The sequence below is a fragment of the Caenorhabditis remanei genome, chromosome X (genome assembly GCF_010183535.1).
Source record: "Caenorhabditis remanei strain PX506 chromosome X, whole genome shotgun sequence".
In the NCBI taxonomy this organism is placed as follows: Eukaryota; Metazoa; Nematoda; class Chromadorea; order Rhabditida; family Rhabditidae; genus Caenorhabditis; species Caenorhabditis remanei.
In genome coordinates, this window is record NC_071333.1 from 19,569,073 (window position 1) to 19,710,542 (window position 141,470).

The following is a 141,470-nucleotide window of genomic DNA, read 5'->3' on the forward strand; positions in this document are numbered from 1 at the left end:
ACCATAGTTATGGTTGTTAACATAATGAATAAAGGTGAGCTGAAATTTGAAAGAAATTAATATTTCATTATGAATGTGTAAACAATGACGATTGTTGTTTAGTCGATTGGCAAAAAATGAGATTATTATTCTGAATCGATAAATTGCCATCTTGATTGTAGAGGTCCTACTTGTCTTTTTTCCGATTACTTCTCCTCATTTTCATGGCTCTTGCAGATGAAGCCTCCGACGTTATCTTGTTGCCTTATTTTCCAACATTTCTGCCTGAATTTTAACCCTCAGTTCAGAATATAAAATAAACTTTTTCTTGACAAGGCGATCGATGACACAAGAATTTTTTGGCAACCCCTTAGTCAGCTTGTAGACAAAACAAAAAAACTAAAAATGCGCGTAATTCTCCTTTCCGCTCCACTCTTCAATTGCCCTGAGTTTTCAGCAATTCTGACAATGACGCTGTGTAGTTTATATGAGGCAAGGAATAGAAGAAGATAATTGCAAGTCTCAAAACCATGATGTAGACAAAAATCTTGTGTGTTCTTGCACTCGATAGGACACTCAATCTTTTGAAAATCTTTCAAAAGAAAGCCATTTCGCTCATGTATTCTTTTTTCGTTTTCAGGATTGCCTTTGGTTGATACCGGAGCCATGCGGGATGAGAGCTTGTGACACGTGGAAAACCAATAATATACGAACAAAAAGAAGCTGCACTTTTAATATGAAAATATCAACTGGTGAGTAGACGGGTGCTTCAAAAATAGTACGATAGATACGCAGCTTAGATACGCAGCGAAAAATACAGTAACCCTCTAAAATGTCTTCAAATTACGAAAATCTTGATTTAGTTTACGAAAGCTCTTCCCGAACCACGCCAAAAGCAATGTTTCAACCATCGTTCAAACTTTCTCATCATGAAGTTTGCTTTCTACTGTCTTTCAATACTCCCATTTGTCATACAAGTTCTAGACTAGTTGTTCTAGACAAGTTCTTGAGTTCAACAAACAAAATTATATTTTCCATATCGGTTCTGAGGCAAATACTATTTGATGTTCGTTATATTAGTTCCTCATCCGAATATGTTTTGTAGCTTCTTATTTGGCAATTATTTTCACAGCACTTAAAAACAAATTTCAGCGTTAATGGCATCTCATTCAACTGGAAGTGAACAGAAACTCTTTGGAGAAATGAGTAATGGTCAAAATCAGAGGAATAAAACTGATGGCCCAGACATTTTTGTAAGGTGAGTCATAAACCTGAAGCTATTCATTCAACTGTTTACGTACAGGAACAGAAGGTAATTTCAGATGTCAATACTGCAAAATGGATAAAACGTCACGATAGAGAACACTTGTATCCGTATAAACGGCACAGAATATCGTGGCACTTCTGTATTTAATGGAAATACCACTCAAGATAAAATGTTCGATTCTTGTTCGAAGCGTTTAATCAAATCATTTCCTAATGGAGAAAGTGGTACAATCATGTGCTATGGAACGGTAAGACAGTTTCTTTTCAAACATTTGTATACAATCGAGATTTAAAACTTTCGATGATCACACGATTAAAATAACAAACAAAGAACATTCGAAGAAATCTGCTTTAAATCTCGAGATGTGTTTGCCATAGTTTTCACGTTTATTGTTCGCCGTTCCTAACACATTTTGATGTTTTCTGTTGGTAGAAGAAGTTTCTTGCTCGTCCAAACATATGATTCTAAAACATTTACTCACAGTGGTTAAAAAACGTACCTACTTTCAGAGTGGTTCGGGAAAACGTTGACTCATACATCCTGGCTGAAATGTTTATAATTTTATTTTATTCACTTTTTATGTATTTTATTTTTAATTTATTTTGTAATATCTGTTATTTTGTTATTAATGTACTTAAAAAAATAATTTTTTGTAAATAAATACATGTTTTTCAATTAAAAAAAGTTTTTCAGTTTAACTTTCAAACTAAAAAAACTTTTTGAATGTAAATTCCTCCAAACTTCACAGGCTTCGAGTATTACCGCGACAACAGTAACAAAGCTCCAAAGTTTTGAGTGCTCCATTTCACGAACTAAAGTTCTTGAAAAAAAAATTGGACCGAGGAGAAGAACACACCTTCGTGCCAAGATGGAACTTTCTAGCATTTATACAAAAACGTGCCAGCCACGTCCCCTGCCCCCGTGGAACAACAGCTGGCCGAATTATCTGAATCTATTCTTTCCGAGTAGTATCGGGCGAAATTATTGTTATTTTTAAACTTTACTCAATCGTACAGTGTACATTCTCCCACCTTCGTGTCCCTTTCCATTTTCTCGCTCTTTTATGATTCACCGTCTGGCTGAATCATCATCTGTCCTATTCTATTTTACTTTTTAGAAGTTCCGCCTCTATGTTTAGTATAAAAGGTCAGAGGAGAGCGTATATTCTGTCTTCTTTTTATAAACTTTAGTCTGCATTTTAATCCCCAGAGACAACGTGTGTAGATGTCGCCCCTTTTTTTTATAATTTTGATTTTTTTTGAATACTAATCTTATCTATTATTCTAATTGTTTCTACCAATATGATGGTTATAGTTGTTGGCATAATGTATAGAGGTGAGTTCAAGTTTGAAAAAAACTAATATTACTGTATGAATGTTTAAAAATTGACAATTACTGGTTAGTTGATTGGCAAAAAAATTAGGTTTGTTATTACAAAGACAAACAAATGAATTTCCTTTTTTGTAGGGGTCCTATTTGTCTCTTTTTAATTAAGTTCTCCTCATTTTTATGACTTTCGCAGGCCGTTGTCTTGTGGCCTTATTTTCCAACATTTCTGCCTGAATTTTGGTCATCAAATCAAAAATTTAAAAAAAAATTTGGCGAGCGATACCAAAGCAATTTTTGGCAACCCCTTAGTCTACTTGCCTTATGTTGAGAAAACAAAAAACTAAAAATGCGCGTGATTCATCTCCCCCCTACATCCTTCAATTGTTATAAGTTTTTTTTTCAGTTCTGAAAAATGACACTGTGTAGTAAATATAAGGCAAGGTATAGAAAGAGATACTTGCAAGTTTCAAAATCATGATGTAGACAAAAATGATTTATATTCTTGCATTCGATGAGAAATTGTTTGAAGTAAGTCTTTCAAAAGAAAATCATTTCGTTCATATATTTTTATTTGTTTTTCAGGACTGCTACTGGATAATTCCCGATCCATGTGGAAAACCAATTATTTACTACCAAAAAGAAACTGCTCTTTTAATAAGGAAATATCAACTGGTGAGTAGACGGGTGCTTCGCTTGTTACACGGCGTCGCCACAACGACGGAGACGAAAAAAATTGTGCGAGAGATATGCAGCTTAGATACGCAGCAAAAAGTAGAATAACTCGAAAACATGTCTTCAAATTACGAAAATCTTGATTTAGTTTCAGCCAGTTTAGTTTACGAAAGCTCTTTCCAAACCATACAAAAAGAGAGCAATTTTTCAGCCATCGTCGCCATCATCGGATGTGCCAATGCTCAATTCAGTGCCACCGCACAAGCTGCAATTGTCAAAGCGCACAATGACTTGAGATTTGCTATTGTGAGGGATCAGTAATCCCTAACGGACAGTATCCCACAACCCGGTTAGTTACCATCAGATTGGCCGCTCACAGTTCGTTCCCATATCACTCACATCCCGAATACAGTCGCGGAAGTCTATTTTCAGACAAGTTACTTTCCCAACACATAATCTTTACTTTCTAGCACATTCCCAAGAGCCAATCGACTAGTCACCGTCCCAACCCCTCTTAATCTTTAAGAATGTTATTCCAGGAGCAGCAGTACAAAAGGACTCCCGCCACCACACAAGGAGCTTCAACCGGACTCCTAAATCTATGAATTATATCTGTCCTTAATAAACTCATTCTAAAGTAGATTTATTCTATTGCAAAAGGAACTGGTGATGCCGCTGGAACCATTGCCACCAGCAGCAAACATATGCAAGATGGTAAGAATCTTTTTTTAATGAACATATGGATAATGTGAACCTTCAGATATGGGACACCGCCATTGCTGCTCTGTTAAGATAGCTAGTTTTGAATTTTCTATCAGAAAAGATATTTCAATCGGTCTGAACTACTATTTCCAAATTTTTGGACAAGTCAACACTATTCGGCTCATCAATGGACTACAACTCCACATCACTCAAAAACTGCAATCTGGACTGATAACGGCCGAACTTTCGCAATTTTCGACTTCCCTGCCGCGGCGAAACAAGAGCTCGTCGAAGTATCTTTTTCCCAAATGTTTTTCTGTTTTCTTCTCTTATTGAACTCTCTTGATGAATCATCTTTGCGTTTCTAAACAATTGTGTCTTTGTTTCTCTGATTTTCTCTTGTTTAGAGAGTCCTGATCACTTGAGAACTTCAGTCTGCATTTTACTCCCCATCTTCCATGACGTCCTTTGTAGATGTCGCCTCCTTTTTTAAAATTTTGATTTTTTTTGAATACTAGCTTTTTCTATTGTTATTATTGTTGTTGGCACTATGGAGTAAGGTGAGTTGAAATCTGTGAAGTAATCTACTAGAGGGTCAAAATTTCAAGACAAAGGATGATATCAAAAAGGAGTTGACCTCGTATTTCGCTGAGCGCCCGGCTGAGCTCTGGCAGGAGGGAATCAAAAAATTGCCTGGACGTTGGCAGCAAGTCATCAATGCTGATGAAGAATATTTTGTTTAAGAGGCACTGTCTGTAAGAGTGAGAATGTTTGTGTTGGGCCTTGGCACAGTTGCAAAAAGTTGTTTCAATCCGAATTCTTTTTTCAGCATATGTACCCCTATGGTAGTGGTTTACAAACAATATGTCACCAGTCCCCTATGACGTCATCATAGGAAAATATGACCAATAATTGACTTTTCACCCAAAAATTCATAAAAATTTCAATTTTTCTAATAACTTTAGGAAACTTTCGCAACATGTTAGGAGTGTTTTTGACTACCCCTACACAAATTTTCAGCCCCTCAGACACCCCAGAAACCGTTCAAGTGAATTTCACTTTCATGTTTTTCCAACTTTTCTCAAAAAATCCCTCTAGAAGTACTCAAATTTCAAATCGTATTCGTATTCTCCGCAAAAAGTTCTATTAGGTCCAATTAAAATCATCAAAAAACCATTGCACCATTTTGAGATATTTTGATTTTTTCAAAAATCACATAAGGGTCCCCCCTTATGAAAAAAAAATTTTCACGAAAAATTCAAAGAATAAATTTGTTCCGAAAATAATCAGAATATTTATAAAAGACTTAGAATGAACCAATTTCGAGATTATACACCTCAGAAATTGGTTTGAACCTATTTCGTTTTTTTCTTCATCGAAATTTTTTCCCATTTTTTGACGTTTTCATCAATATTTTGTACTGAAGTACACAAATTTCAAGTAATGTACTTATTGCTCGCTAATTTTAACAAGTAATCAAAATAAGACAAATGAAAAACCATTGGACCATTTTGAGATTTTTTCATTTATTTCGAAAATCACATAAGGGCCCCCCCCATGGAACAAAATTTTTATCGAAAAAATATTTCAACATTATTTTGATTCAAAAACGTTCAGAACATTGATGCAATATTACAAAATGTTTTGTAAAAGAGTTTTGAACGTTTTTGAATCAAAATAATGTTGAAATATTTTTTCGATAAAAATTTTGTTCCATGGGGGGGGCCCTTATGTGATTTTCGAAATAAATGAAAAAATCTCAAAATGGTCCAATGGTTTTTCATTTGTCTTATTTTGATTACTTGTTAAATTTAGCGAGCAATAAGTACATTACTTGAAATTTGTGTACTTCAGTACAAAATATTGATGAAAACGTCAAAAAATGGGAAAAAATTTCGATGAAGAAAAAAACGAAATCGGTTCAAACCAATTTCTGAGGTGTATAATCTCGAAATTGGTTCATTCTAAGTCTTTTATAAATATTCTGATTATTTTCGGAACAAATTTATTCTTTGAATTTTTCGTGAAAATTTTTTTTTCATAAGGGGGGACCCTTATGTGATTTTTGAAAAAATCAAAAAATCTCAAAATGGTGCAATGGTTTTTTGATGATTTTAATTGGACCTAATTGAACTTTTTGCGGAAAATACGAATACGATTTGAAATTTGAGTACTTCTAGAGGGATTTTTCAAGAAAAGTTGGAAAAACATAAAAGTGAAATTCACTTGAACGGTTTCTGGGGTGTCTGGAGGGCTGAAAATTTGTGTAGGGGTAGTCAAAAACACTCATAACATGTTGAAAAAGTTTCCTAAAGTTATTTGAAAAATTGAAATTTTTATGAATTTTTGGGTGAAAAGTCAATTATTGGGCATATTTTCCTATGATGACGTCATAGGGGACTGGTGACATATTGTTTGTAAACCACTACCATAGGGGTACATATGCTGTAAAAAGAGTTCGGATTGAAACAAGTTTTTGCAACTGTGCCAAAAGGAATCCTCATCTTACAGACAACGCCTCTTAATTGATGTTGATTTACTTTGAAATATTTTGTAATAAACATTTGGCAAAAAAAGAAAGAAACTTATGCACCAGCCTGATAGATTTGGATATTACTTGAAATGACAAATACTACATACTCAGAAATTTCTTATTCAATATTCCACAATTTGTCTATTTTCACCATTTTCAGGAGACAGCTTAGGTGTTAATTACCCTCGCCACTCTCGTCAGGACGGAAAAAAAAATTCTTCTTCAAATATGGTGGAAAAATAAGGTAAGTCAAAAAAGAAACATTCTTATATTCTCGAATTAGTAGAAGTGGTGTGAAGTAATACTAATGAAGAATTTTCAGATTACTCAACAATCCTCTAGAAGATTTGGTTCAGGATAATAATAATTACGTTCGGAACATCCATACGACCCAAAAAATGAGTATGAAGATACAAATAACTACAGTAAACTAAACGATTTGTTTTAATATGAAATAGTATCAACAAATAGTTTTTTTGTTGAACGAAAACTCGTTGGGAAGATGATCAGTTCTTAGTAACGCCGAGACACGTTCGGAACATCCATACGACCCGAAAAGTGAGTATGAAGGTACAAATATCTACAGGAAACTAAACGATTTGTTTTAATATGAAATAGTATCAACAAATGGTTTTTTGTTGAACGAAAACTCGTTGGGAAGATGATCAGTTCTTAGTAACGCCGAAGCACGTTCGGAACATCCATACGACCCGAAAAGTGAGTATGAAGGTCCAAATATCTACAGTAAACAAAACGAATTATCTTAATATGAAATAGTATCAACAAATGGTTTTTTGTTGAACGAAAACTCGTTGGGAAGATGATCAGTTCTTAGTAACGCCGAAGCACGTTCGGAACATCCATACGACCCGAAAAGTGAGTATGAAGGTACAAATATCTACAGGAAACTAAACGATTTGTTTTAATATGAAATAGTATCGACAAATGGTTTTTTGTTGAACGAAAACTCGTTGGGAAGATGATCAGTTCTTAGTAACGCCGAAGCACGTTCGGAACATCCATACGACCCGAAAAGTGAGTATGAAGGTACAAATATCTACAGGAAACTAAACGATTTGTTTTAATATGAAATAGTATCAACAAATGGTTTTTTGTTGAACGAAAACTCGTTGGGAAGATGATCAGTTCTTAGTAACGCCGAAGCACGTTCGGAACATCCATACGACCCGAAAAGTGAGTATGAAGGTCCAAATATCTACAGTAAACAAAACGAATTATCTTAATATGAAATAGTATCAACAAATGGTTTTTTGTTGAACGAAAACTCGTTGGGAAGATGATCAGTTCTTAGTAACGCCGAAGCACGTTCGGAACATCCATACGACCCGAAAAATGAGTATGAAGATACAAATAACTACAGTAAACTAAACGATTTGTTTTAATATGAAATAGTATCAACAAATAGTTTTTTTGTTGAACGAAAACTCGTTGGGAAGATGATCAGTTCTTAGTAACGCCGAGACACGTTCGGAACATCCATACGACCCGAAAAGTGAGTATGAAGGTACAAATATCTACAGGAAACTAAACGATTTGTTTTAATATGAAATAGTATCAACAAATGGTTTTTTGTTGAACGAAAACTCGTTGGGAAGATGATCAGTTCTTAGTAACGCCGAAGCACGTTCGGAACATCCATACGACCCGAAAAGTGAGTATGAAGGTCCAAATATCTACAGTAAACAAAACGAATTATCTTAATATGAAATAGTATCAACAAATGGTTTTTTGTTGAACGAAAACTCGTTGGGAAGATGATCAGTTCTTAGTAACGCCGAAGCACGTTCGGAACATCCATACGACCCGAAAAGTGAGTATGAAGGTACAAATATCTACAGGAAACTAAACGATTTGTTTTAATATGAAATAGTATCGACAAATGGTTTTTTGTTGAACGAAAACTCGTTGGGAAGATGATCAGTTCTTAGTAACGCCGAAGCACGTTCGGAACATCCATACGACCCGAAAAGTGAGTATGAAGGTACAAATATCTACAGGAAACTAAACGATTTGTTTTAATATGAAATAGTATCAACAAATGGTTTTTTGTTGAACGAAAACTCGTTGGGAAGATGATCAGTTCTTAGTAACGCCGAAGCACGTTCGGAACATCCATACGACCCGAAAAGTGAGTATGAAGGTCCAAATATCTACAGTAAACAAAACGAATTATCTTAATATGAAATAGTATCAACAAATGGTTTTTTGTTGAACGAAAACTCGTTGGGAAGATGATCAGTTCTTAGTAACGCCGAGACACGTTCGGAACATCCATACGACCCGAAAAGTGAGTATGAAGGTACAAATATCTACAGTAAACTAAACGAATTATCTTAATATGAAATAGTATCAATAAATGGTTTTTTGTTGAACGAAAACTCGTTGGGAAGATGATCAGTTCTTAGTAACGCCGAAGCACGTTCGGAACATCCATACGACCCGAAAAGTGAGTATGAAGGTCCAAATATCTACAGTAAACAAAACGAATTATCTTAATATGAAATAGTATCAACAAATGGTTTTTTGTTGAACGAAAACTCGTTGGGAAGATGATCAGTTCTTAGTAACGCCGAGACACGTTCGGAACATCCATACGACCCGAAAAGTGAGTATGAAGGTCCAAATATCTACAGTAAACAAAACGAATTATCTTAATATGAAATAGTATCAACAAATGGTTTTTTGTTGAACGAAAACTCGTTGGGAAGATGATCAGTTCTTAGTAACGCCGAGACACGTTCGGAACATCCATACGACCCGAAAAGTGAGTATGAAGGTACAAATATCTACAGTAAACTAAACGAATTATCTTAATATGAAATAGTATCAATAAATGGTTTTTTGTTGAACGAAAACTCGTTGGGAAGATGATCAGTTCTTAGTAACGCCGAAGCACGTTCGGAACATCCATACGACCCGAAAAGTGAGTATGAAGGTCCAAATATCTACAGTAAACAAAACGAATTATCTTAATATGAAATAGTATCAACAAATGGTTTTTTGTTGAACGAAAACTCGTTGGGAAGATGATCAGTTCTTAGTAACGCCGAGACACGTTCGGAACATCCATACGACCCGAAAAGTGAGTATGAAGGTCCAAATATCTACAGTAAACAAAACGAATTATCTTAATATGAAATAGTATCCACAAATGGTTTTTTGTTGAACGAAAACTCGTTGGGAAGATGATCAGTTCTTAGTAACGCCGAGACACGTTCGGAACATCCATACGACCCGAAAAGTGAGTATGAAGGTACAAATATCTACAGTAAACTAAACGAATTATCTTAATATGAAATAGTATCAACAAATGGTTTTTTGTTGAACGAAAACTCGTTGGGAAGATGATCAGTTCTTAGTAACGCCGAGACACGTTCGGAACATCCATACGACCCGAAAAGTGAGTATGAAGGTACAAATATCTACAGTAAACTAAACGATTTGTTTTAATATGAAATAGTATCAACAAATGGTTTTTTGTTGAACGAAAACTCGTTGGGAAGATGATCAGTTCTTAGTAACGCCGAGGCACGTTCGGAACATCCATACCATACTTGCAAACCGGGCCGAAACGGGCCGACACGGGCCGGCGCGTAACTCGCTTCAAACTCAATATTATGAGCTCAAAAATATACCAAAATGTAGATCTCAACGAGTTCTATGTCGGTAATGTGCCGCGGGCCGGGCTAGAATGGCTTTTTTGGCCATTTTCGCGTTTTTTGGCACTTTTTCCCGGCCCGCGGCACATTAACGAATAGCCATCCGGGCCGTATTATATCATAGACATAGAACTCGTTGAGATCTACATTTTGGTATATTTTTCAGCTCATAATATTGAGTTTGAAGCGAGTTACGCCCCGGCCCGTGTCGGCCCGTTTCGGCCCGGTTTGCAAGTATGATCCATACGACCCGAAAAGTGAGTATGAAGGTACAAATATCTACAGGAAACTAATCGATTTGTTTTAATATGAAATAGTATCAACAAATGGTTTTTTGTTGAACGAAAACTCGTTGGGAAGATGATCAGTTCTTAGTAACGCCGAGGCACGTTCGGAACATCCATACGACCCGAAAAGTGAGTATGAAGGTACAAATATCTACAGTAAACTAAACGATTTGTTTTAATATGAAATAGTATCAACAAATGGTTTTTTGTTGAACGAAAACTCGTTGGGAAGATGATCAGTTCTTAGTAACGCCGAAGCACGTTCGGAACATCCATACGACCCGAAAAGTGAGTCTACAGTAAACTAAACGATTTGTTTTAATATGAAATAGTATCAACAAATGGTTTTTTGTTGAATGAAAACTCGTTGGGAAGATGATCAGTTCTTAGTAACGCCGAAGCACGTTCGGAACATCCATACGACCCGAAAAGTGAGTATGAAGGTACAAATATCTACAGTAAACTAAACGAATTATCTTAATATGAAATAGTATCCACAAATGGTTTTTTGTTGAACGAAAACTCGTTGGGAAGATGATCAGTTCTTAGTAACGCCGAGGCACGTTCGGAACATCCATACGACCCGAAAAGTGAGTATGAAGGTACAAATATCTACAGTAAACTAAACGATTTGTTTTAATATGAAATAGTATCAACAAATGGTTTTTTGTTGAACGAAAACTCGTTGGGAAGATGATCAGTTCTTAGTAACGCCGAGGCACGTTCGGAACATCCATACGACCCGAAAAGTGAGTATGAAGGTACAAATATCTACAGTAAACTAAACGATTTGTTTTAATATGAAATAGTATCAACAAATGGTTTTTTTGTTGAACGAAAACTCGTTGGGAAGATGATCAGTTCTTAGTAACGCCGAGGCACGTTCGGAACATCCATACGACCCGAAAAGTGAGTATGAAGGTACAAATATCTACAGTAAACTAAACGATTTGTTTTAATATGAAATAGTATCAACAAATGGTTTTTTTGTTGAACGAAAACTCGTTGGGAAGATGATCAGTTCTTAGTAACGCCGAAGCACGTTCGGAACATCCATACGACCCGAAAAGTGAGTATGAAGGTCCAAATATCTACAGTAAACTAAACGAATTATCTTACATTTAATATGAAATAGTATCCACAAATGGTTTTTTGTTGAACGAAAACTCGTTGGGAAGATGATCAGTTCTTAGTAACGCCGAAGCACGTTCGGAACATCCATACGACCCGAAAAGTGAGTATGAAGGTCCAAATATCTACAGTAAACTAAACGAATTATCTTAATATGAAATAGTATCAACAAATGGTTTTTTGTTGAACGAAAACTCGTTGGGAAGATGATCAGTTCTTAGTAACGCCGAAGCACGTTCGGAACATCCATACGACCCGAAAAGTGAGTATGAAGATACAAATATCTACAGGAAACTAAACGATTTGTTTTAATATGAAATAGTATCAACAAATGGTTTTTTTGTTGAATGAAAACTCGTTGGGAAGATGATCAGTTCTTAGTAACGCCGAAGCACGTTCGGAACATCCATACGACCCGAAAAGTGAGTATGAAGGTACAAATATCTACAGTAAACTAAACGATTTGTTTTAATATGAAATAGTATCAACAAATGGTTTTTTGTTGAACGAAAACTCGTTGGGAAGATGATCAGTTCTTAGTAACGCCGAAGCACGTTCGGAACATCCATACGACCCGAAAAGTGAGTATGAAGATACAAATATCTACAGTAAACTAAACGAATTATCTTACATTTAATATGAAATAGTATCCACAAATGGTTTTTTGTTGAACGAAAACTCGTTGGGAAGATGATCAGTTCTTAGTAACGCCGAAGCACGTTCGGAACATCCATACGACCCGAAAAGTGAGTATGAAGGTCCAAATATCTACAGTAAACTGAACGATTTGTTTTAATATGAAATAGTATCAACAAATGGTTTTTTGTTGAACGAAAACTCGTTGGGAAGATGATCAGTTCTTAGTAACGCCGAAGCACGTTCGGAACATCCATACGACCCGAAAAGTGAGTATGAAGGTCCAAATATCTACAGTAAACTAAACGAATTATCTTACATTTAATATGAAATAGTATCCACAAATGGTTTTTTGTTGAACGAAAACTCGTTGGGAAGATGATCAGTTCTTAGTAACGCCGAAGCACGTTCGGAACATCCATACGACCCGAAAAGTGAGTATGAAGGTCCAAATATCTACAGTAAACTAAACGAATTATCTTACATTTAATATGAAATAGTATCAACAAATGGTTTTTTGTTGAACGAAAACTCGTTGGGAAGATGATCAGTTCTTAGTAACGCCGAAGCACGTTCGGAACATCCATACGACCCGAAAAGTGAGTATGAAGATACAAATATCTACAGTAAACTAAACGAATTATCTTACATTTAATATGAAATAGTATCCACAAATGGTTTTTTGTTGAACGAAAACTCGTTGGGAAGATGATCAGTTCTTAGTAACGCCGAAGCACGTTCGGAACATCCATACGACCCGAAAAGTGAGTATGAATATCCAAATATCTACAGTAAACTAAACGAATTATCTTAATATGAAATAGTATCAACAAATGGTTTTTTGTTGAACGAAAACTCGTTGGGAAGATGATCAGTTCTTAGTAACGCCGAAGCACGTTCGGAACATCCATACGACCCGAAAAGTGAGTATGAAGATACAAATATCTACAGGAAACTAAACGATTTGTTTTAATATGAAATAGTATCAACAAATGGTTTTTTTGTTGAATGAAAACTCGTTGGGAAGATGATCAGTTCTTAGTAACGCCGAAGCACGTTCGGAACATCCATACGACCCGAAAAGTGAGTATGAAGGTACAAATATCTACAGTAAACTAAACGAATTATCTTAATATGAAATAGTATCAACAAATGGTTTTTTGTTGAATGAAAACTCGTTGGGAAGATGATCAGTTCTTAGTAACGCCGAAGCACGTTCGGAACATCCATACGACCCGAAAAGTGAGTATGAAGATACAAATATTTACAGTAAACTAAACGAATTATCTTAATATGAAATAGTATCAACAAATGGTTTTTTTGTTGAATGAAAACTCGTTGAGAAGATGATCAGTTCTTAGTAACGCCGAAGCACGTTCGGAACATCCATACGACCCGAAAAGTGAGTATGAAGATACAAATATCTACAGTAAACTAAACGAATTATCTTAATATGAAATAGTATCAACAAATGGTTTTTTTGTTGAATGAAAACTCGTTGGGAAGATGATCAGTTCTTAGTAACGCCGAAGCACGTTCGGAACATCCATACGACCCGAAAAGTGAGTATGAAGGTCCAAATATCTACAGTAAACTAAACGAATTATCTTAATATGAAATAGTATCAACAAATGGTTTTTTTGTTGAATGAAAACTCGTTGGGAAGATGATCAGTTCTTAGTAACGCCGAAGCACGTTCGGAACATCCATACGACCCGAAAAGTGAGTATGAAGATACAAATATCTACAGGAAACTAAACGATTTGTTTTAATATGAAATAGTATCAACAAATGGTTTTTTTGTTGAATGAAAACTCGTTGGGAAGATGATCAGTTCTTAGTAACGCCGAAGCACGTTCGGAACATCCATACGACCCGAAAAGTGAGTATGAAGGTCCAAATATCTACAGGAAACTAAACGAATTATCTTAATATGAAATAGTATCAACAAATGGTTTTTTTGTTGAATGAAAACTCGTTGGGAAGATGATCAGTTCTTAGTAACGCCGAAGCACGTTCGGAACATCCATACGACCCGAAAAGTGAGTATGAAGATCCAAATATCTACAGTAAACTAAACGAATTATCTTAATATGAAATAGTATCAACAAATGGTTTTTTGTTGAACGAAAACTCGTTGGGAAGATGATCAGTTCTTAGTAACGCCGAAGCACGTTCGGAACATCCATACGACCCAAAAAGTGAGTATGAAGATACAAATATCTACAGTAAACTAAACGATTTGTTTTAATATGAAATAGTATCAACAAATGGTTTTTTGTTGAACGAAAACTCGTTGGGAAGATGATCAGTTCTTAGTAACGCCGAAGCACGTTCGGAACATCCATACGACCCGAAAAGTGAGTATGAAGGTCCAAATATCTACAGGAAACTAAACGAATTATCTTAATATGAAATAGTATCAACAAATGGTTTTTTGTTGAATGAAAACTCGTTGGGAAGATGATCAGTTCTTAGTAACGCCGAAGCACGTTCGGAACATCCATACGACCCGAAAAGTGAGTATGAAGATACAAATATCTACAGGAAACTAAACGATTTGTTTTAATATGAAATAGTATCAACAAATGGTTTTTTTGTTGAATGAAAACTCGTTGGGAAGATGATCAGTTCTTAGTAACGCCGAAGCACGTTCGGAACATCCATACGACCCAAAAAGTGAGTATGAAGATACAAATATCTACAGTAAACTAAACGATTTGTTTTAATATGAAATAGTATCAACAAATGGTTTTTTGTTGAACGAAAACTCGTTGGGAAGATGATCAGTTCTTAGTAACGCCGAAGCACGTTCGGAACATCCATACGACCCGAAAAGTGAGTATGAAGGTACAAATATCTACAGTAAACTAAACGAATTATTTTACTATGAAATAGTATCAACAAATGGTTTTCTGTTGAACGAAAACTCGTTGGGAAGATGATCAGTTCTTAGTAACGCCGAAGCACGTTCGGAACATCCATACGACCCGAAAAGTGAGTATGAAGGTCCAAATATCTACAGGAAACTAAACGATTTGTTTTAATATGAAATAGTATCAACAAATGGTTTTTTTGTTGAATGAAAACTCGTTGGGAAGATGATCAGTTCTTAGTAACGCCGAAGCACGTTCGGAACATCCATACGACCCGAAAAGTGAGTATGAAGGTACAAATATCTACAGTAAACTAAACGAATTATCTTAATATGAAATAGTATCAACAAATGGTTTTCTGTTGAACGAAAACTCGTTGGGAAGATGATCAGTTCTTAGTAACGCCGAGGCACGTTCGGAACATCCATACGACCCGAAAAGTGAGTATGAAGGTCCAAATATCTACAGTAAACTAAACGAATTATCTTAATATGAAATAGTATCAACAAATGGTTTTTTGTTGATTGAAAACTCGTTGGGAAGATGATCAGTTCTTAGTAACGCCGAGGCACGTTCGGAACATCCATACGACCCGAAAATTGAGTATGAAGATACAAATAACTACAGGAAGCAAAGAGAATTATTTCAATATGAAATAGTATCAACAAATGGTTTTTTTTTGATTGAAGAGTGAAAAGGGACAGTAGAGAATGTATGCGACCAACTCAACTGTGAGTAATTAATCGATATGTTATTATGGGAGATGTATGTTTGTCTTTATTGTCCGCGTGACCTTTCCGCTGATTGACAGTTTGATAACCAGCTGTGACAAGTTGGAACGTCATATGTGATGATTCTATCGGCAACTTCATAGAAATCTGTCCTATAAATAGTGTAAACGGATAAATCTGAACCCAGTTGACCTTTTTTGTATGCCAGGGGTTGGTTTTTTGATCTGCTGCGTCTGTTGACATACACCTGCGAAAATCCGTTTTTGACTTGAAGAACATCCTCCAAACACGTCTCGCCGATACTCTGTTGTTTGAGGTGGTGCACAGTTGTAATGAAAAAAAGAATTTTAGTGACAGAAGAATATTTTGAGGAGGGACCTCCAGATTGCAGAAGGAAGCATTTTGAGAATGATCATATGCTCTTGCATCGTAGCTGCCTCAGAAGAGGCTGAATAAAGATTTTTCTCCGTTTCTGCCTAATTTTTCAATCAACATTGATAGTTTTTGTTAAAACTCGGAAATACAAAAGGTTTTAAGTTAAAACTTATTTCAATTCCCAAAAAAAGTCAGTAAACAGCGATAATCATAAACAAAATCTATTGGAGTGGAGACAGAACAAATGAAAATGGAATATGCCAACCATTGTCAAATTTAGGAAATATTTTTTGAACACCGCTGTTCTAGTCTCGGTTCCTAGCTAAAACTAAGCAAATGCCTGATATTGCATTCAACTGTAAAACAAATATAATTTACATTTTTGATATATTTACTTTATTATTAAAAAATCGTTGTAGATATGAAACAAATCAAAGATACAAGATAACAACCAAAAAACGTGGGAAAATAGATATATCGGCATTTAGAACAGTAAAAACAGCGATATACGGAAAGACGGGTAGAATGAAAATATTCAAATCCTACCACAATAGATTACGTTAGAAGTAGACCCCTGTTTTCATGGTTGAAAAAAAAAGACGATACATGGAAAATGGGAACAATCATGATAAATTTTTCGAATGAAAAGGGTTGGTTTTATTTAATTCGGGGAATGGGCTCGAAAAGTTATCAAAAAAAATTGAGGCTTCAAACTTCAAATCTAGTCAACTCTGAAATGAATGGTTTCACCATTTTGTCGAACTAATCCTACAAGTCCATCTGCTCTTTTGATGCTATTATCAAACGGAATTCGACTGGCCGATCCACCTCTGCAAAAAAGTACTATAGACTCGATAGGGAATAAAAAATTAACTGAGCTCTCAAATCCTACTGTACCATAAACAATATATGACTTTGATATCAAAAAGGAGGTAATGAAGGAATTATTTTTACTTACTCATTGTGTATCTTTTTCGATGGATCCGACTCTTCCGCTCCAAGCAAGTTATAGTCAAGCTTTGTTTCACTATCCACTGTGCTCATCATCAAACTTTTGATATGGTTCTCTTCTGTGGAGTTTTTCCACTTTAACAGAAACTCTTCCACATCCTTTACAGTCAACTTTGTTTTCCAAATTCTAGTATGCTGGCATTTTAATTGTTGGAAGGTTTCAGTGCTCATCCAAGTGGTGTAATTGCAAACAATATGTTCAGAAGGCAGGCTCGCCACATCAAATGGTCCTCGCACAATTGAAACTTTGCAATACATTTCCAAACGTTTGGTGACAGTTATGTTCTCTAACATATCTCTCACATTGCCAGTCATCATTTCTCCATTTATCTCCAAATGTTCCACTGTTTTGATAGCACTTAAGGCTTTTTTTGCGTTAAAGAATGTGAAGGAAGTGTCGAATTTCACGGAATGAGTTATCATCTTAGGAAAAACGATTAGGAGACGCTCCAGAATAGTTTTCATTGGCGAATTCACCGCCTTTCCGACTGCGCGTGTGCAGTATTCCAAATTCATTGCTTTGGTTCTCTGATTTCTTCTGAAACAAAAAAAATGGTTTTCCGGTGCCGGAAAACGACAAGCTCAGAAAGAAAAGATGATTTTTCCAACAAAAATAAACTAAAAATCATACAAAAAATGTTCCTAAATTTTAAAAACTCATGAATTTTGCGGTCTCTAACTATAAACAAAAGACCGTTCAGCAATATAGGCTGTTCTGCTAAAGAATATATGGTAATCGGATACTGCCAATCAATAAAAAAATGTTTTTATTTTAAAACAAATGCTTGCCTAAAACTACGATATACCAGAATTCTAAACTCACGTGGTATTCTTGATTCCTTCTATATTTGTGGTAAGCAGCTTTCCAAAATAATTCTTTCCAATATACCAAGTGAACACAAGTAGTTCATTGGGACCTTTCCCATCGGTGATAAGCACGTGAGAATCACTATCTTTGATTTCAACAGTCATCTGTGGAGGCGGAACTCCGACCATAGTTTGAGTCTGGCCAAGAACTCTAGCCATTCTTTTTGAAGTGAGAGACAGTTCGATACTGAAAAATGAATAAATTTAGTTTCATCAATGTTTTAAATAAATTTGATCAAAAATAAAAGATTGATACTCACATCTCATCGATTTCCATTTGACCGACGACTTTTCGGAGAACCAAAAATGGAGCCTTCAACAAAGGAATTGTTCTCTTCTGGTTGGTTTGACGTGACATTTCAAAATGTGTGATGATCGTAGGATTATCTTAAAGTAAAAGAATGAAAGTTTATTCTACAAGTTTCAGAGATTTCGGACGGTTTAGTCAAGAAAAACTAGGGGTAAAACGACGAGCGAGATTCAAAAGACCAGAATTTGTTTTCAACTGATAGTCTTCAATTATGCGGCACTCTCTAAATAGTCGGCGGTGAAATTTTCATAAAACAGAAAATGAAATTAACACAGAATTGACCACATTTCTTGCGTAAAAACTTATAATTTATACTACATTTTTTATCCCTACAATAACAATTGACAGGCATTTCTTTTGGAAAAAGAATCAGTCACTTTTGGTTCAGATTTCTATTACTTTTTTTTGCATTATCCAAAAAATTCAACTTTAAAGAAAAGGATAAACAGAAAAAGGATCTCAGTAACACTTTTTTGTTTTTCTGTCGTATTATCTCCATCTGTTCCATCGGATATATATTCTCACATCGTCTGTACACTCTCTGTTTTGCACGGTCTCTCTCTCTTTTTTTTGTTCGAGGCACACTCACACATACACACACGCACGAACGTGCCATTCTCCTTCCCCGTCTTCCGATAGAAGAAATTGTTATTCTCTTCGACTGGTCAACATTTTTCTGCAGCTGCTGGTAACTAAGTAAAAGAGGACCAATTGCAACACGTGCTGGAGAAACATCTATTTTTCATGAAATTTTCCACAAAAAAAAACGAATTTATCATTTTTAACTTAGAAAAATCACATTATCATTGAATAAAAAAAACGAGTATGAAAAATTGAAGTTTCATACATTACACAAAATTATTATTCAAGTAACTAGTTTTCAGAGATTATTGCAGTACGTGTTAAATGAAACAGACTCAATATAGACAGGAAATTTGCAATTAGCAAAAAGAAAGAATGATGAATGGCACAATATATGAAATATCAAAGTGATGCTCAAATAATAAGGTAAAAACTTTTTAAAAAGATATTTGGGGAAAAATGCGGGAAGAAACTCACTCTTGGGGACAAAAACTTGAAAGGAAATGTAAAGGAAAACGACTAAAATTAGCAAGACAAGAATTTTACACTTAACATCGGGAAAAAATGGTCAGAGCAAATTAAAATATGTGTACTGGAAATTAGTACTGAAGTAATAACATAAAAATTGAATAAGAATGTTAATTGAAAGGTAGAAAATCGATATGGTGAAGCTGTCGTTGAAGTTTGAGCTGAGTAGACATTTTTATTCTGGATGGGCAAGCTGATTCATTTTCACCGCATCCAAAATCACCGAATTGATAAAGTTGCCAATTTTTATATCTTCTGTATTATTGTTGCCAATGTGACTGAAAATTCAAAAAATTTAAAAGATTCTAACAATAAGTTGTTACTACAACTCACAGTTTTGCGAAATCTTTTTGAATTCTCGATTCGAATGTTTCAATAAACTTGCATAGCTTCTCATGTTGTCTAGTTATCACTTCATATGATTTCATGTTGGTCGTCATAAGAGTGAGATCTTCTTGCAATCGGATGTTGTCTTGGAAAATTCGGTGATTCCTATCCCTTTCTGTTTGCATGTCGGCTTGGAGGGTCTCATTTTGAGCAGTTATCCTTTCTCTGAAAAATGGTTTTTGTTGAATATAAGAATCAAAACATTTTAACACGTTTTTTACTACCGCAATACCTGTAATAGAGCAGCCGCAAGCATCCATCTTGGCTGTCTTTAAAATTATCACAATTTGTTCAATTGAAAAAACATTCTATGAATAATTAGCTATATTTTGTCAGCTAGCAGTTTTTTGATAGTTTCTTTGACAACCGAGATATTCCGCTGCGAATAGACACTGCTAGGTGCTCCTCTATTACAGTTTTTACGGTATGTGTTGTACAGAAAACCAACTCACAGATCTATACGTTGCGTCATGAGATCATTTTCCAAGCTTGCAATACGATTCTGAAGATAATCCACTTGATTCACTTCTGGGACTCCACGTTCTTCAATTACTGCTCGCTGGATATCCAAGGCACCGACGTTTTCACTGGTCCCGACTTGACTTCTAGACGTTGATGTCTCGGTTTGAGGCCAGAATTCCTCTAACAGCGATGCCAAGTCCGTATTAACTCTTTCAGTTATTTCGATATGAAGCTGGGCAGGGTCCATGTTTACAGACAATGATATGTTCAGTGTATTAGGATTGTAGTTTATTCTGAAAACAATGCATTTTCAGGAAAAGTTTGGACAAATATCAACTGACCGTTGCAACTCTTTCTCGTGTTGAAATACAATGTCATCAAGGCTGGAAAACATTATTATTATTAGAATGCAGGGTTCATGAATAAACGTATAAACATAGAGATTAATATCTGTCTAATTGCTCATGCTAAATTGTTATCTTTTGGTGGATGACTGACCGCTCACTCACTCTCACACAAATTTTATCTTACGTAGCAAAAATGATTAAAAGTTATACTATCAACTTACTTACATGTCTTGCAATGTCATTTCAATAGTTTTTAGAACTTAAAAGTGAAAATAGATTAAATGAAACAGATAGCCTGTTCTTTTCGCCTATTTCTTATCAGTTTATTACTTCATCACACCTTGCGGATAGCAATAGCAAAAAATCAATTTATGTCTTGCTAATTGCTATTTTATAACTGTTGTATAAAAAACACTTACTTCATACTGCAGGATTTCTATCGCGAGTTCTGTTAACCATGTTCAGATGTGGATGATCTTGGTGTCCAACCAGTAAACCCAACAGATAAGAACCAAGGAGAATCTGTAAAACTATGACGAGTTGGAAATAAAAATGATAAGGTTTTCGTGAGGAAGAATGTCACATATTTTCGCGGGGTGCGCATTTTCTATGAATGAAGCTCAATACCCAATCTAGACTATCTAATCCCAACTAGATTAACAAACGCTCTACCTTTACATTGTGAAAGCAGCTGGATTTTTATTGTCGAGGAAAAAAGAATTTCAAAGTTTTTGGTAATTCACATGGATCTACGCGGAATTCAAGGGAAAAGAGATAATCCTCTTGAAAATAGGTCTAAAAGTTGGGCTGAATGAAGTCATTAGATTTTATTATTAGTTATTAGACAGTGCCGCTTCGTCGATCCTTGCAAAAAATATCAAAAATACAGGAATACTTCCCTCGTTGTTCAATGCTCTATTATGAGCAAGCGTCGTGGATAAAATAAACAATTTCCAACTTACAGATTAATAATTTTGAAAAAGCAAGTAAAAATAATATTTGTGTGGAAACAAGGTGGAAGTTGTGTTTTTAAACCATATGTTTTTCTAGAAAATCAGACAACTTGTTTCAGAAAGTTTTCCCCAAATAAGTTAATAAAGTTATTCAATGAAATTTATCTATTTTATTTTTTCACTAGTTTATTGCATCAAGTTTCCAATAAAAAAAAATAAAAAATAAAGGAATTCAAAGAAAAATGTAACGTTCAAACTATCTTCTCCTACAGCAATAATGTTTGCTTATAGCAATCGTCGTCTCCCCTTTTGATATGGGAGGCCACAATGTGTTTTCCTCATATCGCATTGCTAACGCCTAATTTTCAAAGTTCTGGGTAAGATTTACGGTGGACTGATGTGAAATCCCTCATTTGTCTATTTCAAATGAATAAACTCACTGTTTTTATAACTAAGTGCAATTTTGCAACATTTGCAGGTGATTATGGGAGAAAAACGATCGCAGTTTCTTTTGGGTCATCCTCCGTGAGATTCGCCAAACCACAGTAGAAATAGAAACCTGGAAATCACATTTTTGAGTATATCAAAGTGGTTCAAAACTCACATTCAGCTGGCATGTATTCCCAGCCTAACACGGTAACCATATCCTCCAAAAATTGTGCTTCTTTTCTAAATAGTTCGAAACCCAGCGGCCAGAAAGTGACTGATGCGAAAAATAGTAAAAACGATAGAGAGAGTGAATAAGCAACTGTATCACACATTTCAATTTTAGTTCTTTACGAAAAAGAAATGATAGTGGAAAGCTCCGTAGAAAGAATGTAAATGTGTGACGAAAGAAAGAAAGTCAGAGAGAAAAGTTGGAGAGGGGAAAAGAAAGAGAGAAAAAAAGAGGGGAAGCTGGGCAGCTGTGGGGTAAAAGGAGTAGTGAGCCACATGTGAAAACAGAAGAAAAAAGGGGATTGGAGAAAACGAAGGGGGGGGGGGAGACAAAAGAAGATAGATTTATGGCATGTCAACAATTTTCTCACTGTGGTCAAACAGATAGATTTTTCGATGTGGATAGTATTGCTACACTTAAAAACGGGGACATTCTTTTTCGGCATGTTGGAGAGAAGAAAAATGAATATAACGTTGAAACCTTTTGTTTTTTGAATTTCAGTTGTAAACTATAATAGTCTGACAGATTTTTCGAAAATATTTTATAACTTGGAAATTATTCTTTAAAGACAAGTCTGCAATGTTTTTGATTTTAAAAAAGCAACTGAGCCGGCGGGCGATAACAAGCTACTAATTTTTGTGAAAACTACGCCAAGGTGCGCCAGCGAATAGCGGTTTCAATATAAACGTTTCAGATGCAGCACGAGTCAAAAAATTTTGTTTTCCCTTTTTCAGTGGAATATGAGAGAATTGTGGGGGATCTATAAAAATTGATAGCAACTGTGAAACATTTAGCAAACAGTGGAAGGACCACTTCTCTGCGTCATTTCCGCACGATTCTCATTTTTACACTATCTCTTGTTTTCTTTGGGTGCGGTCACTCCTATTAAGTGAATGGTGTTACTGTTTTATAACTTGCGTGTCCGTAGCGCATCTTTAACGCATCCCTGAAAACTGTTTTTTTCAAACCCCCCCCCCCACGATATTATACTTTTTGAAATCGGGAAGATTAGGAGATTACGAATATGTTATTTTCATAGCATGAACATTTAAAATTTACAAAGTGTATTTCATGAAATGGAGCGATCTCAAAGTATTGACGTTTTTTTCCAGAAAAAGGGGCCAAGCGCCTCTCTCTCGTGGATACGCTGCTCCCCAAATGTTTTTCTCATCAAAAGTCTATTTGAGGAAGTTTTTGGGTGAATCGAACACCTCTTTGAGCGCGAGCCAAAGTAGCAAAAAAAAAGCTGCTTACACGAGATTTAGAGTTAGTGTGATTTGGAGTTAGGGTGGGTGTGGAATCAAAAAATTTCAGAACTCAACCAAATTTATTGATGTAAAATGATGTATTTATTTGTGTGGTGTGGTGTGGTCTGAGGTCAAACACTGAGGACGACATCGCTCCGCCGGTTGTCACCGTTGTGATGTATGCCAGCCGAATCTGAAAATAACATCAGCATTTTTGACATCTTTAACAAAAATAATTACCGGCTCGACTGGCATGTTTTCTTGTGGTGGTAGCTGCCTTGTTGGTGATAGTGGTGGTGGTGGCAGAGTGATGTCCTTCAACTTCACGTCCTGGAATAAAAATTTTCTGATATTTTTTCAAAAAATTCAAATATACCTTGAGGATGAGTTGGTGGTGGTGGGAATTGTCCAATTGGTGCCGTAGCTGGAGGGAGGCGATGGGGTGCCTTGAGTGCTATAATTAGAATTATTTGGTTACTGCAAAAAAATCTATAAATTTACCTGTCTCAGCTTTCTCATGTGCGCCGCCGCCGGACACGCTTCCTCAGTCCCGTGGAAAGCGTTTTTGTGTTGGAAAACGTTTCCCCCAGTGGTGTCGTGGACAATTTACCAAAACTTTCCTGGATCAAGAGTGATCTCAGTGTTGAGACTATCAGCTTTTTGTGCGAACTGAAAATAAATTTTTATAATGTTTCAATAGTGAAATACTCACCAATGCATTGATTAATAGTTTGGCAACTGCTCTCATCTCAGCATTTCCTTCGGAAAGACTTTCAATCAACTCAAAGTTCTCTTTCTCCATGTATTCCTTACAGAATTCCAACTTTTCCTCATTGGTGACAGCATCAGAAGGCCATCCACTACTAAACTGAGAATTTTTCGAAAGTACGAGAATAAAATTGTCAGAAAAACTTACGATTTTTGCTTTCATCATTGTGTCATTATACAAAGTTAAAGGGCACGTAGAAATAAAACTAGAATTCCAGAAAAAGCATTAAAACCAAATAAAGTGCGACAACTATTCCGGTAAGTCGCCTTAAAGACAGTATGAGGAAAAATTGAAAAATCTACCACTAAAGCGAGGCATTCAAAAGAAAAGTTTTAACCTTTCATCTAACCGACAGATGATTAACGAAGGAGAATGTGTAAGAAATTGTTTCTTTGTCTGTTGAAAAACGGTATTTGAAAAATTCAAAGTTGTTCCTTTCATAAATTGAAACATACTTCGCACATTAGGAAGAGCCCTGCAATAAAACTAGCATTTTTGTAATCTCCTGATCTTCCAAGTTTCAAAAAGTATAATATCATGGGAGTTTGAGAAAAATAATTGTCAGGGATGCGCTAAGGATACGCAAGTGATAAAACAAAAACAAAATTTAAATGATAGTCACGACCACCTACCAATAAAACGAGAGATAGTGTGAAAATGTTAGTGCGCACAGAGATCACAAAATATCTGGAAGTTTCTCCATTCAATAGAGACATATCAGTTTAAAATAGTGTGGTTTTCAATAGTTTTACATTGATAAAGAATAACACAGACCGGAAGGAACAAAAAAATATGGTCAACTACAAAAATTCAGAATTTGGCATGACCCAAATATCTTTCAAACATTTAAATTTTAGATCAATTTGTAAAACAGAGACGTATTCTGAGGAATGTTAATTTTGATTAAATTTGGAGGAATACAACTTTTCGGTTATATATAAATTTTGAAAATTTTGGAATCTTTATCGAACTGAACTACTTTTACTGTCAACACCTCATAATCCTCCTTCACTCACATCCCATTCAATCGGTTCATGACAGTTTTTGCTGAGCGTTGAACGACGACAACAGTTTGAAAAATTTTGAAGAACAGCCAGACGGTTGGATTCAAAAATTTGTTATGCTTTTTTATTTTGAACTTACTTCTCAATAAGTATATAATCTTATCAATCTTCTCTACTTGCTATAATCTTGTACTAGTCTCACGTCATAAAAAGAAACCAAAAACTAAAACGTGCTACGAACGACTCTCTATTGAATACTGATAAGGCTCAATAACATTTCAAATTCGACAACGTCACAATCAATCAATTTTTTATAGACTCGTTGCAATAATTCTTCGAATTGGAATCTGTAGAGATAAAAAATTTTCTTCTGTTTCATTTGTTCGCGCGAATCACGTACTCAAAAGTCACTTTTCGTGAATGAATCATATTTACACAATTTTTCTAAATTGTCATCTGTTCACTAATTGTCTTTTTGCATACGTCTCATTTACAGATAACCAGGAGTTCACAACCAAATAATGAATCAACCAAAGAAGTGAGTCTGAATTCCTTTTTGGAATTCTCAATACGTGTTTAGTCGACGTAGCACAGAACAAATTCAATATGGTGAAATACCCGATCTTGCAGGTCTCCGCTCGATCTGAATAAGGAAAATGCCGATTTGAGAAATCAATTGATGCAAATTAGCAAGCACAGAGACAGGTAAACTGAATTTTAATTCACAGTTTTTCGATGTGTCTTTTTTTCAGCTTGAACAAGGAAAAAGCCCTGCTACAAACAAAAAATGAGGCTCTTCAAAAAGAAAACGATGCTTTGGGAAGCTCCTTGCAGAAATTAAAGCAAAGCTCCACAGCGTGAGTAATAATTTTGCTTTCTTCAGTTTTTCAATTGTATTTTAATTGCAGGCTAAAGGAGAACAACATCCAGTTGAAAAAGGAGCTCCAGATATCGCAGAATAAAGAGTACGAAAATAGAGTTTGATCAATTATTTTATTTGAAGAGATTTCTTGCAGATTGATTTCGGATGATTCAATTTTACAAAATCAACTACAAGAAATTATGAAAATAAGGTTTTTCATTTTTCCCTATTCAGAAAATTTTGATAACGGAAGCTTTCCAGAAATCAATTAGATGCAGAAAACAGTTCTCTTAAAAGTGAGCTGGATAAAACCAAGTCTAATCTGGACACTATGAAACAGAAGTATGGCGAGAAATGTGATGAAGTATATTCTTTTCACAAAAAGCTCACTCTTGTCACATCTGAGCTGGATGGCTTCAAAATCTCCGAAGTCAACTATTCAAAGAATAAGCAAACAGTGAACACTGATGATAAAAAGTGGGAAGTTCGATATGGTCAATTGAGTGAAAAAGTTACTGATTTTACTCAAGAAGTCTTTAAAAGAGAAAAGGATCTGTAAGTGTTCAATGTGAAATTTAATTTCATGTTTTTATCCATTATTTTCAGACCTGTACTGGGTAGAAATAATGCCGAAGAGATCGAAATGCAGGCATTTAATAATTTCGTCATTTTGAATTCTCTGAAACTAGAAAAATTTGTGTCAGATATACCGAGTTCTCACGGAAGTACAGTGAGCAGTGCAAACAACAGTGTGGAACTGTCTGCATCACCTCCAGAAACAAAAAATGAAGAAACAGTGTGCAAAATGTGTCACAGGAAACAATTTTTTGTAACTTGTAAGAACGTCAGGTGTAAGAGTATATTCCATGAAGAGGTGAGAATTATAATTTCGATAATTTGTAATAAAAATACATTTCAGTGCATACGTGTGTTTTTCAATACAAAAACAAGATGTCCTTGCTGCGATGAAGGTACTTTTGACTTTCCAGCATTTCAGAGTCGTGACCGGTATTAACACAACATCATTAATTGTGGTTCTGTCTTTTTTTTCAATTGTAAGAATATATTTCAAATAAAGTTTATGCTGATTAGTGAAATTTCGAGTTAGTCATGCAGATAACGCGGTCTCTGTAAGAATCGAGCAACGTGTGCCCTATCGAGCAACGTGTGCCCTATCGAGCAACGTGTGCCCTATACAGGCATTCATTTTTTACTTTTTACACATTATAGTACATATTGTATAAAATTCTTAACTCATTCTAGCTCACAGGCTCTAGGACCCAACCTACTGCGAGTCTTACAGAGAATAGGTTATATACTAAAAATCATAAACATACTCCGACAATTCGTGTCTAATTTCAGAGATGGATGACTCGAAATTCTTTTCAGTCAACACAGCTCGGAAAATAGACACAAAAATGGAATTCAACTCACCGATCACATTTTGTTACTGTAGGACAGAGGGAGACCATGATATGACGTTGAAAATAAAAAGTGACTGAAAAGTGATCATAAGAGAGACTATATAGTGGAGAAGGCCGAGCCAATAAAAATCACTCAGTCCCCCCTTGCGCAGTCGTAGGTAGTAGAAGAAAAGCAATTAATTTTGTCATGTGGTGTAGTCTCCTAGATGCTATCATCTATCTTCCATCATGCCACTTTTTGGAGAAGAAAGATACTGGGAGAAATAGAGAAGAATTGTGTAGAAGACGCGTAGGAGTGTTACACCGTCCAGTTTCCCCAGTGTAGATAACGAATGGGTTGATGTTTTACACTCGCTGTATGAAGAGAGACACAGTCGATTGAGTTAAAGGCGCACGTCGTTTCTCGGCTGGGTCGCATGAAAAAGCGTCGTTTGATGCATTGTTTACTGCTGTTTGAGGCGCATAAATAGTCAGTTTTCGACTGTTTCAAGTGTGTTCTCCTCTCATTTCTTCAACTTCGCCCACTATCATCTACCTATTTTTACTGCGACTTTCTGAAAATGGTCTCTGATGGTAACCATCCTATTTGTAAGTCTACATTCAGAACCACTAGCTTACTTGGGACACTCAATTTGAGTAGGAAAAACTTCAGTCTGTGATACTGTGGTAGCAATCGGTACAGTAGTCTTGCAACCCAATGTCACGGACTGAAGTTGAAAACTCGAATAGGATCGTGAAACCAGTAATGCTAGAGAGTACTCAATACCACGGGCCTGAAAAAAATTGTTGGCGGAATTCGGGCCCGGTCCGAAAGCCCGGCTGCTTGGCGCCAAATTTCAAAATTCAAAATTTTCAATTTTTTTGAATTTGTTTCGCAGAAAATGTCGAATTTTCGACTATCATTCAGAATTAGTAACAATTCTGAAAAATCTAAAAAATATTTACAAAAAATTGAAAAAAAAAGGTTTATTTTTTGAACTCGGGCCTTCGGAACGGGCGGGCTTTGACAAGTATAAACTAAAACAAGTTATAAGAAACCATGTGAGTGATTTCGTATCTATTAAGTAAATTCCGAATACTTTAGACTCAAAAATTGGCTACACGACAAAATAAGATAATAATGTTGATAACAGAAGGAGACTTTGTTCTTTGTTCACAGTTCGCATTTTTAAAATCCGAATAAAATCAGTTCTACTGATAAGACATAAAAATTTTTGGAATCCTCTGTACTCTTCAAGTACAAGACGGAAAGATGACAGCAACGGTCACAAGGCCTGATTGCTTTCAATCAAGAAGCACTTTATCTCCGAATTGACGTTATCATCGTTTCCAAAACAAAAGATTGAGTATGATATACATAAATGTCAGACACCACTGTTCTTGGCGCGGTGAGCCTGTTTTCTGGTGAAATCTGATATTAATCACCCTTCTTTCCTGGTGATTTACAAACGCAATCAACATAAATCTCGATGTTCATTTTTGTTAAATGAATAGAAAGAGTGCATGCGAGACAGGTATTTCTTTATGTTATCTGGCGAGTTTGAAATTCTTCGGCTACCGAAAAAAGGGCCAATATTTGAATGTTATTTGTGCATTTTCTCAACATTGAGTTGAAGGTGGATGCACACTTTTTCCACTCATCTCCTTCTCCAGTGACAATCGAGTTGTCATCTGAAAAATTTCTATCGAAAAATGTTAGAAAAATCATTAAAATCAACTTACATATAAATAATATCAATAGTGTGTCCTTTCAGAATCAATATGTCGGTAGCGATGCTGCATTTAGACTGAGATTGAATTCCAACCCAGGAAAACGAGCATATTTGTTATTCATAATAGTTTCATCCACCAATACATAAGTGTACTTCCATCCATTGGTCTTGGACCAGGTTCAGATCGATTTTCTCATTTTTCTGGATAACTGGAGAACGCTTCTGTGTTGGTCAAGGTACTCTTTTCTAGAAAAGATCGGTCTAAAATCTTCTGATTCTTGTCGAGTCATAGGAGTTTGAAGCTGGCTGAGATTGAATTGACGTGATAGTTTCAAGCTAAATGTTATTTTTAGTCAAAATGTGAATTTTTCATGAGATTGAGAAAATCGTGCGCTTACATAGAAGTGAGATTATATGAAATATCCTGATCGGCGTAATTCTAAACCTAAAGTTCATACTACGAAGTCCTTCTAGCCAGCTTGTTTTTGAATTCTTGTACATCGAAACATCACAAGCCCTGATTTCATAAACATTGACGACTGGAAACTTCTCTTTTTGTAAAATCGGACAAACTGGCGGTTCTAATGAACTCACCTCATCATATTGCTACCGGTTTGTACAAGTAAACCTCTCACTCTCACTCTTACATGCTCGTTTGAAAACACCTTTTGCTATGAAACGAACTGATGCCAGATTGCGCCTATTTTCTCCAATTTCAACAACAAATGTTGAATATATTCAGAACGTTGACTACTTCGAGTATCGAACGGGTGGCAATGTTAGATTTACTCACGATTTGAGTAACAGAACCACCACGTGAGATGCCCATTGCAGTTCTCTACGTTTGAATACCGGAATTATAGGCACAGTGGTTTCCGTCATTGCAAAATAGAATTGGCACCTCGAGATTATTTCTGTGACTGCTATCCTTAAATCTGAAAGATTGAAAGAGAAAAACTCACTTTTTTGGAATAAACCCAATGAAACGCGCCGGAATATCAGTTTTGCACTAAATTAGTGAAAATTTTGATACGTCTATCAGAAGACAGACTTCTAGTAAAGTATCTTAGCATTTTTTATAAACAAAAACACGAATTACATCGAAAAAAACGTGAAAAATAGCGTTTATTCTGCAGAAACCAACGAAAACCTCTTTCCCGCGACGAGACCCGTGCCGCTCATTTCTGTGTGCGCCTTTAACTCTCATTTCACTGCGTCTCTATCTGTCTTCTTCCATCGACAAGCGACAGCGGCCCCTACGGGTGGAGGGACGAGACGATGAGAGAAAATCTCTCGATTCTGTGTGCACTCTATCTTTCCTCCAAAGACAAAAACGACGATAGCGTTCAACACACAACGTAGTCAAGAATTGCATTGCCCAAGATGAATGGTGTTGGTAGAATGTACGCGATGGCAACTGTCGTCGTTCTATTTGCACTGATGATGTCACTCTCCCTTTCTTCATCTCTCCAATAATCCAAATTACGGATATTTAGGTACTTATAATACAACACATTTATTCATGGCAGTCCAAATAAAAAAAAAGTGTATGGAAATTAGAAAAGAAGTTTGACCATAGAAGCCAGACAGAAACATAAAAAGTGAACTACTGGAACGAGGGGATCAAGAATTTACATAAAAGATTAGAGAGATCAAACAGGAAATCCGTTAAATAAAAATTGTGAAACACACTTGGAAGGCCGACTTGTTTTTAGTGAAACGCGATAAAACAGACCCAAAGAAGATTTACGGAATTTCTGGTCGCAATCACTGCAGATGTCCCGTCTTTTTGTCTGATTCGCACCATATTACTACCGAAAGTGCGGAACGGGAATGAGCCTTTATCAGAGATTTCTTGTTTCTCTTCTTCTGCCACATCAACATAATGAATTCCTTTTAGAAGCACTTCTCTGCTCTTGGAATCATTGATTTTAAGACACATGTATTGTAGTCTTGGATTAGACCCTCGGATCCAGTGCTTGAGAAATTGGTTGAATTGTTTGTATGTTGTCGGACGATCGAATTGCACTATTTCACTGTTAACCAATAACATATCATCCAACGAAAAGGTGTCATAAAATATGATCATTTTGAAGTTTCGAATGAAGACTTCTTGAATCTGACAAAAATCTTCAAATGGATAATAATAATAATTTATTACGTCCGCAAGGGTACGTGATTGATACCAATATGCATGAGTTCAATTTGTCCGTGTTCCAGTTTCTTGTATACGTAGCACTAATTCAACTTTTTCTTTTTCTTATTTCTTGGAACAAATGCTTCTTCGAGGATGATTGGAGATAAATTAGCATCTTCGTAACTCTTAAACTTGATCCCCAACAGTTCAAGAGCTACTGTTTGACAGTGAAATATCATAACGAACTCTCGGAAAATTATCCATGTCCTGCGTCTATGTCTCTTAGTTTTCTTCTTCCGAATTTTTCGTTGTTGTTTGTGTTGTTTCAGCTTCTGCTTTCTTTTCTGTTCTACCTTTGCCCGTTTTTCAACCCATTCTTGTTTCTGCTCACTCACATTATCCTTGACCCCTCTTAGTTCAGCTATTATCATCCGATCGAGTTGTAGGACTTGTTCGCGAAATCGGGGGTTTTCACGAAACGCCTTTTCCATAGCTTCCACCATTCCTTCTGCGATACGTCTAGCGGTGTCATCGACCAACTTTTCTATATTCCAATCATCCAGTCCCATTTCGTTGCCCGTTTGATTCCTTACGTTTTGCTAACAAATGCTCGAACAACCTCCCATGAATGAAAACGAAACGGGGAATGAAAACGAAACGGGGAATGAAAACGAAACGGGGAATGAATCAGTTACACAGAATCAGTTTCTCAAAAACTTTGAAACTTTGCAGAATTTCTTTAGTCCGAATATCAGCGATGTCTCGATCTATATAAAGCCAGTTAACGTTTCTTATCGCATTCATCAACGATTCCATGTCAAATCGCTCACTTCCTGGCACGAAATCTACATCTAGTGTTGTTCTATACCAGAATACTGTCCGGATGTGATTTAACCAATCGCTGAAGTTGAATCGAGCAGATATTAGGTTGTCCCATAAGTTTTCGAACATTATTGAATTCAAATTTATTCAAAGCCAGAATATTACAAAAATCAAACATAGTGACCACCTTTATCCACGACTCTTTGCCATTTAGTAGGTAGAGATTCAATACCTTTCCGCCAAAACTCAGGCTGCTTCGAGTCAAAATACTTCTTCAACCATTTCTCGACCTCTGACTTTGTTTTGAAGTCCTGGCCTTCAAAGGATCGATGCATGTCGCTGAACAGATGGTAATCCGAAGGAGCAATATCAGGGCTGTACGGAGGGTGAGCAGGGACTCTCCAGTGGAATGTAGCCCGGAGAGACTTGATCGTCTTTGCGGTGTGTGGTCTTGCGTTGTCATGGAGGTAGTGGACTTTGTGACCGTTTAGAGGGGAGGTTTTCAGTTTGGGCTTCACCTTTTGTAATTGAGAAGAATAGTAGTCGGCGGTGATAGTTTTTGCCCCCGGAAGCAGTTCCCAATAAAGCACTCCATGAACAGACCACCAGACGGAGAGCACTATTTTCTTAGGGTGTAACTCCTGTTTGACGACATCCTCTTGCTGTTTATCAGCATCAACCCACTGGGCTCTCCTGTGGTGGTTTTCGTATAAGACCCACTTCTCGTCCGACGTAACCAAATGATCCAGCCAGTTGAAATTAGGATGGTGGGTTAGAATATGCAGTGACATGTCCACTCGGCGCTCAAGGTCAAAGTTAGACAATTTGTGTGGTATCCATCTTCCCATTTTTTTAACTTGCCAAGAGCTCCCAGTCATCTTTCTACCGCAGAGTGAGTAGAGCCCATTACTGTTGCCAGTTCACGAATGGATTGAAATGGGTCACTTTCCACTTCCTCCCGTAACTTGTCAATGTCGAACTCCACTGGGCTTCCAGAACGTGCTGCTTCGGTCAAAGAAAAATCATTATTTTTGAAACGATGGACCTAACGGCTAATTGTCTGCCGTTGAGGGGCAATATCCTTTTAAACTTCAACCATACGTTCTTCAATCTCAGTGATTTTGGAGTTAGATAGAAACAAAAATAAAATGACATGACGAATATGAAGTCGGTCGGGGCCAAAGATTGGTGCCGCGTTCATTGAGAGAAGGCAGCCAGAAGAAATGAATGTTATTTTCAATACACCCGACGTCTTATATAATGGAAAACATGCACTTTTTGGTTTGATTCTCGCTCTCTGTCCTATAGCAGATTAACAAAACTATGTTCGAAAACTTTTGGGACAACCTAATAGTTGGAAAGTGCTGTTTTGAATTTGGTAAGAGGCAGCAAGTGGACGAGAAATGTCAAATTCGCCATTCTGATCAGTTGAATCGTTGTGAAGATTCAAATACGACCTGAATGTTCCAATGAGCAGAGTTAGACGTAACTCATGAGTAATTCTGATGTTAATATTGAGGTCCCTTAATCCCAATGATTTGACCAGGCTTTTGATTTTTGATGAGAGAAGGGAGAAGATTAACCTGAAAACGTATACTGTTTGACGGAGAACTGCAACCAGGAACTTACAGCTCAGTGGGATCCGTGTTTAGGAGCACTTGGACAATGACATTCTTGGGCAGTTTTAGTAGAGGAAAAGTATGTTCCATTCGAACTCGATTCTAGTGGACGAATGGGCAGAGGATAGGAGAAAATAGTGAACGGTGTACGCCGGGAGGTAGGTATGTTAGGGTAAATGTGAATGGCATACTATTTGATTTCCCAGAAGGTGGCTATTAGAACAGAACACATGTTTTTGTTGGGAAGATTAGATGGCTTTATAGGCGACATGGTTGCATATTCTGAGCTGGGCGAGTTCTAGGAAATGAAGATTCTGTATGATTTGCCGGAAGGTTTTCTGCACTCATCTGACATAGTGTACAAGGTATATTGACAGATCGAATAAATAGACAAGTACCTTCATTTGTCTATGTGGAGTTTTGAAAATTGAAAATACTTTAGATACCCCCGAGGTGCAGGCATCAGCAAACCCCTTGCTACTGGTTTTGGGAGTCTAACTACTCTATTAAAATATGAGACAATACAAACTGTTGTTTTCGTTCATATTTTTAGTTTGCAATTAGGTAGGTCACTTTCCTCCTCTTTTTCTTTCCAATAATTCAAAAATGGGATTTTTAGGTACTTATAACACAACATGTTTATTTATAGTAGTCCGATTAAAAATAAGTTAGTATAAATAGAAAAATGAAGTTCGACCACAGAAACAAGATCGAATCATAAAATTGAAACACTGCAAGAAGGTACATTGAGAAACAAAGGGGATTGAGAACCGAAATGAATTATTTATTACAGATTGGAATAATCAAACAGGAAATCAGTTAAGTAGGCATATTTAGTAAAGATTAAAATCATTCTTTCTCCAACGGGATCAGCCTACCTCCGTCTAAATAGCATATTTTCTCCAGTTTCTTAGCAGTAAAGACTCCCTGCATCGGGTAATTCTTGAAATTCGTCATGAAATTCTTGTGGACGACCGTTCTTACCACCACGACTATGGCTTCCTTCTGCAACAGCTCAGCTTCGGATGGCTCGAGTGTCTCACGATGCTTTTCAATAGACTGAAGTAGACAAATTAATAAAACTTGTCATTTCAAAATAAAAAAGGCGTACCTTTATGATTTCCATGGAAATAAATGGGTAGACTTCAACTCTTCCCAAGTCGGCGTCCCAGAAATGTGACTTCCTGCTGAGTCCCTTGTACCGGGTATACCAGTTTTTGATAAGTCTATTGTTTTCTGTTTCAAACATGTTGTAGTCAAAGAGGAAGCTAGATTCTAGCTGAAAAAAAAAGTGATATGGGAGTTCACGCAGAAAATGATATTGTTACCTCCACCTCCTCATCCACCACCACCGTTTCTTTTGGATTATCAGCTAAAGCGACTTTGCGAGCGGTAGAGTGAAGTATTGCTGGACTATCTGATTTTCTCTTAGATTTGGTCCTGGATCGAGCTTCAGTGACTTGAAATGTGTACCACTGCCCAATCTGAAAAAAGAAATAACGATGTGAAATACTTTTTAAAATTGTGTTTTTAATCTTACACGTTTGTTAATTGAAGTCAAATCGCTGTCAACATCATACACCGCTTCTGCAGTTCTTGTCACCATTCTTGGCTTGTTGACTGGAAAGGTATATCTCACAATTCCATAATCAGGAGTGAAGAGAAGAGAGCAGAATTTAGAGGATCCATCGGAGGGGTTCAGTTCTTGGTTGAAACCGGCATTTGGGTAGGAAGATTTGATACACAGTCCGATTCGAAATCCATCATCGTCTACTTTTTGGTACTGGTTGAATGCCTACAAATGTGATACATGTTTTAACCAATTTGAGTAAAAAACAGCTTACGATGGTGTTCGGTTTTGGTTTCAATGATTGAGTGAGTGTTTGTCCCATATATTCCAAAGTCCATGGCTAAAAGTTAAAAATCGTCTAGTCTTGAAATTTAAACGTTTCGGTTACCGTCTGCCTGCAATAAGCAATACAGCGGTCTTCTTCAACTTCAAAAACTTCTTGAATTTTGAACAGTCCTTGCTCTCTGACCGATGGACCGTTAGACCAAGGAGCATATTTGACAACTACCTGAAAAATCGATGACGATTGTGTGGTTGTAAATGTTTAGTAAATTTCAAAGTTAAACTTACATATACTACATCGTTCCCTCTGATTCCTGCAAAAGTCCCAGTTTCGTCATCCAAATATTTCAGAAGAGGAGACCACGCGGTGACTTTCGAATACTTTCCCCTAATATCCTTTGGAAGACAAAACAAGTTTGGTCCAACTGCAAGAACCTTTGCAAAGACTTCACCATCTTCTTCCCACACTTCGATTTCCTTATTAGAATAGGTGGGGTGAAGCTCAATCTCCTAAAACCAATAAATTATGATTGTTTTCGCTTTGAAAATGAAGGAAACTTACATCATCTGAAACCTCGAACCATTTTCCAAGTGGATCGCATCCTTCGTATTCGAGCTCGACCATTCCTTGCTCCAAGGTGAAAATCTGAAATCGAGTGACTATTTTTTAGAATGTTGTAAACATTTAAACAAACCTTGATCTTGTCTTCATTTTGTTCACATGCAAATCCAAAAAACTCCATAGTGAAGCGCTGAAAAATAAAAATGATGAGGCAACTTACAATGTTCAGCTTAACGCACATTTCTGACGAGGAACGACAAAAAATGAATAAAATGAACCGCAATCACAAGATTTGCGCTGTGAAAGACACGATTCCGCAGTGCGGTCACTATGGAAACAAGCAGTGCTCACCCTAACGAGACAACAAAGAGAAATGTTTTATTAATCAATTTTTCTTATTAAAAAAGAGGATAGAGGGGAGTCTATGAATGCACACCTTCTTCAGTTGCTGCGTCTCTTTCATTTTCCACGTACTCCGTTTGCAGCGGTTGGCTTCGGACACACACCTGCTCTAAGACACCATAGGGCACTAAGGCAACAAATTTGTTTCGAAAGCCACTATGCTTATTATTGAATAAGAAGGTCCATATATGTAATTTGAAGTATTGTGATATAAAATATGAACATGCAATGGTTTTAGAACAAGTGCAAGAAATAACCATTAAAAAAAGAAGGGTATGCATAAATTATAAAAATAAATGAAAGGAGTTCACAATAATCAAAATGTTATCAAGTATGTTCTGAGAGGAAGACAGTGAGGGTGAGTAAATGATAAATACAATGTGCAGTGGTGGAAACTTTTATATCAGACAATGATATTGAGCGAAAACGGCTATATTTATAAAATTGACCTTATCTTTGGGTGGAATCCGTTATCTGATTTGGTGTTTCCGGTTAGCGACCTTCAAAACTCAAACTCGATCTCTTTTTTTATTAAATCAAACAAATGACTAACTTCCCTTTTTCCCAATTTAGTACTCACTTAGTTCCCCTCATTTATTAAACCGCTCTTGTATGTAAATCTTACCACTAATTTATTTTTACGTATCAGTGGTTTACACCCTTCAATGAAACAAATAAATACAATTAATTAATATTTGAGCGTATATTTGCTATGTTTTTCCTTAAGAATTAGAGAGTTGTGTATTTCTTCGAAACAGCGAAATCTTGAGGTAGTTAATCCCTTTCCTGGTCACTAATCCACTCTAATCTCCAAGGAAACGTAAAATGGTGATTTGAAATGGATGGAAGAAGAATCTCGCGTTTGTATTGAATACTTGAATGTCCCATGAATTGAAAACTAGTATTATGTGGTTACGAGGTGAAAATATTGAGCATTGCTTCAATTTTTATTTGAATAAATAGGCGCCAGGTAAAAAGTAAATAATCTACTTCAGCTCGTCGTGTTTCAAATTGCCAGTCCAGAAAAGTTTGGAAACGATCCAGTCGACTGTTGATTCAAATGTCTGAAACACAATAACAAAAATAACTTAGGTATCGATTTCACAGCTCACCGTTTTCTCCACTGCCCCTAGTTTTCCAGCTATCATAGCAGCTCCTGTCACTACTGCCAAATCTGGTTCTACACGTTCTGCGGACTCCTTTCCATTGAAAAAAATTTTGATGAGTTTACGAATTTTTGGTATTTTGGAAGACCCTCCAATGAGAATGATGTCATGGACATCAGTTTTGTTGCAAAACGAGTCTTCCAAGACTTGTTCCACTGATTTCAAGGTGTCTTGAAATATATCTATGTTGAGTTCTTCAAATGTTGCACGCGTCAGCAGAAAGTTGAAATCTTCTGGATCTTTCAATTGAATAACAGTTTCGAAATTGTCGGACAAAGTGATTTTTGCCTTTTCAGCTTCCTGGTAGAGCTTTGGGATTTTATCATGGTCCAGATCTTTTCCAGTTTTTGCTTTGTAAAGTTTCGAAAAATGTTCTACAATTCTTTCATCAAATACTCTTCCTGCAGAGTCCCTGTTCCATTGATTAGCCAAAACTTCAAAAACTCCACTTTCAAAATTGAGAAGTGTCACATCAAACGTAGCACCTCCCAAGTGGAATACCAGAATCTTTCGGTCGTCTCCCTTCTCATCCATTTTGTATGCTGTTGCAGCAGCTATCGGTTCCTTGATAAGCCTGACATATTTAAAGCCAGCTAGCTTGACTGCATCTTTGATAGCAACTCTTTGATTATTGTCAAAGTAAACCGGAATAGTGACAACAGCATTTTTGAGTGGAATAACCTTGTTATTTGAGTCGAAGCCTGCAAAAAACGTTGTGAGTAAGCTAATGATATAATAGTTTTCAAAATCCTGATTAGGTTAGCTGGAAAGTTTTTTTCTGAATGTGATAAGAGTATACAGTCCCGCTCAAAAAGTTATCAACTTTGGCTGTTTCATGTAAGAAATGACCATCTTTGACAGTGTATTTTGCTGCCACCTGATTCTTCGATAAACTCAGTTTTGTATGGGTTGGACAGAGCAAACATAGCACATCATTTTTGTAGTTGACCATTTTTTTGTAGGAACACTATCTTGAACGTTACAGGTCACAGTCATTTCTCTCAACTAGTTTCACTGCAAATTATAGAAATTCTGGAGGTGTTCACTTTGACAATCTATAAGTTTCAATATAGGTCCCCTACAAAAAAATGGTCAACTACAAAACTGATGAACTATTTTTGTTCTGTCCAATCCATACAAAATCAAGTTTATCAGACAATTAGGTGACACCAAAATACACTGTCAAATTTGGCTATTTTCCACTGAAAACAGCCAAAGTTGATAACCATTTGAGCGGTACTGTATGTATATAGACAACCTAATTTCCAAAAAATATTTACATGGTTGAAGAGGCCAATATTCGGAGACCAACGAAATTCTTTCATTTACCCTCTCATCTAGGTTAAACTTCACCGTACTCTTCAAGTTTGCAACCAACAATGAAGTAATCTCTTCTGGCGTGTATTTCTTTGTTCCAGATCCTAATTCGATCTCAATGACTGGTTGGTTACTGTTATTGACAATCTGAAACACAAATCTCAGTTTCGCAAGTCCGGCAGTGACTTACTTTGAATGGCCAACTTTTCATTCTTTGTTGAATACGCCTATCATCATAGAGACCACCGATTATTGTTTTCAAGTCATAAACCGTGTTTTCTGGTTTGATTGCTTGTTGACTCTTAGCGGGTTCTCCTATTACGACCTCACCGTTTTCCTTGAATCCAACAAGCGAAGGAGTCAGTTTACTTCCTAAATCAACTGTGGAGAAATTTTAATGAAAATATGAAAACCTTGTTCGTTAGGTAGTATTTCCAGTTTTCCGTTTTTGAATATCCCAACAGAGGAAAACGTCGTTCCAATGTCAATAGCAATAAACGGCTCAGTTTTGTCAGCTGAGACAATCTTCGTATGGCAAAGTGACAATACCAGAAGAAAGAATAACACGTGAAAAAGAACTTTCATATTCTCAATTTCACGAACGGTTGAATTTATCTGAAACGGGAAATACTGAGAAGATCAAACATATGTATAAACACGAAAAAAAAATTCTGAAAACTCTCCAGCGCTTATTTATTTATTCAGAGTACAAGACCCTTATGCAGAGTGTACAAAGCTAGTGCAACGCGTCTTCATCAGTTGTTTATCATATTGGAATGATTTTTTTGGCAGCATGAAAAAATCCCCACTTTTATCATTGCTCTTGTCAGCTTGATATTTAACAGTGTGTACTTTTTTGATGAATGTTTGAAAAATACAACTTTCAGGTTCCAATTCTCTACTCCCGCCGCTTTTCAGCTTTCCCACTTTAATTGTGGCTTTATTCTTAGTGCTTTCATTTTTATGGACTTTGATACATATTTTATTGGAATAAAATGTATCTCTCCTTGTGGTTTGAATGTTTCGTGTGGCGTCAGTAAGTGTGAGTCATTCATAGTTCACATTACTACAACAATTTCCTGTTTGCACAATGATAAGAAATAATCCGGTTGAGGAGTATACCCAGAAAAGAAAGATCAAGAAATGATACTATAAACTAATGGTTGTTCTCAGGGAAACTTATCACTGATTTCTGGGAAATCGAGAGCATCACTCTTTTCTCACTTGGTCAAGATACTCACAAGGGAAGTCTTTGGAGACGCCACTTTCAAACGACCAATAAATTTGGTTATAGGTATTTTCGACCACGGGGAGTCCATTTCTGCAGTCAAAACCTGCTAAATATCTGTGAGCTCTGTGAGCCGAGTTATGAGTTTTTTTACCGGTGCTCGTAAATTGCAAAAACAAGAATATCATGCGTATACTACTTGTCGATTTGGAATTCCATGAACAAAACCTTATCCACATGAAAAGTTTGAGAGCTCATAACTCGGGTCACAGAGATATTTAGCAGGTTTTGAATGCAGAAATGGACTCCTCGTGGTCGAAAATACCTATGACCAAATTTATAGGTCGTTTGAAAGAGGCGCCTCCAAAGACTTCCTTTGTCAGAATGAAGACTGTTACAGAATGATGATATTCTTCCGCATTTTTGTAGCATGCATGACTACATTAGTCAACAAAATTTGTGATCTTTGCTTGTAGAACTGTGACGAATCTGACGCACACCCACGCGATGCTTTATAAGGCATTCACAAAAGTAAACAAATTACTGCTGGGAACATTGGCAACCTCAAAGTTCTTCTAACTTTTTAAATTTATATTTTTTAGAAACTTAGATTAATAACCTTTTTCTAAAATTTTAGCTAGGGAGACAAAAGATGTGTCATTTGCTGCAATTCTACATTATTAAGAAATAATCAAATTGTCACATCACACTATCATCCCAAACGACATTTGCAACCATTACTTAAGGAGAACTAAATTTATCTTTTCTGGGTAAAGAGACTGTTCTTCCTAACTAACATACATTACTCAAGTGGAAAACACCTCCCACACATTTCTCATCCTTAGATAACATTTTCTGACTTAAGCAAATGTCATTAAGAATAACCTTAATTGCATTGAAATGTTTGACAACAGGGCGTGGAAAACAGTTTTCAAAGAACCTGGACAATTTCACGTTGTTTACAAGTGGGCGACTGTAACTTTTATCAGTTACACTCGCCCACTTTATGGCAAGCGTAAGTAGGTCAAAAACCTAAAGCAGTTTAATTTGATATAAATGTGGTCTTCGTTTTAGTTTTTTTAATTGAATAGTTTTCTGTTGTTGAAAATATATAAATCGTTGTATGCTGAGTAGATATGCGAACTTAGTGACCAAGATAATCAGCCTCTTTTCAGTTTGTGCAGTTTTTCCAAACAATCCAATTGCTTTTACTACGTAACCCGTAAATGAGAAGGTAATCAAAGTGCTACCATGATTATTTTAAAGTTTTGAATTACAGGCTTGTGAAGGAATCCGTGTCATTTTTATTGTTGTTCTCCTCGCGACGTTTGAGCTATGTACCGAGTGTCCACTGAATACAAGTGAGTCAGAAATTGAGAAACAAGCACTGGTATTACTTTTCAGGTTGCAATGCCAAATCGACGAATTGATGGTGCAATTGACTAAGTAAGTTCAACTTTTTTTTTAATCATCGTCTACGTTTTACAGGAAAACATCCGAACTAGACCGTTTGGAAGAAGAAAATAAAATATTGCGAAAGGATAACTCGAACTGGGAGACATTTGCAAAGCTGCTGAGTGTGACATCGCAAAAGTTAGTATTCCAAAGATTTTGTGAAAAAACACTTAATTCGAATATTTTTAGAAACGACGAAAAAAATGCGGAACTTAAAAGAACCATCACAACATTGGAATCCGACAACAGAGCTCTTCGCCACCGGTCGAGAAAAGTAAAAGAGGTTGAGAAAAAACTATCGGAAGCCAATTCACAATGGTATTTATTGTTTTTAAAAACTATTTAATAATAAAGATTTTTCAGTAAAAAGCTGCAAAGTGATTATGACAAAGCAAAAGAAGCTTACGAATACTACCAGGGTAAATGTGGAACAATGAAAGTGCATTTGGATTACCTCAGAGAAAAATTAGTATTCGCTCAAGAAGAATCGGTCAGGTTTAGAACACTGTTAAATGAAGTCGTTGAAAAAGTGACTGGTTTCGCCACAAAGGTTTCAGTGGCTGATACGGAGTTGTGAGTTTAATATTCAGAATTTCAAATCACAGTTTTTTAATTAGGGTGTCCAAACTAGGGGACAACAATCAAGAGGATCACGACGCGCGAACATTTTTAAACAGTGTGATTTATCAAGCGGAGAAATGGATGAGTTGGATTTCGGATACTTTGGAGTTATCTCAGTTTGAAAGTCTCAATCAATGTGATCACCTGTGATACGGAACTACTGTGATAACTTTTTATTGCTCTATTGCTTGTCTTGCTTTGAATTTTATGTACTGCCGATTTTAACCCAAATAAATAAAATCACCTGGAAAGCACATATTTACGTGAAAAAGTATGTGTATTTGTATTTATTGTAGAAGGACTATGCCACTTATGCTAAACCAGAATGAGGAAATCACCGGAGAACGGACCAAATACGAGAGAGCAGGATAAGTAAGACTAAAACTCTAAGATTGTGATGGAAAATTTTAACGAAACAAAAAGTAAACAACGTTGATTCTGAGATTGTTAAGAGTTTGAGATCGCCCGATATTCCCAGAATAAGGTAAAACACCATGGTGTGTGTCGACACCTTACTCACAAGGGATCTGTTTGGAGACGCGGCTTTTATATAATCTATAAATTTGGTTCTGGATACTTTCGACTACGGTGAGTCCATTTCTGCAGTCAAAATCTGCTAAATCTCTCTGTGAGCCGAGTTTAGAGTTCTCAAACTTTTCATATGGTTGAGCTTATTTACATGGATCTCCAAATTGGCAAATGGTATTCGCAAAGATGTTTTCATTGTTGCAACGTGCGAGGACAGGTGAACCGCTAGGAAACACACATGATATCGCGCGGTGGCGTATATGCGGCCGATTCTGAATTCCATATGAAAAAGCTTAACTACATGAAAAGTTTAAGACCTCATGTCAAATCATGGATTTGATTTCTTGATCATTTAGATTATTCATGATCAGTTTTAGAGTTGATCGTTCATTTTTTTTCTCGATTCCCATTGCCATGAAATATAACCCATAAAATCCCCGTTCCCATCGCCCACATGAGCACTCTCTTCTCTAACCACACTCTCTCGCCCCCAAGAATGGTATAAATACCGGCATCCGCAGAAGGAAGAATTGTCAGCTCTTTTCCCTCTTTTTCATACTTTCCTTTTCTTTTCTCTTATTTTGTATTATTATTTTCCGTATATTTCTTTCCTTATAAATAAATGGTTTGATTACCCAAGTTTGAGGTGGTCGTTTCAATACCTTGCAACTAGGCTCGGTGAAACATTTTAGCAGGTTTACATGACAGAAATTAGCTTCTCGTGATAGAACGTACCTATAACTAAGTTTATTAATCGTTTGAAAAGCGCGTCTCTATAGACTTCACTTTTCTGTTCTTTCACGTAACTCGTGACGTTTCGTTAATACCTGCACGTTTCCTTTTTTGTCACAACGTGCTTCAGATTATCTCCTTTCGTTTTTTTCGGGATTCAAAGTCTCGCAGATTAGTGTTTGCTCAATGCAGAGATATTCTATATTTAAAATCAGATATTTTTTCTGAATCATAAGTTTCAGAAGCCATGTACCTCATTGCAAACCAGTGCGTCAGAAAAAAATTTCGCAATTTCAAAGAACCAATATTTTGTATTCCAATATAATCAGCTGCTGTAAGAAATGTATTTCTTGCATTTTCACAAAGTTATTTTCTCGAATTGCTTTACATTCTCTATATGATTTCTTGCTCTAAAATTTGTATTTTAAATCTTTGGACACTTTCTGCCAGACTTACACCGAGAAAACTAATAATTATCATTTTGTTTTCTCAATATTTTCAAAAATTCTAAAATGTCTTTAAAACTTTTTTCGAATTTTGTTTCAGACAGCGTTTTATACGCGTAGTTTCTAAGAAGGTATTAATTGAAAATTCGGTTTTTTTTCAAGTTTCTGAATTATTGACTATTTAGTAAAGCGCAGGTGTTACATCAATGTTCAACTATTGCGATTTGCTTGAGATTATATCTTTTTGATTTTTTTTCGTTTCTGACTGTTTCGGAAATTAATGTTTTTTGAATACAAAGAGATCAGGTGCATATGTATCCAAGCAGAAAATCAGTTGATCAGCGATTTCTCATTTCATAGGGATAACTTGCATTAAAAAATAAGCTTTTTTTAGAAGAATTACTTTCTAAGCCATGATATGTATCTATATCTGAAAGAAATGCTTGATTCTTTTTTACTCGTGTCCGGTTCTGTAGGAATTGTATCTTTTCCCTTGATGCACGAGTCAAAGTTACATTTTTTTTGTCCTAACCCTTTTCATCTCACCGCGCTTTGTTGGTTCACCGTCTGGCTGAATCATCTATCTTCTTCTAACTTATTATTTGTAAAATCAGAAACTCCGCCTCCATGTTTAGTATAAAAGCCCGTATGTTTTTTCATGTGTTTTAATCAATTTTGACATTCGTTCTGATCACCTGTTGAAGTTATTTTTACACAAGATTATATTTTTCCAATGGTACTCACAAAGAAAGTCTTTGGAGATACCATTTTAAAACAACCTATAAATTTGGTTATAGGTATTTTCGACCACGGGGAGTCGATTTCCGAAGTCAAAACCTGCTGAATGTCACTGCGAGTCGAGTTATGAGCTCTCAAACTTTTCACCTGGATAAGCTTTTTCACATGGAATTTCGAATCGATAAGAACAGTACCCAATATATTCTCATTTTTGCAACGTACGAGTACACGTAAACCGCGGGGGAATACAAATGGAATCGCGCCGTGGCGTATATACCGCCGATTTGGAATTCTATGTAAACAGGCTTAACCATATGAAAAGTTCGAGAGCTTAACACTCGACTCGGAGAGACATTGAGAAAGTTTTGATTGCAAAAATGCACTCCCCGTGGTCAAAAATACCTATAACCAAATTTATAGGTCGTTTGAAAGTGGTGTCTCCAAAGACTTCCCTTGCCAGACTAGGTAATCTTTGGATATTGAGTATTTTGACACCTCTGCTTTAGAAGATGCCAATCTAAATCTCCCAAATGTATCCTTTCCGGTCATGTGCAAATTCTGACGCCCAATATTTCATTCTTTTTGTTTGTCTCCACTGAATACGACATTTTTTCTCTGCTTTTTCCTCCGCTCAGACATCACTTTATTGAAAAACGCTCATTTTCTTTAATTGAAAAAAATTAAAATTTCTGGATAGTCCATCCCCAATAATACTAACAAAAAAGGAGAGGTCTACCTATGAACAAGTCCAACAATTAGGGACAATAAATGTGTAACATCAATGTTCAAGATTAATAATTCAGAACATTTATACTTTATGACGACATGGTTAAGAATATCCCATTTTGATTCTTTTTGCAATTCTAAGCTCCGTAGATTAACATATTTCCAATCCGAAGCTAATGCATACGTTTTAGGCAGATGTTTTTTATACTAACAACATGACTAAGTCAGCTTCTATAATCTTTATCCTTGTGGCGACATAATGTTTAAAAAAAAAATTTTCTAAGCCCGCCCATCTGAATAAAAAAACTAAACATTTACACACTTAAAAAAAATTCTAATTAGCACGATTTTTTGTTTATCTGAATAGGATTCTCATTTCACGAGTAGTATGATGCTGTCTATATCAGTCCCTTGTCTATCTCTTTCTTGTAAACTTATGTTAATTGAAATCCAACACGATTAATGTTCAAAAATGATTTTCTATCAAATTTTGTAAAGTAAACTTCAACAGAACGGCCGGCACACAATGTACGGTAACCTTATCCCATTTTTCTGTCTGTTACGACCTTTATTCTTTTTATTATCTGATATGAGGAAATAAATCATTTCGAACACAACTTGCAAGTTTAGAAGACAAAACGAATATTTCACCATCTTCCGACAGAAATGGAGAGAAGGCCGGAAATTGATTTTATTGATGTCAATTTCCTGTCATACTTATCAGACTAGGTTAAGATGTGAGCCGAAACAGGAAACGATATGGATCATGTCATATTGGATTTCTTGAGAACGCATCTTTTTGATTGGCAAAGTTTATATATATGTAATACTCGAGACATGTGTTACATTTAAAACACCTAGTAACTCTAAATTAAACTGGAAACACTGGATAATTGGAATAGGATTACGTCAAACAATGTATGACTTCCTCCCTCACTCTGTCTCCAACTCCTATTCCTAGCAAAGTGTTTTCTGAGAAGGGTCTTAATGTTAAAGATAAACTGCATTTTTGATAATTTTTCGACGGAAACGTATGAAGCCTCAGGTGTAATTTGCTTGGATGCCAGTTTTATGTGAACCAGTTTTTATAGACTAACAAGCTTTTATAATCATTAGTCTTGTGGTGTCTTATTGTTTTTTTGAATTTATTTTTTCCTCGTCCATCTGCATTAATAACTCTACATTTACAAGTTTTTTCGGATTTCTCCCTCTTTGTTTGTTTGCACTTTTTTGGAATTCTAGATTTGCAGGCAGGCAGTGGCTGAAATGCACAGTCGTTCGGGCTACTCTCCTAGGCCCGATTCCCACCGACGCTTCAGAGATAATGATGATTATCATGACTACAATTCTGAGTTCCAGACTTCAAGATTTGATGGATATGGATATCATAGTAATGCTAATAAGAACAGAAACCAAAACAGTAACCGGCATCCACGGAATGGTGAGGTTGTTACGTGAATTTATTTTTAAATTAAAGTGATATTCAGATGGAGGATTTCTACAAAAAATAGACGCAATAAAAAGAGAGCTGAATCGCATCTCAGATGAATATGAACGAGGTGATTTTCTGACTCTGACTGATCAATGTATTGAAAATGATTAACTGAGGATGATCACGGTCTGACCTACAGTACTGCTCAATAGGATATGAACTGATACAAACTTTGGTCTTTTTTTTCAGTTGCACTTGTCCAACTTTGAGAGTGTGTCGTGATAATTCTGATTGTCACAAACAGGTAGTTTTTAATGAATCATTCAGGTTGAAAGTGGAGCTCCATTTTTGTAATTGACAACTTTTTTGTGCGGGCACTCCTTAAAGAGTTCTGGTCATTTTAAGAGATTACAGCTCAAAAATCGCACTTTGCCTTGAAATTGGTCGGTTTGAGGGAGAAATTACTTTGTCGATACGTAACTCTCGAGGGAATGCCCGTACAAAAAAGTTGTCAACTACAAAAATGAAGTTCTACTTTTGATCTATAAGATCCATTAAAAACCTACTAGGTGTGACAATCAGTATTACCAAGACACACTATTAAAAGGAAAACGGCCAAAGTTTATATCCTATTGAGCGATACTGTATTGGTTAACGAAGATACATTTTACAAGGATTATACAAACCAACGGTAGCCCTCGATTTTTGTTGTTTTTGTAAATTTTTTGCACGAGTATCGGAAATTTAACAATTTTGAATTGAAAAACCCTTGTTTGAAGGATTCATCATTTCAGCATTTTGAAACTTTCTTGTCAGTACCCATATCAAAATTAAGTTAACTAAAGAAATGAACCTCTTGGTGTAATCTACATTTCCTATTCAAATTCGCCGATTTTGGATAAGAAATAACAGATAAGAAATAATAACAGAAATAACAGAAATAACAGCGTCTTTATATATTTCTGCATCACTATTTATTCTCTTGGCGACACACACACACACACACTCCACACACTCTTCCCCCTTTTCCCCCTTTTCCCCACGACTGCCTAACATATTTTTTCCCTCCACCACTGTTCCCCCAACAGCAGCTGTGCGGTACTTTGGTCCTCGTACTCTATGGCTCAAATCAGGGCGGCGAAATGAATGATGACGCCTCGGCCCATCCTCTTCAGATCGTGAATGTTAGGTGTGCTTCGGCCCCCTTTACGACGTGTGTGATTTGTCCACGTTTTGCAAATTTGACACGACATTGTATGAATTTTTATTTATTTTATGAATGCGATTAAAATGAGAGGCCAAAATGCAAACTAAAGTTTATATGACATTTTTCTGTTTTTCAATTCTAAATGCCAAATGCTGAGACTACTTCATTGTGTTTTTATTGTCCGACCACTTCGATTTTTGTATTGTGAAAATCCTAGGTCGAAAAAATGTCTATATTTTCGTAGTTGAGAGCATTTTTGAAGTTGATTCTCCAAAAGTTACGTACTTACCATTTGATTCCCCATGAAGATGTTAAACAAAAAAGTTTTCAACTACATAAATGGAGCACGGTTTTTGATTTATACATTCCATGAAAAACAAAAACTATGTGGCAATCATTAAAAATGTGACGTACTATCAGAAAAATAGGACTGTATTCAGAAATCCGGCCTATAAGATGTTTATAAAACAAAACAACTTTCAGAATGCAACAGGGTTGAATCTCGTCAAAATCACAGCAGACCTCCAAATCAAAACTCGAGTGAGAGAAAGTGGGAGTCTCGAGAACAGCATTACTATGGAAATCGCCGTCAAGATAAGGAAACAATTCAACGGAACTCGGAAAATAGAAGTCGTGGTAAGGGATATCTTTGCTAGGATGGAAAAATTAGATTTCTAGAAATTTTCATATTATTAAAGTTGACACGCAATTTTCAGAAGACTCATACCGTTGGACTGAACGAGATCAACGTAACTACCGGAACTCAAAATGTTCTCTTGAGAGAGGAAACTTTGAGTTGAGGGATACAGACTCCAATTATTCGAAGAAATACCAAAATCTCAGAAATGGGAGGAATACTGACAATGGGCACAACAACGTCCGAGATCGGCAGAACTATCAGCAGGGAAATTCTTTTAGACGTCGCGATGCAGCTTTAGGTTTGTGAAAAACTTAATTAAACATTTCTTTGATTATTTACATGTTCAGATTTCTATCCGCCTGAAGGCAATTATAGGCACACAAGAAGTGATTCAGAGGAAAGCCTGGAAAGCGAAGACAGCTTTCATGAAAGCCAAGACACTGGGTCTTCTGATTATACTGAAACGTCACCAGTACGGAATTCATATGGGAGAACCCGTGAATCCGAAAATAGTAACAACGGTAATAATCGTGGTCGATACTCCAAACGGTATCCAGATCTACTAGGATTTCCAAAATCAGGTAGGTAGAGGATGAACTGGTGATCATTGAAAACAGTTTTTGTGATCATCATTCAAAATAATTCATTACTTTCAGGAGAATCGAAAAATTGGAGTTCTGACTATCAGCACTCAAATTGTTCCGTCAGGGGAGAATCTGGATACAGAGATGCGGATACAAATTCTTCATATGATAACTATAACGGGAAAAACAGAAATGGAAGGAATATTAATTATGGGGACCATAAAGAACATCGTCGTCAGAGCGAACATTTTTCTATGAGTCGAGGTTGGTGGACAGTTAAATTAGAATATGATATTTTCTGGTTAACTAAAACTTTGAATGTGTTTTTAGATGCCTGTGGTGTTATTTTTTTCTTTCAGATTTGCGTTCCTCTAATCCCAGAAATACGAGAGATTACGGGTACAACAGCCTAGATAATCAAGACGACGTTCAAGAAAGAGAAGAGAATTTTATACCAGGAGAACGGAGATATTTCCACAAACAAATTTGTGATTCTTATACAGGACCAAATCAAAATCAATCAGGATTTCAAAATCCTGGTAAGTAATTCATTTCTGGTAGTTTGCAATAGAATTCTTATTTTTTCTTATTCAAACAAGTCGACAAACTTATAGGCGAATCATTCGAGCCTCCACGCCGTCCTAAAGGCAGCTTTGTTTTTTCAAACTGTCCAAATAAAAGAGAACTAGCCGTTGTTGGTAGAAACCGCCCGTATTATGAAGATAGCGAATTGGATGGAAGCTCTGTGAATAGCGACAGTGATGACTGTAATGGTCATAATTGGCGTCCCAATGAAAATATCAGAAAGCGTGATCATCAGACTGAGCAAAATGGGCATTCATCTAGAAGTCATATTATTACAACAACAGGTACATAAAAAAATTAGAAAAAGAATGAGAAATGTTTTTTTCTTTAGATTTCAATCAAAATCAAAATAAAACAAAGCCGACTATATTATCAACCGATCTCAATGTTGGTGGACGGTTTGGTGAGCTGCCTGGTGATATGGAAGAGAATCAAAATGTTTCCGGAAACCAGCGTGATAAAATCTTAGGTGAGTATGACTCCTGCAGTCAGAAAGTTTATATTCAATTTTCAGTAATCCCTGGTAAAGTGAATAAAGACAACGGTCATAGTGAAAATATCACTTCAGACTTCCCCACCTTCCATGAAGGACTAATAATTTGCAAATATTCTCTAACGAATCAGGAAATCAATCAAAAAAATGTAGATTCTATCAAGGCTTTTAAAACATGGAGAAGTGAAGGACTGTTTCTGCACGGAGTTACTACAGATGATGTCAAAATTGACAAACTTTACGGATTACTGAGTGGAAACCGTAAGAAAATTCCGAGTTGTATGCCTATAGTTACGAAATTTCAGATTCAGTCAAGAAGACTGTAATCTTCGTGAGTTCGCCAACAAGAGGTGAAGAGCTCTCTGAAATTCTGTCACATTTGAATATTGTGAAAAGTAACATTATGATCACCAGCGAGTCTGCATGTCCCCCTATCGGAATCGATCAATTCATCCAATTTGATTTTCCGAAAGAGGAAGAAAGAAGTAAAGACATGTTTCATAGGTGCAGACAAGTTGGTAAGGTGAAGGACACAGCTATTCATGTCCTGATTCATCAAAAGGAACTTCTAAATTATTCTGAAGCCAAGGAACTGAAAAGAATTTATGAAGAAGAGTACAGAGCATTATTTCCTGGTTTTTTGACGAAAGGTTAGCTTTGTTTAATATATTTTGAAATACTGATCAACGATTTCAGCTTATCAACGCGCATATAAGTACAGACGTTTTGATAAATATAAGAATGCAAAGTGGCTCGGTAAACGTACCAATGTGCCAGTTCAAAGAAAATATATGGATGGATTTCCTGCGGAGCTTTCTGAGGATGATTGGTGAATTTTTTTATTACTGTTCTTCTACTTCTTTCTTTGTATGTTACTCTTTAATACCTGGATAACAATCCAATTTATTTTTGATTAATTTTTAATATATTTATATAACCCCATTTTATTCCATTCCACATTATTTCATTGTTTCATTTTTAGCTTCAAATACTGATAATAACCTCGAAATGTAACCCTAACCTCTGTTTTCTTCTTCTACTTTATATTTTCTCAACTGTATATTTATTTTGACGATTTATGCTATTAATAAATATAATATTTTTCAGCAATGTTCAATAATGAATTCATGAAAAGAAAATTTGCATTTAAAAAAAAAAATTCTCATATGCAAAGGAAAATAAGGGGAAATTTTTATTTTCAGAGTTCATTCGTTTTATCACTTTGTAGTATGTAGTTAATCAATTTGTACGGTTGGCACCGTGTGCTCTTCTAAAACATTTCTTTAAAGTCACTTGAGTTTCTAGACTCACTCCGTATGTCACTGTGTGCCGCGTTTGACCTACGGGCGCGCGCGCATTTCTCGCAGCTATATTGTCAATTTCGCTTTCAAAATGGAGAATTTCGGCACTCTTGGGCGCTGGCGGAGTCACGTGAGGTGATCCGTTATTCTCGTTAGTAGATTTTACCTCTTTCTTTGGTTTTTAGACCAAATTTATAGTTTTATTATTGTTTTAGTGAGTTTTTAGCCAGTTTGGCTTGGAATAAATTGTGTATTCCGCAAAAAGTGCGTTTGGTGTGGTTTTGCGCGTTTTCAGAATTAATTTATATCAAAACGTGGTTTGATATAAATTGTATTGGTTTCTCTCGAATTCTCGTCGTTCTCTCTTGATTTCGCGTGTTTCTCGTTGTTTTTAGCTAATAAGCTTTACAAGTTCACTCAAGAATTTGTATTTCTTATTTATTGGCAAAAGAGAATAAAGAATTGGAAAAAGAAAATGAAGAAGTGATAAATAAGAACGAAATCTTGCAGAGTCTGTTGGATGGAATGCAGGACAGAGAGCTTGGAGGAACATCAAACAGCAAACAGGCAATGGAATATCAGATGGTGAGCATGCTTGCATCGGAAGGGATTAACACCCTGGAAGATCTTGAAGAAGTTTTTGGAAACACAGAAAAACTTCAAAAACTGATAAAAATGCAAAATGATGTTTGCCAGGCGAGCCAGCAAAAAGCCCAGCAAATGGAGGCGGAAATAAGGAGACTGAAGAAGGCTCTAAAGGATTCGGAGAGCCGAGTGAAGTCGTTGAAAGGGACTCAAGCGGAAAAAGAGGAGCAGACGCGATTTATTGAGTTAAATCAAAAGTCAAATTCATTCTCGAGGATCGGTGAGTGTACGTCGTGCATGAGTCTGAAAGAAATGAATTCTCAGATCAAGGAAAACGCATCCCAGCCAACGAAATCCACCGGAACTACAACGCTTACGTCAGGTATGCCACGAAAAGTGCAAAAACGCACAGTGCAAGAGCAAACACATACAGACAAAGAGCTTGAAGAGGTTATTGAGGCAGCGCGTGGGCAGATGGACAGTGAGTCTGACTCGGAGAGAGCGGATGAGACTATAGGGAATGGTAGATATTATACCAACTGGGATACGGGAAAACAGAAAGAAATGTCTCCAGTAGAGATGATGAACAAAATGTTGGTCCAACAAAATCTGCCGGAACCTCCGAAATTCTCAGCCGAAGAAAATTCGATTAAGTTAGAAAGCTTTCGAAAATCGTTCGCATTAAAGTTTGAGTCATTCTCAGATGAAAATCAAATCATTTTGCTTGAGACAAAGTACCTCAGTGGTAGGGCTCTGCGTATTTTCCGAGGACTCCCAGAACATGAGAAAAAGTCAATAAATGGTGTAATGCAGGCAATGGCGATAAGGTTGAGAATTTCACCAGAAGACGAAACGAGACGAGCAAAAAGCCGATGGGAGAGTCTGAGAAAGAAACCAGAACAAAACATCGAAGATTTTTGCCTCTCTATCGATGAACTAGCTCGAGTGGCATTCAAGAGAGTTAATGCTTCTGAACTTTCGTCGTTCAAAACCGCAAAATTGCTTGATGCAATCGCTGAGAACGAAACGTTGTCGTGTCTTATTGACAATCGGTTGTTGGGAATGCCAGAAAGAGACCATTATGATACGTGTCGGATGTTAGCAACTCGTTATGAGCAGGGAATCAGGGACAGAAACTTGAGAAACAAGAGTCAGAACAGTGAAAAGAAAAAGAGTCCGTCGCCTCAAAGTAGTAATACATCGTCTGCGAATAATACGTCCGTGCAAAGCAATCCCAATGGGCAGAGAACCAATACATATTCACAAAACAGAAACAATTTCACAAACAAGACAGACAATGCAGGAAGCCCAATAAATCAGAATTGGCGTCAAAGAACAGGCGAGAATTCTGATAACAATGGGAAGACAAAAGGGTTTATAGAGTGTAGTGAGTGCAAACTAGTTGGGTGTCATGATCCAAAATGTTCGAAAGCCCCAGGGAATGCAAAGACGTACAGTAGACCGGTGGTCACGTGTTACCGGTGTCAAGAACAAGGACATATTGCGACGTATTGCACGAAGCAAAGTCAAAACAAAGTGAATGACAATCCGGTGAAAGAAAACACGGTTAATTCGGTAGAGGATAAACAAGTGTTGACTATTCCTAGTGATGCGCCTAAAACGGAGGGTAACACAACGGAAAAACCGTTGATCAAAGTTGAGAAAGGGCGTATTGGAAACACTGAAGTTGATCTAATGCTTGATTCGGGTGCATGCATATCGATAATTCCTCAGAAAATATGGAAGAAGATTGTAGGTGAGAATGGAGAAGAGTGGGTGAAAAAAGTGAAGGAAGAAAAGCCAGAACTTGCTCAAGTTTTCACAGCCAATAACCAACCACTCAAACTATTGTGCACTGTGGAGGTTGAAACTTCGATGCAAACAAGAACAAGACTCATAAAATATTACATTGCCGCCATTGACAGAGAAAATATTATTCTCGGGATGGACCAATTTAATAAGTTGGGAGTAGAAGTTCGCATTGAAGAACAACCAAGGGCGGTGAAGATATGTAAAGACATTCGGCTAACTCCAAGTTCTTCAAGAGTAGTCCAGGTTTCTGTCGAAGGGGTTGTGCAAGAAGGGAAAGATCATTGCTTGATCACTCCCATTCAGGAGTGTATTGCGCCATCAGTTTGTCAAGTAGAGGCTAATGGTAGAGCTCTTGTTACCATTTCCAACTTTGGCACAAAACCAGTATTGTTGAGAAAAGGACAAACGATTGCAGTAGGGGAAGTGGATGGCTTTGAAGTAGTGCAGGGGAAAGCTGAAAAGTTGGAATTTCTGAATGAGCATCTGGAGGAGACGGGGTTTCTCAGAGAGTCGGAAAAGATTGTGTGCAGTGTAGTACAGAATGAAGCGGAGGGCAAAAGATGGGAAACATTATGTGAGCACCTGAAAAGACAAGAAAGCAGTTGTGAAAGTGAGGCAGAAGTCTGGAAGGTAATTCAGAGCTTCCAGCACATCTTTGCAATTGAAGATAGTGAATTGGGTCGCACAAATGCTACAACGTGTGAGATTGAGCTATTGGATGGTGCCGAGCCAATTAGGCAAAAGCCCAGACCAATTCCGCTTGCTATTCGTCCAGAAATAAGAAAGATTCTGCAGAAAATGGTAACGCAGGGAGTTATCAGAAGCAGCAAGTCACCATGGTCCAGTCCGGTAGTGATAGTGAAGAAGAAAGACGGGTCGGTAAGAATGTGTGTTGATTACCGGAAAGTAAACAAGGTGGTGAAAAACAATGCTCATCCATTGCCACACATTGAAGCAACATTGCAATCATTGTCTGGAAAGAAGATCTTCACTACGTTAGATTTGTTGGCGGGGTATTGGCAAATTCCTCTGAAGGAAAAAAGCAAAGAAATAACAGCTTTTGCTATTGGGAGTGAGTTATACGAGTATAATGTGCTTCCTTTCGGGCTAGTCACGTCTCCTGCTGTGTTTCAAGCAACTATGGAAGCTGTAGTTGGTGATTTGCTGGGGAAAACTGCATATGTGTATGTTGACGATTTGCTCATTGCGAGTGAGAACATGAAACAACATATTCAAGATCTCAAAGAGATATTGGTTCGTCTGGAAAAGAGCGGAATGAAGCTCAGAGCCAGCAAATGTCACATTGCACAGAAAGAAGTGGAGTACTTGGGACATAGGATCACTCCGGAAGGTGTGAAAACCGAGGAAACCAAGGTTAATAAGATGAAAAACTTCAAAAGACCGGAGAATGCGGAACAAATGCGCTCTTTTCTGGGACTCACTAGTTATTACAGAAAGTTCATGCTCAATTATGCGCAAGTGGCTTCCGAATTGACGCCTCTGACATCAGTAAAAAGCACATGGGTGTGGCAAGCAGAACATGAAACTGCTTTTCAAGAGTTGATTCAGTTAATCTGCACAGCACCGGTGTTGATGCAACCAAACATTGAAAAGGCGCTTGATGGATCGAGACCATTCATGATATATTGTGACGCGAGTAGAAGGGGAGTAGGTGCGGTGCTTGCTCAAGAGAAAAAGAAGGGAGATGTACGGTTGGCACCGTGTGCTCTTCTAAAACATTTCTTTAAAGTCACTTGAGTTTCTAGACTCACTCCGTATGTCACTGTGTGCCGCGTTTGACCTACGGGCGCGCGCGCATTTCTCGCAGCTATATTGTCAATTTCGCTTTCAAAATGGAGAATTTCGGCACTCTTGGGCGCTGGCGGAGTCACGTGAGGTGATCCGTTATTCTCGTTAGTAGATTTTACCTCTTTCTTTGGTTTTTAGACCAAATTTATAGTTTTATTATTGTTTTAGTGAGTTTTTAGCCAGTTTGGCTTGGAATAAATTGTGTATTCCGCAAAAAGTGCGTTTGGTGTGGTTTTGCGCGTTTTCAGAGTTAATTTATATCAAAACGTGGTTTGATATAAATTGTATTGGTTTCTCTCGAATTCTCGTCGTTCTCTCTTGATTTCGCGTGTTTCTCGTTGTTTTTAGCTAATAAGCTTTACAAGTTCACTCAAGAATTTGTATTTCTTATTTACTAATTCAGAATCTTGATAAGAAAATAGATTGCGAATTCATTTATTGCAAATACTAGTGAAATTTTCAAGAAAAAACACTTGGCTTATTAAATACACTATACTCTCACAGATCAAAAAAGTAAATGTGTTCCTATCTGTCTTAACTCACTTTCACTTTTGATATCCTCTTCAAAAGCGGTTCGGACACTATACATTTCCTTTATACTCCATCAATGTCAACCACTTTTTTCCGCCACATTTTCTCCTCCGTTCTTTTTTGCCCTTTTTTGTTCATTCTTTTTTCTTTACGTTTGAGGGCATCTCGTTAGTTTTCCAAAAAAGAAAAAAAGGGAGTAGGGAAAAAGGACAATTGGGTTTGGCGTGTTTTTTCAGGGAGTTCTGGTCGGAGGAATTTCTTTTTTTGAAGACGAAGAAGAAAAAGAACACGTTTCACTCCGTTTGAACTTCTTTTAGGAACTCATTACACAAATTGGAGAATTTAAAGTTTCTAACACATTATTTCCTATCTCATATTTTGCTATCATGTCCAATACATTTTTTTCCTATCTGATCTTCAAACACATCTGTTAGAGACGATTGTTTCCCAATCTCTTCTTCTCAGTTTTCCTGACTCATAACTCACAAAGTTGTTAAGAAGCGCTCTCCCTCACTAGGTGCTCACAATTGTCATAACTGCTAACTCAATTCCTACGTTCCATACGCTTTTCCCGGGATATTTCTTAAATTCATCGATGAACGTTTATTTTTTGCAAGTATCATCAATCTTTCTTTTTTCTTACATCGATGAAATGAAACTTTCGTGGTTCTGAATTTCTCGTTCTGAATCACACCCCATAAAAGTCTTTTTTCTTATTTTTGTGTCCAGTGCGGCACAGTTTTCATAGATTTCCGCCAGCCACTCGCACATTTTCTATTTTTCGATGTTGTTGGAATCTTTTTGCTTTCATGCCATGTCATCGTTTTTGTAACACTTTTAGTTTAACTGATATAATAGAAAATTACTTACACATTCTGATTTTGTGAAAGTTTCACCTGTTCTATTTGTAAATTTATATTTTTTGAGTTAGTATTCCAAAGAAAAAAGAGAGTTGGGGGGGGGGGGGGGGGGGAATTAGGTTTTAGCTTTTTTTCGGGAAGTTCTGGTTGGAGGAAGTTATTTTTCGAAAAAGAAGAATAAAAAAAAAATGTTTCACTCTATTCAGTTTATATATAAGTTGAAAAAGTTTCTAATATATATTTTCACTTCCTTTCATCTTTTTTGTGATCTTTGAACACATCTGTTGGTGCCTATTCCCTCAAAATCCCATTCTTTTCATTTTTCTACCCGGCTCATAATCCTTAAAGTCGTTAAAAATCGCTTTCTCTCTCCCTCTCACCAGGTTCTTACATTTCTTATAATTGCTGACTCAGTTCATATGTAATTTTCTTATTAAAGGTTTTCCGGGGCTCTTTCTTAGATATATTGTTGAAAGTTTAGTTTTTGCAACGATCATCAATCTCTCTTTTTCTTTTTGTATACATGGATAAAGTAACATTTCTGATTGTGCTTCCTTTCCGTGAAACTATAAATTTTCCTTTCACACATCATAAAAATCATTTTTCTTTCCTTTTTGCCCTGCGAGGCACTGTTTTCATAGATTTCAGCCAACTACTCTCATATACTTTTTGCTTTTCGATGTTCTTGAAATTTTTGAGAATATTTGCCATGCTATTATTCTTATAACACCTTTAGGCTCCCTGATATAATCAAAAACTACTTATACATTCTGATTTTGTAATGGTTTCACCTTTTCTAGCTGTATCTTTTATATTTTTTGACCAATTTTAGTATTTTGTTTTCAAATTTCACTAGCTGATAGATACAATTCTTATTATTCAAATAACTAAGAATACAGCAACACTTTCTTAATATTGCAACTAATCAGCTGGAGTTGTTGTTCCCTGAATTTTCAAAACTGCAACCAGTTTCTCTGATAACGATCACCTTCAATTCTCATCTAGCATACCTCACAAGTTCTGCGTTCTGTTTAGATTCACGCTGTTCAATAAATGAAAAACACGGTTATTTTTGTAGACTTCGCTAGTGTCAACTATGTCAAACCGTATGCTTATGTCATCTGAATCTGGTGGAGTTCCAGCGTCTTTCTTTGGAAGACGGCGTTTACAAAGATCGTTATATGACAGTCGGCCAACCGAGGAATCACCGATTCTAAGAAGCGACAATCCTCCTTCTGGAGAAATTTCAATGAGTTTTTTTGGAAGACTGAATTTTCAAAGATCAGTATATGAAAATCAACCAACCGAAGAATCACCGATTTTAAGAGGAAGCAATCTTCACTCTTCTAGAGATGGTGAAAACTGCGTATCATATATAAAATACGTCTACTTTTTTCAGGAAGCAACCAATATAGAACCTACGATGAATATGGTCGTGATAATTTGAGAGGTGAAGCTCCATTTATTGGTAAACAATATTTATTTACCACTGTTCTACTCATTTTTTTCAGATTTTGAAATGGAAAGAAACCGTGATGGGCGACAAGAGACTTCGCAACTTCCAGAAGCATCCAATGGCTCTCGCGCGGATTCTTGTCAATATCACAAAGGTAACGGTGCAGTGACACGTCGTGATGGACCTGGTAAGTAATTAAAAAGCTGAGAACTGAAGAATGAATGAGAAATGTCTTGTGACTCAGTAAAAGGGCTTAATAATCTTTTTTCTCTTGCATTATTCACCGGAAAGAACTTTTTTCCCGTTTTTTGCTGTTTTTTTTCCACAAATAAATCGTGGGAAAACACGTATTTTTCTGAACGTGAATAGCCCTCATAAGATTAGAATTCTTGGATGTTAACCTGAAAGAAAACCTTTTCCTAAAAAAAAACCTATTGAAACTGCAACTAACGTTATCTGTTTTCAGACAACACCTCTGTCAGAAGCGATAACAACTACTTTCGTGAGAACAATCTTCCTGAAGCTGCGAATGGCATCAGCGTCCATCATCCATTCCAAGAATATTCTCCTGCATACTATGGAGAAGCTCTCCAACAAAACCGACCACAAGAAAACGAAGCTTGTCACCAAAACCCAACTGGTAAGTGAATCCTGTCTTTATCAATTTAATTATTTGTTAAAGCATAGTTTATTACATCTTTTTGCTTTTCAGAACCACAAATCAATAAAATTCAAGGTAGAAACCGTAGTACCCATCACAATCTTTGTTTTCCTCAAGCTGCTGTAGATAATCAACGTCAACCAGGTCAGTAGTTTTGGAGAAAATGAGCCAAGGGAAAATAAATTTAAAACTTCTAGCACAGCTCGGAATAGCACGCCGAGAACACCACTCAAGCCATTCTGCCGACTTCAATCTTCCATATCGCCATGAAAACTCTCATGAAGGTCAGTCTTTTATACACTTACAGTAATGGTCACAATTCTAACAATTGCGGCCCTTATTAGTGAAAATGTTCAACTTTGAGAGTGTGTCATGGGTACACTGATTGTTTCACAAACTTTATTTTTTATGGATCGTACAGATTGAAACCAGAGCTCCATTTTTGTTGTTGACAATTTTTTTGGGCGGTCACTCCCTAGCAAGTTACGTATCGACAGAGTAATTTCTCTATTGACCAAAATCAGCCCAAAATTGGGCTATTTTCGAGCAGTCAGCTCAAAATGACCATATCTCTCTGGAAAGTGTCCGTGCAAGAAAGTAGTCAACTACAAAACTAGAGCTCTACATTTGATTTGTATTATTCTTTAAATATTCGTTTGGTGTAACTATCAGTAACACCAAGACACACTCTCGAAGTGAAAAATTCCAATTGAAAACGGCCTAAGTTATTAGAATTATTATCATTACTGTATGTGCACTCCACTTACGTATTGAATCAAAAATATAAACTTATTACATAATTTTCCTTTTCAGGCACCTCCAGCACGTTCCAGGATCCCCATTTACCCGGCCCGAGCAATTCAGTTCTTGTTACTGAATCAGCTCAGACGTCGCAAAACAAAGACACAATAATCTCAAATATTCCAAATCTCACCACTCCGAATAACTCTAGGCCAGTCATAGTTTACCCATCATATCGAAATTGGAAAGATGAGAAACGCTACTCCCTGTATGAAGTGCAAAACTCAAATCATGTGGAAACAATGGAAAACTGGGATTGTGAGTTTTTATACTAAACAACATTAAAAAGAAATTTCAAAAGATTCATATTTCAGCTCTCCACCCTTAAATCCGGAAAAATCTCAGCGAATTCAAGATATTGCCAAACGTTCCATTCCAATCCAAAATGATCCCACAGATTTTATCTGGAAACGACGTTATGGGTCAAGCGAACGTTAGTGTTGGCAAATCTTGTGCAACGGCCATCTCAATTGTCCACAAGATTCTTACAACAGACCCTACGGAACGTCAAGCAGCCAAAAATGAGAGATCACCGTTGGCTCTGATCCTCACCCCGTCCGCCACTGTAGTTGATGAGCTGTTCAACCATCACAAGTTCAAAATTGCAAAAGGAACGGATGTCACAGTGTGTAAAGCTTATGGTGGAATTCTTAGGAACGATTTGGAGCTAAGTTTAAAGGAAGGATGTGAAATTTTGATTGGTTGCAATGGAAGAATTCCGGATCTTTTGAGAAATGGCAGAATCCAGCTCTCTCATCTTCAATTTATTGTCTTTGAAAAGACAAACTGCTTGATAAGACAGTTCTTGGCTAGCTCGAATAGCAACTTATCTGGAATTCTGAGATACCTGGGATTTGCCGCACAGAGAATCTATTTGGATGAAGAATTTTCACCTGAAGTGGAAGAACTCATTGAAGCATGGTCGTCTAGTTTTTATGGCAGAAGAGGAATTGTGAAAGTTATTCCAAAACCACCGCAACAAAGAGCTAATGTGGATCTCCAGTTCCATGAAGTACATTACGGAAACAAAACAGTGGTGCTCCGAGAATTATTGAAAAAAGAAGGTGAGGTTCATTCGGTTCAAATTTCTTTACAGTCTTGTTTTTTTATAGAATCCGGAAAACAAAAACGAACTGTGATTTTTGTAAATGAAGATTTTGAGTGTAAAGAGCTGGCGGAGGAGCTGTCTGAAGATGAAAACTTGGTGCTTCCAGTTCATTAGTGAGTTTGTTACATACGGATTGTATTTTAATTGAATAAGTATAACTTTTCCAGTAGACAGCCGGATAAAACAAAACAGGCTATCTATGAGATGTTCAAAATGGGGAATATCAACACCATCGTTTTGACGTGTGCTCCTTTTCGAGAGTATGAGACGGTGGATATTGATCAAATCATCCAATATGATGTTCCATCTCACCACTCTACATTTGTCCACCGATGCGGAGAGTTTGGCAATATGAATTCTGGAACAGTCCATGTCTTTGTTGAAACGTGCCGACCAAACTTTTATTGTGGAGAGAAAAAAACGTTCACGGAGTATTTAAAGGAAAGTAAAAAATTGGCGTTAGTTCCAAAATGGCTCAAAGCACGTAAGTCCAATAATGGTAATCTAACTTTTCATCTGATTGGGTTTCAGTTGCTGCTGGAAACAGCAAATCTCACGATGAACCGAGAGCTAGTTCACCGGAAGAATGTATGAATGAATGCCGAGATCATTGAGTTTGACTCTTTTGGGGGGGGGGGGGGGGGGGGGGGGAGGGGGTTTGAAATATTTGAGAAATAAGGAGACCGGTGTACTCCACTAGATATTTCAGCTACAGTAACGCTCAAAAAGTTATCAACTTTTGCTGTTTTCAGTGAAAAATGAATTACTTTGATAGATTATTTGTTATTCAATTGTCCGATAAACTCAATTTATTATGAGCTGAACAGAGAATTATGTGCTATTTTTGCACTATGTGCCCCATACAGAAGAAAATTTGTCGGGCAATCAGATGGCACCGAAATACGCAGTCAAAGTTGATCATTTTTCGCTGAAAACAGCCAAAGTTGATAACTTTTTGAACGATACTGTATATGTTCTGATTATCAATGAAATCAACAACAACCTTGCTCATTTTCAGGGTAGATAATGGAGTGTGTCACAATCATTGACAATTATAATGGATAACAGCTATGAATGCAATTGCTGATGTTTTCTTGTTAATTTATTGTTGTCTGAGAGTTTTTTTTATTGTTCTATGTGAATTTTGTTGTCGGGATTTAGTTTAAATACGAACTATATTTACTGATTAAATTAATTTATTATCATATAAAATTGTTTCTTTCAGCGAGTACTCGAGAAGAATAGGAAAAATGATTGTATGAGATGAACAACTTTTACGTTTGAAGAATTCAGAATGGAGCACAATTTTACTCCTTGAAGATAGTTTTTAATGAGAACAAGTTAAGAAAAGACGATAATTATTATTGACAAAAATTATCGACTACATCGATTTGAAATGGTTCTACAACTGTGATCTATAAGGGAGCAAGTATTTTGTGAAAATTTGTTTTCTGCAAATGATTTATTAGTCATTATGGGAGGAGAAGCTATGAATCTTTTCAAAAAATAAGACTGGAAACAGTGAAGAAAACAGATAATTTCAATATCGACGGAACAAAAACTAAATGCAATGATAGTGGTAACCATAAACAAGTGAAAACAAACAGAAAATGAGTGTGAGTATTGAAATTGTTTTTTTTATGTTTCTAATTTTGAGTGCATTTGGTCAATGAGAGTTTTCAGTTTTTGCAAATGATCGTTTTTATCTCCTTCATTATTGGAATTTTGCCTGAAAGAAATGAAAGATCAAGACGTATAGGTGATCACAATTTTCACCATGTTAATCACAGAAGTTGTGTATAACTCTTATGGTACAAAAATTATATTTACCAAATAGAACAGTAACCAAATACTTCGAATAACAGACCATTTTGTGATCTTTCTAGTGATGTCTTTAAAAGTAAATCAGTTCCTTTTTTGTTCGGAACGCTGATCTTAATTAGGTGATAACAGAAACTCCTCAATCTGGTTAAAAAAATACTCACAAATCCAAAACTTTGACTTGAGCTAGAGCAACTGTTTCCCTCAATGTTTTATCGCGTTGTTTCATGTTTGATGCGTCCTTGTTTAGTAAATTTTGCAACTGGGAACATTCTGCACCTTTTTGTTGAAGAGAGTTTTTCAAATGTAATCTGTAAAATTTTTTGGATGTTATAAGTGTCTCACTCATTCAAACCATACGTTTCATTTTTAGTGTTTTCATATTCTGTTATGCGAGTCGCCAATTCATTTCGATAATAGTTTTCACATTGTTGTTTTTCCTGTTTCAAATAGTTCATATCGCTGGCATGCTGTGTGAGTTTTTTCCTGGAAACACACTTCTGTAAAGTTTAGTATAAGTTTAGTAACAATTTTCTCACTCTTGATCTCTCAATCGATCATCTTTCTCTTTCAGTTGCTTTTGAAAATAATCATTTTGAGTACTGATATAATTCTTGAAGTTCTGAAGTTCCAACTCCAGGTTTTTTATGATCAGTTCATACCTGCAACTTTTTTTATGAAACTCAAAAGTTTTCTGTAACACTCACGACATGACCACTGGAAATACGCGTTGTAACTATCAGATAATATTGAAGGAGGTTCAAAAAGAAATGTTTAAGGAAAAGTTGGTGTATTCTGAAAGAAGTTCTTATCTTATGATATTATGTTTTCTGCGTCTCTTCAGAATACCTTGTCTCTAAACTTTATGTGTTCAATAAAAGTGTTGTAGATAAGAGAAAAAAGATAAAGGTGTACCAAGTTCATGGAGAAAAACAAATACTGGCAAACGAACACTTTCAAATTTCTGAAAAATGTTTTATTGGTATTCGAGGTCAAATGTGAAACGTATACATTTTGCAGTTAGTTTTGTTACAGTACCGGCCAAAAATATATCATATTCTGCCTTTCTCAGTTGAAAATGTCTAACTTTAAGAGTGTGTCATAGTGGTTATTAATAATCCAATACTCCGCACTCTTTCCACCAAAGAGCACATCACAATTAGATTCATCACGAATGTTCTCTGTAATTGCCTCTCATCAAAAACCTGAATTAGCACTATACTATTTTTTTGAACAAGTACTAGTAAACAACTAATCAGAAGTACTTTGCAAGTTTTTCTGAACACTTTTTTGATCTAAGTTGAGCTAATAAAGGTATACAAAAGAAGGATGTTCCACACTCACTCTACTTCATTGCAACCATGGTCTCAAAATCGAAAACCGCTACCAAAAATTCATCAATTCCACCTTCTACTCATAACATGGTCACACGAAGTCAAGCTAAGCAGTTTAATGGAAAATTGGAGGTAGAACCGTCTAAGGTGTTGGATTCAAACTCAACGTCAACTTCCAAAGAGGAAGAAATAATGGATTGGGATTTGGAAGATGAAATGGAAGAACAACCTGAATGGAGACCACCGGCAAGGAAGAAGAGAGTGGTCCCGGAGTCAGAGGATGACGACGAAGATGAGGAAGATTAAAGACCTAAATTGGAAAAAAAGTTTCACTTGTTTTATTTTTGTTGTTTAAAATTATTATATATTTTGTGGAGTCAGGCTATAAATAAACATTTTGTTCTCTAATATATTTTCCTGTCAAAGCTACACGTAAACTGACGTCAGGGTACAAGAAATCTTCCTGACCGCTAATCCTTTTTCAATTTCCTATTTCTCATTTTCTACATTCCACAAATCTATCATCACATGTCGGATTTCGCGTCATAAAGCTCTTTTTCGACGAGTCTCCTCCTATTTCCACAATTCTTTCATTAATACCCTAAAAGCGCGCATATACTCTTCCCGCTCATTTCTAATCTTATTCGATACTTTTTTGTTGATACCAGTGCGGTTTCTTATTCTTCTTCTTGATTCTCTAATTGAATTCACAAATTCACGGCGATGGGAAAATCAACAAAGGACAAGAAAGGGAAACCGGAGACGACCAAGAAGTTTTCAAAGCCGAAAATTGATAAGAAAGAAAATTCCGGTGAGAAAAAAGCCGTTCCGAAGGCGACTGAAAATAAAAAGGTTGACAAATCATCTGGAGAGAGCTCAAAGCTTGAATCTAAGGTAGAGACCATGGATGATTGGGATTTGGAATTTGAACTGGAAGACCAACCCGGATGGAGACCGCCTGCCAGGAAGAAGAGAGTTGTTCCGGAGTCGGAAGATGAGGATGAGGAAGATGAGTAGAAGGTGATAATTTCCCTCTATTTCTTTGTTGATATGAAAAATGTCAATAAATCTGTTAATATGAAACAAAATGCTGTTCGACTTTTTATTTTTTCAGGAAATTTATCAATGATTAATGTACGATTGGATTTAGCAATACTCACTCTGCAAGAACTCCGAAGAACAAAGATTAGGCTAGTAAAATAGTAGCGTTTTCCTTTTTTGCGCATTGTCTTATCTAATGCTCTGTTTTCATATACTGAGTAGATGCCTGATGTCAGAAAAAAGCTAAATTTGTAAAAACTTGCAACTGTTGGGAAATTCCGAGCCGAGCTGACAAAAAATGTTGCCACTTTTGGCGCGGCGCATTCCTGGTCGGCGCGGCTTCTGTAGAAATTTGAAAATGTTTGAAAAAAAGTTCACTAAAATCCGCGAATTCTGTCAAATTAAAAAAAAATACAACCTTTTCGCTTTATTTTTTTTGCCACAGTGAAAAATATAGCGCATCTGTAAGTTAAAAATTTTATTGTTATTCCTTTCCTCTTATTTTTTAGCTATATTTTTCTATGTGAAGACAAAATCAAGCAAAGAGACATTATTTTTGTAAACTTCACAGAAATCCCGCATTTTTTATGAAATTCTTTCAAAACATTTTAAATTTCTATGTGCCGGGCCGACGAGCCGGCCGGCACGGCCCGGAATTTCTGACCTCTGCCTGTAACCTTTATGTGGGAGGGGGAGAAAAAAATTCAATTAAATCTAAAAAAATACAATAAATGATTTGATTGATAAATGGGAGCCGATCAAAGTGCGAATGATGAATGATTCAGCACACTTTATTCACTTTTCGTGGAGCTACTATCTTGAATTGTCGTAAAGATCTTTTAAGTTAAAAATATTAAACTATTAAAGAATTTGAAAAACTACATTTTATTACGTTTTGACACGTTTACTATATGTAATCTATCGGCAACTGATAGCATCACCCATGTTTCTTTTCTCTAGCCTCGACGTGTGCATTCCTTTTTTTCATTTTCTCTCTACTTCATAAAAAATTAGTATTGTATGTTTCTGTCTTATACATATTTCAAAAAAATGTACTCTGAACAGAAACCGAAGCCAAATCGATAGACCTCCCTTTGTTCCGAAAAGAAGGGTCATACGAATAGAGATTGGGTAGAGACAGAAAGTCAAGAGAAAATAGTGTACAGTATAAACAAGACGCAGACGGGGAAACGTTCCCTACACGCAGTTAATGTTGGGCGCGGGGCAGCTGCCAACACACAAATTCTCTTCCTCTCGGGGGGCACACAAACACAACTGGGAGGCCGAATGTTGAGGGAAGAGACCTTCTTCGTAGAGAAAGCGTTTGGGGAGATTTCGCCAGGGGTTCCTTCTGCTTTCTGTTAGTAGTTTTACTGAGAGGAATTCCTTCTTCTAAAAAAACAATTTGTGTGCTTCAGATGTCCCTCGTTTTTCTCCGGCCTGAAGGCCCGCCTTCAGAAGATGAACCAATTTTTTCAATTTTTCATTGAAATGTTTTCACTTTTTTATCGAAAATGTAAACATTTCTGATGATTTCTCAGAATTTGTTCTAATTCTGAATGATGGGCAAAAATTTGGTTTTTTCGTGAAAAATTTGAAATTCGAATTTGGTGCCAAGTACCCCGGCGTGACGGGCCGGGTTTTGATTTTGGTACCAAAATACTCATAATAAGCAAAGAGAAACACATTCAATCGAAAAAGAAAATTCTTGAATTTCTTTCCCCATTTCCCTTTCCACTATTCATTTGGCCACACTGACCTACCCGTATCACTTCCTCCTTTCTCTTTCAATTGGCCACATCGACTCTCCTTTCCTCCTTTTCTCTCTCACTTTCTCCTTCCCGGTTTCGAAAAAAAGCGGACAGCTGTTTTCTGTTTTCTTGCAGGCAACACAGAGCGATTTGAAAACGGAGATATTATCCGAAGAACTTATGATTTTAACAGACGGAAATCCTTTTTTTTACTTCAATTTGTTTTGAACCTGCCCATTAGGAAAACACTAAAACTCCTTGTATTTTTTGACCATCAATTACTGTCCCCGTCTCAGTTTAGAGCGGAATCCCTTCTTTTCTTGAACTTAAGCTGTTGGCTCTTCTTGTAGTCAACGTTCACGGCATTCAATAACTATAATTTATTCTGACTATTTCCTTATTAACATTCATTTTCACCAATTTTTTTTCCCTCGTTATCACATCAAAAACCCACCGTTAGACCTTTTATCAGTTTGGTTTTTTTCTAATATTTTCTAATTCCCCTCTTACTATTTATGATACTTATTTCTGCTTCAAATATTACATAAAAAATTTGAATTTTTGAGTCATTCGTTTCTCATTTCACCTTTTTGACCACATTGACCAACCTATTTCCTTTGCGCCTTTTTCGTATCGAAAAGTATTTTTTGGTGTTCGCGAAGTTTTGAACTGCCCCTGGTCAACTTTAACACCGAGCAATTCACAATTAATATTTTGCTTTTTTGGGTTTCTAGAGTACCGTGCCGTAAGATCTTGGTCTCTCAGGGTGGGTATATGTGTCTCCTAATTATCTTATCTCTCCTCAAATGGTAAAAACGATATGATTGACAGTAAAAATATATTTTATCCTACCTCTTTTTATCCTTCCTCTTACTACATCAATCTAAAATCATCTTTTACTGTTGGATTTTCTCTTTTTCACTCTCTCTCCCTCTCTCTCTCTCTCTCCGTTTGGTTGAAAATTGATGACTTGAGAGCTCGAAAAATAGCCAAACGGACAGGTTGAAAAATAGAGGCCCTGTAATACATCGGTAAAGTCGTTTCTCCAGAGAAACTTGAAAAATAGAGACGCATGCGCCTATTATTGAAATCCGTCAGTGACTAATTAAGTATGCATAGCACTTTCCTCTTTGTGTGTGTGGTCAATAATGACTGTGTCTTGTTCTCCCATTCCTCTCTGTTCAACAGAGCAAACACCGAATTCATCTGTTTCTCATTTAGTTCTCTATTTTACTTTATCAACTTCACGAGACTGATTTGACTGATTATATGCTTCCGTAACGAACAGTGTTTTATTTGAAAGTGTGAAACAAGAAAGCAAAGATGTTCAAAAGCAATCAGTGTTCTCTTTTTCCCTAGATTACTACTCCACACGCTCTCTTTCTGTCTCTTTATCTTGCCGTGCCCATCGAGGCCTACTGACACTTTTCGACACCTTGACGCAGTCGGTTGTGCTAGTTTCTCTGCGTCACTTTCTCAGAATATGATGAACTACAAACAATTTCTGGAGAACACAGAGACACACAGCACGCGGGAAGTTCTCTCTCTCTCCCTCTTTCTCTCTTTTTTTTTCTCTCTCTCTCTCTCGGCTCCGGACGCTTGTCGGAATTGTTAAAGACGCATCGAATTTTTTCGGGTGAGTCTCGTAGCTGTAAGTAAAAATACCGTTTTCAACTACGAGACCCATCGCAACAAATTTTATGCGCTTTTAACACCCCTGCCAAGGGTGATGACTTTATTGCCTCGTCACAGAATTTAGGATTTTACCTCTCAGAATTAGCATAGTCTCAAATATTTGTCTTCGACAAACTTTCTCGTTTTTTTTCTGTTCACGAAGTTAATTTCTATTTTCTAGAAATTGCTCAAGTCCCAAAATGGACAAGTTCTCTAAATGGAGAGACGGGTCGTCCGGCAAGGTCTCAAAGACCGACTCGAAGGCCACTGATGGCAAAGACCTGATAGTGGTCTTCGAGTCCATTCGGGCTCCTTCGAATGCGGAGCCAAAAAGGAGGGATCACTCCGAATTGTTCAAAACAAGATCGCTTCTCGTTCCTCAAGTTGGTGGGAGCTCTGCTCCACTAATCATCACAAAACGTAAGATTTTTGAGACAACCGAATCAGTTTTAACAAAAAATTTAAAATTTTCAGCGCCGTCCGATGAGGGAGCTCGGATGAGGGAGAGAGCAGAGAGAAGAAGGAAAGATGCAAATGAGCAAATGATGATGGCAAGGCCACCCCCCTCCTTACCAGGTATGTTTATTTTTTTCTTAAATCAGCCAACCAAAAGGTAAAATTGATCAGAAACAATTTCTTTCACTTTTTTCAGTAGTAGAGTTGTACTAGGCAAATAAACACGGACTATCTAGAATTTTCACACAGTTGACGCATATAAAGTATATTATTTACAGAAGAGCCGCCTGTCCAGATCCCAATTGAAGCTCCAGTTCCTCCAGTTCGTCCGAATAGTAAGTATTTTTGAAGTTTCCTTTGAGAATAGTGCTCGAGCGTCTATAAAAAGTATCCCCGGGCACAACTCTTATCATCAAACCATTTATAAAAAACAAATTCCTGTTCAAATTTCAAAATTTCAGTGGTCCCCGATGGAAGAACGGCGGCAGATGCCAGTCTCCATGAGAGAGAAAGAAGAGAACTAGGTCAGTTTTTTCACAACGCATTGGTTTCTCCTCGAGAATGATGATCGTCATGCCCACAGTAGTTTGAATAAATTCTACAAGTATTTTTCTAGCCCCTCGTCAGCGTCAGTTTCGTTTCGAAAAGTATTTTAGGTGTTTCCAAAGTTTTGAGCTAATGATTTTGGCTCTTTTTCTCTTGAACACCATTTAATAAATATAGATTACATCTAGTACTGAAGTCTCTCTCTCTCTCTTAATACTTTTTTGTAATTCAAACGATTTTATTGAATTTTTTTCAGAAAGAAACCATCGCCCGGAGCCCGAAATCTTTCGCCGGAACCGACGAAAAACATTCGGTAAGTTGGGAAGATAAGAAAAAATATGATAATGATAATGTTTCTATTCTTGAAACTTTGTTCTGAACGAAGTTACAAGAAAAATAATCCTTGGTAACCTACTTTTTTTAAAAAGTTTTAACCGACTATTTTCAGACGAAATGGAGGGAAGATCTCATGTTGATGGGGACTACAGAGGGTCTAAATCTCGTTCTCCATCTCGGTCTCCATCCCTTGGTCAGTTTTTCAAATTATTTTGACTCTCATGCTGTTCACTTTAGGAATACACCAGTTCAAGTTAAACACAGATTTTGTGATTTAAACTTTTTCAAAAAGGTTTTAATATTTAAAAAAAGGCATTTGGAAATTTCAAGGAAAAAATTCAGTAGAGAAAAATGAGAAAACTCTCCTGGGAATACAGTTGCATCTGCACGAGGAGTGTTTTGTCCTTAAAGTGGAATTTTTGACTTTTTTTTCCTACTTCCAACAAACAAATAATATTCACTATTACAGATGCCCCAGATGGCTCTCCGAGATGGAGAGAGGAACGTCGCCGCTCTCCTCAATATGGGGACGCTGTGCGACGCCATCCTCAGTTGGAGGATGAGGAACCCCCCACTCGTCAATATGAGAATGGAGACAGAGGCTCTCCTGATCCAACTTCTCCTACATATTCGGATCCAATTGAAGGTATGTTACTTTATTAAAATTGATTTCCTTGTAAGATTTTTTGTTTTTCCAATAGGTAATTTTCAAGCCAAGAATAGACAAAAACGTACGTTTTCTAATAAACCGGCGTCAAAAGTTGACCGCTGGTCCGATGTGCTGGTTGGGTTTGTAAGATGTAGGAATTTATTATCTGAACTACTTTAATACTAGTTCTTAAAAGCATGACGGTTGAGATTTGGAAGATTGATCAAGATTTTTAGACGTGGAACTAGACACTAGTTATTATACGTTTAATTACCTCTCCTAATGTTTCAAAAATAATTGAATCCACAGATGAGTAATCTCACAAAATATATAATTTGCAGAAGAAGACTCTCCTTCTCCTTCTCCATATGACGCTGATCCAACTTCTCCGACATATTCGGATCCAACTGATGGTATGTTACTCTATTAAAATTGATTTCCTCCTAAGATTTTTTGTTTTTCCAATATGTAGCTCAAGTAATTTTTAAACATAGAATAGATTTTCTAATAAACCGGTGTCCAAAGTTGACCGCTGGTCTGATGTGCCGGTTGGGTATGTAAAATGTGGGAATTTATGATCTAAAATGCTTTACTACTGGTTCTTGATAGCATGACGCTCGATGTTAGGAAGATTGATCATTATTTATAGATGGGGCGAGCTAGTTATTAGTTATTATATGTGCAATTATCACTCCAAAGTTTGAAAAACAATTGAATCCACAGATGAGTTATCTCACAGAACTTATATTTTGCAGAAGAAGGCGGAGAGGAGGCTCAAGAAGAAGTTCAACAAGAAGAGGTCCGGGAAGAAGGTGAGTGTTATAAGATTACCGAAATACTTTTAGTTGAATCTTTGGAAATAGTGTTGTAGAGTTGTTAAATCAGAGAAAAAAGTTAGAAAAATCAGTTCCAGCAAAAAAAAACTTTATATCATTTTTTCCATCTCAAAATCACAAATGTTAAACTTCTTGTTAGTTTGAACAGAAAACATTTTATATATTCACTATTACAGTCAACCAACATGGTGCCTATCACTATGAGGGTCCTCAATATCAGAAACCTCGCGCTGAAGAGGAGTATGACTCAGAAGATTCCGGAAAATCTGACACAAGCGACAAATATGGTGAGTTTTATAAGATTACCACTAACAAAAATAATACGATACACTTTTTTAAATCATTTTTCTATCTCAAAATCTCGAGTGTTAAACTTTTTGTTAGTTTGAACAGAAAATTGTCAACATTTTTATTAAACCTGCACTCACATCATTGTCCTGTCACACTTATCAATTTTTACAGATAGAGAGCGGATTCCCCGACCAGCAGGTGAATTCCAAGGAATGCAGGCACGATTTGGTGAGTACCATCTTTTGAAAACTTCAGAACGAAACATTTAATCTGTATAGAAACCTTAAATTTGTAATTGTACAAGAATCTTACTTGAGTTATTTTCCAGTTCGAAGGACAACCGATGCGCCGAAAAGAAAGGTAGTATGGCGGGAATCGAGTTTCAAAAGAGCGAAAAAATAAAAATATGCCATGTTTCATGCTTCATTATTTCGTTTTTGCTTCTCCCCGGAAATTAACACCTTCTTGCTTTTTCTCACTTTCTTGATGTGAGGTTTTCTATTCTTCTTTTTCTCTTCAACCCGTTCCTCTTTTCTTCTTCTCTCAACTTCTCCGCTTGGTCCGATTCCCACGAATCCCTTTCCGATCGTTTTTTTCCCATCTTCTCCTTCTCCAATTGCCGTCTGATCACTTTCTTCGCTATTCTCTCAATGTTCATTTTCCAAGACTGTCTGCCCTCCACTCCTGTTTATGTGGACTTCCAAAATCCCCCTGCCAGAAATTATTTTTCCTCAACTGCCCGATTGATGTAGCTCCGCCTACAACTTTTAATGTTTCTCTGAAGTTTTGCTGCCCAGAATTAGCATTTTTTACGTTTATGTTAACTTTTTATCCTTCTCACATTCAATTCCTAGTTTATGTGTTTCTTTTCTTTTCTAAGCCGTTTCTCTCAATCATTTCTATTTGTCAATTGGTATTTTATTTTACTCGAGTGGTTTATTGTATTATTGTCATGTTTTTTTTTAATTGTACGGTTGTCTTATTTCAATAAATGTATGACAAATGGAAAATGACTTTGTGTTTTTTTTACTTCCAGAGCAGGTCCCTTTTTTCGACAAGAAGACCGACCACCATTGCTAACCCTGTCAAGAAAGCTGAGCCTGAGGGAAAGAAAACGTGATCAGATAAAGTTCTGAATTTGCTCAAGAACAGTGGAGAAGTAATTGAGAACACCGCTTCCGTAATTTTTCTGTGAATCCCATTATGAAACCCTGCTTAGAGATAAGTGTTAATTATAATCATCATTTTTAAACTATTAGTAAAAAAAAACCAGATTCTCAATAAGGACTCAAAGTGCTGATGCGACCAAATTGTGTTTTTAGACATGAAGTAATCTCAAATTATACTGCCCATTGTCGAAACAGTACGCAGATTTTCATTGAAACTGCGAACTATTAACTCAAGCTGGTATGTTATTCCACATTACATACTTTTTAAGAGCGGCCCAAGCATAGAAATGCTCAACTTCAAAAATACATTTCTTTGATTAGGGATGCACATACCGCAAAGCCTCTAATAGAGGTTCCCCAGGAAAACCTGTTTAACGCGGTATATCTTTTTTCTTAAAGGAGATATAAAAAAAAGCCAACAGACAATATATAGCTGTATATTAATGAAATATTTCTTCAGTTGGAAACAACTTGATTGCTCCCAAGGCAGTTGAGATATTATGCTCCAAATTTTTGCACCCACCTCTATTAGAAGTTTTACGACATCAAAATCTGAGCCAATAGAACTGATTAGTTCATTAAGATACGTTCTCAATGATAGGTTAAAGTTTCTATATTTCTAACGACACCTTGAAAACGTGCATGTTTTGAGTAGAGAGGTACATCACTTTAAAAAACGTTGTCAACTACAAGATTGAAGCTCCAAAAGTTTGTAAACTTCAGTTTTTTCCCGAATTGCCCTATTGGTTGGCACCCTTCAAGACTTGCCATGTTCTTCAGAAACCAGCGAACAGTGACATCACGAACAGTTTTGTTTTATTCTTTCCGTTTTCTATCTTCTCTGAATTTTTTTTTTAAAGAAATGGAAACGAAGAAGAAAAGAAATTGTTATTGGCCCCGTTTCTTTTCTATTTTTATTACAATACATTCCGAACCAAACCCATCATCTTCTTCTTTTCACGTTCTCAATTATTGCACCCATAAATTCTCTCTTTCCTTTTTCTTCTCCCCCTCTCGTGGATTCTGACCTCATATCTGTTCTTTTTCTCCTTTCTCCCATTTCTTCTGTCCATTTCTTTTCTTCATTCTCTTCTCCCAGAAAAACGAATACTTTTTTCTCCTCCCTTCTTTATTCCCCTTCCCCTCCCTCTTGGTTTTCGTTACACTTCTGTCAGCACAAACGTACACAGCCTCTCCCCCCCCCCCCCCTACCCGACATTTCTCTTTTTCCTCTCTATTTCGCGCACTGCTCTCGCTTTCTCTATCTCTCTTTCTCTCTCCGTCCCTCTTCATTTTCCTCTTGTTTTCACTGAGTCTCACGCCATCCGTCCTTCTTTTTAATATCGGTTTGGGGAGATAGAAGGCAAGAAATATCAAAAATTAGGGGACAGTAGTTTCAAATTCTGAAAAGTTCCCTGAAACACGCTATAAAAAGACTACAAGTTGTCAGCAAAAAGAAAAAGGAAAGTGATTGATGTTGTTTGCGGAATCGTCCCCCTCCCCCTCTCCCCTTATTCAGCTGGTCACCAGGCCGCGTCTTTCGCTTCGCCGCAGTGCGTTTGCCGTGTTGTCCCCCTCTGATGCTTTTCCTTTCACCGTTCACCGTCTCTCTATTCTATTTGTCTTTTCTCTGTTCTTCTATCTCTCTTCTTATGGTTTTACTCTTCCAACATTGCGTTTTGGCAGTTCGATACAATCGATATTTTCAGTCATGCATCCACGTCAGAACTATTCGGGCCGTACGAATTTCGGGCACTTGTTGAACCAAATGAATCAACAAAACCAACAACAAAACCTCACTCGACCGACGTACCCAAACTTGAGCAACTCGTTTGTAAATGTCACTGTTGATGAATTCACGCCACCAGGCTACCCAGTGAGTTTTTCATTATAAAAAGAAGAGCCTGATTAGACGGTTGTGTAAACTGGCTCAAACATTGATGCCTGTTTGGGTTATCAACGCAGTAATTGACAGCTCTGTAATGTACAGTACTGGGCAAAAAGATACAAATTTTGTTATTTTCGGTTGAAATTCTTCAATTTTTGAGACGATGTCATAGTAATTCTGATTGTCCCACCCAGCAGTAGGTGTGTAATGAATAATGTAGTATAAAACTAGAGCTCCATTTTTGTAGTTTACAACTTTTTGATACGGACACTCCCTAGAGAGTTGTAGTCATTTTGAGACGACAGCTCAAAAATCGTTTTATTTTGCATTGAAATGGGTCGATTTGTGGGAGAAATTACTTTGTCGATATGTAGCTTGTTAGGGATTTCTCGTAGAAAAAAGTTGACAACTATTAGGTTGATGCATAAGTTTCTTTCTTTTTTTGGGTAATTTTTGGTATGAAATTTCTAGGAGACTAATAGTTCACATAATAAGAAACATTATTGGTTAGTACCTATAACTCATTGTGATTATACCTGTGACTTGACGTCCACCATCCGCCTAATCTCAGCCGGAGGCACGTCAAAACACTTGAGGAACCCTTTTTTGGTACCATTTTTCGTCTCCATTTTTTTCCTAGAAAATGCTGTTAAGAATGGGTGAGCTATTCAGAATTAAAACAAGCAAAAAAAGTTATTTATGAAAAGCAAATAAAGGCATTCCAACTAAGCAACGATAGTTCAGTGCGGGTCCCTGATGAAAGGTTAGGATCAGCAGTTTAGGAGTGTGCGAGTATTTTCGATATTTCTTTAACTGTAGATAGGGAAATTGGTGGAAATGTTAGTTATTGAGTAGAGTAGGCATTGATGTTTTTAAATTTACTTTGTTTCTAATATTCACATCATTTGTCCTTTTTCGCAGGAAGCCCGAAGTCAACATCATCAAAATCACTTGATTTTTGAGTTTGATGAGGCCTACTGCTCCTACCTCTAAAGCAATCCACTAGATATTTTGCACATTTTTAGATCAATGTGTGTACTATTGATTACTTACAATAAAATAATTCAGACTTATTTGTGAGCGTTCAGAAGAGACCTAGACTCCACTCAAGTCTAGTACACAAAATTTCTCGAAAGCGCAAAAATCATAAGAAATTTATCAGCCATGTTTTATCTCTTAATTTGATGACTTTGTCATAAACTTTTTCAAGAAATAGTTTACTACTCATGTTATCCTCTAACTTTTACAAATAGTTTGGTACAAATGTCCTCTCAAATATTTCTGTAATCTGTTTGAGCCCCGCTGAACCATGGTTTCTCGTTGCTGTCGATCGTCTTATCACAACTTTTTTGTTTTCAACATTCTGACTGAAAACTAAAATGAGATAACAAGATCAAATCTTATTCTATAAATTGCGTTCAATTTTTTTATGAAGATTTTATCATTTCGATACCAATGCGACAAAATCAAAAAACTTTCCAAAACAGGCATTTGGTTGGCGATCAAAAAAGCCATCGTTTTCACGAGCGGACTATCTAGGAACAAACTTGAAATATTATATGTTAGCCACTAAAGAGGTCATAAAAATGCAAAAAAGTTTGGGTGGAAAAACAACCTTATCGCTTAGAGACCGGGGGCCAAAGTCACACCTTCAAAAAAGAAAGAAACTTATGCATCAACCTAATACAAAAATGAATCGCTACCTTTGTTCTGCATGGTTTATACATAATTTTCTTTATGGAGCAAACAGGGATACCGCAATATTCTCTCAAAGTTGATCATTTTCAACTGAATACGGCCAAAGTTAGTGTGTTTTTGCCCAGTACTGTAGCGGAGGCGCTTGAAAGCCCGGTTCTCACTTTAAGATTCATTTCATGATTTCAATTCTTCATTTTTTTCCCATTTCAGACATCATCAAATGCTACTCCATATTCGTCATCGACCCCAGGACCGGGTTACAATTCGGATTCAATGCCACCGCCGTTTATTGGAGCACCAGTGGGAGCTGCTCCACACTACCGCCTGATGGCTGAACTCAAAAAAGCTCATACAAAAAGCGTTTCTGCTCTAAAGTTCTCACCGGATGGAAAATATCTTGGAAGCTCATCGGCTGATGGTAGCGTCAAGCTGTACAACATGGCCACTGTGACTTTGGAGAAAATTGTGAGTCGCTTTTTTGTTCAGAATATAAAATTTAAAAGAATGACTTTGGTTGCCTTCTTTTTTATCGGATGTAAATATTTGTAAAGCAATCTGAAATTCTCTGCTTCTGGGTACATGTGTTACCGCAAAACCAGAGATAGAGGCGCACCCGAAAAGGTTGGGCCATTCTGTCTCGGCTATCTTAAAATATATAAAATTGCTTTTAACTGAACAATTGTTTTATGAATAGAAAACAAGCAGAAAAGTTTTTATGATAATTGTGACGTAGTTGAGTGACAGTTAGAAACGCCTTCTCATTCCTTGACGACTACAAACTATGGAAATTGCAAAGTCAAAATCGAACTTTGTCGTTTTGTTCTGATTGTGACGTACTGTGTGTCCAGTATGATGATATTTATCAGATTTTGGTTAGCTACACCATACATAAATTGTTCCTAGAGTTGTGTGAGATCTAATTTATTTCATACACACAATATACAATGGAATAAGAAGCGATTTATTTTGTTTTGGCAAAATGAGGAGTCAGTATAAAAACGCACACTTCAAGCTTTGTGGTTTAAAACCAATTAGTTATACAAATTTCAGCTTCTCGGACACAAACTCGGTATCAATGATTTCGCGTGGAGCTCCGACTCGAAACAGATTGTCTCTGGAGCGGATGACAAGATTCTAAAAATCTACGACGTTCTCACAGCGCAATGTGTGAAGAATCTTAAAGGGCACACCAGTTATGTGTTTTGTTGCAACTTCAATCCACAAAACACCCTCGTGGTGTCCGGATCATTTGACGAATCGATCAGGATTTGGTGTGCTCGTAACGGGACTTGTATCAAGACCATACCAGCCCACCAGGATCCTGTGGTCGCTGTTTCCTTCAATCGAGACGGCAACATTATTGCTTCCGGATCCTATGACGGCTTCATTCGTATTTGGGATGTGGCCCGCGGAACTTGCTCCAAGTCTCTGGTCGATGAAATCAAGCCACCAGTGTCCCACGTCAAATTCTCACCAAATGGAAAATACATTCTGTCCGCAAGCCTCGATGGTGTAATAAAGCTCTGGGACTACTACAAAGGAAAAAGTTTAAAGGAATACAACGGTCATCTCAACGAGAAGTACTGTATTGTGTCAAACTTCTCGATCACTGGAGGAAAATGGATAGTGAGCGGATCTGAAGACCACAAAGTGTATATTTGGAATATACAGTCGAGAGAAGTGGTGCAAGTCCTGGAAGGTCATTCGAGTGAGTTTCATTTTAATTTTCTAAGAGATATAATAAACAGATTTCTAAACTTACTACCTAATTTTCTGAATTTTCAGCACCAGTGATGAGTACCGACTGTCACCCGCTACAGAATGTGATCGCCTCAGCTGCACTGGAACCGGACCTCACTATCAAGATTTGGAGGTCAGATAATTAAAATTACCTCAAAATGTTAATTCCCCTGCCAAAACTTGTCCCCCACCCACATTTTTAGTGTCGTGTTCCCTATAATAGTAGCATGAGTACGGTATTTATTTGTTTTCCTCACTTCAGTCTTCCATTTCTCTTATCCTAAGTCACTGTACTCGTACCCTGTACGATTAATTGATCTCTCTTTCTACATTGCATCTTTTTTCCATTCTAAAGTCCCCTTTCTGTCATGTATTTTCTGAACTTTTACTGTTGTTTTTTATACTTCCCGAAAAAATGTTTGTGTGTACCCTGATTCAATGAAACCCCGGAGATGAAACTAATAAAATGTCATACGTATTTTTCAAACTTTATTGTTATAAAAAAAAGAATAAGAAACAGAATTAAGAGAACCCGGATAGAAATAAAATGTAAGGTAATGAAACAGACACGCAACTTTTCACAGGAAAATTTGGAAATAGGAAAGCCGAAAAACGACAATTTTTGTTACATTAATAAATGGCTTGTGAGATATATTATATAACAAAAAACAATAAAAATTCAGTTGTTCCAGACACGTACGGCATATATTATAAAGACATCATGGTGTTGGTAAAGGGAGTAGAAAAAGGACAACAGGTGATGATTGAGTGGGGACGGGTGTCGGTACAAAGACGATATGAACCAAATACGAGGCTGTAAATTCAAAGAGGGAAACCAAGTCCTTGTTGGTCAACAAATGACATACTCTGGTTATTAAATAGAGAGGGATGCGACAAATTACAGTTGAACTTGAATAATAGGAGGTAGGAACATTGAAGATTGTAAATTCTGAGTACGAAAGAGCAGAAAAAAAAGCTGTCAGTGGGCAATAGAAAGGAAAAAGACATTTCCACATCACAGAATGATTCGGGAAGAGAAATCGGAATAAAATTGCAGAAAAAATGAGGTTGATGAGATAAAATGAGGTAGAAATTATTGAGATCTCATATTCTGGGATTGAGTGAACAGAAAATGCTAGCAGTGAGCGAAGGAGAAGAAAAAGAAATTTTGAGATAACAGAATGATTTGGAGAAATAAATTTGAAAAACATTGAAGAGAATATTCAAAGAAAGAACGAATAAGACGATAAAAAAACAAACCTTGAATAAGACAATTGAGAAGGAAAAGGAATTGGAATAATCCGAAAAAAAGGAGAAAAGAAAAGTCAGAGGGGCATGATGCGGGAATTGAGAAGTCAGAAAAGCGTGTGATAGGAAATGGTGGAAAAAAAGAGTGTGAAGACAGAGCGGACCATCGTATCGCAAAACTACAAAAACTTTCACACATCCCTTGGCTCTTCTTACGGCTCTCTCAGTGTAGCAGCAGCATAGCTGCCATCGTCAACTTCTTCTTTCACAACAGGTCTATTCTCTGCATCTTCAACTTCTTGTTTCACAATTGGTTGTCCGAGTAGGAGAAAATGTTCATCGTCCGAGTCTGAGGAAAGTTCCGAGTCGGACCAGCCGGACTCGTAGAAACTATCGTTCTCGTTGGGGAGACCGTCGTCAAGTTCAACGTGTTCTTCTCCTTCCACATCGTTGCCCTGATTTGGCAGATCGAAGTCAAAGTCTCGAGGTGATGGTTCCTCTTCCTGGACGGGCAATCCGGTGCTCTCATCCTCAACTTCTTCTTTTACAACTGGTATGTTGTTCCAGGAATCGTCCGAGTCGGACCAATCATCCGAGTCGGACCAATCGTCCGAATCAAAGGAATCGTCGTCTGAATCGATTTCTGGTTTTATTGACATCTCATTGTCCTGATTTGGCAGATCGACGTCTTGAGGTGATTGTTCATTTTCCTGGGCGCGCTTTCTGGTGGAAGATGATTTAGCCTCACCACGTTTTTTGCCACTTGTCAGCATTGGGACATCATTTTCGTCGATCACACTTTTTCCTCTCATTCTGTCTAATTTTCTTCTCATTCGGAAGTAAGCCAATGCCTGTAAACAGAATTTTTAATATTATAGTGTAGTATTATAGTATACTTTCAGAAAACAATAATAGCATACATAAAACTACTTATTACTGTTTGAAAAAAGTATCTGTCAACATATTCAATTTTCAATATTTTGAGAATTAAAACTAACCACACATGTTCTCAGTCCTGTTTTTTCTTTCAACTCGTTTGCAGTTTCCATCGTCTCTATCACTGATTGTTTCAAATATTGGAGCTCCAATAATTTCATAGTCGAGGGCAAACTGTCCACGCCTTTTTTCTCATCCAGGTACTTCTTCAAAACACGAATCCGTCTTTTGTACACCCAACGAACAACCTGAAACAATTCCATTGTGAAACGCGGGGAAATTTCAATGAATTCACTTACCGCTCGATCTGCGACGTTCATTGGTCTGGCAATCTCTTCAGCTCTCACAAACGGAATAAACTGATTCATTTCAAATTCTCGTTTCAATTCTTCTTTGTTTTCAGCAGAAAGCCTGCTCGTTTTATGACTTAGCCGTCTTGGTGGTTTAATGAAATTCAATATCTGAAAATCAATGATCTATTAATCACATAAACATAAAATTAGACATACTTTATATTTGGGCCAGTATATCTGATTCATCAACCCATCATATCCAATCTCTCGGTGGTTCGGGTTCTCCTCGAGAAACTGCTTGATGATGGGAGCAGCTTCTTCTTCCGATAGAGGTGGGTGTCCCTTTGGCTTGAGAGAGTATTGTTTCTGAAACACAATATGAAGCATTTAAAAGATTATCATTTAAACAGGCTTACTTTTAATCCTTGTTTTTTTCTTTCTCGAGTCTTCTTAACGCTCTCTTCTCTGGCTCCGGGAACTCTGTTCAAAGTTCTTACTTTTTGGATAAAGTTATACACCTGGAATGAATAGTTCTATTTCATTTTTTTATTTTATTTTGCAAACCTGTAATCCGGTCAACTTGATTTCTCTTGCCCAGGTGTCGCATTGATCTCTTGTTGGATACTTGACCTCCTCGTATTTTGCTTTCATAAAGTTTTTCTGTTCCTCACTGAACGCGAACGGTGGTGGCTTGTTAGACTGAATGTTTTTAAAAATTGAAAAATGTTTCAGTTTCAATAATTCATACCTCAAGTTTCTTTTTTCGCTGCCTTTCTCTTTCCAACGCTGCTTTTCTTTTCCTCAAACGTTCAGCTTCCTCGGGAGTACGTTCCGGTTTCGGTTTCAATTTATCTCTGTTGGTTTTGAACCAGAGTGAAACCTACAATAAGCTTATTTGCGTAAGCTTTTTCATACAGTACCGACCAAACAGATACCATTATTTGCCTTATTTTTGGTTGAAAAAAGTCAACTTTAAGAGTGTGTCATAGTAAAACTAATTGTCCCACAAAATAACTTTTGATGGATCAAACAGACCAAGAGTAGAGGTCTATTTTTTAGTTTACAACTGTTTTTTATACAAGCACTCCTAAGAAAGCTATAGTAATTTTAGATGTTGTTTTTAAACTCACTTTTGGTAGATTCAAATTGTACTTTGCTGCTAATTCCCGTTTCTCCTCCGTTGTTGGGTGCTGTTTTACCGCCAATATTTTTCTGAAATGTTCTCTCGCTTTTTCGGAGATATCCGAACATTTCCCCGCTTCTTCTGAGATCTTCTTTCGATAGAAAAATTTACCTATCTGAAACAGAAACAGATGTTTCGATTTTATTGAACTTTTCAAACTAACATTTTTTCTGGTCATGTGGAGTTGCTTTGCGAGCTCTTCCTTCTCCGCTGCAGATGGGAATCCTTTCTCTTCATAAAATTCTCTCAGCGTTTTTTGTGCGAATTCTTTTTGTTCTTCCGTGAACTCGACTTTTGGCGCTGGTTTTCTACCTCGTTTTCTCAATATATTCGATGTATTGTTTTTCTGTTCTTCATCATCAGAAGACTCAGAAGAAGAAAGCGGGAGGTAGTCGGAGTTGGATGGGAGGTCTCGACGAGAGGATCTCTTCTGAAAATTAGGAATGTGAAAGTTGGATCGAACGGTGTGAACTTCTTTGTTTGAACAAATGTCGGATCAATGACCAGCAAGCATAGTTGTCAAGGTCCTGAAATTTGGCGCCAAAACCCAAAATTCTGTTTCTTTTGAAATTTTTGCTGCGGAAAATCCTAATTCTCGACTATTGCTCAGATAGAATGAAATCTGAACAGTCATTGAAAATAATTACAATTATAGTACAAACATTCAAAAAAATTGATAACTATGTCGGCAAAATTATTTTGAAAATGTTTCTGAACTACATGACTTGTTAATTTGAGTAGAGATGTAATGAATTATGTAAGATTGAAACTATAGCTATGTTCTTTGAGGAAATATCAAAAAGTGTTTAACTAACGAAATGAAATTTAATATTCGGAAAACATTTTGTTAGTCGAACAATATTTTATAGCTCCAAAGCCAGTAGAGAAACGAAGCTCAAAATCTTTCCTAACCTTAGTTTTCACATTACCGGCTGCTTCTAATTTCATCACTTTTGGCAGTATGATATTCGTATTGGCAGATGCAAGTAATGAAAAGTGGATGGGCTTCCTCGGCGAGACTCTCTAGGAAAAATTGATAGTTGTTTTGACAACTATACCTACAAAATTATTTTGGGAGTGTTTCTGCGCCAAAGGACTCGCTAATTTATGTGAGTGGAGAATAATGGAGTAGGTTTGATACTGTGTACCTCTGTTCTTTGAGAAAATATCTAAAAAAAAATGTTCAACTAACAAAATACAATATAGTATTCATGAAATACTTTGTCAGTCCAAAAAGGTTTCGTAACTCTGAAGGCAGGCGAGTGCGGCTCTAGTAGTTACGCAAAATTTCCACAGCTAAATTCTAAAATAAAACTCACTTGAGTTTTCTGACCGTTCCGTGTGTTCGATCGTTTTGGCTTTGGCGCAGAGTCTTCAGAAGCTGAGGATAGTGAGCGATGGCAGGAAGCGGCTCTCTGTAATCATTCATGTTTGAAGAAGTGTATAATATTAAAATTATCATTACAAAAACTATAGAATTTCCATTCAGACTAAAATACTACAGATAAATGAAAATAGAAAAATACTTACCTTGGTTGAAGTTTCAGACGTTTTCGGAGTCTTTCTTGGACTAGTCATCTTGGAAATCAATATTCGAGTAAATTTGTCTGAAACTTTAAATAAATTTTTAAAAACAAGAGAGAGAGAGAGAGGGCGCAAGAGAGACAGAGAGAAGAAAATGAAGAAACAGGCAAAGAAGGGAGAAATAGGCAGTGTGTGTGAGACAGCGGTCACCTCTGTTTGATTCATACGTGCATCCCTGGGTGATTTTGATCGGCGTGAGTCAACCAAACGAGTGAATGTGAAAACGGATATATATGTGAGAGTGGAAAGATAGAAAAACCGTGCTGTTGAAAATAACAATTGTCAGCGAGCGACTAATGATATGGATGTAGTGGAAGAAAGTAGGAAAATCAAAGTCTTCAAAAAAATAGTACTCTCAAAATGGTAATTCAAGATAATCTCAATTGAATCTCAATTGTGTAGGGTCCACTAATACATTACCGGCATTCATCTTTAGTAAATTAATTGTTATGATACTATTATATTTGATTATCTTTTTCACGATTTTTAATACATAAAAATTGATACAAACAAGAAGAAAAAATGAGAAAAAGAGAGAAAAGAAAAAAGAGTAAGAAACAAAGAAAAGAGAAATAGGCAATGACAGTACGAGGGCGATCACCACTGTTTGGTTTATACATACATCTCTGGGTTGGGTATATGTACTGGGAAGACGCAGAGAGAACACATTGACCATTGACAGATGTTGAATAGTAATTTAAGATGATTACAATTGTATCTTATTTTTATGAAGTCCACTACCACATTAAAAGCATTCCTCTATTGTAAATTCATTGTCATGACACTACATTTATCCAAATTATTTTGTATTTCATGCTTCTTTTCACGATTCTCTAATCGTTTTTCCAATAAACAAATAAATAATTGAGAAGGGAAAAAATGAAGTCAGAGACCGAAATAATAATAATAACCAAATTTGAAAAATCCTTTTGTTTGGAACAAAAACGTATTCTACCTCTCTTTTTCTCTTGGAGACGCACCAGCCTATTAAAACAGGGCACATTGAGCGTTTAGAGAACAGCGATGAGGGTGTGACCGGCTGTCCTCCCATCACCCCCGGTTGTGTGTGCCACGTCTCCTTTACTTGGGTTCGGAAAATACATGGACGCTCACAAACCTTTCTGTTCTTTCTTTTCATGTTTCTTCGCTGCCTACAGAAAACGCGTCGAAGGTGCACCTGTCTCTTTTTTCATGATTATCTGGAAGGAGTAAGGCACCTATTTCCCTGTTAAAAAGGTCAAATATGGACTTCAGATCGCTCTATAAATGAGAGAGAGAAAGAAATAGAGAGGTACAGGCTACAAGTAAAATAAAACTATGATTTGGCTAATTATCAAAATGTATTCTTATATTTGCTAGTATGAAAATCATGAGAGAACTTTACATATGTCCCTCATCAGGTTTTTAATTAAAATCCTTTTTTGACTTTTAGCCCAGAAAATGGGCTCTTATCAAAAAAGGACGAATCTGCTTCTATTTTAAGAAGTACTGTATTTTTCCCACACGTCAGTCACTATACAGTTTCTACAGAATTGTATCTTTTCGCTTGATGTACAGTACTGACCACAAAGAATGCGGCAATTGCAGTTTTTAATTGAAAATGGTGAACTTTGTGAGTGTGAGACGGCCTTTCTGATAGTCTCACAATATTGATTGTTTATAGAGTGTATTGATCACAAGTACAGCTTCATTTTTATAGTTGACAACTTTTTTGCGCCTCTCAACCAAGAGCCAGAGAAACGCTGAAGAGACGCCGCATATCTCCACCCAAGACCGAGGAATCTCCACGGAACCGTCGGAGATCACCACCTCAAGCCAAGACTTCCGCTCAGAGACGCCGGATCACCCCGCCACGGACACAGAACCGTCCCGAAAGTCATGAGACAGAAAGAACCAATATGCCAGTCACGTATCGGTTCGTGCTCGAAAAAGACATGGAGGAAGAGGCCAGAAATCGGTGCAGTTTCTGCTCTCAACGTCACTTCAGTGACAGATGTGGAAATCACGTCGAAATGGAAGAGCGAAAAAGAATTCTGACAGAGAAGAATCGCTGCTGGAGATGTCTGCTTGTTCGTCAACCTGGACACAACTGCTCATCAAGAAAATGCTTCTACTGTGCTCAATATGGACACAATGAAGCAATATGCACACGACCATAGACTATAGTCGAATGAGGACTCTTCGATGGATCAACGACCACGACAACGATTGGACTTTCCCATGAACCCCCCCCCCTACACCTCCTTTCTGTTTTCTTTCTTATCATTATATAATTTCAATTTTCCCTTCTTATTTTCATTCTCATCCACCCTTTCTGATTTCCTCTTTCTCTCCCTCTCCCCTCGGAATGTACTCGATTTAGAGCACTCAACCTGTTGATTATTGTTATTATTTTAATTTCTTATTTCCTTTTTTCTATTGTTTTATATTTCTTCCTTTTATAATTCAAATGATTCAAATGTCACCTTTTTCACCTATGACATGAGTCATTCTCTGTTTGTATGACCTTTCAGCACCCGCCGCCCCAGGGTGCCTCTTGGGTAATTGTAACATTACTTATTTGTATCTTTCACTCCTCTAATCACGCCCCTGTTTTCTCAGCTTCACCCTCTCCCGCTTCTTCCTCACTCTTCACCTTACACCCCAACGACTCACGATCGTTCCCCTCATCAATTTGTTCAAACAATGATGAAACCGTTCACCCAATGAAAAGAAAAAAAAAACGCCTCGCATGGGGTCGATCCCTTCCCCCACCCAGCACCAACTCAGCACACATCCCCTCGGCCACTCGGCCAGTCGAAAACGTGGCAAAGGGAGGAAAGTGACATTTTCGAAACTGTTGAAAAGCGAGGAAATGAGGTTTACTGTGTTAAATCTGAGCCGAACGTTGAGAGCCCATAACTCGGAGCAGAGTGCCGAGCGTGTTCCAATATTTTGTGGGAGCTCTATTGGAGGGGTCCTTGACCTCCCATCACCAAAGTTTCATCAAATTACAAATTTACAAGTGCTTGGGGTTCCCTTGTCAGACATCTGAGTACCTTTCTTTTCTAATCATGCACGTCATTCAGTGGGAGAGAGAGAGACGGTCCCAATACATAAGGAACACTCTCTCCCCCTCTCTCTGAATGACCTTTGTCTCATGACTCTCAAAGAGTCTACACTATTTCCCTCAACACCTTCAAATTTTGAAGAAAAGAGAACTCGCTTAGCTTATGGCTAACACTCTCTCTTCTTCTAACTTTATTTTCCCCTCTCAATCTATCATGAGACAGTCTGGCCACGCCCTTGGGGGCGCGAACGAGATTTTTTCATTCCTTCCTACCATTCTCCACCAGAAGCTGGTATCAAAAGCTTATCCCCTTTTTTCACCCCTTTTTACACCCCCTTTTCCCCACTTTCCAATCTCTGGGAAGTTTCATCAAGAAGCTTCCTCTTCACCTCATCTCCAATCTCTCTGTGAGACTTCACAAGAAGTCCTCACAATTCTCATACCTCATCACCAATCTGACTATAGTTCAAAATCATTTGGATAAATGTAGTGTCATGAAAATAAATATACAATAGAGGAATCCTTTTAATGTTGTAGTGGACCTTATGAAATTAGGATACAGTTGAGATTTTCGTAAATTACTATTCAACAATTGTCAATGGTCAATGTGTTCTCTCTGCATTTTTTCATTACATACACCTAACCCAGAGATGTATGTATAAATCAAAAAGAGGTGACCGCCCTCTTACTCACACTGCCAATTTCTCTCTTCTTTGTTATATTCTCTTTTTTCTTTTCTCTCTATTTCTCACTCTTTCATCTTGTTTGTATTTATAGCAATCCTTTCTGACTTTGTTTTGTTTCAGACAAATTTATTCGATTATCGATTTCCAAGATGACTAGTCCAAGAAAGACTCCGAAAACGTCTGAAACTTTCACCAAGGTAAGTATTTTTCTATGTTTATTTATCAGCAGTATTCTAGTCTGAATGGAAATTCTATAGTATCTATTATGAACATTTTTTATAATACACTTCTTCAAACATGAATAATTACAGAGAACCACTTCCCGCCGTCGCTCACCATCCTCCTCTTCTGAGTTGTCTGATTCTGCGCCAACACCAAAGCGATCAAAAACGCAGGACGGTTTGAGAACTGAAGTGAGTTTATTTCAGTGTGGAAATTTAACGTAACTACTAGAGCTGATAAAACTTTGGAGCATCACAGCTCGATTGACTTCACAGCTATGAAAAATGTTTCAGCTGACAAAATGCTTTATGAATATTAGATTGTATTTTGTTAGTTGAACATTTTTTGATATTTTCTCAAAGAACGAAAGAATACAGTGCCAAACTTACACCATTTTTCTCTACTTACATGAATCAGCGAGTCCTTTGGCGCAGAAAACGTTCCCAAAATGATTTAGTTGTCAAAGTTGTCAAAATTCTTTCTAATTCTGAATAATAGGAAAAAAATACTTTTGGATTACGACGCTAAACAGGTTTTAACCACTATCAATTTTTCCCAGAGAGTCTCTTGTCGAGAAACGGTTCAATCCAACTTTCACATTACTAATTTTCAGAAGAGATCCACTTCCGATTACCGCCGGCCTTCTTCTTCCACTGAGTCTTCTGATGATGAAGAACAGAAAAACAATACATCGAATATATCGAGAAAGCGAGTTAGAAAACCAGCGCCAAAAATCGAGCTCACGGAGGAACAAAGAGAATTCGCACAAAAAACGCTGCGAGAATTTTACGAAAAAAAAGGACTCCCATCTCCAGCGGAAAAGAAAGAGCTCGCAAAACAACTCCATATGACCAAAACAAATGTAAGTTTGAAATGCTCAAAGAAATCGAGACATCCGTTTTTGTTTCAGATAAGTAATTTTTTCTATCGAAAAAAGATATCAGAAGAAGTGCGAAAATGTTCAAATGTGTCCGAAGAAGCGAAAAAACATTTTAGAAAGATATTGGCGGCAAACCAGCACCCCACAACGGAGGAGAAACGAAAACTGGCGGCAAAGTACAATTTAAATTTACCGAAAGTGAGAGTAAAAACTATGAAAAAGTTTACACAAATAACCTTATTGCAGGTCTCACTCTGGTTCAAGATCAACAGAGATAAATTGAAACCGAAACCGGAACGTACTCCAGAGGAAATTGTTCGGTTGAGACAAAGGAAAACAGAGTTGGAAAGAGAAAGGCTGCGAAGAAAGAAACTTGAGGTATGAATTATTGAAACTAAAAGATTTTCCAATTATTCTAAACATTTAGTCGGACAAGCCGCCGCCGTTCGCATTTACTGAAGATCAGAAAAAAATCATGAAAACAAAATACGAGGAGTTCAAGTACCCGACAAGAAATCAATGCGAGACCTGGGGAAAAGAAATTGAGTTGACTGGAGTACAGGTTCGCAAAGTTTGAAAAAAAAAGCCTCCACACAAAACTATTCATTCCAGGTGTACAGATTCATCAAAAAAGAGAGAACATTAAACAGAAAAGAGAGCGATAACAAGACTCGAGAAATAGAAAAGAAACGACTAAAAGCGAGTTTGTTTGAAGGTGAATCTCTTAAATAATTTTTTGTTTTGTTTCAGAAAAAATATTCTCTCAAGCCAAAGGGACACCCACCTCTATCGGAAGAAGCTGCTGCTCCCATCATCAAACAGTTTCTCGAGGAGAACCCGAACCACCGAGAGATTGGATATGATGGGTTGATGAATCAGATATACTGGCCCAAATATAAAGTATGTCTAATTTTATGTTTATGTGATTAATAGATCATTGATTTTCAGATATTGAATTTTATTAAACCACTAAGACGGCAAAGTCACAAAATGGGTAGGCTTTCTGCTGAAAACAAAGAAGAATTGAAACGAGAATTTGAAAATAATCAATACATTTCGTTAGTGAGAGCTGAACAGATTGCTAGACCTATGAACGTCACAGACCAAACAGTGAGTGAATTTATTGGAAATTTTCCCGTGTTTCACAATGGAATTGTTTCAGATTGTTCTATGGATGTACAAAGAAAGGATTAGTGTTCTAAAGAAGTATCTAGATGAGAAAAACGGTGTGGACAGTTTGCCTTCGATCATGAAATTATTGGAGCTCCAATATTTGGAGAACTCTGTGATAGAGACGATGGAAGCTGCAAACGAGTTGAAAGAAAAAACAGGACTGAGAAAATGTGTGGTAAGTTTTAATTCTCAAAATATTAAAAATTGAATATGCTGACAGATACTTTTTCAAAACAGTAATAATTAATTTTATGTATGCTATTAGTTTTCTGAAAGTATATTACTATACTTTCAATATTAAAAATTCTGTTTACAGGTTTTGTCTTACTTCCGAATAAGAAGAAGATTGGATCGCGAAAGAGGAAAAAGTGTGATTGACGAAGAGGATGTCCCAATGCTGAGAAGTGGCAAAACACGTGGAGAGGGTAAAAAATCTTCCGCCGAAAAACGAGCCCAGGAAAAGAAATCGTCACTTCAAGACGTCGACCAGCCACATCAGGATAACGAAGTGGCAATAAAACAAGAAATCGAATCAGACGACGATTCCTCTGTTTCGGACGAGATCTCAGATTCGGACGATTGGTCGGATTCCGACGATTGGTCAGATTCCGACGATTTCACCGACTCGGGCATTAGACCAGTGAAGAAGGAAGAAGTGGAGGATGACGGCTTTGCTGGTGCTGAAACAATGAGAGAACCAGAGGAAGCGTCAAGGGTTGAGTAAAATTTTTTGTAGTTCTGTGATATTCTAAGTTCCGAGATAGTTCTGTACAGTTAGTTTTCACACTCTTTCCTTTCTCACTATTTCCTGTCACCTCTTTCTCTGACTACTCGATTTCCACATTATCCTTGTCTGAAATTTCTTTTCTCCTTCTTTTCGGATTTTTTAAATTCATTTCCCTCTTTCTTGTTTTTGACGTGTCGCTATTTAGTGTTTTCTGTTCTTTTTCTTATCATTTCACTCTCTTCATTGTATCTTCAATTTTCATCAATTTCTCAGTCGAAATCATTATCTGATCTGTAAATGTCCCTTTCCTCTTTTTGGCCCTCAGACAGCTTTCTCTGTTTGCTCATTCTCAGATTATACAATCTCAATCGTTTCTACCTCTGTATTTTTGAAATATCCAACTATAATTTTTCATATCCAACTTTTCTGTTTTAACTGGAAAGGACAAGGTCTTATCTTTTTTTTCAATACCCTGCCCCGTATTCTGTTCAAATCGTTTGTGTACCGAAAGCCCTCCTCACTTAATCATCACCTGAGATTTTCCTTCTACTCTCTTTTTCCAATATCATAATATTTTCGTAATATATGCCCTGAATGTGTGCGAAATCTTTTGATTAATTAATATATCTCACAGTCTGCCAAGTTTTAAAAGTGGTGTTTTTCCATTTTCATATTTGAAAATGTTTCTGTGTAAAATTGCGTGTCTGTTACATTATTTTGTATTTTAGTCTTCATTCGGGCTCCCTTCATTCCGTTTTTTATACTAAATTTCGTATTCCAATAAACTTTAAAAAATACACATGACATTGGTTTCTAGCTATCTCTCTTGTTTTCTAACCATTTTGAGAACTGCAGTAAGCTTATTTGTGTAAACTTCTTCAGTACTTGTCACACAGATATCATGTTTTGCTTTTGTTTTAGTTGAAAAAGCTCAACTTGGAAAGTGTGTAAAAGTAAAAATAATGTTGATAGATCAAACAGTCCAAGAATCTTCTAAAAGTGAGTTTAAAAACGACAGTACTGGTCGATAAAATATCGTATTTTGCCCTTTTTAATTGAAAATGTCCAACTTCGAGAGTGTGTCATGGTAAAACAACTTTTCCCACTAAGCAGATTTTTAATCGATCGTTATTGGAAAAAGGGATTAATGGAAAATGGCAAGTGATTATTGAGTAGGAAGGAGTGTTGGTACAAAGACGTTTGAATGAAATACGGGGTAGGATTTTTTAAGAGGAAAGACAAGCGCTTGTTGGTCGACAAATGAAATAATCTGGTCATTAGATATAATTGGATATGAAAAATTACAGTTGGATATAAAAAGTGGGCAAAAGAAAGCAAAAAGGGGTTTTTAAATCACAGAATGATTTGGGAAGAAAAATCGAAAAAACATTGAAGATACCATTTAAAGAAAGAGAGAATAAGGTGATGAAGAGTGAGGGGTGTTGGAACAAAGTTGATTTAAAAGAAAAACGGGGATACTTGAAAAGAGACATTGCTGTTAAATGAAACAAATATAGTTGAATGAGAAAAAATGAGGTAGAAACATGGAAGATATCAAAGTAAAAAAATGAGCGAACAATGAAAGCTTTCATAAGGAGAGGAAAAAAGATTTTCAGATCACTGAATGATTTGGAATAGAAATCGGAAAAAATCGGAATTCAGAATAATCCAAGCACAAGGAGAAAAGAAACTTCAGACAAGGATAATGCGGGAATATAGAAGCCAGAAAAGGGTGCGACTGGGAATGGTGAGGTGAGTGAGTGTGAAGACCGACTGGACCATCGTATCCTTTTAGTCATCTCTTGGCTCTTCCTTAGGCTCGCAGTGTAGCAGCACCACCATAGCTGTCATCTTCAACTTCTTCTTTTACAACTGGTCTATTGTCCGGATCCTCAACTTCTAATTTCACAATTGGTTGTCCGAGTGTGAAGAAATGTCCATCGTCCGAGTCTCCGAGAGAAGTTCCGAGTCAGACCAACTGGACTCGTAGAAACTATTGTTCTCGTTGGGGAGACCGTCGTCAAATTCTACGTCTTCTTCTCCTCCCACGTATTGTCCTGATTTGGCAGATCTAAGTCCAAGTCTTGAGGTGATGGTTCTTCTTCCTGGACGGGCGTTCCGGTGGAATCTGACTGAAACCAATATATTGTCAGCCATAAAAATAGGAGATTTTGGAAAACAAAACCAATCGTCCTCATAACTTGGAACCTGATTGAATTTCTCTGTGAGAATCTTGAACGGTTAGATTACAGACCCCCAGAAGACTGTCGTCTCATCTCATTCGATTCTTCTAATCTTACCCGAAACCGACAAGGAAACCAAGTTGGTAGATTACACAATGAAGGATGTGAACTGGTATCATGTACACATAATAATTATGGATTTGAAAAAGACGGCCCCTGTGTTCTTATTATTGTTCTCTGCCACAAACACTCACACCTGTCACTTATCTTCCTGGAAAATCAAGTATCGATCGAGCAAAAACAACTATGACAGGTGTGAACGAGGGATTAATAATAAATAAGAAGGCCCGTGTTCTTCGCTTAACTTGATGGGAAATCTAATAGATGATGGCAAAAAGGACACGCCTCCAGACAAGATGGGGTCAGATGGGCGGTACACATCCAATTGTCCTTTCCCTTCCAGTACCGAGCAGTTCTTTTTTGGCTCTTTCTGTATAGAATTGTTTTCGATTCCACTTATACTTTCTACCTCAAGTTACCTTTTTATGCGAGTTTATTAAATTCACAAACTGATATTGTGTTTTATTCGTATTTCTTGTTCGAAAACTAATCGAAATTCGAAATTTTCTTTCAACTTTTTTTCCTCTTTTCCCTATTTTTTCTTCCATGAAACTTCTCCTTTTGTTATTGATTCCCACGACGGTAGATTAAACAAACAGCATATGTCTCAATCTACTTTGAGCACGTCAACGAATTCACACATTTTCATCAACTATCTGACTTCCCAGGAAGATAAATGACGGCCTGTGTTACTCTGCCACAAACATTCACACCTTTCACTTATCTTACTGGGAAATCTCATAGATGATGACAACTATGCCACGCCCCCAGACTAGATGGTGAGACGGGTTGAAAATAGTCAGTTGTCCCTTTCACTTCCATACCGAGAAGTCCTCTCTTTCAGGGCTCTCTTTCTGTTTTTCATTGCATTCGACCCGCATTTAACTCTTTAGATATATTTCTCGATTCACTAGATTTCTCATTTAAAAATTGATAAATCTTCAGTCACCACCAACCACCACAACGATCCACTGCCACAATGAATAAACAAAAGGGATGGAGACGAAAATAAGGTGAATAACGGGGACTTTTCACTATTTAAAAAAATTCCAAAATTCTAAAAATGTATTAACTGAATTAGGGAAAAGAACTGGAGTCATATGGGACAGACTGCATTCGCGGTCCTCCACGCATGCCTTTTCCTTAAAACTCATAAAAATTATAAACATTAGTTTAAGTTTATTAGGGACAGGAACTGGAGTCACATGGGACAGACTGCATTCGCGGTCCTCCACGCATGCCTTTTCCTTAAAATTCATAAAAATTCTAAACATTAGTTTAAATTTATCAGGGACAGGAACTGGAGTCACATGGGACAGACTGCATTCGCGGTCCTCCACGCATGCCTTTTCCTTAAAATTCATAAAAATTATAAACATTAGTTTAAATTTATTAGAGACAGGAACTGGAGTCACATGGGACAGACTGCATTCGCGGTCCTCCACGCATGCCTTTTCCTTAAAACTCATAAAAATTATAAACATTAGTTTAAATTTATTAGAAACAGGAACTGGAGTCACATGGGACAGACTGCATTCGCGGTCCTCCACGCATGCCTTTTCCTTAAAACTCATAAAAATTATAAACATTAGTTTAAATTTATCAGGGACAGGAACTGGAGTCACATGGGACAGACTGCATTCGCGGTCCTCCACGCATGCCTTTTCCTTAAAATTCATAAAAATTATAAACATTAGTTTAAATTTATTAGAGACAGGAACTGGAGTCACATGGGACAGACTGCATTCGCGGTCCTCCACGCATGCCTTTTCCTTAAAACTCATAAAAATTATAAACATTAGTTTAAATTTATTAGAAACAGGAACTGGAGTCACATGGGACAGACTGCATTCGCGGTCCTCCACGCATGCCTTTTCCTTAAAACTCATAAAAATTATAAACATTAGTTTAAATTTATCAGGGACAGGAACTGGAGTCACATGGGACAGACTGCATTCGCGGTCCTCCACGCATGCCTTTTCCTTAAAATTCATAAAAATTATAAACATTAGTTTAAATTTATTAGAAACAGGAACTGGAGTCACATGGGACAGACTGCATTCGCGGTCCTCCACGCATGCCTTTTCCTTAAAACTCATAAAAATTATAAACATTAGTTTAAATTTATCAGGGACAGGAACTGGAGTCACATGGGACAGACTGCATTCGCGGTCCTCCACGCATGCCTTTTCCTTAAAACTCATAAAAATTATAAACATTAGTTTAAATTTATTAGAGACAGGAACTGGAGTCACATGGGACAGACTGCATTCGCGGTCCTCCACGCATGCCTTTTCCTTAAAATTCATAAAAATTATAAACATCAGTTTAAATTTATTAGGGACAGGAACTGGAGTCACATGGGACAGACTGCATTCGCGGTCCTCCACGCATGCCTTTTCCTTAAAATTCATAAAAATTCTAAACATTAGTTTAAATTTATTAGGGACAGGAACTGGAGTCACATGGGACAGACTGCATTCGCGGTCCTCCACGCATGCCTTTTCCTTAAAATTCATAAAAATTATAAACATTAGTTTAAATTTATTAGGGACAGGAACTGGAGTCACATGGGACAGACTGCATTCGCGGTCCTCCGCGCATGCCTTTTCCTTAAAATTCATAAAAATTATAAACATCATATTGAATTTATTAGGGACAGGAACTGGAGTCACATGGGACAGACTGCATTCGCGGTCCTCCACGCATGCCTTTTCCTTAAAACTCATAAAAATTATAAACATCATATTGAGTTTATTAGGGACAGGAACTGGAGTCACATGGGACAGACTGCATTCGCGGTCTTCCACGCATGCCTTTTCCTTAAAACTCATAAAAATTATAAACATTAGTTTAAATTTATTAGAGACAGGAACTGGAGTCACATGGGACAGACTGCATTCGCGGTCCTCCACGCATGCCTTTTCCTTAAAATTCATAAAAATTATAAACATCATATTGAATTTATTAGGGACAGGAACTGGAGTCACATGGGACAGACTGCATTCGCGGTCCTCCACGCATGCCTTTTCCTTAAAACTCATAAAAATTATAAACATTAGTTTAAATTTATTAGAGACAGGAACTGGAGTCACATGAGACAGACTGCATTCGCGGTCCTCCACGCATGCCTTTTCCTTAAAACTCATAAAAATTATAAACATTAGTTTAAATTTATTAGAGACAGGAACTGGAGTCACATGAGACAGACTGCATTCGCGGTCCTCCAAGCATGCCTTTTCGTTAAAACTCATAAAAATTATAAACATTAGTTTAAATTTATTAGAGACAGGAACTGGAGTCACATGAGACAGACTGCATTCGCGGTCCTCCACGCATGCCTTTTCCTTAAAACTCATAAAAATTATAAACATTAGTTTAAATTTATTAGAGACAGGAACTGGAGTCACATGGGACAGACTGCATTCGCGGTCCTCCACGCATGCCTTTTCCTTAAAATTCATAAAAATTATAAACATCATATTGAATTTATTAGGGACAGGAACTGGAGTCACATGGGACAGACTGCATTCGCGGTCCTCCACGCATGCCTTTTCCTTAAAACTCATAAAAATTATAAACATCATATTGAGTTTATTAGGGACAGGAACTGGAGTCACATGGGACAGGCTGCATTCGCGGTCTTCCACGCATGCCTTTTCCTTAAAACTCATAAAAATTATAAACATTAGTTTAAATTTATTAGAGACAGGAACTGGAGTCACATGGGACAGACTGCATTCGCGGTCCTCCACGCATGCCTTTTCCTTAAAATTCATAAAAATTATAAACATCATATTGAATTTATTAGGGACAGGAACTGGAGTCACATGGGACAGACTGCATTCGCGGTCCTCCACGCATGCCTTTTCCTTAAAACTCATAAAAATTATAAACATTAGTTTAAATTTATTAGAGACAGGAACTGGAGTCACATGAGACAGACTGCATTCGCGGTCCTCCACGCATGCCTTTTCCTTAAAACTCATAAAAATTATAAACATTAGTTTAAATTTATTAGAGACAGGAACTGGAGTCACATGAGACAGACTGCATTCGCGGTCCTCCAAGCATGCCTTTTCGTTAAAACTCATAAAAATTATAAACATTAGTTTAAATTTATTAGAGACAGGAACTGGAGTCACATGAGACAGACTGCATTCGCGGTCCTCCACGCATGCCTTTTCCTTAAAACTCATAAAAATTATAAACATTAGTTTAAATTTATTAGAGACAGGAACTGGAGTCACATGGGACAGACTGCATTCGCGGTCCTCCACGCATGCCTTTTCCTTAAAATTCATAAAAATTATAAACATCATATTGAATTTATTAGGGACAGGAACTGGAGTCACATGGGACAGACTGCATTCGCGGTCCTCCACGCATGCCTTTTCCTTAAAACTCATAAAAATTATAAACATTAGTTTAAATTTATTAGAGACAGGAACTGGAGTCACATGAGACAGACTGCATTCGCGGTCCTCCACGCATGCCTTTTCCTTAAAACTCATAAAAATTATAAACATTAGTTTAAATTTATCAGGGACAGGAACTGGAGTCACATGGGACAGACTGCATTCGCGGTCCTCCACGCATGCCTTTTCCTAATAATTCATAAAAATTCTAAACATTAGTTTAAATTTATTAGAGACAGGAACTGGAGTCACATGGGACAGACTGCATTCGCGGTCCTCCACGCATGCCTTTTCCTTAAAATTCATAAAAATTATAAACATTAGTTTAAATTTATTAGGGACAGGAACTGGAGTCACATGGGACAGACTGCATTCGCGGTCCTCCACGCATGCCTTTTCCTTAAAATTCATAAAAATTCTAAACATTAGTTTAAATTTATTAGAGACAGGAACTGGAGTCACATGGGACAGACTGCATTCGCGGTCCTCCACGCATGCCTTTTCCTTAAAATTCATAAAAATTCTAAACATTAGTTTAAATTTATTAGAGACAGGAACTGGAGTCACATGGGACAGACTGCATTCGCGGTCCTCCACGCATGCCTTTTCCTTAAAACTCATAAAAATTCTAAACATTAGTTTAAATTTATTAGGGACAGGAACTGGAGTCACATGGGACAGACTGCATTCGCGGTCCTCCACGCATGCCTTTTCCTTAAAACTCATAAAAATTCTAAACATTAGTTTAAATTTATTAGAGACAGGAACTGGAGTCACATGGGACAGACTGCATTCGCGGTCCTCCACGCATGCCTTTTCCTTAAAATTCATAAAAATTATAAACATTAGTTTAAATTTATTAGAGACAGGAACTGGAGTCACATGGGACAGACTGCATTCGCGGTCCTCCACGCATCCCTTTTCCTTAAAATTCATAAAAATTCTAAACATTAGTTTAAATTTATTAGAGACAGGAACTGGAGTCACATGGGACAGACTACATTCGCGGTCCTCCACGCATGCCTTTTCCTTAAAACTCATAAAAATTATAAACATTAGTTTAAATTTATTAGAGACAGGAACTGGAGTCACATGGGACAGACTGCATTCGCGGTCCTCCACGCATGCCTTTTCCTTAAAACTCATAAAAATTATAAACATCATATTGAATTTATTAGGGACAGGAACTGGAGTCACATGGGACAGACTGCATTCGCGGTCCTCCACGCATGCCTTTTCCTTAAAACTTATAAAAATTATAAACATCATATTGAATTTATTAGGGACAGGAACTGGAGTCACATGGGACAGACTGCATTCGCGGTCCTCCACGCATGCCTTTTCCTTAAAACTTATAAAAATTATAAACATCATATTGAATTTATTAGGGACAGGAACTGGAGTCACATGGGACAGACTGCATTCGCGGTCCTCCACGCATGCCTTTTCCTTAAAACTCATAAAAATTATAAACATCATATTGAATTTATTAGGGACAGGAACTGGAGTCACATGGGACAGACTGCATTCGCGGTCCTCCACGCATGCCTTTTCCTTAAAACTCATAAAAATTATAAACATCATAATGAATATATTAGGGACAGGAACTGGAGTCACATAGGACAGACTGCATTCGCGGTCCTCCACGCATGCCTTTTCCTTAAAACTCATAAAAATTATAAACATCATATTGAATTTATTAGGGACAGGAACTGGAGTCACATGGGACAGACTGCATTCGCGGTCCTCCACGCATGCCTTTTCCTTAAAACTCATAAAAATTATAAACATTAGTTTAAATTTATTAGAGACAGGAACTGGAGTCACATGGGACAGACTACATTCGCGGTCCTCCACGCATGCCTTTTCCTTAAAACTCATAAAAATTATAAACATTAGTTTAAATTTATTAGAGACAGGAACTGGAGTCACATGGGACAGACTGCATTCGCGGTCCTCCACGCATCCCTTTTCCTTAAAATTCATAAAAATTCTAAACATTAGTTTAAATTTATTAGAGACAGGAACTGGAGTCACATGGGACAGACTACATTCGCGGTCCTCCACGCATGCCTTTTCCTTAAAACTCATAAAAATTATAAACATCATATTGAATTTATTAGGGACAGGAACTGGAGTCACATGGGACAGACTGCATTCGCGGTCCTCCACGCATCCCTTTTCCTTAAAATTCATAAAAATTCTAAACATTAGTTTAAATTTATTAGAGACAGGAACTGGAGTCACATGGGACAGACTACATTCGCGGTCCTCCACGCATGCCTTTTCCTTAAAACTCATAAAAATTATAAACATCATATTGAATTTATTAGGGACAGGAACTGGAGTCACATGGGACAGACTGCATTCGCGGTCCTCCACGCATGCCTTTTCCTTAAAACTCATAAAAATTATAAACATTAGTTTAAATTTATTAGAGACAGGAACTGGAGTCACATGGGACAGACTGCATTCGCGGTCCTCCACGCATCCCTTTTCCTTAAAATTCATAAAAATTCTAAACATTAGTTTAAATTTATTAGAGACAGGAACTGGAGTCACATGGGACAGACTACATTCGCGGTCCTCCACGCATGCCTTTTCCTTAAAACTCATAAAAATTATAAACATCATAATGAATTTATTAGGGACAGGAACTGGAGTCACATGGGACAGACTGCATTCGCGGTCCTCCACGCATGCCTTTTCCTTAAAACTCATAAAAATTCTAAACATTAGTTTAAATTTATTAGAGACAGGAACTGGAGTCACATGGGACAGACTGCATTCGCGGTCCTCCACGCATGCCTTTTCCTTAAAATTTATAAAAATTATAAACATTAGTTTAAATTTATTAGAGACAGGAACTGGAGTCACATGGGACAGACTGCATTCGCGGTCCTCCACGCATCCCTTTTCCTTAAAATTCATAAAAATTCTAAACATTAGTTTAAATTTATTAGAGACAGGAACTGGAGTCACATGGGACAGACTACATTCGCGGTCCTCCACGCATGCCTTTTCCTTAAAACTCATAAAAATTATAAACATCATATTGAATTTATTAGGGACAGGAACTGGAGTCACATGGGACAGACTGCATTCGCGGTCCTCCACGCATGCCTTTTCCTTAAAACTTATAAAAATTATAAACATCATATTGAATTTATTAGGGACAGGAACTGGAGTCACATGGGACAGACTGCATTCGCGGTCCTCCACGCATGCCTTTTCCTTAAAACTCATAAAAATTATAAACATCATAATGAATTTATTAGGGACAGGAACTGGAGTCACATAGGACAGACTGCATTCGCGGTCCTCCACGCATGCCTTTTCCTTAAAACTCATAAAAATTATAAACATCATATTGAATTTATTAGGGACAGGAACTGGAGTCACATGGGACAGACTGCATTCGCGGTCCTCCACGCATGCCTTTTCCTTAAAACTCATAAAAATTATAAGCATTAGTTTAAATTTATTAGGGACAGGAACTGGAGTCACATGGGACAGACTGCATTCGCGGTCCTCCACGCATGCCTTTTCCTTAAAATTCATAAAAATTATAAACATCATATTGAATTTATTAGGGACAGGAACTAGAGTCACATGGGACAGACTGCATTCGCGGTTCTCCACGCATGCCTTTTCCTTAAAACTCATAAAAATTATAAACATTAGTTTAAATTTATTAGAGACAGGAACTGGAGTCACATGGGACAGACTGCATTCGCGGTCCTACACGCATGCCTTTTCCTTAAAACTCATAAAAATTATAAACATCATATTGAATTTATTAGGGACAGGAACTAGAGTCACATGGGACAGACTGCATTCGCGGTTCTCCACGCATGCCTTTTCCTTAAAACTCATAAAAATTATAAGCATTAGTTTAAATTTATTAGGGACAGGAACTGGAGTCACATGGGACAGACTGCATTCGCGGTCCTACACGCATGCCTTTTCCTTAAAACTCATAAAAATTATAAACATCATATTGAATTTATTAGGGACAGGAACTAGAGTCACATGGGACAGACTGCATTCGCGGTTCTCCACGCATGCCTTTTCCTTAAAACTCATAAAAATTATAAACATTAGTTTAAATTTATTAGAGACAGGAACTGGAGTCACATGAGACAGACTGCATTTGCGGTCCTCCACGCATGCCTTTTCCTTAAAATTCATAAAAATTATAAACATTAGTTTAAATTTATTAGGGACAGGAACTGGAGTCACATGGGACAGACTGCATTCGCGGTCCTCCACGCATGCCTTTTCCTTAAAATTCATAAAAATTATAAACATCATATTGAATTTATTAGGGACAGGAACTGGAGTCACATGGGACAGACTGCATTCGCGGTCCTCCACGCATGCCTTATCCTTAAAACTCATAAAAATTATAAACATCATATTGAGTTTATTAGGGACAGGAACTGGAGTCACATGGGACAGACTGCATTCGCGGTCTTCCACGCATGCCTTTTCCTTAAAACTCATAAAAATTATAAACATTAGTTTAAATTTATTAGAGACAGGAACTGGAGTCACATGGGACAGACTGCATTCGCGGTCCTCCACGCATGCCTTTTCCTTAAAATTCATAAAAATTATAAACATCATATTGAATTTATTAGGGACAGGAACTGGAGTCACATGGGACAGACTGCATTCGCGGTCCTCCACGCATGCCTTTTCCTTAAAACTCATAAAAATTATAAACATTAGTTTAAATTTATTAGAGACAGGAACTGGAGTCACATGAGACAGACTGCATTCGCGGTCCTCCACGCATGCCTTTTCCTTAAAACTCATAAAAATTATAAACATTAGTTTAAATTTATTAGAGACAGGAACTGGAGTCACATGAGACAGACTGCATTCGCGGTCCTCCAAGCATGCCTTTTCGTTAAAACTCATAAAAATTATAAACATTAGTTTAAATTTATTAGAGACAGGAACTGGAGTCACATGGGACAGACTGCATTCGCGGTCCTCCACGCATGCCTTATCCTTAAAACTCATAAAAATTATAAACATCATATTGAGTTTATTAGGGACAGGAACTGGAGTCACATGGGACAGACTGCATTCGCGGTCTTCCACGCATGCCTTTTCCTTAAAACTCATAAAAATTATAAACATTAGTTTAAATTTATTAGAGACAGGAACTGGAGTCACATGGGACAGACTGCATTCGCGGTCCTCCACGCATGCCTTTTCCTTAAAATTCATAAAAATTATAAACATCATATTGAATTTATTAGGGACAGGAACTGGAGTCACATGGGACAGACTGCATTCGCGGTCCTCCACGCATGCCTTTTCCTTAAAACTCATAAAAATTATAAACATTAGTTTAAATTTATTAGAGACAGGAACTGGAGTCACATGAGACAGACTGCATTCGCGGTCCTCCACGCATGCCTTTTCCTTAAAACTCATAAAAATTATAAACATTAGTTTAAATTTATTAGAGACAGGAACTGGAGTCACATGAGACAGACTGCATTCGCGGTCCTCCAAGCATGCCTTTTCGTTAAAACTCATAAAAATTATAAACATTAGTTTAAATTTATTAGAGACAGGAACTGGAGTCACATGGGACAGACTGCATTCGCGGTCCTCCACGCATGCCTTTTCCTTAAAACTCATAAAAATTATAAACATTAGTTTAAATTTATTAGAGACAGGAACTGGAGTCACATGGAACAGACTGCATTCGCGGTCCTCCACGCATGCCTTTTCCTTAAAACTCATAAAAATTATAAACATCATATTAAATTTATTAGAGACAGGAACTGGAGTCACATGAGACAGACTGCATTCGCGGTCCTCCACGCATGCCTTTTCCTTAAAACTCATAAAAATTATAAACATTAGTTTAAATTTATTAGGGACAGGAACTGGAGTCACATGGGACAGACTGCCTTCGCGGTCCTCCACGCATGCCTTTTCCTTAAAACTCATAAAAATTATAAACATTAGTTTAAATTTATTAGAGACAGGAACTGGAGTCACATGAGACAGACTGCATTCGCGGTCCTCCACGCATGCCTTTTCGTTAAAACTCATAAAAATTATAAACATTAGTTTAAATTTATTAGAGACAGGAACTGGAGTCACATGGGACAGACTGCATTCGCGGTCCTCCAAGCATGCCTTTTCGTTAAAACTCATAAAAATTATAAACATTAGTTTGAATTTATTAGAGACAGGAACTGGAGTCACATGAGACAGACTGCATTCGCGGTCCTCCACGCATGCCTTTTCCTTAAAACTCATAAAAATTATAAACATCATATTAAATTTATTAGAGACAGGAACTGGAGTCACATGAGACAGACTGCATTCGCGGTCCTCCACGCATGCCTTTTCCTTAAAACTCATAAAAATTATAAACATTAGTTTAAATTTATTAGAGACAGGAACTGGAGTCACATGGGACAGACTGCATTCGCGGTCCTCCACGCATGCCTTTTCCTTAAAACTCATAGAAATTATAAACATTAGTTTAAATTTATTAGAGACAGGAACTGGAGTCACATGAGACAGACTGCATTCGCGGTCCTCCAAGCATGTCTTTTCGTTAAAACTCATAAAAATTATAAACATTAGTTTAAATTTATTAGAGACAGGAACTGGAGTCACATGGGACAGACTGCATTCGCGGTCCTCCACGCATGCCTTTTCCTTAAAACTCATAAAAATTATAAACATCATATTGAGTTTATTAGGGACAGGAACTGGAGTCACATGGGACAGACTGCATTCGCGGTCCTCCACGCATGCCTTTTCCTTAAAACTCATAAAAATTATAAACATTAGTTTAAATTTATTAGAGACAGGAACTGGAGTCACATGGGACAGACTGCATTCGCGGTCCTCCACGCATGCCTTTTCCTTAAAACTCATAAAAATTATAAACATCATATTGAGTTTATTAGGGACAGGAACTGGAGTCACATGGGACAGACTGCATTCGCGGTCCTCCACGCATGCCTTTTCCTTAAAACTCATAAAAATTATAAACATTAGTTTAAATTTATTAGAGACAGGAACTGGAGTCACATGAGACAGACTGCATTTGCGGTCCTCCACGCATGCCTTTTCCTTAAAACTCATAAAAATTATAAACATTAGTTTAAATTTATTAGAGACAGGAACTGGAGTCACATGGGACAGACTGCATTCGCGGTCCTCCACGCATGCATTTTCCTTAAAACTCATAAAAATTATAAACATCATATTAAGTTTATTAGGGACAGGAACTGGAGTCACATGGGACAGACTGCATTCGCGGTCCTCCACGCATGCCTTTTCCTTAAAATTCATAAAAATTATAAACATTAGTTTAAATTTATTAGAGACAGGAACTGGAGTCACATGGGACAGACTGCATTCGCGGTCCTCCACGCATGCCTTTTCCTTAAAACTCATAAAAATTATAAACATTAGTTTAAATTTATTAGAGACAGGAACTGGAGTCACATGGGACAGACTGCATTCGCGGTCCTCCACGCATGCCTTTTCCTTAAAACTCATAAAAATTATAAACATCATATTAAGTTTATTAGGGACAGGAACTGGAGTCACATGGGACAGACTGCATTCGCGGTCCTCCACGCATGCCTTTTCCTTAAAACTCATAAAAATTATAAACATTAGTTTAAATTTATTAGAGACAGGAACTGGAGTCACATGGAACAGACTGCATTCGCGGTCCTCCACGCATGCCTTTTCCTTAAAATTCATAAAAAATTTTAAACATCATATTAAGTTTATTAGGGACAGGAACTGGAGTCACATTCAAAAAAATTGCACGGATATGAACAAAAAACTATGACAAGAAAATGATAAATGAACAAAAATTGATATGTGGTTTCAAATTATCACATAGGTATAGAGTGGGAGAGAGAGGGAGAAAACATGAAAAGATCAGGGAGGATCAGGCTGATGGAAGGTCTCGTAGAACGGAGAATTGACAAAAACATGAACGAATTGTATGACAATAAAGAATTAAAGGAAAGAAAATAATTGTAGACAAGATTGAGCAACATTGAGGAACATAAGACATGAGGAATGATGAGCATAAGATTGAGAAACACGGATTAAGAAACACATTGAGGAACAAACGAAATTCTGGAACGCAACGATCAAGAGAGGGCGGGCGGAGAGGGCTTTGCTGGACAATGAAGTAGATTGGATCGGTGAGAAAAACGGAAAGAAGACATGAAGAGATAAGGGAGGATTAAGCTGAACCCTTTGGCTTCAAGCAATGAAGAAGAAGAATTCCAGCCAAGATTGAGCAACAAAATACACTTTAGAAGTGCGACGCGAAGATCAAGAAAGGGACGGGAAAAAGTTTTTTGCTGGATAACAAGAATATGGATGGTCCAAAAACCATAAATCATTACATACGCTCCTCGTTTGGCTCCAGAACGTCGGCTCCAGAAAGATCTTCCTGTTTGGGTTCTATCAACATGTTCGCTCCAGCAGGACCGTCCACATCAACGTTGTTGTCGGGGTCTTCGTTTTCTCCCGCCAGGAGATCTTCATATTCCCAATCAGAGTCGTACATTCCTTTCTCCGAATCGACGGTAGAATCGTAATCATCTTCAGAGCTATCCTCATCCGGGATTTCTCTTTCAGAAGTTTCCAAGTTTTGCGGGACGTCGAAGTCATCATCATCGAAAACGTCATGACTTCCCGAGACTTCAAAATCTTGGTACTCGTCCTCGTTAGGACTTTCTCGGCGGCTGGTTTCCTCCATCACATCATCTTCATCCAAATTGCCATTCCCCGACACTTCGAAATCTCGGTGCTCGTCATCAGGACTTTGTGGGCGGCTGGTTTTCTCCATCACATCATCTTCATACAAATTGCCAGTGTCCAGACCAGAGGGATCCTCGGCGTTCGGCTTTTTGAGATTCACCGCGGCGTTGGCTTTTTTCTGAGCCATTTTGAACTTTAGGACATCTTTCGCCAAAATTTTCGGAACGTCTTCCTCTTTTAAAAAATCTAATCCTCGTTCTCTGTCTAGTCGTCGTCTCATTGAGAAATATCCATTTACCTGAAATCAGTTTTTTAAAAGTAGAGAAATATCATTAAATTAAAAATCAGCACTTACGGAAATGAGATCAATTCCCACATTCTCCTTCATTCCAATTGCTTCAGCCACCGTCTTGATAAATACATTTTTCGAGTATTCCTCTTCCAGAGCTCTCATCGCGGGGGGAAGGGAATCAACGGTTTTCTCCCCCGAAAGATACTTTTTTAAGAGTCTCTCTCTGTTCTTATGCGCCAATGTTAGAATCTGAAATTTTTTGAAATTTATTAATTGGAATGATTTTAAATTATTGACTCACCGTGCTTGGAGCCATATTAAACTTTTTCGCCCATTCTTCAGCATCTGCTTTAGAAACGAATGGTTTCTCCACGAGTTTGGAATGCAATTCCGGCCTTTTGGGAGTTTGGCGAACAAGTCGAGATTTTCGTCCCGGGACCAAGCTCTTGTCACGAAGAAAGAGCTTGAGCTGAAAATTCAAACTATCATTATCAGTTTACCAACAAGTGACAGGTGCTGTTATAGGAACATAGAATTTGTTTGAATGGGGCTTGTAAGTTATGTAAGTGAATGAAATTCCGTATTTCACTAGGGGTTTTCATGTTTTGTACAGCGAGACTCATCAGTTACATGCGCTTTTAACACCACGTATTCTCTTATTTATACAAACTATCAATAAGACGAAACATACCTTCGTTTTCGACCAGCTGAGCATCCGTGCCAATTCCACATGTACTTCTTCTCGGTAATGGGGATTCTCCTCGAAAAATGTTTTGATAACTGGCAGAGCTTCTTCTGGGGTAAGAGCTGGTCCAACTGGACGAGGTACTTTTTTATACTGTAATATATGAATTTTATAACAAGGTCAAAGCTATAAATCAATTCTACCTCTTCGAGACCTGCTCTTACTCTTCGACGTTTCTCATTCCTCATCTTTCTTTCATACTCGGTCTCTTTTTGTTTTGCCAGGTGGTTTCGAATGAAGTGGCCCACCTCAAATACAATAATTAGTTATGTTTCTATTCAGCAAACTAACCTGATAACTCGTCAGATTTATCTCGTCGCCCCAGACTCTGCATTGTTCCGCTACAACCTTTTTGCCGTCCAATTCTTTCATCTTTTCATTCATGAAATTTCTTTGATGTTCAGTAAACCTGAACACTGGTTGTCTGTTTTCCTGAAAATGTAAAGTTTAAATTTCTGAATTATTGTTCAAAAACAAATTTTCATATCAGTTCATAAGTACTTAGGTACCAGTGATATAGATACCAGTGACATCAACTAAGCCAATTTTTTCATTTCCCATTCTCACCCGAACTCTCGCCTGACAATCTCTTTCGTATTTATACTTTCGCCTTTTTTCTTGTGCCGCGGCAAACTCCTCGGGTTTATCCTGCTTTTGTCTCCTTCTGATGAACCAGGCCGCCACCTTCAAATTATTTTTTTAAATGAAAGTTCATAATTTTCTGGAACTCACCCTCTCGTGCAAAACATTGAACTCCGTGGCCAGCTCTGTTTTTCGTTCCGTTGTTGGATTGGGATTTGTTTCAAACTCTGCCTCCAACTTCATTCTCATTTCAGGAGTGATCCGTTTTACTCTATCTGGGATTTCATTCTTCTTTCTCTCCCGTCTGAAGAATCGATTCACCTGAAATAAAATTTTTTATTCAAATAAACTTTTTTTTACACTAACCAAGCTCTTATTCATTTTCAACACTTTGGCTATTTTAGCTCTCATTTCTCGCGACGGGTTTTGAGTTTCCTTGAAGATTGCTATCAGTGTTTTTTTACCGACTGATTTTTGGTGTTCAGTCCTCTCAATAACTGGAGATCGTTCTCTGGGACGTTTTGGAGCACTCATTTTCTGTAAAAAGTATTGCAATTACAAAATTAAAAAAAAAATACTAACCTTTGGTGTGGGTTCTTCGAACTCTGATCCACTGGACTCAGCATCATCTTCTTCAGAATCAGACGGCGTTGGGAAGGAGAGATCTGCTTCACACTCTTCCATAAGACGAATTAACTCGTCTCGACTGAGTTCTCGATCTTTCTGAAAAATGACAATGCTGCTTTGATTCAACGTTAAATTCAACGTTCAACAAAATTTATATTCAAAATTAACCAGACATTTTGTCAGTATTGTGAATTTTGTTTTTAATGCCTTTTTTGTGTTTTTTTTTCGTTGGTTTGAATATAACATTCTATTAGCGTTTCAACACAGAAATAGCATCCAACACAATGCAAAACTAGGGCTAAAACTGCAAATTAATTTACTCATCTACATTATCATCTAATAATATACAGTGCCGTTCAAAAACCCATCATATTTTGCAACTTGCAGTGGAAAATTCGAGGGTGTGTCACAGTAAAACAAGTAGAACTCTATTTTTGTAGTTGACCAGTTTTTGTACGAGAACTCCCTAGCAAGTTACATATCGAAAAAGTAATGTCTTCCTCTAATCGATCCCTGTCAGTGCAAAATAGTGCGGTCTTTGAGCTGTCCACTTAAAATTACTATAGCTTCCAAGAGATAGCCTGTACAGAAACGCTGATAACTACAAAAACGGGGCCCTATTTTCGATTTGTATGTGCCATAAAATTTACTTTGTGGGAAACATTGTTTTACTATGATGCATTCTCAAAGTTGGAGACTTCCAACTGAAAAATACAAAATATGATACAATATTCCCCTTTTCTGTTCAAAATGTCTAACTTTTGTATCACTGATTGTTCCATACAATAATTTTTCTCAGTCGTGCAGATTGAAAAGACAGCTTTATTTTTGTAGTTGACGATTTTTTTGTATGAGCACTTTCAAAGGAGTTATACTCATTAAAGATGAGCAACAAAACTGGACTATTTCGCACTGAAATCGTTCGATTTGAGAGAAATTACTTTAATGATATGTAACTTTCTAGGTTTGTCTATACAAAAAAAATTTTCAACTTCAAAAACAAAGTTCGAGTTTTGATTTGTATGATTTGAAAAAAATCATTTTGTGGGATATCCTTAACACCAGGCCACATTTTCAACTGAAACTACCTAAATTGTATTTTCAATCTGAAAATGCAACTCACATGGGCTCGTCGATTGTTTTTCCGTCTTGGTTCTGGTGAACCATCTGATTCAGAACATGATGGAGAACTGTATGAGGGGGTGCGAGTCGAGCTCTTCTGGAATTATTCATGAATTTATTGAAACCATCCTGTCTGCCCCGCCTTCACTGGTTCATCCGGCTGCTCACTCCTCATTTACTTTCAAATGTGCCCGCATGCCAGAATATTCTAAAGCGGCGGTCGCGAAAGCACCCAAGTTCGGTTTTTTATATATATATTTATATATATATATACCTAAGAATGATGTAGTTTTCAAAAGGAAAGACAGGATCACGATCAAAATTATGCTGATATTATGTTTATTGATTGTGTTTTTTGACTGTCTAAGTGACTTACAGGTGCTTTTGGATTCTTTCGACACATTGGCTGTGGTGAATCATCTGAAGAGTCGGAGAGAGGCGACAAAACACGGTACGATGGCACATTTCGGCGGCGAGTGGAGCTCCTCTGAAATAATTTACGAATTTATTGAAAATTTGGTTACAAAAAGGAAAAAATTATCATGATAAAAATTATGCAGGCATTATGTTTGTTGGTTGTATTTTTCTCTGCTATCTCGCTGATATACAAACGTGGGATATCGTCTTAACGATTTGACTTACTGGAGTGTGCATTCCCTTGGCCGAATAGTGTGCCGGCAAAACATAATCAGGCGTTGGTGCCCGACGACGACGAGAAGATGATTGAACGCCACGACGGGTATGGGAGTTTCTCCGCTTTGGTTGCGGTGATCCACCAGATGATTCAGAAGATGATGATAGTAGACGGTTTGACGTGGATGGCACGTTTCCACGAGTCGAGCTCCTCTGAAATTATTATTACTGAATTCATAGAAAATGTAGTTATAAAAAGGGGAAAAATTGATGAAATTATGCGGATATGATGTCAGTGGGCTGTGTTTTTCTGTGACATCTCGCTAATACAGAAACGTGAACTTACGGAGTCGTGCATTCCGGTTTTCGAAGAGAGTGGTCGCAGATCATTATCGGACGATGGCGACCGACGACGAGTGATCGATTGGGCGTCACGGAGAGACGAGGTTCTCTGAATTTTTTCAACTTGGAAAATATCTATTTAGGTTAAAGACTCTATAACTAATAACTTGACTGTAAAAATGTGTTCTGTGTAAACTAATGCTTACCGGCATTGGAGATTCAGGATATTCGGAGGATTCGCAAATATTTTGTTGAGCAGACATCTGAAATACACAATCGTCCGCAAGAACTTAAACAAAAACAGAATGAGAAGAAATGGCAACGAAAAAAAGCTATGTAATCCGTGAGACCTCTTCCATCTTATAATTATTTGTCAATGGTCCCTCCATTTTCTTGTCCTCAGGAGGAGAGAGCGCTTGTATAATTCTTCTTTGCGTTGCTGGGAAGATTAAACTAAAACAATGCATTAGCACCCAACATATTTTTATAATTGCAGCCTACTAAATACAAACAAAAGGGTAACGGTGCCTATAGGACAAGCCAGTTGTACCAATTAGCAATATTTTGGTAAAATAAATTAATAATTCCTAACAAAAGCAAGAAAAACACATTTTCTGCTAAAAAAAGTGTTTCAAAAATGCAAAAACTGACAAAAAATGAAGTGGACTCAATTATAAAATAGAAAAAAAGATCGGGTGAAATATCTAAACTAACATTTTGCTAGAAAAACACTTTGCTGCTGAGAATGAAAGTTTTTGGTATATATGTACAACGGCTGAAGATACTGAGCAGATGTTGCAAAGGCCTCCCGCAGCGACTACCAAAATACAGAGAAGAAATATATTCTTTTTTTTCCTTGACTCAAATAAATTCCATCTCACAAAATCTTTAGCTATGGAAGCTAAGAAAAAACCAGCTACATTCATTCTAATTTCAATTCTTAGCCAGTTTACATACATAAAAATACTACGCAAAAAGAAGGGCAACGTCGATTGACAGAAGGTGGTCAAAATGTAGTAAAAACGAAGACACTGAGAGAAACGAGAAAAAGAGAGTCAGTTCGGGAAAGAGACATAGAGAAAAAAATTGAGCGAAGGACCGCCGGGTTTTGAATGCATACACATTGCCTCCTTTCTTAACAAAAACCATTTAATGAACAGACGTGTGCGCCTCCGCCGCGTTTTCTCTAGACAACGAAGGAAAATGACGAACAAGGGGAAAGGTTCGGGAAAAGGGAAAAAATTTTATTATACCCATATTTTTCTTTCACTTTATGTGCTTTTCATTATCATGGTGCCTCCGACGCATAGTTCTGTCGGTTTGTCTTTCAGTCAAGTAGCATGTTAAATTCAATGGGCGCATTTCAATTTTCAGAGCAAAAAAAACAGAACTCGTGCGTATTTGATGCTTATCAATTTTGCAAATAAGAAAAGAGGACGTGAAACACATAGAGAGGTTTATGAGAAGACAGTCGTTCACCTCCCAGCCATCGTTATCTCTCTTCAATGCCTTGGCCTCCCTTCTGATCAATCCTTTGGTGAACCTTGGACGGGTGGTTTCCTTCTTGCTTGTCTCTTTCAAAGAGTAATAGACGGTTAGAAACATGGAGAAGTGGCTTCCTCACCACTCTTAGATGATTATGACTGAACTAATAACGTCTTTGCTGATTCGAAGATGAAAAAGTGTATGTTCATTGGGAAATAGAAATAGAAAAAAATAGAAGTAATTTAAATGACAAAAAGGAAAGTATTCATGTTACCGTAAAAAACTGTAATAGAAGCGCACCCTGAAAAGCAGTTTCAATAATAGTGGCGCTCCCTCTAATAGAGGCGCCCCCTCAATACGTTTGAAATGGTTTTCTGGTTTTCAATCATTCTTTTTCAAAGTTCGTAAGAAAAACAAAAATAAAACCCAATTTTTTCGTTCAAAGTATTTCAAATTTGGAGTTTTTGTTCAATTTTGTCAGAGAAAACGTTGGTTTGGCTGATCCCTGTAATATAGGCGCACTTGCAAACAAAGGTTGAAAAATAGAGGCGCATGCGCTTCTATTACAGTTTTACAATATATTTCACTATTACAGTTTTACAATATATATATATTTCAGCGAACCAGAAACCAAATGAAAAGAAAAGGAAACTGGAGCGGATAACGAATCGGGATTCATCAGATTAGTCGAATATTCTTCACTTCACGTGCTCTATATTCCATAGCTTTCTTCATGCATAGTGGACGTCATCATTGTTTTCAGATTTCCACCTGATCTCTTTCTCTGCGTCTATCGACTACGTTTCTAGTATAAAAGGCAACTCCTGCCTTACGAAAATCATTCTGCATCTTACTCCCCCTTCTCCCTGGCGACGCAATGAGCGCGTCGCCTCCTATGTTATCTACTGATTATTTTTGAATTCTAATATTTTATTTTATTTTTACGGGTTCTTGTGCCGGTTGAAAAAGTAAGTTGAAATTCATGCTGAACCAAACAAATGGAAATTCTTTCATTCAAACCAGCTCTTTCCAAAAATACATATTTGTGACTACAAATTTTTGTAGAAAACTTCATTGGAATACGTTGTCCAACTCCACTGTCGACCCTTGCGGAAGACATCTCACCATTGAAATTTGGAGTGTATGCGACACTTCTTGTCACCACGAAGATGGTAAGGGAATTTAGTTTATTGTAGTAATTTGGTCAGTGTAAAATGGTCAGTGTAGTTTGTCACTGTAATTGGTTGGTCTCTGTGATGACTTAGTTGGCGGATCCTAGGCCACGATTTCTTTGGACATGGACATCCTTTCGGTTACTGTAGCGCCACCGTACCTATCTGTGAGAGAATAATTTATTTGTTGTTACAGTAATCAACAATGGGTGCATCGAGAAAAAGACGGAATCATCAGCTCACCCGCTCAGTTCAGATGCCACCCCCTCCGATTCAAAATGCGCCAGTAAAATAGTCATGCAGTCAATTGTGGTGTGTGGTCAACCGTTGGATCATTCAATGTTTTTTTTTTGAAACTTAATAACACCTTAAGTTTCGTTTAAAAAAGAAAAAAATAAACATTTTAATCCCCCGCTCGTCTGGCTATTTTCAGGCTATTAAAGGGAATAGAAGGAACGATATGGGAACGGAACTGCTACTGAAACTTGGCAAAATGACAAAAATGTATAAATAATACAGAACAAAGGTAGAGCACAATTTTTGTTGTTGACGATTTTTTTGTACGGACACTCCCCGTGAGAGTTATAGTTATTTCAAAAAGAAACGTTACATGTGTACCTCTACTAACTATTTATAACTAGAAGATAATCCTATTTAGCATACAATGTTATTTGGATTACTGATTGTTGCCACTTGGATGAATACCCGGTTGAGAAAAATTTGAAAAATAGCTATATTTTGAAAATTTTTATTAACGAAAACTGGTGTAAACATAAAAAATATTAAAATCTTGAAAAATTGCACAGATATGACAGAAAAACAAATGACCAGAAGAACTGTACCCGAACAAAAAAAATTAAAACATGATTTCAAATAACAATAAGGAAAGACGTAAAATATGAATGGGATTGATAAGTAGGGGATTTAAAGTCGACAAGATTGAGGAGAAAAAAATCAGAGATAGTTGTGATAGAAAAGAGAGAGAAAGCAAGAATAGGTAAGGGAGGATCAGGCTGAACCATTTGGTTGAAAGTCCTTACAGGGCGGAGAATGGACTGAAAAAGAGCAAATATATGTTTCAGAAAGACAAAAAAAACAACGTAATGTGCGGCGAGTATCAAGAGAGGGACATTGGCTTCGCTGGACTATCAGGTAGATGGGATAGGTCAGAAAGATTGGAAATAAGAGTGAGGAACATAAGACATTCTGGTAACGGGTGACGAGTATCAATAGAGGGACGGGTGGAGAGAGCTTCGCTGAACTATCAAGTAGATAGGAGTGGTCAGAAAAATGGAGAGAACACATGAAGAGAATAGGGAGGATCAGGCTGAACCGTTTGGTTTTAAGCATTGAAGAAGAAGAATTGCAGCCAACATTGAGCAACAAAATAAATTTTAGAAATGGGACACGAAGATCAAGAGAGGGACGAGAAAAAGTGTTTTGCTGGACAACAATGGTCCAAAAACCATGAATCATTGCATACGCTCCCCGTTTGGCTCCAGAACGTCGGCTCCAGAAAGATCCTCCTGTTTGGGTTCCATCAAGATGTTGGCTCCAGCAAGAACGTCGAGATTGTTGTCATGGTATTCGTTTTCTCCCGCGAGGAGATCTTCATATTTCCAATCTGAGTCGTACATTCCTGCCTCCGAATCGACTGTAGAATCGTAATCATCTTCAGAGCTATCCTCAACCGGGATTTCTCTTTCAGACGTTGCCAAGTTTTGCGGGGCGTCGAAGTCATCATAATCGAAAACGTCATGATTTCCCGAGACTTCAAAATCTTGGTGCTCGTCCTGGTCAGGACTTCCTCGACCGCTGCTTTCCTCCATCTCACCATCTTCATCGAAATCGCCATTCTCCTGACCATCGGGATCCTCATGATCTGACTCTTCAGATTCCACCGCGGCGTTGGTTTTTTTCTGGCGCTTCTTGAACTTTAGGACATCTTTTGACAAAATTTTTGGAACGTCTTCCTCTTTGATAAGATTTAATCCTCGTTCTCTGTCAAGTCTTCTTCTCATTGAGAAATAGCCATTTACCTGAAATCAGCTTTTTAAAAGTAAAGAAACATCATTAACTTAAAAAATCAGAACTTACGCTAACGAGCTCAATTCCGACGTTTTCTTTTATTTCAATTGCTGCAGCCACTGACTCGATGAAGACGTTCTTGGAGTACTCCTCTTCAAGCATTTTCATCTGGGGTGGAAGGGAATCCAGGGTTTTCTCTCCCGAAAGATACTTTTTTAAGAGTCTCTCTCGGAGCTTATGCGCCAATGAAAGAATCTGAATTTTTTCGAATATTATTAGTTGGAAAGATTTTAATTAATTGACTCACCGTGTTTGGCGTCATAATGAGCTGTTTCGCCCATTCTTCAGCATCTGCTTTAGAAACGAATGGCTTTTGCTCAAATTTTGATTCAAATCCAGCATTGCCAACCTGGGCTTTTCTTCTTTCCTGCACTTTTCTTCTTCCAACTAAACCCTTGTCACGAAGAAAGTGTTTGAGCTGAAAATTCAAATTACTATTATCGCTAAACAGATGCTGTTAGAATAACATAAAATTCGTTCGATTGGTTCTCTTAGGTTAAATCGGTAAAATTCCGTACGGTTTTTCATGTTTTCAATTGTGAGACTCATTACATGCGTTTTTAACACCAATTATTCTCCAATTATTAATAATTATAAATGAGACAAAACATACCTTCGATTTGGACCAGTTGAGTATCTGTGCCAATGAACCATCTTCCTCCTGTCGGTAGTTTGGATTTGCGTCGAAAAAGTTTTTGACAATTGGCAGGGCTTCATCTGCACTAAGAGGTGGCCCAGCTGGTCGAGGGATTTTTTTGTGCTGTAATACAAGAAGATTATAACGAGATTAGTGCTAAAAATCAATTTTACCTCTTCTAGACCTTCCTTTACTCTTCTTTTTTTGTCGTGTCTGATCCGTGTCTCGTAGGATGGCTCTCTTTGTCTTCTTAAGTGTTTCCGGATGTAGTGGCTCACCTCAAATACAATAATCAGATATGTCTTTATCGTGCTTTCTAACCTGATAACTCGTCAGATTTATCTCATCGCCCCACTTTCGGCACTGTTCCACAGCAGCCTCTTTGCCCTCCACCTCTTTCATCTTTTCATTCATAAAATTTCTCTGTTCTTCAGTGAACCTGAACGCCGGCTGTCTGTTTTGCTGGAAATTTTAAGTTGAAATTTCTGGATTATTGTTCAAAAACAAGTTTTCAGATGCGTATCTGTTCATAAAGAGCAGTGACACTAATTAAACCCATTTGTTCATTTTCCATTCTCACCTGAATTCTCATCTGATGATCTCTTTCGTTTTTATAAATTCGCCTTTTTTCTTGCGCTGCGGCAAACTCCTCGGGTTTATACTGCTTTTGTCTTCTTCTGATGAACCAGGCCGTCACCTTCAAATTATTTTTTTAATGAAAATTCATCATTTCCTGGAACTCACTCTCTCGTGCAAAACATTGAATTCCGTGGCCAGCTCTGTTTTTCGTTCAGTTGTTGGATTCGGATTTGTTTCAAACTCTGCCTCCAACTTCATTCTCATTTCAGGAGAGATACGTTTCACTCTTTCTGGAATTTCGGACTTCTTTCTCTCCCTTCTGAAGAATCGAGCCACCTGAAATAAAATTGTTTAATCTAACGAACTTTTTGTTATGTTACAATTACCAAGCTCTTGTTCATTTTCAGCACTTCTGCTATTTTTGCTCTCATTTCTAGAGAAGGGTTTTCAGTTTCCTTAAAGATTCCCATCAGTGTTTTTTTCCCAACTGCTATCTGATGTTTGGTTCTTTTTATTATCGGAGACCGTTGTCTTTGTCGTTTCGCACTACTTTTCTTTTTCGGGCTTGTCTTATTTTTCTGTAAAAACGTAATACAATAAAACTTTTTTTGAAAAATTACTGACCTTTGGAGTGGGGTCTTCGAATTCTGAACCACTGGACTCTTCGTCATCACTTTCAAAGTTTTCTCCTTCAGAATCAGATGGCGTTGGGGAAGAGGGGTCGGCTTCACACTCTTCCATAAGTCGAATCAACTCGTCTCGAGTGAGTTCTCGGTCCTGCTAAAAATGTCAATATGCCTTTGTGTTAACGTTGCTTAAAAGTTTAAAATACAAAATTAATATTAAAACTTGACCAGAAATTTTCTCAATATTGTGAATTTGTTAGTGTTTTTTCACTGATTCAAATAAAAATCTCCCTCTAACGTTTTAGCTTAACACTATTATCCAACGTAGCGCAGAGCTACTACCTAAACTACAAATTTATTCACTTATTTCTTATATTATCTACAATACCGTCCAATACACAATACAAGTACTACAATATACAGTACCGGCCAAAAACACCATGTTCTGCCTATTTCAGTTGAAAATTTTCAGTTGAAAAAAAATTCAATTTTGTAGTTGGCATTTTTTTGTGCGAACACTTCCTAGCAAGTTACATGTCGCAAAAGTTATTTCTCCCTCAAATCTATCCATTTCAGTGCGATTTTTGAGCTGTCTACACAAAAAAGTTGATAATTACAAAAACGTAGCTCTATATTCGATCTGTGTGATCCATGAATATTAACTTTGTGAGAAAAGTTGTTTTACTATGATGCAATCTCAAATTTGAACATAAAAAATAGAGTTCTATTTTTGTAGTTGCCAAGGGAGTTATAGTCATTTCGGATGGGCAGCTCAAAAATTACAGTGCTGTTCTGCACTGGAATTAATTGATTTGAATGAGTGCTAAGGAGTGCCTATAAATAATTGTCAACTACAAATACAAAGCTCGGGTTTTGGTTTGTATGATTTAAGAAATTAATTTTTTGGGACCATCAGTGATACTAGGCCACATTTTTAAAGTTTCCATTCACATTTTCCACTAAAGTTACCTAAATTGTGTTGTAGAGCAGATAATGCGACTTACATGTGCTTCCTGATTTCTTCTCCGCGTTGGTTCCGGTGAAACATCCGAGTCAGAACATGATGGATGGCAGTATGAGGGGGATAACAAATTTCTGCGCGTCGAGCTTTTCTGGAAATATTTGTGAAATTATTGAAAATGTAGTTATCAAAAGGAATAAAAGGTATTGATCAAAATTATGCTTATATGTTGATTGTGGGTTGTGTTTTCAAACTGATTAAGTGGCTTACAGGTGTATTTGGATTCTTTCGACGCATTGGTTGTGGTGATTCATCTGAAGAGTCTGTGAGTGGTGATAAAACTCGGTACAATGGTACAACTCGGCGGCGAGTGGAGCTCCTCTGAAATAATTTATGAATTTATTGAAAACTTTATTACAAAAGGAAAAAATGATCATGATCAAAATTATGCGGACATGATGTTTGTTGGTTGTATTTTTCTCTGCTATCTCGCTGATATACAAACGTGGGATATCGTCTTGACGATTTGACTTACTGGAGTGTGCGTTCCCTTCGCCGAATAGTGTGCCGGCAAAACATAATCAGGCGTTGGTGCCCGACGACGACGAGAAGATGATTGGACGTCACGACGGGAAGATGTTTTCTGAAATTATATTTTAGTTTGAAAAACAATAATTTTGATAATCGGACTCTATAAAATGTGTTTTCGAGCTGTTAATGTCACTTACAGTTGTTTTTTGAATCTTTCTTCGTTTTGGTTCCGGTGATCCTTCCGAAGATTCCGAAGATTCAGAAGATGATGACGGTAGGCGGTTTGAGGTGGATGGCACGTTTCGGCGATTGGAGCGTCTCTGAAATTATTTATGAGTTTATTGAAAAAGCAAAGTCGATCTTGATCAAAGTTATGCAAACATGATGCTTGTGGGTCCATCAATGACCGGTTTTCACAAAGATCGCGATGATACACAAACGTGGACTTACTGAGACGTGCACGTTTCTTGAAGAGTTTGGTGGCAGACCATTATCCGGCGATGGTGAAAGACGAATAGAGGTCGGCTGGGCGCCACGAAGAGCAGAAATTCTCTGAAATATTTTTTTCTAAATAATTATTTTGATTATTACTTCATAATTTATAACTTGTTTATAAAAAATAAGTTCTGTAAAAGAAAAATGCTTACCGGCATTGGAGATTTGGAAGAGTCGCAAATGTTTTGTTGTTGAGACATCTGAAATACTCAATAGTTGAAAGACACTTGAACAAAAACAGGGTGAGAAGTGATAGAACCGAAAAAATGTGTGTAATACGCGAGACATCATTCATTTTCTAATTTTATGTCAATGACCTATCCGTTTTCCTGTTTTTAGAAGGAATAAAAATGTATCAGCCAAAAAAAATTGACGAAAATGGTGTAAGCAGTGCCAACTTGCGGTGGGAGGCAGTTATTAAATAGAAAAAAAGGTCGGTTTAAGTACCTAAAAAACACTTTGGTAGAAAATTGATTTTACCCAAAAAAATGAAGATTCTTGGTATAGGTTTCGCGAAAAAGTAGTGGTTGTAAAAATGTACAACGGTCGCAGCGACTGTTGTTGCGAATGTCTGCCCTACATACCTACTCACAAAAAATGTTTTTTTTTGCTTGACTCAATTAAATTCATCTACACAGTTTTTCGCTAAGTGAGCTAATAAAAAAAACCATACTTACTGTGATTTCAATTCTCAGCCAGTTCACTGACTATGCATGTAAAAATTACGCAAAAAGGAAGGGCAACGTTGATTGACAGAAAGTGGTGAAAATGTAGTAGAAAAGAAGACAGTGAGAGAGCGAAAAAGAGAGAGTAAATTCCGGAAAGAGACATAGAGAAAAAATTGACCGAAGGACCGCCGGGTTTTGAATGCAAACACTATGCCTCCCGTCTCATCCAAAACCAAAGAAGAGGACAGACGGGTGCGCCTCCGCCGCGTTTTCTCTAGGCAATGAAAGAAAAGGAAAAATGTGGAAAAGGTTATTATTTTTTTTCTCTTTATGTGTTTTTTATTATCGTGGTGCCTCCAACGCAAAACTGGTGCGTATCTGATGGGTATCGATTTTGCAAATAAAAAAAAAGGACGTGAAATACGTCGAGATAACCATGCGGGGCAGTTGCTCACCTCCCATTCATCGTGGTCTCTCTACAATGGCTTGGTCAACCTTGGGCGGGCGATTATCTTTGCTTTGTGTCTTTCTCGAAGAGTAATAGACGGTTAGAAAGAAGTGGCTTCCTCACCACTCTTAAATGATTATGACTGAACTAAAACGTATTGCTGATTCGGAGGTGGAAAAGTGTATATTTATTGGAAATAGACTGAAGTAGTAAAAATGACAGAAGGAAAAGTATTTTTGTTGTATAATTTTTTTGTGTTCAGAAGGTAAAAATTTCATGACTTTCTTAGGAGATAGGGGACCCTCAGATGACCTTCATATTGACGGCCTTGTTATTTTGATGAATGTGGGACTAAACGTCACGGATTTCAGTTTGCAGTGAAGTGAAATCAGGGAAGTTCACAATAGTGAGATACACCAGTCTGAAAATAAACTTTTGGTAGGTTTCAATTTCAGCCCTTTATTATGTTATGCTTAATAACTATTAAAAAGAAACCGAAGTTCTTGCAGTTAAGGTAAAAAAGAAATTATTTGAGTTCGATGGAGTCCTCTAAGTTACAGATACATCAATAAATGGAGTATTCAAAAGCTTCTTAATATCATTTTCAAGCGTTTTGAGATATTATTTACTATCGAACCATTTATTACTTGATTTGCAGCTTTGTCAAAGAAACTTGCACTAGTACTATGTCGCAATCTCACATCAGAACATATTCCTTATCTATAACATTTTTACATCAAGCATGAACTTGTTGTATGACACATAAATAAAATTACTGCAGAAGTTCTCTGATTATTTTATTTAATAAAGCGTTTTCACAAACCATCGTGTCATTTTTTATCTTCTGATTATTAGCCTGCAGAAAAGCTTCAAAAAACGTTATCAAACATGGGTATTTTTTTACCAAAAATAGGCATTTTTTTCAAAAACCATTGGTTTGATTCTTATTGAGTCTCTTAGTTTTGTTACCCGGTATTTAAATCTCAAATGAGACATTTTCGAAAAACAATAGTTCGTTTTATGGTCTTTACGACTTCACAAATTGACGTTTCTTCTTTGTGGAACATTCTCATTGTTTTCATAGCATGGTGATAAATAAATCACTAGAAAACCCTAGTCGAATCAACTCATAAAATTGAAATCAAAGAAAAAGTGCGACTACCGACTAATAAAATGAAAGTTCCGTGACGATCGAGACAGGTTTCCTTGTTATTCTTTGATAAATGTGTCTATTTTAATGTGTTTTCACGCTTTTTCAGAGCTATCAATCTTATCAGGGATTCAATCAATCGTATCTTTTGGCTTTGGGGTTTTGGGGTATAAAAAGAACTCTCATTTCTAGATAATCATCTTGCATTTTACTCCTTTCTCCAAGACGCAGTGTGTATGCGTCGCCACAGTATTATATTCCCCTGCTTTTTTTAGAATTATTGTTTATTTTTATTTTGTGGATATTATGAAGCAGTGAGTTGAATTTATTTTACTGAAGATCATCTTTTTTTCTATACCAATATCAGTTAAAATTGTTTAGTTTTCTAGAAAAATAACGTTGTAGTATTCATATATAATATTTTCTTTATTTTCTCTGAAGGATATTTAACTAAATCTGTCATCACGTGTATCTTAGTCAGTTTCAGTAAGATTAGTGGAATCTCAATAACATCAGAAAGATCGTGATTTTCTCTACCGATATTAATTGAACGTTTTTGATTTACTTGAAAAAAAGTGGTCCAAAACTTCAAATTTTCCCATAACTTGATTTCAAACAGAAACATACATGTTGTAATTCAACACAGCCTAACAGCTTATGTAAAAACTCTTGTTTTCCCTTAGCCAATTATTTTTTTCAGAATTTTCCGACGGATGTCAAACGACCCGAATGAATTGTAACCAGGTGCTGCCTGAAACAGTTCTAATTTTTTATGTTTTTTTTCTGAATTATTCGTTCAAAATACGGTAACCAGAAAAACTGTTTTAGTAATAAAGTATTCGTTCCCACAACTCAGAAAACTTAAATTTAGGGTAACAAATCAGAAATCTGAAATCAGAAGTCTGCTTTCAGTAATGTTATGCGATTATAGAGGACCTATTGTCTCCGCGTAAATCGACACATAGAGATTTGAATCTCTTAAATCGTCACTAGATGATAGCTCTGTAAGTCGACCGAGTTGACGGTTCCTAGGCCAGTGACTTTTTTCTTACCGATTTCAAGAATATAGGAGTTTTTGTCAGTGTAAGATGGTCAGCGTAGTTTGCCACTGTAATTGGTTAGTCTGTGTGATGGTCTAGGGCTTGAATTCTTTGCATGGCCGCATTTTTTGAAATTCTAGACCACCGTGCCAATCAGAAAATTCGCTTTGAGCTGAATTTCCTTCTCAAAAAATTTTAACCAATAAAAAAAATAAACATTTATTTTCCATAATATATACATAAAATAGCTGCGGGTCCTCTCTTAATCAACCACCACCTCAGTCTCCTCCAATTCCACTTTGATCTCTGCTCCCTCTGCGATTTTCGATGACTCCGCAATAGTTGTTGGCGGCTTAGTGTCCTCCACCTCCTCTTTGACGTTCATCTCATCCTTTACAATCTTACAAACTCCTTTTCCAATTTCTGTCAACGCCCGCATCCATGTCGGTTGAACGGCTATCCCGAATCCATGAGTTGCCTGTGACAGATGCTCCATTCCACGATTCAACTCCTCATTTTTTGACGCCTTCGCACAAATTCCAGTGATTGGTGGCACCACTGAAGACAATACACCTGACAGTGCTTCCATGCATTCCTTGAATCCGTCCGCATCGAAAAAGCTTCCAATATCCGCCGAGCCATCCTCCATCACCTCATTTGCAACTTCCCGCGCGATTCCCGCCACTGGATAGTCCTCTTTCACTATCTCATCCAAATCTTTCGCCATGTGAACGGCTTCAGCTTCGGACAACGCGACCATTTTGTTGGGGAACACTTCTTGTCTGTGGTAGATGTTCACTGGGATCTCTTTCTCCATCATCTGACGCCGCATCGTCCCCCCACAATTTTTTAGTTTTGTTCTGGAAATAAAATAGATAAAATAATGAAAAATGCTATTAGAAAACTTTAGATTCCCTATCAAATTTTCAAAGTTTTGAGCCCCATATTGCCCGATTTGAAGTCATTTTTTCGATGGCCTAGATATCTGAAATTTCGGATTGCTAGGCCACCAGCCTCAAAATTCTCCAAAATATGCAAATATGGTGTTAGAAATTACGGAAGTTGTGAAAAAAGATGAATATAACACTGGTTTTAAAAAAATCTGGAAAAAAAATTGTCTGAAAATTTCAGATTTTTCAAAAACCAGTTAAGCGACCGATTTTCACAAAGAAATTGTTACAATTCAGATCATACATCGAATCCCTGTTTTGGAGCAATTCATTTCGGTGGCCTAGAAATCCAAAATTTCGGATTTCTAGGTTATCGAAAATTTTTCCTCGTCCGTTTCGCTTATTTAGTGCTGTCAGCCTATATATACAGGGAAAAACTTTTCATCCCCTAAAAACACAAAAACAAAAAGGTAGGCCAGCACTAACAACATTAGAATTTAGAGTGTTTCCGCATATCAAGGGTCGGATAATTGGCGCCGAAATTCAAATTTGTTGGAACTCTTTTCTTGATAAAGTCATTTTTTCAACTATAAATCAGAATTAGAAGAAATTGTTCAAATTTTCGATTAAAATTAAAAAAAATTGATTCATTTTTGTAGCCGTGCCTTGACAAGTAGAATTTCAAAAGTATAATTTTAATTATTACCTTCTCAAAGTGTTTGCCAAGCTGGAACTGTTGAGCTTCTCCACTCCATTCGAACGTCGGTCGACTTCAGCTGTCGTTATCTAAAATTTAGTTAATTAATTGAAAAATCAAATAGAAAACTTACATGATAACCGTTTGCGGCCTTTCCCATACTATTTCTGGCGATAATCGTCTCGAAGATGTCATTCGACGGGTCCTCTGGCTGGAATCCCGTTGGAATTGCGTCCAGTGTGACTATCATGCTGCTGGACTGCATGATGGCTGAAAAATAAAAACGTTTTTTATTTCACATTAAAAATTCAGTAATGGAACAATAAATTATACTTTTTTATGGTTATTAAATGCAAAAAAATGTATAAAGAAGAAAAAACAATAAATAATAAACGTGGCAAGGGAAGAGTGACACGATCGATGCGACTGTATACGCGCACGCGCACGCGCCGCGACCGCAACGCGTGAGACACCGCAGAGGCGGGGGCGTTCTTTTCGAGTATGCATATGTCACATTCCTAGTAGTACATAGGGCTAAAATATATTTTTATTAAAATCGAAAAATTAGTGGTATGAGAAAAGTTGGAAAAATATGTGGAAGGGTAACTGATCATTTGATATGGCTTTAGTATTAGTCACCCTTTCAAGATCATCACTAAAATATTCAGCGAACTAGAAAAAGGGGACAGGAGCGAATAACATAATGGGAATCAGTACAGCAGATTAGTCGGATACTCTTCCTTTCACGTGCTCTATATATCAATGTTTTCTTCATAGTGGACGTCACTATTGTTTTCAGATTTCCAACTTATGATTTTCTCTGCGTCTCTCGACTAGATATCCAGTATAAAAGGCAGCTGCTGGCTCAAGAAAATCATTCTGCATCTTACTCTCTCCCTTCCTCCTGGCGACGCAATGAGCGCGTCGCCTCCTATATTAACCCCTGATTATTTTTGAATTCTAATTTTTATTTTTACGGGTTCTTGTGCCGGTTGAAAAAGTAAGTTGAACTTCATCTTGAACCAAACAAATGGAAATTCTTTCATTCAAACCAGCTCTTTCCAAAAATAAATATGTGATAGTAAATGGCTATAATTGTTTTTAGAAATTTGGGGGAGGAGTCTGTCCCTTGATTAACAAACATTTTAGGTCAGAATTAGTTATTTCCTAATCTAAAAATAAGGTTTTCAAAATGTTTGTTGTGGATACTAATGTCAACGTCACCCCAATCGTTTAGTTAACATCCACCTAGTTCTTTGTTTTGCGACACTTTAACACTAATTATTACTCTCACATTTTGCAGATCATCAGGAACGGATGATTGTAATGATCATCCTTCTAGTCCTCGTCGTGCTCTTCATTACCGCCACCACCATCATAGCTCTCTTCAAGCCAGACGTGTTCCGGATGATCAAGGCGTTATAATTTTTATTTTTGCTCCAATAAATGTTTGAATTGAAATATAAGTTTTTGTTTATATTTTCTTTTAGCTGCATATGATTTTGTTTTCACTCATGAAAATGAATCAAGAAAACAGAGTAATCAGGCAGTCTCATGTGATGCAAACTTCAAAGGACAGAGTTTTGCATCTACGAGTGGAATTAGTAATAAAAATTATTTTAGACGTTATCTTTCCACAACTCGTTTTTCAAACTGAAGCTCCTGGCACTCACCATAGTATCTTTCAAAAGTTTTCTTCAAATGCTTTACAGGTTCTTTTATGATTGATTTTAACCACACTCTGCTGCCGTTTCCCTGAGACATTAACTGTGAGAGTATAAAATTCGAGATTGAACTTTTGTAATCTAGGATTTCCACTGATAATTTAAAATATATCATTAGTCAGCTTTTCGAAATAAAGTTATACAGCGAACTAGAAGTATAATAACAAGAAAAAGTTGGAGATTTCAACTAAAACACAAGTCGGGAATCAATACAGCAGATTAGCCGGATACTCTTCATTTCACGTATTCTATATTTCAGTGTTTTCTTCGTGCTTAGTGGACGTCATCGTTGTTTTCAGATTTCCACCTGGTCTCTTTCTCTGCGTCTCTCGACTAGGTATCCAGTATAAAAGGCAGCTGCTGGCTTATGAGAATCATTCTGCATTTTACTCCCCTTCTCCCTGGCGACGCAATGAGCGCGTCGCCTCCCATGTTAACCCCTGATTATTTTTGAATTCTAATATTTTATTTTATTTTTACGGGTTTTTGTCCCGGTTGAAAAAGTAAGTTGAAACTCATTCTGAACCAAAACAAGGTCTCAGATCTTCCCGATAATGAGGGACAGAAGGGTCTTCTTTCAGCTCCTCGCCTCTGCGAAAGACGCGTAACCATCTTCGTGTTTGAAGTATGCGGAAAGGCATGCCAATCAAGTAAGTTCACCTAATATTAGTACCGATAACACAAATTCCAAATTCCAGATACGGGTTTCAATCTAGCTTCGTTCTCCATCTGACACCAGTGAAGCTATGATGAAGTAATGAAAATATGCTGCCCTCTTTTCGTTATTTTATTTTAATTTTATTTTTTTTCTAATAAATTATGAATTGAAATATGAATTTTTGTTTTCATTCTCTTTCAGCTACATATGATTCTGTTTTTTCTCATGGAAATAAATCAAGAAAACAGGGTAATCAGACAGTCCCATGTAACACACTTCAAAGGATTAAACCTCATTTCTATTAATGGAATCAGTAGAAAAAAATCAGACGCTCCTTGTACGACTCGTTTTTCTGGGGTCCCCGTTTTTTTTCCATAACATTTTTCGAAAGTTTTCTTCAAAAACATGACAGGTATTTTTATAATTTTCTATAGATTCACAATCTGCAGCCGTTTTCAGGAGACATTAGCATTAGCTGTGAGAATACAGAATCCTGGATGAACCAGCTAGTACAAAAATAGAGAAAAGTGAACATTTGTAATCTGGACTGCCCACTGATCATTTGATATACCTTATTATTCATCTTTTCAAAATCTTCACTGAGTGGAAGGATTAAGATGTTCAGCCAACTAGAAATTTAATAACAAGAAAAGGCACAAACTAGAGCGGATAGCAAATCGGGAATCACTACAACAGATTAGTCTAATACCCCTCACCTGCTCTATATCTTCATATTTTCTTCATGCATAGTGGACGTCATCGTTATTTTTCATACTTTCATCTGATATCTTTCTCTGCATCTCTCGACTACGTATTCAGTTTAAAAGACAACTCCTGGCTTGAGAAAATCATTTTGCAATTTACTCGCTTTGAGCGCGTCGCCTCCCATTTTTACCCCTGATTATTTGTGAGTTCTAAACTGTTTATTTTTATAGATTTTTGACCCAGTGGGAAAGTAAGTTCATCCTGAACCAAACGCAATTTTCAAAATTTTCGTGTATAGGCTTTTATCGAAAAATTACTTTTCAGTCCCAAGTGTGTGAATTTTTGCAAAACCCCTTGTGAGCACGAGGAGAGTGAATAAATAAGTATGATGGTTGTGGCTGATGCAATTTAAATCCGTGCTCGAGGGAACAAATTTAAGAAACGTAACTGTGTTCATTGAAACTATAGTGCATACTAGTGACAAAATCGATTGTAACTAAAAAGTTTAGTTTGATTATTATAATTTCTCAATATATTTATTATAAAAACTTTATGAAAGACTCGAATTTTCAGGCCCATTCATGACCGTCCCAGAGTTAGTCTTCTTTCCTCTCCTCGTCTCGAATTCTTGTGCTCTTCAAAAAATTGTTTTTTTTTAATTTTTAAAAATAAATATGTATTGAACCATGTGCGAATTCTTGTTTTCATTGCCTCTCAATTAGATAGAGTTTTTCTTTGCATTTTATCAATTCAAATGAGAGAATGTGAAAATTTGAGTTGAAAATTGGGACGACTATATTCAGAGAGGCTCGGGAAAACTAAATAAATGGTTGATTGTTCTGAAAACAAGTCGATTTGTTTTGTGACCCGATCGATATGGGGGACATCCTGAAGAATGTCGTCAAAGAAGAGTGAGCTGTAGAAATCTTAAACTCAAACTTATTAACCTAAAAATCCGTCGTGCATCCAAATTGAAAGCCGTAAATTGTACATAAAGTTTATTCAAGTGGAAGCCAACTATATGAAACGTTTTAATAAAATGACAGAGTTTTATGGTATCAAAATTTTAAATGGTTTCAAATAATTGTACTGTAACGCGTGGGTAGGCAGTGTGAAATTACAGAGATTTTATCAAGGGTAGACTTAGAAGATTAATTGGAAACGAACTGAGAGTTAGTAGAAAAAAGTTGTAGTGCTATTCCAGGGAGACTTCACCCTTCAATAACACTATTAGTGAAATTAAGAAGGAAAAGGAGATAGAATACGACAAAACAAGTGAAATAAGGGTGAAATCAAGGAAGAGAGAGTGAAGTTAAGAGAAAAGCAAAGACAATGAAAAGAAATGTTTAATTGTAATGATTTTTAGGCCCAACGGCATTAAGCTTAGAGAAACATGAAATAAAGAGACTAAATCGAGAATGATTTGTATTTAGAATATTACGTGGAAAAAGGTAAGCATTTTTCTGACTCCCACTGATTTTAATATAGTTTTTAGGCCAGTAAAAGGAATCACTCGTCGTCGTCATCTTCATCATCGTAATCTTCATTAGAGTAACGACGAGTTGGGCGGCACTTGCGGCGACCGGAGGTGGGTTCCTGTAAATAAAAAAGTAAGTAAATATTTCAAAAATTCAGAATCCGTTACCTTCTTCTTCCCAATAATCTCTTCTTCTTCTTCCTCATCTTCGTCCATTGGCTCAGCAGCAGAAGTAGATGGGACCTCATTCTTTTTAACTGGATTCTCCTCTTTCTTTCCTTCTTCTTTCTTCGCTTCCTTCTTTGGTGTCCCTTGCGTCGCTGCCATTGCAACAAGTTGTTGCATCTGCATCATTGTCTGCATTTGCAACATAATTTGTTGCTGCGTAGGAGCGGTGTTGACAACAGCATCGGTGTTGACAGCAGCTGCAACCTGTTGTTGTTGGGCTGCTAGCATTTGCATTGCAATGAACTGTTGTTGCTGAGTTGGGAGTTTGGCCATTTGAGTAAGGAATGCTTGCTGCTGTGCTTGTAGAGATTGCTGTTGAAGATGTTGACGGTCTGTGACACTTGGAGTTCCACTGGTAGATGGGCGGGATGATGAGGTAGATGAGGTCTCTTTTTTGATAGGTGCCGGTGGAGGGGTGTCTGGTTTTGGTGGAGCATTGAACTGAAATATATTAAATTAGTTTCTAATTAGATTTTATCAAACTCAATTGAAAAAATGATGAGTGGCAAAATAGATTTTAACACAGCCAATTTCTTCACAATTTCACAAAACAAAACTTTTAACTATATGTGCTCCAATATATTTTAACCCATCCTCACAATATTATGTTACTCTCACTCTACGTGTTGATTATGAATTCTTACTTAGTTACTTACTAAGTAATTAAGTAAGTAAGATTGATTTTCACGACACACGAAGTCGTAATAAACAATAAACAATTAACAATTACCTTTTCATATTGTTCCTTCCACTTTTTCTCAATAATCTTCGAATTTTGCACAATGATACTGTCCTCTTCATTAAAAATTTGTGCATTGTTAACAAGAAGAACCATATCGTCATTCAACTCAGACATCTCCATGTATCTTCCAGTTTCAATCTTCTTATTAATTCTATCGAAATCCATTGGTTTAGAGATAACTTGATAGTATTCTGGAAGCTCTTTACGAGTTGGAAGGGTTTGGAATGGTTCACAAATAGGGTCTCCCTCTTCATCCTTGATATCCAGTATCAAAGAAATTATCTCATTAATTTTCTCGAGAAGTTCTGGATCAGTCTTCTTCTTTTTGTGTTGAAGAACAACGTCATCCATGGTATCGTCGTTTTCATCCAATCCAGCCATTTTACGCTTTCTTTGTTTCTTCTTTTCAGCCACTAATCTCTCATTTTCATCTTCAACTTCTTCGACTTGCTTCATAAATTGCTCATCTGACAATAAGTCAGAAGAGTAATCAACTTCCGTTCTACGTCTTCTCTGGTTTGGAGTCGGTTCCACAATCTCACGTCCTTCTTCCTTGGCTTTTTCGACTTCTTCGAAATCAAATGACAATTTCACGATGTCCGCTGGAATCTCTTGCTCCTCCAGAAGACGTGGTTTACGGTGAAGTTGATTAGCCTCTTCACGACGACGATCAATATCCATAGATTGGAACTGATTGAACTCATCCTCAGAACGAGCAACCATTTGATTGACAGTCTCATCATCGGGAACAACTTCCTCCTCATCTTCCTCTTCATCAGCCTGGATAATCTTCTCCAGCATCAACTTTCTCTCAGCTCCTGTCGATCTTTGATCGAACTTTCCTGCTTGAATAACCTTCTCGTCGACGTTCAACTTGTAACGGGCGACAGCTAACATCTTTTCTTCGACCGAGTTGGCAGTGATAAGACGGAGGACACGCACTTCCTTCTTCTGTCCGATACGATGGGCACGATCCTGGGCTTGCATATCTTGATGGGGATTCCAGTCCGAATCGAAGATGATGACAGTGTCAGCAGTTTGAAGATTCAATCCAAGACCTCCGGCTCTTGTCGAGAGCATGAAAAGGAAGTATTCACTGTCTGGAGCATTGTAAAGTGAGAGGAGCTCTCCACGCTCATCTGGTTTAGTGGATCCATCCAACCGGAGATAAGTGTGGTTTCTAAAATGTAAGTAGTCCTCAAAGATATCCATCATCTTTGTCATCTGGAAGAACATCAAAACACGGTGGCCAGTTGCCTTCAACTTCGGGAGGATTCTATCAAGAAGTTCCAATTTTCCAGCAACACGCATCAAATCCTTTCCGCTAACCTCGTTAACCTTCCAGTGAGTACGGCAAGAGTCCTCAATAGTCTCGAAGAGGAATGGATGATTGCAAAGTTTGCGGAGATGAACAATAGTGTTGGAGAGTGAGCGAGCTCCGGATGACATCTTCGCATCAAGAAGCAATCCTTTCTTCATGTGACGATAGATCACTTTTTGGAGAGCAGACATGTCACACTTGATGACATATTCAGTCTTGTCTGGCAACTCCGACTCGACTTCTTTCTTGAGACGTCTCAAAAGGAATGGGCGGAGCACTTTGTGCAATCTTCTGATGATAAGCATAGTCTCTTCTTGATTTAATTCCACTTTCTCTCCGGCAGTAATGAATGGAGCATTGAACCATTCCTCGAAAGTCTCACAAGACGTGAAGATGGATGGGAGCAAGAAGTTGAGAAGAGCCCACAACTCTGGAAGCTTATTCTGGAGTGGAGTTCCAGTAAGGAGGAGACGATGTTGAGCCTTGAAGTATGTATTAAGATTAGAAGTCAGTTTACTTTCGCTATTCTTCAAACGATGTCCCTCATCAATAATCATATACTTCCAACGGATCTTTCCAAGCAACCCCTTCTCCTTTATAACGTATTCATAAGTGGTCATGAGCACATTGAAGTCGACCCTCTTGATTTGCGCCTCAACACGACGACGTGCATCCTTGGTTCCTTTGTAGATCACGGATTTCACGTTTGGAGCCCACTTGGCGAACTCGGATTGCCAGTTGGAGAGGGTGGAGAGTGGAACGATAACAAGATATGGACCATTGTTCTGCTTCACTTCCATAAGATATGTGAGCAGGGAGATTGTCTGAAAATGAATTCAATTTTGGAAGTGTTAAAATAGATAATAATTCTTACCTGAATAGTCTTTCCAAGACCCATTTCATCGGCCAAAATTCCGTTCAAATTGTTGTTATACAACGAAACCATCCACTCCAAACCCTTCAATTGATATGGTTTCAGTTTAAGATTCGGGTCTCCACCACCCATTGTCTCATGCTGCTTGACAACCCTTTCCTTAACTTTGTGAGCAATCGCATAGTAATCAGCCTCTTGTTTCTTTGACTTTTGATCATACTCATCCTCCTCATTTCTCGCTTTTTCAATGATCATCTTCGCCTTCATCTCCTCATCCATACCAGCGTATTCATCCTCTTTCTCCTCTGGTGGTGACTCCACAACTTCATCCTCATCGTCCTCATTATCACTGAGTTGATCACGTGGAACCAGTTGGTATTCTGGATGAGTCTCCAACCATAACTTAATCTCTTCAGCCTTTGGAGCCATATCTCCCGTAAGAATAATTCCAGTACTAATCTCTCTCACATGAATTCTTGCTTCACCATCCAGAGTTCCTTTCTCGAACTTTTTATCTTCTCGCTTCTTTTTCTTCTCAGTAGTTTGATGTTGACGAAGAAGTGAACAAAGTGAATCCACGTATTCATCAGTCTGTTGGAGGAGATGCACAAGACGTTGATCTTTCTTCTCATCAAGAAGTGCACGATATCCCTCTTCATCTTCCTGCATAAGTTTCTGCATACGAAGTCTTTCGTTACGCATCTCGTCCTTCTTTCGTTTACTTTCATTGTTTAGATGGTAGTTAACAACAGCTTTTCTAGCCTTGGATGACTTGATTAAGTTGTTTCTGAAAATTATCAATATTCTAGTACCCATCCGATTCTTCAACTTCTACTCACCTATGGAACTCCTTGAAGTCCTTTACATGTTGAATAATCGCTTGCATCAAATCAGTATGCTTCTGTCTCTTCTTTTTCTCTTGTTCCATCTTCTGCTGCTTCTCCAATGTCTCAGTAACACGTGCTTCACGGAAAGATTGTATTTTGACACGACGGTACACATATGGATTCAGCGCAGTTTCCAGTGTAGTATCTCTTCTGATACATGACATTACTTCATTGCGAACCTGGGTTTGCAAGTTGACAACTCTCAAGGCTCTCAATTCAATTTCAGCTTTCAGTTTCAAATGCTCCGGGAGGTCGGCTGGAAGATTGATGAGTAGTTTCATACGGAGACCGATACGATTCTGGATTGCGTTTTCTCGTTTTTTCAACATTCCAACTGGATCGATTCCGTTCGGAGGAGGGAGAGCTGATTGGCGGTTGCAACGGGTTTGGTGGAGGTTGAAGATCTGGAAAATTAAAAGTTTACAACTGCTATTCATAGATACAGTGCCATGCCAGAGTACACGAACTTTGGCCGTTTCCAGTTGAAATTGTTCAAACTTGAGAGTGTGTGATAGTAATTAGTAGGTTTTTCACGCCTAGTAGGTTTTGATGAATCATGCAGATCAAAAATAGAGCTACATTTTTGTAGTTGACAACTTTTTTTATACGGACACTCCTTTGCAAGTAACATAATGACAAAATAACTTCTCCCTCAAATCGTAACATTTCTGTACGAAATAGTGCAATTTTTTGAACTGTCGTCTTAAAATGATCATAACTTTTTAGGGAGTGTCCGTAGAAAAAAGTCTTCATCTACAAAAATAGAGCTCTACTTTAAATCTGTATAATTGATTAAAAATCTACTTGATCGAATAATTAGTATTACCATGACCCACTCTCAAAGTTGGACGACTTCCACTGAAATCCGCCAAATCTTACAACCTTTTGACTGGTACTGTAGATTATTTGTTATAAATACCTTCATCAAATCATACGGCAACTTTTCGCCATTCTCTCCTTCTCCTGCATACTCATAGGGGTCTGGCAACAGGGTGGTCGCCTTCGGGCGGAGCATGACAGCCTCGGAAATCAGAGCCTCAGGAACTTGTTCATTTCTTGCCAAAAGACGATAAGCGGAGACCTGAGCCTTCAATTGATTCAGCTGCGCAGTTGTTATCTGTTGATTTGATTCATTTCCTGCTGGAGGTCCTTCTTGTGGAACACCGTCTTGAAGTTTGTGCTTCAGAAGAAGAGCTTTGGCATGTCGATGATCGTTTTGAAGTTCTTGTTCTTCCATCGAAGTGATTGCATTTTCCAACTTTGAGATGGTGAGTTCTTGTCCTAGAGCACCATCTCCTGCCTGTTGGGACACCACTTCTCCGGCTGGTTGCGGGGGTTGAGCAGTGAGTTGCTCGAAAGCCGGTTGAGCACTCATTGCGTTGGGGGCCGGTTGCTATCAGTTGATTGCGGTTTTTGCAAACTTCTGGATGATAAAACTATAGAGAAATCTGATGAAAAAAACGTGGCGGATAACGTGAAAAAAAAGAGAAATAGCGAAGGGAAGGAGATACAGTAAAAACAAGTTCTGGAAGTAAGAAAATTGATTTACTGTTAATAATTGATGATAAGAATACTGTGAGGCGGAGTAGTTGAATGTCGACTAAGCCAGCAATTTGGGCAATAAAACATGTAAACGTGAAGAAAGAAGAATTGAAATGTAGAAAAACAACTTACTAGTGAGGCCTCCAGGTGACCGTGGAGTTATGGAACGTGAAATAGATCATTGGAAAGCTGAGAAAACACAGATTCCAAAAATATATTTAGTTTTTGTCCTCGAGGCCTGGTATTCAAAGAAAATGAATAAAATTTCGAAAAAATGTTTCAAATTTTTTTTTACAATTTTCGCGTGCTAAGAAGGCAATTTTTGTCTTTTTTTTTTGAACTTTGATCTCATTTTTCTCGAATATCAGATCTCGAGGGCAAAAACTAAATATATATTTGAGACCAGTGTTTTCTCTGCTTTCTAATAATATTTGTCACGTTCCATAACTCCAGGGTTACCTGGTGGTCTTCCCTAGTTGGTGAAATGGATCTTCTAGAATAAATTCAGAAATCAAGGCATGAATTCAGCATTATATAGTTTGGACTCTAACAATTTAGTTATTAAAAAGCTCTTCCTAAAACTTGAGTTTCATTTTTTCCAAAATATTCCAGTTCCATCCGAACATGAAAATTATCAGTGATAATCACTTCAAGTTTTGTAGAATTTTTAGAATAGAAACATCTATTTTCAGATCTTTCATTCAATTATTATTTTCAGAAAACCCTCTAAAAACTAAAAGAGAAACAGAAGGAGGGAAACACGGAGAAAGGAGAAATAGTGTGAGGAATAGAGAGAGTAGGAAAATAAAAGAAATAACAACTTTTCGGCGCGAGTTTGAAATTTACAACTGGCCTCCTAGATTGAATACCTTCTAGACACGGCCAGGAACATATAGAAAATGAAAAAAATTGAAAAAAATTTCGAATTCGCGAGAAATTATACAAAACACAAAAATCGATATGAACCTACGTCATTCTTCTTGTTGATTCAGGCAGTTTGATGTGTTTAGACAGGTTTAGATGGATTAATCATTAAACATTTAAAATTTTCGAGTCTGGAAACCTACAGTTCGATCCAAGTGCTTCGGGTTACGGTGGAATCCTATGAGAATAAGACTCTAGACTTAAAAGATGTACGGAGCGTTGTTTGAAGGGCGAGGGGGGACAGCAGGCAGGCCTCCGCTCGCTTGGACAGCGACCCCTAGTGGAAATGAAAAGGGGAGGCAGATAGAAATAGAATGTGGCGGCGAGAGATTCAGAGAATTTTCTCTTTCTCTGCGTCTAAAAAGTGGGCAAATACGAGGCCGATACGCGAGGAGGCCGTGAAAGAAGATAGAAGAAGGGGGAAAAGACGGGTGGGGTGGTTGCTGGCGGGGGGAAAAAAGAGGAAGAAGGGAAAATGTGTTGAGTAAATGAGTGGGGAAAATGAAAGGATTACGGTAAATCATGAGCAGATTTTTAGAGAATTTCAGAGCATAATGGAAACGAGAAAGTTGGAAGAGACAATGGACACATTGAGAACTTGGCGTGGACAACGGAGCGGACTTTATACTGTGTACGACAGATCAATATATTGATTGAGTGTTCAAATGCATATTCTCGTCGGGGTATAATTTCATTTGGGTAAATGATACGGAATTCGGGTTCTTTAATTGAAAACTAAATAAGAAAATTCAGATTTCGGTGCGGAAATGGTTTTACGCAAATCGATGGCAGTCTTATGCTACACACGTAAATGAAATTAACTGTGTGTTAACTTTCAATAAAAATCGTACAAGAAAAAGTTTCAAAAAACATTGCTATGATTGTGAAGCTGAAATTGGCAGAATTTGAAATCAGTTTTACTTTTTATTTTTTGGTTTTACAGTAGTTTCGAAGTTTACGTAAAGAATACGACGCGCCCATCTTTTTCCATACCTACTAGCTTCATGTTTTGTTAGTATTTCAAGTTTAATAAATCTGAAAAGTCTGAAGTATCCTGATGGATGGAAGTAGACAACGTAACGGATTACGTCAAGGGTCTTGAAATTTGGAAAGACTCTGAAAAAAGCTGCATGTTATGGAATCAAACTGAACAAAGACCACTAATTAACAACATTGTTTATTTTGATAAAAGTTAATGAAAGTTTTCATCGGCCATGAAGCGATTTTCACGGCAGGCTTGATAGAGATCTGAAACATTAGGGTAATTATTAAAATTAAGTAAATTTTCCCTAAAAATATAAAGTTACAACTTACCCTCGTCTTCTCACAGGAATCTCCACAAACGGCAATTGACTGCATCACTATTTTTTTTGCGCATCTTGAGGTGGCACTTGGAGGTGGAGGACCCGTAACCGACTGAGCAATTGGGCAACATGACTGAAAAATCAATGAAAAATTAGAATATTGAATTTTAAAGTGAAAAAGGTCTTGAACTGAACAACTGCTTTCGCGTAACAAAACGATTGCGCTGAATTTTCACTCTTCAGACTGAAAAATAATCTTCTCATAAAAGTCTTTTGATTTTTGAAAAGATCCTCTTTCAATAATGAAATTTCTATGTGTTCGGTTCAGGATGCATTACTACTCACTTTTTCAACCGGGACAAAAACCCGTAAGAATAAAAAATAAAATATTGTAATTCAAAAATAATCAGTAGATAACATAGGAGGCGACGCGCTCATTGCGTCGCCAGGGAGCAGGAGGGTAAGATGCAGAATGACTTTCTTAAGCCTAGAGTTGCCTTTTATACGGGATACCTAGTCGAGAAACGCAGAGAAAATCGTTACTTGGAAAACTGAAAAAAAAAAGCGAAGCAATATAAAACGAATGAACCTGCATTTCACACCATAAATAAATAAAATATTTGAAAATTTTAATAAATAATCTGAAATTCACGTTTTAAAACCAGAAAAGTACAAAAAACTCCAAAAACCGGTTGCGAAAATCGGAAATCTCGAGATTTTATTTTGAAACGTTCACAAACATCAGCTTTCCCAGCTTCATTTGCTTTTAAAACGTGAAGCGAGGTTAAAAAAGTTTTTGTTTTCGTTTTTTGTTATTCCCAACTTTGGTACTCATTTCCATACATTTTTTTTCTGAATAACCAGACATTTCTGTATTTTTCACAACGAAAAAAATATCCAATTGTAAAGTTCAATACAGTTTTCGTTTTTTCGCTTTTCCAGTCTGCATATAACTTGTATTTTGTGTTCCGAAATATAATATATAACATTTCCTAGCAAATAAGCTCCGGGACTGCAACCAGCAACGTGTAAATTCCTATGACATCAATAAATCGTACGTTTATGAATTCTCCGTGTATTCCCATCGCTATTTTTCTCGATAGCGGTTTGCTGAATGTTTCATGTTCAAAATTCCTTCTGAAATACTTTCTGAATTCATTTTTTTTGTCGCTATTCTTTTTGTATTGTTAGAACAACCCAATGTCATTAGCGAACCCTGGTATTTTTTCTACCTTCGGTCGTCCATGTCCGCAAACACCGTGTGGACACCAATCGACGCAAATGCGCACACAAAGAGAAGACGACTCTTGGCAATGTGCCAACTGCAATTCATTTCTTTGTTTTCGCATGTTTCTCACAAAATATGTGAAGATTTTCAGGTTATTTTACTCAATATGAAGAGTAAAAAATGTGTTTCAGCGTTTTATTTTAAAAATTTGAGGTATCGGTCGACAAATAGTTCAATAATGATTTTAGAAAAGAATTAAACAAAAACTGAATTAAAAAATACTTGCAGTGATTTTTTCATTTATTTTGCGATATCAAATTGCTAAACTGTGTTTGACAATCAGCTTTATTTCTTGCAACTGTGAAAAAGGTGTTTTTATTTAATTTTTGTCTGGAGTTTATCGATTTTTCCCGTTTCTCGCTTCTTTTGATGTGCCTGAGCTTTGCTTTCAAACATTCTCAACAAGTATTTTTTTGCAGTGCAATCCTCGACTAAAGCTCCCAATGTTTAAGAAGGAAAACCAGTTTTCTACAGTCTGGACTACAACGGAATGGCCAAATAAGCACAATGTGGTGGACGTTTACGATCGGTAAGTACTATCAAATCTTTTTCCTGCCCATACTCCTGTAAGTTTTTTGAGAAACAAGGCTGTCAGAAATCGCGACCGGCCGCGGCTTTTTCTTGAAAATGTCAAAAAGCCGCGGGTTTCTAGAGTTTCAACAGAAAACATGACTTGATATACTTTTGACTGTTTGGTACCATTCTGAAAATTTTGAAATTTTCAAGAAAAGCCGCGGCCGGCTGTACGACAGCCTTGTTGAGAAATAACTCGATGAGAAAACTTCTTGTTTTAGACCCGACCATACAGTGATATCTTCCCTCCAATCGCTAACTTTGCTGTACCTTTCTGCCAGGATACAGACGAACAATTGGAGGATCTTGATGAAGAAGTGCAAATCACTCCAATTGTTGTCAAGTTAGCAGGAGCTATTCGTAACACGATGGCCCTAATGTTTGTTTGCCAAGACAATTTTTAATTGGAGGAAGAACTGATTCGATCGGGGTACATGGGAATACTTCAACTCTGTATGTATATTGTGCACGGAAGGTCGCGATGTTGAGCTTATCAAGGAAGGATATGAAGAAGACGTGCCTCTTGTGCAAAAAAAAGAAGGTAGTAGTTGGACTATGTCATGCAATGGCTCATTGCTATCGAGGAGCAGTTCTGACTGGCATCGCAAAGTCACTCCAACTAGAAACCAATTTCCGCAGACAAACAAAACAAATCGTTCAACACCGGAAAATCGATGAGTCTGTGAAGCAAACGGTCCGTGCGATTAACATGTTGGATTCACGAGTTTATCACACCCTAGCTGCGCTTTTTGGATCTTTTCCGGAGGTCACCCAATGCACCGTACTTTTGTGTCCGGCCATGGGTAGTGAATATGCAGTATTACAAGGATCACAACATGACAATTGGAGAGTTTCTCGTTGAATACTGCTTCAATCGTAGTTATAAATATCCTTTGTCTAACTGTGAAGGGCTTATGTTGGATCACTTAAGGAAGTTGTTCTGTAGAAGAGTTTGTGTTGAGTTCTCTATTTGAACTGCGAGCAAAACAGACAACTCCCTGGAAACCGATCAGAAGACTATGCTGACTTGGAGACATTGTGGAAAGTGAGTAATTAACATAAAATACGAATTGAAGATAACACTAATGTTATTTCAGATGCAACTGCTTTTCTCAGATGATTAAATTCGACAAAGCGATATGACATCTCTCATTTGCAACATTTCTCAAATACATTGGATATTTCAAAACTGCTTCGACCTATTCTAAGTTGTAAAGAATTCACCACCTCGCCGATGAATACAACAAGAAAAAGATTCCTGGCAGTTTGGATTCTGGTGGTGAACATGGTTGGTTTACTAAACCGGAGGTGGGAATGCGGTGAAGAAAAGCGTGCAGTGAAACAGGTTCCGGATTTGATTGTCGGCTGTACAGGGAGGACCGTACCATCGCTGAATACGCTGCAATCACGAAAACTCTCCTGTGGCTTTGGATATCGGATCGTCTACTGGGTCGAGTATGTAGCACCGGATATGCTGCTGCGCAAAAGGTCGTGTTGTGATACGTTTAGTTTTCAGTAAAAATGAGTACGACTATTTTCTATCTGGTTTTTATTGACTCCATATTTTGAGTACCACGACAACTGAACGGACAAATCAGTAAAACTAGTGAAAAAAACTCTTGAGAAGATTGCACTACGTTTCGGATTCATGTCAAGACGCCTGAATACCCTTTAAATGATTTTACTTGCGAAGTTTGCAGTATATCGGAGCGGACAGAGTCAAGATGGTTTGATTATAGAAATGAAGCGAAGTCCAGGTCAAATCAGTCAATAAAACTGTGACTGGATAAGCCACACAATCGAGAACAATCATTGAAAGAAGTATCGAGATAAAATCCCAGTACGTGATAAAATAGGTTTTGCGCCCGACAAAGATGTGAAAAATCATCCGTCGATGGTTTCATTCCTAAATTGGAATGAGGAGAAGATGAAGGACGAGAAAGAAGGCGAGACACCGGCTGCTTCAACCAGGAGCTTCAAAACCCTACAAGAAGCAGAATAGTAATAAGAGTCGCACATTATACAAGTTCAGAAGGAAGGCGGTTTCAAACCAATACTGACAAAACATTAACGGGAAGAGTGTTCTGCGTGAATAATGGAGGAAATCATCTATGTAAGGTGAGTATCTACACATAGCTTTGAAACCGGTTAAAATAGCCATGCTCTTCGGAGTTAGTCCAAAAACTCGACTATATGCAAGGGCTCACACTGCTGATGAGACCGAAGCCCAATTTTTGTCATAACGAAATTTTACATGATACTGTCCAGTGTTGAGGTCGAAACAGTAATAGTTTAGTATAGGCTCGAAATATAGTATTTTTTCCAAGAGTCAAAAAATGAATGCGTCAAAGGCGTGCCAGACACCAACTTTAACGCGTCATTGATACTTTTCACCAAAATTCGGTGATTTTGATCTCAAAAATGATTTAAAACTGGCTCAGACTTGTTTACATAAGTCCGGGTAAGTTTGTCAGATAGCCAATGTCAGATTGAAACGCGCCAAAGGTGCGTCAGACTGCCTATTTGCTCAATTTCGATTGTTTTAGGCTTCGTAATGATTTATTGTAATATAGTAATTCAACAAGACGGTGATTCAGGAAAATATTTTGAAGCTACAAGAAGATCAAATGAGCAGTTTTGAAGCGAGTTAAGCTTTCTGTGGACGATCTCCGTTCACATCGTAGCCGTTCAAGGGATCCTGAACAAGGGATGCTTCCTTTTTCGGTATGACATCATAATCTTTGGTGGTTGCAATCACTGAAATACTCGTAAGTCACCGAGGATGTTCAAATTTGATAATCACTCACAATAAAAAGTCAGAAGTGGGAAGATCATGGTGAAGAGGATGTAATCAATCCCTCCATCCTCACAAAACGTCCCCATCGAATATGGTAGTAAGAGCAAAAAAAAAAATAGTAATCAACCAACACGTAATTCTTTTATTATTGTATTCGATTAGACAATAAACTCAATTTCTGTAATCAATTGCCTAAACAGTCGAAAGGAAGATATCATCAGACTGACCTGAGTGAGATTTTGAAGGCTTATTAATTTGATTGATAAAATGCAAAAAAAACAATTATATGCAAAGGTGTTTTAAAATGAAGACAAATGCCAGAACTCAAGCTCTTCAATCAATCCAGACACCCCAATTTTAATTTTC

General features: G+C 37.2%; 24 protein-coding genes across 24 annotated transcripts; 13 read left to right on the forward strand and 11 right to left on the reverse strand.

Annotated features, from left to right (window-relative positions):
- Nucleotides 1-16,919: 16,919 nt before the first annotated feature.
- GCK72_025935 (uncharacterized protein) lies at nucleotides 16,920-18,434 on the reverse strand (the record flags this gene model as incomplete). The annotated part of the gene is made up of 4 exons (XM_003099919.2): nucleotides 16,920-17,028; nucleotides 17,157-17,747; nucleotides 18,033-18,263; nucleotides 18,337-18,434. The coding sequence occupies 4 exons, from the start codon at nucleotides 18,432-18,434 to the stop codon at nucleotides 16,920-16,922; spliced, it is 1,029 nt and encodes a 342-aa protein (XP_003099967.2).
- A 1,237-nt stretch (nucleotides 18,435-19,671) lies between these two features.
- On the reverse strand, nucleotides 19,672-20,934 carry GCK72_025936 (uncharacterized protein; the record flags this gene model as incomplete). The annotated part of the gene is made up of 5 exons (XM_003099921.2): nucleotides 19,672-19,774; nucleotides 19,830-20,048; nucleotides 20,336-20,638; nucleotides 20,687-20,728; nucleotides 20,918-20,934. The coding sequence occupies 5 exons, from the start codon at nucleotides 20,932-20,934 to the stop codon at nucleotides 19,672-19,674; spliced, it is 684 nt and encodes a 227-aa protein (XP_003099969.2).
- Nucleotides 20,935-25,844: 4,910 nt separating this feature from the next.
- On the forward strand, nucleotides 25,845-27,200 carry GCK72_025937 (uncharacterized protein; the record flags this gene model as incomplete). The annotated part of the gene is made up of 8 exons (XM_053736564.1): nucleotides 25,845-25,861; nucleotides 25,954-26,028; nucleotides 26,076-26,180; nucleotides 26,232-26,288; nucleotides 26,340-26,396; nucleotides 26,447-26,740; nucleotides 26,792-27,059; nucleotides 27,105-27,200. 8 exons carry the CDS (start codon nucleotides 25,845-25,847, stop codon nucleotides 27,198-27,200), a joined length of 969 nt encoding a protein of 322 aa, XP_053580130.1.
- Nucleotides 27,201-31,032: 3,832 nt separating this feature from the next.
- Nucleotides 31,033-31,410, reverse strand: GCK72_025938 (uncharacterized protein; the record flags this gene model as incomplete). The annotated part of the gene is made up of 1 exon (XM_003099911.2): nucleotides 31,033-31,410. The coding sequence occupies one exon, from the start codon at nucleotides 31,408-31,410 to the stop codon at nucleotides 31,033-31,035; it is 378 nt and encodes a 125-aa protein (XP_003099959.2).
- Nucleotides 31,411-34,748: 3,338 nt separating this feature from the next.
- On the reverse strand, nucleotides 34,749-36,494 carry GCK72_025939 (uncharacterized protein; the record flags this gene model as incomplete). The annotated part of the gene is made up of 10 exons (XM_053736565.1): nucleotides 34,749-34,841; nucleotides 34,884-34,958; nucleotides 35,011-35,178; nucleotides 35,228-35,383; nucleotides 35,440-35,694; nucleotides 35,744-35,809; nucleotides 35,858-35,977; nucleotides 36,040-36,261; nucleotides 36,314-36,397; nucleotides 36,447-36,494. The coding sequence occupies 10 exons, from the start codon at nucleotides 36,492-36,494 to the stop codon at nucleotides 34,749-34,751; spliced, it is 1,287 nt and encodes a 428-aa protein (XP_053580131.1).
- A 1,207-nt stretch (nucleotides 36,495-37,701) lies between these two features.
- Nucleotides 37,702-40,517, reverse strand: GCK72_025940 (uncharacterized protein; the record flags this gene model as incomplete). The annotated part of the gene is made up of 5 exons (XM_053736566.1): nucleotides 37,702-37,779; nucleotides 37,828-38,582; nucleotides 39,240-39,345; nucleotides 39,389-39,570; nucleotides 40,436-40,517. The coding sequence occupies 5 exons, from the start codon at nucleotides 40,515-40,517 to the stop codon at nucleotides 37,702-37,704; spliced, it is 1,203 nt and encodes a 400-aa protein (XP_053580132.1).
- A 1,244-nt stretch (nucleotides 40,518-41,761) lies between these two features.
- On the forward strand, nucleotides 41,762-42,652 carry GCK72_025941 (uncharacterized protein; the record flags this gene model as incomplete). The annotated part of the gene is made up of 6 exons (XM_053736567.1): nucleotides 41,762-41,787; nucleotides 41,831-41,872; nucleotides 41,915-42,019; nucleotides 42,071-42,199; nucleotides 42,245-42,454; nucleotides 42,499-42,652. The coding sequence occupies 6 exons, from the start codon at nucleotides 41,762-41,764 to the stop codon at nucleotides 42,650-42,652; spliced, it is 666 nt and encodes a 221-aa protein (XP_053580133.1).
- Nucleotides 42,653-46,938: 4,286 nt separating this feature from the next.
- GCK72_025942 (uncharacterized protein) lies at nucleotides 46,939-51,446 on the forward strand (the record flags this gene model as incomplete). Its single annotated transcript, XM_053736568.1, has 12 exons — nucleotides 46,939-47,113; nucleotides 47,160-47,231; nucleotides 48,795-48,947; nucleotides 49,028-49,249; nucleotides 49,299-49,532; nucleotides 49,608-49,799; nucleotides 49,895-50,074; nucleotides 50,150-50,404; nucleotides 50,452-50,589; nucleotides 50,635-50,874; nucleotides 50,919-51,263; nucleotides 51,310-51,446. The coding sequence occupies 12 exons, from the start codon at nucleotides 46,939-46,941 to the stop codon at nucleotides 51,444-51,446; spliced, it is 2,343 nt and encodes a 780-aa protein (XP_053580134.1).
- A 7,161-nt stretch (nucleotides 51,447-58,607) lies between these two features.
- On the forward strand, nucleotides 58,608-60,757 carry GCK72_025943 (uncharacterized protein; the record flags this gene model as incomplete). Its single annotated transcript, XM_053736569.1, has 8 exons — nucleotides 58,608-58,866; nucleotides 58,911-58,979; nucleotides 59,023-59,154; nucleotides 59,434-59,607; nucleotides 59,680-59,772; nucleotides 59,826-59,912; nucleotides 60,442-60,687; nucleotides 60,744-60,757. 8 exons carry the CDS (start codon nucleotides 58,608-58,610, stop codon nucleotides 60,755-60,757), a joined length of 1,074 nt encoding a protein of 357 aa, XP_053580135.1.
- Nucleotides 60,758-60,814: 57 nt separating this feature from the next.
- GCK72_025944 (uncharacterized protein) lies at nucleotides 60,815-62,151 on the forward strand (the record flags this gene model as incomplete). The annotated part of the gene is made up of 4 exons (XM_053736570.1): nucleotides 60,815-61,493; nucleotides 61,542-61,650; nucleotides 61,705-62,021; nucleotides 62,069-62,151. The coding sequence occupies 4 exons, from the start codon at nucleotides 60,815-60,817 to the stop codon at nucleotides 62,149-62,151; spliced, it is 1,188 nt and encodes a 395-aa protein (XP_053580136.1).
- Nucleotides 62,152-63,175: 1,024 nt separating this feature from the next.
- On the reverse strand, nucleotides 63,176-64,070 carry GCK72_025945 (uncharacterized protein; the record flags this gene model as incomplete). Its single annotated transcript, XM_003099940.2, has 5 exons — nucleotides 63,176-63,266; nucleotides 63,523-63,669; nucleotides 63,719-63,844; nucleotides 63,898-64,020; nucleotides 64,066-64,070. 5 exons carry the CDS (start codon nucleotides 64,068-64,070, stop codon nucleotides 63,176-63,178), a joined length of 492 nt encoding a protein of 163 aa, XP_003099988.2.
- Nucleotides 64,071-64,719: 649 nt separating this feature from the next.
- On the forward strand, nucleotides 64,720-64,998 carry GCK72_025946 (uncharacterized protein; the record flags this gene model as incomplete). Its single annotated transcript, XM_053736571.1, has 1 exon — nucleotides 64,720-64,998. One exon carries the CDS (start codon nucleotides 64,720-64,722, stop codon nucleotides 64,996-64,998), a length of 279 nt encoding a protein of 92 aa, XP_053580137.1.
- Nucleotides 64,999-65,415: 417 nt separating this feature from the next.
- GCK72_025947 (uncharacterized protein) lies at nucleotides 65,416-65,709 on the forward strand (the record flags this gene model as incomplete). Its single annotated transcript, XM_003099975.2, has 1 exon — nucleotides 65,416-65,709. One exon carries the CDS (start codon nucleotides 65,416-65,418, stop codon nucleotides 65,707-65,709), a length of 294 nt encoding a protein of 97 aa, XP_003100023.2.
- A 3,649-nt stretch (nucleotides 65,710-69,358) lies between these two features.
- GCK72_025948 (uncharacterized protein) lies at nucleotides 69,359-72,674 on the forward strand (the record flags this gene model as incomplete). Its single annotated transcript, XM_003099953.2, has 12 exons — nucleotides 69,359-69,578; nucleotides 69,633-69,734; nucleotides 69,893-69,949; nucleotides 70,076-70,138; nucleotides 70,417-70,473; nucleotides 70,609-70,689; nucleotides 70,966-71,142; nucleotides 71,487-71,558; nucleotides 71,901-71,957; nucleotides 72,158-72,268; nucleotides 72,444-72,500; nucleotides 72,601-72,674. The coding sequence occupies 12 exons, from the start codon at nucleotides 69,359-69,361 to the stop codon at nucleotides 72,672-72,674; spliced, it is 1,128 nt and encodes a 375-aa protein (XP_003100001.2).
- A 2,478-nt stretch (nucleotides 72,675-75,152) lies between these two features.
- GCK72_025949 (uncharacterized protein) lies at nucleotides 75,153-78,913 on the forward strand (the record flags this gene model as incomplete). Its single annotated transcript, XM_003099977.2, has 4 exons — nucleotides 75,153-75,317; nucleotides 77,238-77,492; nucleotides 78,078-78,735; nucleotides 78,813-78,913. 4 exons carry the CDS (start codon nucleotides 75,153-75,155, stop codon nucleotides 78,911-78,913), a joined length of 1,179 nt encoding a protein of 392 aa, XP_003100025.2.
- A 1,314-nt stretch (nucleotides 78,914-80,227) lies between these two features.
- On the reverse strand, nucleotides 80,228-84,005 carry GCK72_025950 (uncharacterized protein; the record flags this gene model as incomplete). Its single annotated transcript, XM_053736572.1, has 11 exons — nucleotides 80,228-80,866; nucleotides 81,014-81,199; nucleotides 81,251-81,412; nucleotides 81,461-81,610; nucleotides 81,661-81,762; nucleotides 81,809-81,943; nucleotides 81,993-82,124; nucleotides 82,375-82,542; nucleotides 82,591-82,857; nucleotides 83,747-83,842; nucleotides 83,958-84,005. 11 exons carry the CDS (start codon nucleotides 84,003-84,005, stop codon nucleotides 80,228-80,230), a joined length of 2,085 nt encoding a protein of 694 aa, XP_053580138.1.
- A 1,904-nt stretch (nucleotides 84,006-85,909) lies between these two features.
- Nucleotides 85,910-86,170, forward strand: GCK72_025951 (uncharacterized protein; the record flags this gene model as incomplete). The annotated part of the gene is made up of 1 exon (XM_003099985.2): nucleotides 85,910-86,170. One exon carries the CDS (start codon nucleotides 85,910-85,912, stop codon nucleotides 86,168-86,170), a length of 261 nt encoding a protein of 86 aa, XP_003100033.2.
- Nucleotides 86,171-87,895: 1,725 nt separating this feature from the next.
- On the forward strand, nucleotides 87,896-90,745 carry GCK72_025952 (uncharacterized protein; the record flags this gene model as incomplete). The annotated part of the gene is made up of 11 exons (XM_053736573.1): nucleotides 87,896-87,943; nucleotides 88,058-88,159; nucleotides 88,582-88,830; nucleotides 88,879-89,046; nucleotides 89,095-89,226; nucleotides 89,276-89,410; nucleotides 89,461-89,547; nucleotides 89,599-89,748; nucleotides 89,797-89,958; nucleotides 90,011-90,196; nucleotides 90,338-90,745. 11 exons carry the CDS (start codon nucleotides 87,896-87,898, stop codon nucleotides 90,743-90,745), a joined length of 1,827 nt encoding a protein of 608 aa, XP_053580139.1.
- A 1,908-nt stretch (nucleotides 90,746-92,653) lies between these two features.
- Nucleotides 92,654-92,905, reverse strand: GCK72_025953 (uncharacterized protein; the record flags this gene model as incomplete). The annotated part of the gene is made up of 1 exon (XM_053736574.1): nucleotides 92,654-92,905. The coding sequence occupies one exon, from the start codon at nucleotides 92,903-92,905 to the stop codon at nucleotides 92,654-92,656; it is 252 nt and encodes an 83-aa protein (XP_053580140.1).
- A 12,983-nt stretch (nucleotides 92,906-105,888) lies between these two features.
- On the reverse strand, nucleotides 105,889-112,198 carry GCK72_025954 (uncharacterized protein; the record flags this gene model as incomplete). Its single annotated transcript, XM_053736575.1, has 16 exons — nucleotides 105,889-106,548; nucleotides 106,606-106,791; nucleotides 106,844-107,011; nucleotides 107,234-107,380; nucleotides 107,431-107,535; nucleotides 107,579-107,719; nucleotides 107,855-107,971; nucleotides 108,020-108,190; nucleotides 108,236-108,406; nucleotides 108,452-108,592; nucleotides 109,620-109,715; nucleotides 109,995-110,105; nucleotides 110,261-110,464; nucleotides 110,598-110,702; nucleotides 110,800-110,856; nucleotides 112,073-112,198. The coding sequence occupies 16 exons, from the start codon at nucleotides 112,196-112,198 to the stop codon at nucleotides 105,889-105,891; spliced, it is 2,706 nt and encodes a 901-aa protein (XP_053580141.1).
- A 2,524-nt stretch (nucleotides 112,199-114,722) lies between these two features.
- GCK72_025955 (uncharacterized protein) lies at nucleotides 114,723-119,367 on the reverse strand (the record flags this gene model as incomplete). The annotated part of the gene is made up of 16 exons (XM_053736576.1): nucleotides 114,723-115,289; nucleotides 115,348-115,533; nucleotides 115,586-115,756; nucleotides 115,952-116,098; nucleotides 116,149-116,253; nucleotides 116,297-116,437; nucleotides 116,556-116,672; nucleotides 116,720-116,890; nucleotides 116,941-117,132; nucleotides 117,179-117,334; nucleotides 118,185-118,292; nucleotides 118,412-118,522; nucleotides 118,677-118,784; nucleotides 118,870-118,992; nucleotides 119,123-119,224; nucleotides 119,320-119,367. The coding sequence occupies 16 exons, from the start codon at nucleotides 119,365-119,367 to the stop codon at nucleotides 114,723-114,725; spliced, it is 2,553 nt and encodes an 850-aa protein (XP_053580142.1).
- A 3,368-nt stretch (nucleotides 119,368-122,735) lies between these two features.
- On the reverse strand, nucleotides 122,736-124,325 carry GCK72_025956 (uncharacterized protein; the record flags this gene model as incomplete). Its single annotated transcript, XM_003099991.2, has 3 exons — nucleotides 122,736-123,333; nucleotides 124,070-124,149; nucleotides 124,194-124,325. 3 exons carry the CDS (start codon nucleotides 124,323-124,325, stop codon nucleotides 122,736-122,738), a joined length of 810 nt encoding a protein of 269 aa, XP_003100039.2.
- A 13,852-nt stretch (nucleotides 124,326-138,177) lies between these two features.
- Nucleotides 138,178-138,711, forward strand: GCK72_025957 (uncharacterized protein; the record flags this gene model as incomplete). The annotated part of the gene is made up of 2 exons (XM_053736577.1): nucleotides 138,178-138,263; nucleotides 138,543-138,711. The coding sequence occupies 2 exons, from the start codon at nucleotides 138,178-138,180 to the stop codon at nucleotides 138,709-138,711; spliced, it is 255 nt and encodes an 84-aa protein (XP_053580143.1).
- A 77-nt stretch (nucleotides 138,712-138,788) lies between these two features.
- GCK72_025958 (uncharacterized protein) lies at nucleotides 138,789-139,169 on the forward strand (the record flags this gene model as incomplete). The annotated part of the gene is made up of 1 exon (XM_053736578.1): nucleotides 138,789-139,169. The coding sequence occupies one exon, from the start codon at nucleotides 138,789-138,791 to the stop codon at nucleotides 139,167-139,169; it is 381 nt and encodes a 126-aa protein (XP_053580144.1).
- Between the last annotated feature and the right edge of the window lie 2,301 nt (nucleotides 139,170-141,470).